Source organism: Tyto alba, unplaced genomic scaffold, assembly GCF_018691265.1.
Source record: "Tyto alba isolate M040663 unplaced genomic scaffold, T.alba_DEE_v4.0 Super-Scaffold_40, whole genome shotgun sequence".
In the NCBI taxonomy this organism is placed as follows: Eukaryota; Metazoa; Chordata; class Aves; order Strigiformes; family Tytonidae; genus Tyto; species Tyto alba.
Genome location: NW_024881316.1, coordinates 1,981,221 through 2,125,399, shown reverse-complemented (window position 1 = coordinate 2,125,399; position 144,179 = coordinate 1,981,221). Strand labels below are relative to the sequence as shown.

Below are 144,179 nucleotides of genomic sequence, written 5' to 3'. Positions count from 1 at the left end.
AACGCGCTCCGTGGCCAGTTCTTTGTTTGAGAAGAGTGGCGTGGTTCCACCCGTGGATCTCCCCCTCCTTCTGCGGTGTTCGTCAGCTCCATGAGTTTGGGCAGCCTGGAGAGTACCTGAAATGAAAACTCAGTTGTGCAGGAAGAGGGTCCGAAGTTTCACCGTGCTTCGTATCGCTGTGACTTACCAGGCAGGTTGAGGAGACAACACGCCATAAAGTGTCATGACTGCCAAGCTGGGAAGAGGCATGGAAGCTGAAATAATGCAGTTAGCTCTGAGGTGGCTTCGTTATTTCAGACTGTTGTGAGCTTGTTGCAGGGATGATGTCTATGAACTATTCGCAGGAGTGAGCCTTCTAATAAATGTATCCCGTCCCGTCCCTCCTCCGTAACAATCTGGAAATCGGCCTATTTTAAAGGAAATTTCCCCAAAGCACACCCATCTTTCAGGTTTCTGTCACCAGTAAGTTTGGAAGGGGGTTGGAATGAGTTGGCCTGTTTTCATTCATTTTTTCCTCAGACTCAGTTGCTACGGACAGAATATTCAAAAGTCCGTGTTTGGGATGTGGAAGGTTGATTTCTGTGCTCAAGTTTTCTTGTCTGGTATAAACTTGGGTTGGTAGAAACATGCCAAGACAATACAAGCATTGTTGTATGGGCTCCTGGCTGTCATCCCTACCTTGCCCAAGACCACCGTTGCTCAGAAGGGTGATGAGAAGGCTGATGGTAACCAAGAGGAGAACATCTGTGGTCTTTGCTGTGAGGCATTTCGCTTATCATAAGGAACAAGGAGATGTCTCTTTACGTTTAGTCCGGACTCTGAAGTCTGCTGCCCTTTCCCAAAGCAGTGACAAAGCCTCTGCTGCGGCTGCTTTCTCAATACCTTCGCCCCAGCTTGCTTCCTGGGACACGAGAGCAATTGGCTTCAGACTGTTTTGTCTTTGCTGCTCGGCTGCGTTCACAGCAGAGAAGCCCACCTTCTCACGGTGACTCCTTGCCCTCCTGATAGCAGGCCCAGCCAGCCTCGGCTCCTTCTTCTCAAACCCGAGCCTCAACAAGAGGAAATGGCTGAAGCTTAGTTCTCGCTTCTGTGTGCTGCAAGAATGTTTTTTTCCATTGGAGGAGGGTTGTTTTGGCTTATTCATAAGTCATCTGAGCAGCATTCTAGCTGGAAACAAAGAGGAATATGGTGTTTTACCTTGACTCTTTTTTTTCCCTTTTTAAGGAAAATTTCTCGAGAGGATAAAACAACAGAAACCAAAAGAGATGTTAAGGCTTGCACTGGGCAGTAGCCGACAGTGCAGCCAAAAGATCTGCTCTTGGTATTGCGCAGCCGAGACAAAAATAAACGTAAAGGCATTTGGAAGTGCTACGAGGCAATGACCAGGGTGCTCCTTAATTAAAGGCAGTCCCTGAAAGCTGCATGTGTTAATTCAAAAGCCTCCTGGCTACAACATACACCACCCCAAACGCCCTTGCAAAAACCTTCATGTAGATTCAAGTGCAATTTTAATTTCTCTCCTTATAGGCAATACTGTACTGAAGTCGTCAAGGGCATACAAAGCCTCTGAGATCGTATCTGAAGCCCATAGGCTGTGTTTTGCAAAGGTCAGGCCAGTCTGTGAGAAGAAGGCTGTAACTTTTCCTGTTGCACCGTCACTAGAGCGTGCTGGGTCTCTCTTTCCCTTGAATCTGACAGCAACTGCGTTTTCAGAAACGTGGCCCCAAAACACGAGTGTATCTCAGCAGAACTTGAAAGCAAGTTCTTCTTTGAGTTTGATTTCTCAGTTGGCTTTTAAAAGATGTGCAGTCGTGCAACTACATCGTGTACCTTCTCCGAGTAATGACCACAACTGGTCCCCAAATGTTTACCAGCACAAGGATGCCTACATGCAGGAAGTGGGAAATGGGGGTGGGTCTGGTAGTTACTCTTGATGTGGTCAATCTGCCACTGACCTTGTTTGGGTAAGGGGAAGGGGAGGATGTGAAAATGAGACTCCGCTTTAATCTCTTGTGTGCATTTTATCTCCCCTCCAACTTTCTAAAGAAGTTTCATCTATTAGAGCCAGCTCCCTTCCCTCCTCCTTCCCCTTGCAGTTACAGCAGGCGCAGGGAGAACAGCAGCAGCAGCGGCGGCAGCTGAGGCTGAATTGCGCAGGCTTGTTGTTGAGCTGAAGTGGTGATAGCATCAAAGGAAATGGATGGGGATTTCTGAGATCAGAGCTGTTAGGGCCATTCATGATTTGTTGCCAGGCTGAAAGCTGCTGCAGAGAGAGCTGCCTGAGAAATGCTGATTAATACAGTAATTGAGGTTTTCTATGAGCGAGAAGGAAAAAATGAAAATATGACTAAAAATGTGCTTTTTGAAATGAACAACATTTTGAAATTGCACATTCCAGACAATAGCTGCTACTGGTATGAAAGATTTCTATAAAAGAGCAGAAAACTTCTGGTTGAACAGAGCGTCTTTTTATGTTTCTCTATTAAGGAGGAAGGTCAGAAGGTCAGTCTATATATTTCTTTAATGGCAGAGGGGTTTGTTTGTGGTTATTCTTACTTTAGGACACATTCTTAACAATTTGTTTCTGTCTCTTCTTTCTTGATAAACTTAGTTTTATTCCAGATTGGGCACTGCTAGGCACGACCTCCACGCCAGCAAAATCTGTTCTCCTGAGCTACGGTAGTTCTGGGCTCAGCTTCACTGAGACACCTGGAGCTAATTTTGGGATGGTCTCGGAGTGTGCCACGGAGTTATTTGAAGTCCGTAGGCTTCGTAGGCTGTACTTGCCTCCCCAGACTCCAGGGAGAGAGCCGCTCTGACCTGGGATGTTGGCATCCTCCTGTCGTCCTGACGAATATTTCACTTCATCTGATCTGATCTAATCACTGATTCCTCCTTTTCTCCAGCCCAAAAGCATTCTCAGTTCCTTGAAAGGCAGATTTAATTTTCTTCCACTCTCCTTCACATTAAGAAGATCAGGCCTTGAAGGAAACATATCAACTCTTTTTTTCTCCCCCCCCCCCCCTTTATTTTTTTTTTTTCTCTTTTCAAGCTAACAGGGAAGTGAAAAGCTCTGAAACAGCTGCCTCTCAGAGTGAGACTATTTTTCGGTAAAATAATCACCTTCAGTATGACTACATTGTTTTTCTGTTCTATGCGGTGTGACTCAGCATCAGTTAATTAACCCAATCAAGTAGGCCGGATTTCTCTCCTTTAATGAATGGTTCTTCCTACTTCAGAGCCTTCCTAGACCTCATTTTGGAAGTGCCTCGGTTTTACTGGGTATATCCAATTACATTTATATCCTTCAGCCCAGTGCTCGGGCCACCTCTCTTGTGGAATTACGCTGTGGTGGAAGTTAAGCCAGGACACTCACTTGCAAGCAGTTGCCCTACTTAGGTCTGCTGCTGCTGCGAGCCCTCCCGTGTTAGCACATACGGAAGGTCTTCACACAGCAGATACACTATTCTGAGCATCGCAGACCGAAAATGGCAAGTAATCCTTTCCACAGGTCTTTTTATCAGAGGGGGGAGGAGCAGGTTAAGGGAAAGGGATGTGCATACACCAGTCAGAGAGATGGTGGACAGGCACCCGATTGCATAAAACATGCTTTTTTTTCCTCTTTCTCCCTCTTTCCTGTGAAGAAACACGTAACACCCAGATCACCCCAAAATACAAGTGCGCGTGTTTAGAATAAGAATGTGAAACTAGCTGCCACGTAAAGTGCCGGGAAAGCAATGAGAAATATGCTTGCAGACATGTGAGAAAAAGGAAAAGTAGTAGAGTTGCCTCACAGTGAAGCAGCTAGCGTTCGCACTGGGCTGTAGATGGCTATAAATGGAATTGTGTATCACCGTTCCTCTGAGCCCGAGGACGCCTCGCTGAAGAGACAGGACCACTGAAGGAAGTAAGGCATCTGGTTGTTTTGTAATGAGAAGCAGGAATGCTCTTAATAATAAACAAACAGGACATTGTATGCCATCATCACAGGATGTCCTTCCTTCAGCCAGAACGCTGACTTGGATTGGAGGGGAAAAAAAAAAAAAAAAAATAAATTGGGTGCAGGGTCCGCCAGTTGCTCGACCAATCCTCCTCCCACCACCAGCGTGCTCCCGGACGGTCGCCCGTGTGCTGCCCAGCGCAAGATCAGGGCTCGTTTCCTTACCGCGCTGCGAGAGAGGCACCGAGTTTGGAAATGCTGCCTGCCTTGCCCTGCTCTTGTGAGCTTCCCTGCTGTTACCTGGGGAGAGGGGGAAAGATTTTATTTAAAGGAAGAAACAGAGATGTTTTTCCTGATTCCTTCTACAAGCACTGATTAGAAGGAGACTCTGGGAAGGGATAAAATCAAAACTCTGAAACTCCCAAGTGGGCCATACCAAGTAAAATTGCTGTATTTGTTAAGGTTCGGGAGTAAGCACTTTAAATCGGGTTTTAATGGATATTCTGGAACCCGGGGGTCGTTTTGTTAGCTTTCTGATGTTCTAGCTAGTCAGATTGAGGGAGAACGAAACCGGGGGCACGTGTTGACCTCTGAAGCTTGAAATAGCACGAAAGCCAGATTTCTAGTAAAAACTTGCCTCACGTGCGCTTCTCGCGAAGCCGCGGAGGTGCCCACCCGCCCGAGCCGGGCGTCTGGGCAGCGCCTCTGGGCTCTCCCACCTTCCGCAGAGGCCGTCCCATCTTGAGGGGGAGGGTGTGTGTGTGTGTGTGTGTGTGGGGGGGGAAATCAGCATTAATAACAACGATAATTTTTTATTATTATTTTTGGTAAATCGCGTTGGGTTGCGGCGGGCAGGGTCCGCAGGTGGAGCCCCACCTCCCTCGCCGTGAGGGGAAGGCGAGGGCGAGGGGCGGGGCCGGGGGTGGGTGAGGGAGCCGGGCGCGGGCCGGGCGCGCGGCGCGCGAGCGCGGCGCTGTGGCAGGCGGCCCCCCAGCGTTCCCCCGCGGCAAGAGCAAGGGCGCGCGGCAGCACCTGTCTGACAGCGGGGGAGGAGCGGCGGGGAGCGGCGGCCGGAGGTGCGAGTGAGTCAGTCAGTCAGTCAGTCAGTCAGTCAGTCAGTCAGTCAGTCTCCCGGGGACCCGGCCGCTGGAAGGAAGGAGAAATGTTTACTCTGTAGAGATGAGCCAGGGCGGCCGCCGACGGTGGGCTTCGGTGTGGAAACGCGCGCGGACTCTGCCCCGGTAAGGAGCGCCACGCTGACCCCACGCATCCCCCTCAGCCCTCCCCGCTCCCTTCTTCTCGCCCTCCCCCGGCCCGCGCCGGCGCCCGCGGGACGGAGCAAAAGTTTTTCTCCTCGCCTCTCCCGCGTCGGGAGCGCTCCTCTGATCAGCGTTAACCCTTTCGCTCCGCCGCGCAACTGTCAAACCCGCCCCCCCACCCCCCCACCCCCCCACCCCGGCCCCGAGTTTCGCTGTTAATCTCCTCTCCCCCTTTTCAACGCCGAGAGCCGGTAACTCCTTCGGCTGCAGTCGGGACGGGGCGCGGGGGAGCTGCCTGCCGCCACCCCCCCCCCCACCCTCAGCGCCTCCGGGCAGTTGCCGGTGGCCCCGGCCGAGCCCCCCCCCCCCCCCCCGGGCGCGGAGAGGCTGTCCCCGGGGGGTCCCCGCTAACCCGGAGCCCCTCGGCCCTTTTCACCTCTCGGAAGATTGTGCTCTTTCAGTCTCCGCGTTTCGGTGTTCCCGGAGGAGGGGGTGTGAATTGCACAGGCGCTGCCTACCCGAAAAGGGAAAAATGAAGGGATTTTTACGCCGGGCTTGAACGTCATTCCCAGCTACCGGCATAGGCACGGATTTCGGTCCCTGATGAACCTTATGGAAAAAGCCCGACCCAGTACCTGTCTGGGAACAGGTTTGGTATCAGCGCTTCTGTCCAGAATAGACAGAGGGGCGAAGGACTTGGTGGAAATGTCCTGCGGGGCTCCTGTCCAGTGCTTTGAGACAGTAATTCTCGGAGGTGCCATCAAAATGGATAGAAAAACTTTTTAAAGAATTCTTTCTTTTATTTATTTCCCCGGCTACTTTTCTTTTTTTTTTTTTTTTTTTTTTTTTTTTGGCCCCCGAGAACATGTTGCAGAGCTTTGTGCAGGGCTGCTGCCGCTGCTGCAGGGATGCTGGCAGGATGTCGGCTTTCTCAGCCTCCCATGCCAAAGGATAAGGGGACGTCAGGAGGAGGCGGGGGGGCCAGGTTGTTTTGAAAGTTGTTTGTGTGTTGAAAGCCGGTGGGAAAGTTCAGGCTTCCCCATTTGGAAGAGGCAAGGCTGGGTTCCGCTCTTCCAACATGCGCTTTCCATTTTTAGCTTCATTCAGACGCAGACAGCAGCTCCTTTCCTCTTCCTCTCCTTGTTTGTGACACTTTTTTGAGGCAGCTTTTCCACAGGCGACTTAAGTGGTCTCATGGCCATGACCCCACGTTTTCTTCAGCATGGAATATTTTTTTTCTCTCTGAGGCATTAAGGAAAGGGTCTGAAAAAGGTAAAGCGGTTGTCAGCCTAGGGATTTTTTTTTTTTCCTCTTTGTTTTTGTTCCCTCCTCATTATTACTGAGGCTGGTGTTCTAAGGCACTGCTTCAGTCAGAGCAGCTTCGTTTACTCTGCTTTTTGGCTATTACTCAACTGTACCAACTATCCTGCATACGCTTTTAAAGTGTCACAGACTACTGTATTAGTCACGCTGTCTCAACGGAAACCACAACACTGAAGGACAATGAGGATTAAAGGCTGTTTTCTTATTTTCCAGGCTGCTACACAGTGTAGCTCGGACGCTGTGAGTTTCAAGAATCTGGTGAAAGGGAGAGAGTGGACAATGAAAATGGACATGGAGGATGCTGACATGACTCTGTGGACGGAAGCCGATTTTGAAGAGAAATGCACGTACATTGTAAACGATCACCCGTTGGATCCCAGTGCCGATGGAGGCACCCTAACTCAGGCAGAGGCTTCCTTGCCAAGGAACTTGACTTTCAAATATGCATCTAACTGCAAAGAGGTAAGCGGCAATGCTCTGGGGAAGGTTGGAGTCAGACAAGCCAAATCACAGCGCTTTGGAAAGTGTGTGCTCACCCTGGCTTCCATTCTTTAAGAGACACACACACCCCCCACCACCACACACACACCTCCACCCCCCCAGTAAATGCTGCCCGCTGGCTTTTAGGCTAGGATCCTAATAACTCTTCTAAGAAACTCTTAGCTGGTCATCTGTCGTGCAATATTTTCACTGGAAATCGCAGCCAGCCTACGACTGAAACTGTTTCTGTACCAATTCACAAACAGTTAAATTTTCACACAATTTGAACAGCATCTGAATAAGCATATTTAAACTGTGGGGTAGTTGTCTGTGCCAATTTCTAGACTGCTGTTTGCCAGGACCATTCATTGCCTCTGGCGCAGAGATTAAAGTGCCTCGGTTGTCCAATAAATAGCCTTAAAAAAGTAGAGGGGGGGGGGGAACCCAAATTCCTGGAAATGTGTTTAATTATTTCTTTTTGTTTTCCCTTTGGTTATGAAATTGCTTTATTCTTTTTGTGAGCTTGCTGTACTCCCGACTTCCTAAATTCTTAAAAACTCCGGCATGTCGGTTAAGGAAGTGATGGTAGAACTGTAGCAAGCTTGACAGAAGGGTGGCCGTAGCTTAAATTAACTTTTGTTTATCTGGGACAGTATCTTCACTGGTAGCTAGCCGTGCGAGTCTGTCCTATCCTTGTCCCTGGAGTGGGTACATTCTTTGTTGTTGTTTCAGAAGGGCTGGAAAGAAATGAGCCCGGATGAGCAATTTGGTTTTGTGTTTACTCCTTCATATAGAGTAGCTATTATAGCTAGGTGTGATGTTCGGCAGGGTAATAACCCAAGGGACAACCCTTCATTTCTCCTTGTGCTGAGACTTGCGGTATAGCAGCTATTACCTGTGCTTCTACTTTGGCTAAACACACTGACCACAGAGCTGAAAAGAAGAGGTACACTCATCCGTGCCTATCAAGTATTTCCTTCCAAAGTAGTTACTTGTTTAATCCTGCATACAGAAATGGGTCCGGACCCCCAGCTGGAGGGTATTGGCACGGTGGAATTTAGTTTGGCAGTGCCTAGTAGGTTTGGTAAGAGGTTAAAGCAAAATTCTCCTTAAAATCACTCTTCTCTTCCCATCTGCCCTGCCCTGCCCTGCAGAACTTTGGCAGAGAAAGGGCACGTTCCAGAAGAAAAAAGTACAAAACCTTGTTTTGTGTTATTGCATCGTCGGATAGGTCTTGCTTCGGCAGGGCGGCAGGGGGGAGATAGGGCTGCGACTCCGCTGTGGGATTCGGGAGGATTTCTCGGTTGAAGGATGAGCTTGCAGCGCGACAGCTCGGGCAGATCCTCGGCAGCCGGCTGGTGACTGATTGGCTGCTCAGGCTGCTCGCTCTCTCTGCCCCCGTTCAGTCCTGCTGCCGCGGCAGGAGACGTCCGAGGAGCTTTCAAAATTCCCAGCGCCATCTCTGGAAACACCAAGGTGTAATTTCCTTTCGCTGTAGCTCAGGTCAGTGAATCGGGGTAGGAGGCTTACTGCCATCTCTATGTAAGAGGTGGGGGGGAGAGAGTAGTCGTTGAAAGATCCCTGGTTCTTCCTTGTAAAATGTGACCCGTGCGGTTCCCTGCTAGTGGGAGTCTGAATATAGGACATCCTCCTTTTGTTCTCCAAAGTTCCCCCCAGTCTTTTATTCGCGCTGAGTAGCACCTACTGGAAGGAGCAATATGAACTTTCGAACCCTGACTATTTCTAAGGTAGCTCTGAAAGAAAGGGCCGATCTGATCCTTTTCTTCCCCCACCTTCTGTGAAAGCCACAGTGCTGTGAATGTACGGACAGGTCACTCATTTGCTGCTTGTCTGCAGGGTGAAATAATTGCAAGTGGCCTAATTCTGCTTGCATTCTAGCAACTTCTGATGTGAAACATTATTTTTGTCTGTCTGCCTTTGAAGTTTGATTTCGTTCAGTGGGGTCAGGACTGGGTGTGTGTTGCTCTCTCACATCAGTGTTTGTGGGGGCAGCGAGGGAGCCTGATTCTGGTTTTGACCTCATGTAAAACCACTGGAGTCCTGACAGCTTGATAGGGTGGGTTTTTTCTTCCCTTGGGAAAGGATGAGGTAAGACCGGGGGATGCATGCGTGTGTGTTTGCCAGTGGGTTTCAAATGTGAACTGTCTTCATTGTTAACTTTGGGGAGAGCTGTGGCTTCATCTGGCTGAGAGTTTTGAATGCTGAGTCAGTTTATTGACAAAAACATACATAATACATCGCTTGTGAAATGCTAATACTGTCATGATTAGATCATGAAATCCTAGTGCTGTCATGATTAGTCCTGTATCTCCACTTGGAGTAGGAAAAGTACTGCGTGCCTGCTTAGGAGGGAGGAAGTACAACTGCTGTTGTTTGGGGAGGGTTGCTTTTTGTGTTTCTTTTCCGTGCCTGCTTTGTGAAGTGAGTAGCTCCTCTTTAAAGGTTTATTGAATTTGCAAGGGAGTCCATGACGCGTCATACTCTTGTTTATTCTTGGATCTTGATCGGGGATTTTTCTGAAGGACACATTTTTCATTATGAGTTCACAGTATGTGTCAGCATTTAAAAAAAATGAATTACTACTGTTCCTAACATTTTAGGCTGCTAGATTTACATGAAGTCATTTATTTATTTCTGTGCATGAATTATTTATCCTTTCCTCCAGTTGTAGCAATTGACAAAAAATGATGAAATGCAGTGCCAAAATCACACTCTAGAAGGCCATATGTGAATGATCTATTTCGTGTAGACGTTTAAAAAATTTTTTTTGAAGATTGTTTCGCTTTGGTCTTAGTCCTTAAAGCCCAAACAGCCCTTCTCGATATCAAGTGCCAGTTACTCTGCTGTCTTGAACATTAGTGATGCCTCGTCCTGGTCCATGAGCTTGACAGAGAGAATTGTATCTCAGCAGACCCATTTCTTGTTGCATTTCTCTGATAAGGCCGTTTCTTAGAGACAGACCCTGAGTCAGTGATTTTAATGAAAGCAGTGATTTTGAGCTGCTAGCAAGTGTGCCTCACTGACCTCAGACACATGCTCTCTCCTGTTGCTTTGATTCTATTTCTTTTACGTGTGATCGCTGAGGAAGCGGTCTGAAAGCATTTTATTTCATGGCATCTCTTTTGGAAAAATGGTCACCGAATGAAGGGGTACAAATTTATGCAGGCTTATGTAACTATGGAACTAGCAGTTAAAAAAAAAAACAAATCATGTTATTCCAGGACACGCGATGGCCTTCCCAGTTTGCATTCGGAGAACGCTGTTATTTCACTGAAGCCAGGAAGAATTCGTTCTGCGGTTTTTTTTTTTTTGGGTGGGGGGGGGTGTTAAAGCATTTCAGCGGTCCCGTTGCAAAGCATCCTTCCCCTTGCAGAGCTGACCGGGGTCGTCGCTTACATCCAGTGCCCTCTCCCCAAACAAAGATGTTGGGTAGCGTTGGGTCTTTTCAAAGCGCCTTTTGAGACCGAATTTGGAACCGGAGCCCATCGATCTCTCTGGTCGGGGGGGTGGGGGGATGTGCTCGGCCGCCCGGGCCTGCCGGGCTCCAGCCGCTCCGCCGCCCGGCCCCCGGCGCCGCATTAGGACCCTGGTCAGTTCCAGGGCCGCCGCCGCCGCCGGCCCGGGACGCTCCCGGCACCGGGACCCCCCCCCCCCGCCACCCCGCCGGCACCGGGACCCCCCCCCTCCGCCCCCGCCCGGGCTCTCCCCGCCGGCCCCCGCTCCGCTCCGGCGCATCCCGTCCCGCTCGCACCCCCGCGGGGAGAGCGGGTTAGCTCGGCCCGGCCCTCGGCAAGAGCCCCCGGCCTCCCGCGGCGCCGGCAACCGGCCCCGCGGCTTCAGGCTGGCGTCTCCGTGCGGGAAATGCTCGTTTACCGAAAAGGGAAAACGCAAGAGCGTTGAGAGTTGGAGCGGTGAAGCGTGTGTGTGTGGGGGGGGGGGACGGGGTAAGGTGTCTGTCAGGAGGAGGTTGTTGTGAAAACAGCGCGTTTGCTTCCATCCGCCACGGTTCAGACCCCCACAGGCTGCACAAGGGCGGGCGGTAGGCTTTTATTTGCGGGGAGCGGGCCCAGGTCGTGCTCCCCCGTGGTTCCCCGCCACGAGGGTGTTTCGGAAGGTCTCATCGCCGAGAGGCAGCAGTGTGCTGAAGGACACCTGGTGGACACAGCTCTGAAATGCCTCGCCGCGACAGCGGTTCGGCAGCCCCGGGACGGCTTCCCCTCAGCTCTGGACGTGGAGTTCCTTCGCTGTTTTGCCTCCGAGCTCTCGGCTGCTCTGTACGTCGTGGCCTCCTGTTAAGCCTCCTCCCCTAAGCCGCAGCAGGGCGGGAGCCGCTTTCGGCCGCGGCAGGGGGGGGCTGTGTGGAGCGGGTGTGTCCCGGCACTGCTGGCACCCCTCTCCCGGAGGGTCCCCCTTCTCGACCACAGACAGCATCTGAGCTTGTGGGGCCACAACGAGGGCCAAGACTTGCTGACCAGCAAGCCCACCCACCCTCGGTTAAAAGTCATCTGGACAGCTTTAGTCTGGTTTAGCAAAAGTTCGGTGTTGGCACACAGGGGTGTGCAGAACATCCTCCGCCGAAATAACCTTCTGATGAGTACAGGGTGAGAAATCGTCTTCGTGCTCATCTGCACCAGGGGAGAAGCAAACACCGCGTGTAAGGTGGATATCAAAAAGTATCTGCTGTGTCAGAGACACCAGTTCAGTGAGTGTTTCAAGTTGACTAGTTTGAGGAGTGATTTCTAGAGATTCTGAGAATTTCATTAAAGTCGTTTTAATTAAGACCCAGATATTTTAAAACCATGAAAAAAACTCGAGCTACCATGCAGTAAAACTGGTAGGGTGTGCTGTAGCTTGGTTGTGAACTTATCTTGAGAGGGCAGATGGATGTAAATGAAGATATATGGGGAAGATGAGAAGAACATCTGCCTTTTTCAGCTCTCTATGAGAAATGTACAAGCAAGACAAAAATAAAACTGAGCCACTGAGCTTGTTTCAGCTTGTGGTAGGTGTAGGAAAATTTCTGGAAGTCCCTTTTCTCTCTCTTCAGTCCAGATGCACAGATCAATGGAGCATTTAACTACCTCTACTGTTGACGTTTAATTTTTTTTGTAGCGTGCTAAAACGCGTGTTGAAACGCAGACAAGCGCAAACAGCCACCATATACACCCAGCAATCTGTTTCTGGATGGATTACCTCCGTGGTTCCGTGGCTGTTATTTGTCACCTTTATTTTGACATTTAATGTGAAGTCATGCTAGGTGTTAGTTGTTTACTGGGATTTTTAATCGTGATCAATACACAGGCAAGTATTTCTCTGTCTGTCTCCCTCTCACACCAAGGTTGATACAACAGAAGAAAATGTAGCACGAGAAAAATCACAAGGTTTAGCTAATCTGTGAATTGGTGTGTGTAGTCCAGGGTTTTTACTGTCCGTTGTTGCAAAGGACTATTAGGAAGAAAAGTAAATGCTCGCTTCAGTGAGCTACCTGCAAGGTCTAATGAGTGCTAATCTGTTTTGGTAAGACCATTTCCTTGCGGAGTACAGGCAGCGATAATCCCAACTCTTGGTGTTCGTCAACCACTTGTGCTGTTCCTGTCTTCTTCTGAAATCTTGTCGAGCAAAAAGACAAGTGGCAAGATGTGTGAAGGGGTACGATTAATACATTTTGTCATGAAAGTTTGGTTATAAACACAAAATCAATGGGCTTTTTACCTTTTTTTTCACTGTCTGAGCAGCAGGATCGATCTTGCAAAGGCTTGGGGTTTTTGGTTTACAAAACTGTTGGTTTTCTAATGTTGTTTGGATACATTAAATTTAAGAAGATTGGTGAGGAACAGAGAGAGGCAAAACCAATAACTCAGCAGTGTTTTGCAAAGGGTTACTCCAAGGCACGTTCTTCTGAATAATGATGAATTGCTTCCTGATTTGTGGTCAGTGACTTTTTTTGGTATAATTACTGTCAAGAAGGAAGCTGAACAACTAGAGTACATTTCTTAGACCCGGTATAGTGGAGCATTTTCATCAAAACCTTTACGCCTTTTTGACCAAACCCACTTGACATGTGTTACCGGAACTGCTGCCTCCTTTTTATAAAAGAGGGTGATCTGCGAGTGCATGTCCCAAAGCCATTTCATATTCTATTTTGTATGCCACTGTATGCTGGTGAGAGAATTGTAGGTTGTCTTTTTTTTTTTTTTTTTTTTTTTTTGTTCTCCTTTTAGCTATCAGGATGGGTATAGTGTGAAGAAGAGAGGGGGAGCCGGGGGGGGAAGGTTTCGTTTTGATCTGGAGGAGCAGTCTTTCCAGTTCTTAAACTTATTAGAAAAAGTGAGCTCTCTAGCAGTGAAGTGATTGATAGCTATTGAATATTTTTGTTTGCTGGAACTAGACTTTCGGGGGTTGCCTTTGGTAGGAGAAATAACTTCTGAAGATATTTGACAGTCTCTGTACGTTTTGCTTACTGTTTTTTCTTGTAAATGTATTTCCACAAAACACATTTTTCAGGCGGTGTTCATCTTTGGCTTCCACAGGTCTCGGTAAGATGCTCGTATCTAACAAAGCTGGTCGTATCATATCCTACACAGCTCTTAATTTATTCCTGTTTTGCTGACCTGTCACTAAAAATTTCTTGCGTCGGCTGCTTTACCTTGTTAAGTCCAGGGGGCAGGGGAGCGGAAGGAAGACTTTTTAATTTCTACTGGCAATGGACTGATCCTGTGCTGCTCTTCTTGTAGGTCACTGGAGTTATAAGCAAAGAGTACATCCCAAAAGGAACACGCTTTGGACCCCTGGTAGGAGAGATCTATACCAGCGATACGGTTCCCAAGAATGCGAACAGAAAATACTTTTGGCGGGTAAGCAGGAAAAAACAGCACCATGTTGTTGCAGTAAGCAGATCACTAAATGAGTACAGCTGAGAAGCTGGGTCACTTCCTGCTTCAGACCTGTGTGAATGCAGGGGACAACTTCTGTACGCTGCCAGGCACGGAGGGACAGAGCCCGTGGGGTGGACTGAGCGGAGTGAAAGCCTGGCTGTCGTGGATGTAGGGACTGTGTGGGTGGAGAGAGCGGGGGAGATGCACAGCCCTTCCCGGCTCTGTCTTCCAAAACGGATCAGTGCTTGGTTGTGTAAAGAAATAGTTCTGCTGCTTGCTGTAGGGGCAGGTTATCTTGCATTTCTTCACAGTGGAAAGTCATTCTTGTTTATGCAAATATCACGTATCCTTGATTTTCCCAGCTATGAAGAAGCTGTGAAAAGTGCTCCATAGTCTTTTACTCTGGAATTACGATACGTTTTGTGGCATTTTTTCCTGGGTCTTGAACAGAACTGCTGTAACACAGTGGTGGTGGTCTTCAGAGTGTATTGTTCAAGTCATAAGCTTTTCCACTTCAGAAAGTGTTAAAAGAGCAGCCCGCGGGATCTTAGTGAAGGGAAATATCCATTAATGGCAGACAAACACTTCAGGTGATGCCTCATTTCTACTCAGTAGTATAACCTGTAAAGGGTGCACCAGCCAGTTTGATTTGGCTTGGAAAGTCTGTGCTGGGGAATAAGCTTCCAGTTTATCAGTTGACATCATCCTCAGTTTCCTTTACAGACCCGTTATTCATTGTTAGAGAATATTCCTTCAGCCCCATCTCCTTCCATGGATTTGTTTTGCTGCCTTCTAGCCATTTAGGTTGTGTCTAAGTCGGTGAATTTGGGAGTATATTCAAGCCTCTGTGCCCAGGTGCTTGCCTGCCTTAGCAATACCCCAACCTCGTATCCAGGTGAAACCCAGGGCGAGCACCAGCATTCCCCACACCCCTTTCTTCCTACCTAATCGCATCATTTTGGTTTTCTCGGATCGTCTTCGTGCGATGTAATACAGCATTGCACAGGCAGTTATTTGCCACGGGTGTTCCCACCAAGCAGGCAACTGTTCTCACGTTCGTAAGGCTACAAAGTGTTTGTTTTAGCTGAATTTTTCAGGAGCTTGTGTCCAGCACAGGAGGAGACCGGTACGTCGGCCCTAGCCCTACCAGTCGTTAGTAAGATGGTGAACATTGGGAAGAGGGGCTTCTAACTGTCTTGCAGGACTTCATTCATATGTTGCAGCGAGAAAGATGACGTCATTCTCATGATGTGATTTTTAAGCCTTAGTGCAGAGGGATTCTCAGAAATAATATCCTAGCAGCCATCTAAGCATCGTTAAATCCCCTGTTATAATCTCTTGATTCGTTCAAGACAGGCTGCTGCACCGAAAATGAGTTCCTTCCTAGGGGTCTGACAGAGGCTTGCATATGCGAAGGAAATTGTGGGAGATAACTTCCCACATGTTATTAAAGGCATCCTGGGCTTGCTGGCAGGAGCGGGGAACATCTGCTGCGCGCGCGGGGGGACGCTGCCTGCGCCTTGCCCGCGCGAGGGGAGCGGGGCCGCCCGGGGCCAGCGTCATTTCGGGGAACCGCGCCGTGACTCAGCACATCTGGGCTGGCCTTCCCCAGAATAGGTGGGAGCCCAGCGGGGTGCCTTCACCCCGCAGCCCGAGCACGCTGGCCGGCAGCATCCGCGGCCCTGCCGTGGGGAGCGGTGGAGGGCCGGTTTGGGAAGCCGGCGGCAGGCGTCGAGTGCCGGAGCCCCGCGTTCCTGGAAGTTTGTGAGCCGGGGTGAGGAGAGAAACCCAAAGGCTCCTCTTGATGCAGCACAACTCGCCCGGCTCCCTTCCATTTTCTCATAACAAACACACCGCAAAATCTCTCGCAGGCTGCTTTGATGAGGCCACATGTATTTCCCCCTTCTCAGTTTACAGGAAGTTGCTCTTAAAGAAAGTGATTCTGGTGTTTACGGCCCGCGTTAAAGGGCCAGGCTGCCTCACCCCTCTCCGCCGGCGGCTCTCTGGGGGGAAGAGGAGAGGGTCCCGGCCGGCTGGCGGGCGCTTGCGGGGTGGGCTGCCCGGCCAGGTAGGTGCGAAAGACAGTGGTGTCAACACAAAGGCAGGAACACGCTGTGGAGTGTTCCCCCCCCCAGATAAGCTCTGTCTCCCCTTCGGAAAGGCATTTCCTGCTCAGCGAGGTGCGTCGCTGGCGCGAGCTACTCCCACTTCAAGGTCTGGCTTTTGCCCAGTCATCTGTTTTGCGAAACTCAGGAACCCCTTTTCATCCAGCACAGAGCTGGTTCCCCCAGAGAGTAAGGGATGTGTTTTTAACGCACATCTCTCCTGGATTTTCCTTGGTGGTTTTTGTTTGTTGTTTTTTTTTGTGTGTGGTTTTTTTTTTTTTTTAATAATAATTCTCATATTCTTGCCACTTTAAGAAACAGTAGCTTCTGTCTGTGATTGGGACTTCTTTCCCCTCAAGCCACTGAACAGCTTTTAGATTCATGTTTTCTTTCCCCTTTGTGGACAAGCCAGAACGTGTCCCTCGATAGGAAAAGTGACTTCGCATCGGCTGGCCCCTCTCCAGGTCTTCGTTAAGTTATGGCAGGTGAAGTTCATCTTTGCCTCACCCAGCCTTTCTACAAAAGGGTTACAGTCCAACTGTGAGCAAGTGTTGCTTTAGGACGCTGGGGGGGGTGGAGGATGTTTGCATAGTTTAAACCTTTGGGTGGAGGTGGTAGGAAACTGCAAGTACAGAGGCCATAGAAAAAGGCGAGAAAGACTGTGACGTAGCACAGCCAGTCAGTCTTATACACAGGTGAGTCAAAGCATTAATGCAAGCATGCACTCAGACCTGCAGTCATTAGCATCACCCACTTGTTGATCATAGCACCAGGAAAAGGGCTCCAAGGTAGACTTCACTCAGGGAGAGTACTCTGCCTTTCGGATTTCGGGTCTGATTTGTCCATACTAGCAGAGACAGGCTAAGCAGAAATGGAAAAGGTGACTCTGGACTTACTTTTGAATAAGCATCTCTTTTCTTAACGCAGAGGATATCACGCTTGGAAAGGGGGGAACCCGGCTTGAATTCTTATTTCAGTAATATCTGCTTGTTTACCAAAAAAAAAAAAAAAAAAAAATCTTATCGTGTTCCCCTCTGGACTCTGTGCGCGTGTCTGGCGTATTGTGCGTATATATTCATAAGCGCTTCCTCTCTATTCCAGATCTACTCAAGTGGTGAGCTTCACCACTTCATTGACGGCTTTAACGAGGACAAGAGCAACTGGATGCGTTATGTAAACCCCGGCTACTCTGTTCAGGAACAGAACTTGGCTGCTTGTCAGAATGGAATGAACATCTACTTCTACACCATCAAGCCCATCCCTGCCAACCAAGAGCTGCTTGTGTGGTATTGCCGGGACTTTGCAGAGAGGCTGCACTATCCCTCCTCCAGAGAGCTTACAATGATGAACCTCAGTAAGTGGATTACAGTATAAACAAGGAATGCTAGTAATGTCTCTTCTGCCTATGCGATCTAATAATAAGTTGTATAATTACACAGCTGCATCATCTGTTGTGTCACAGTAGGTAGCTCGGAGTGGAAAAGGGGAATTAAAAAACCCAGCACAACAGAACGAGTTCCCTGTGCCCGTTCAAACGTAAACAGATTATAAAAAATCTGAACAGTTTACTGGTTTACAATCTGAGTTTTGTCTGATGAAATTCTGGACAGACAACCTGAATATATATCCTCTGCCTTCAGAACCATAGACGTCGGTTCACTCTCAGACTTTTCAAGTCCAGATCTCATAGCGCACTGAGCAAAAGTCTGCATGGGTGGTGTGTACTAAAGGCTGTCCAGTCATGCTCCCAAAGGGCTGCCCTCGCTGTACAAGGAAGTGGCCGTGTGCCATGGCTCTGTCTAGGTGTCTGACAAAAAATGTGTGTTGTCTGCGTAACGCTCTTTGAGCCTTGCATCTACGCTTACTTATCTTATGGGAGCAAACCTCCTGTGGTCTTCTCGTCTGGTTACTTGTTCAGTGTACTTTGTCCCTGTTTCTCGGCTGCGTATCGCAGCTTTCGTTTTCTGTTCAAAAGTAATAGCACTGGTAGCAGGGGGAAGAGGTGTTTCCAGGAGTTCATCTCTGTGTTCCTCTGTGGTTTCTGACCATTTCCAGCCTCAGCGCTTTACTCATAGCTTAATCACTGCCTAGCACCTCACCCAGAGCCCCTTGGAGAGAGGGAGAGATTCTTGCTGACTTCTCACTCGACTCTTAGGCTGCCTCCCCTCCTGCTAGCTGCTCTGAGATAGAGCAGAGCATTCTTTTGTCCTTCTGCCAGGGCCTACGCTGAAATTTGTAGGAGAAACTGCAAGCAATTTTTTCTTTTGGTATAAAAAAGACTAGTTGCTGTTATTTGGCAACAAGTATTGGGTTATAAAATGTCAGTGTTACTTGGGGGATCCTCAGAGCTAAAATGTAACCCTGTGTCATGAAAATGATGTCACGCGTTGAGGTTAATCAAAAGTACATCTGTCCTCCATGGATGTCATCCTTTCACCAGTTTTTGGCCTTTCCCTACAAATTATAGAAGAAAATTTGCTTTCTCTTAGTGGCAGAGGGAAGAGAGGGAGGAGGTGTCCTGTGCCGCCCTTTTCCCTCTTCAAAAAATATCTCACTGACTCTGTCATCTCCGCACGTACATTGTTTCGCCACTCGCCGTGCGGTTCTATTGCCTGAGCTGATGAACTGTTGGCTTTTCAGTGGGACCTGCAGGTGGGACGAGGCAGCAGCATTAAGGGTTCCTGGGGATGAGGAGTTTGCAAAGATCCAGCCAGGCGCATTTGGCCATGAGCTAGGAGGATATGCAAACGCAGCCTCAGCTTCCTTCATCTGCTGGCATCTTCGGTTGCCTTGCAGAAGTAGTGAGGAATGTATTTGTAAAGTGTCAACTACTTACCTGGTTACTCTTACTCAGGTCAACACCAGGGGTGTCTGGACATGTGCAGAGTAACCCATTTTAGTAAAATACATGGATTTAAAGAGTTGGGGATCTTGAGCAACAATTGTGTAGTTCAGCCTCAACACTCAAAAAAGCGACACTGAGATCAAAATATCCCTTCTTCTTTTTAAAGATAATTCCATTTAAACCATCTAGAAATCTTATGTTAGCCCCCTCCACCTAAAGAAAATAGCAGTTCAGAAAACTAAGAAAAAGTTCTCACTTTCTTTATCTTTTCCCCTCATCTTTGTGATAAACACAGGCAGGCCTAAAGCCTGCAGTTGGGCCAGAAGCACTACGGTTACTGTAAGGATTGAGGTTTTGTAAGGTTTCGGTGCCCTCTCTTGAAAAGCACAGAAAAAAAATCCAGAGGCCTCCTGAAGATGCTTATTTGCTGAAGGCCCTGTAGCAACAGCGCAGGGCTGGGTTTTCCAGCATTAGTACTGGAACCAGATGAGTTTACAGTGAATGTCAGCACTGTTCCGTTTCCTTCTTCCCCTTCCTCCCAGGCCACTTCTTCTCGTTAAATCTAAAATTAGCGAGCGTCCTGCTGCCTCTCCAGCCTCGCTCTATCTCAGGCGTGGCAAAGGCGCCCTCGCACCGTGCTCATCTACGAATAAAGCGCAGGCGGCTTGTCCCCGAACCACTTGCATCCTGCACCTGCTGCAGACACGGGGCTTTGTGCCATCAAAACATCTTAACACAGTCTTGCTTGGGGGGGGGACCCAAGCCAGCCCCCGGCCGGGGTGTGGGGCGCCCGGCGCCCTCCCTCCGCCGCGTCTCGGGTGTGCAGAACATGCTGGTGCCCGCGGGACGCTTTGGAAGAGCCAAGCCTTGGCTGGCTGCCCGGCCCGGCACAGGAGAGGCCACCTGGGACACACACCTACGGAGAGCTTCCAGTCTTGCCAACTTAAAATATAGGCAGCTGCTTTAGGTGCCTCAGGGGTTTGGGGATCACGGTCTTGGAGTTCAGCACTTCAGTTCCTCTTTAAGCACCCGAGCGGGATGGGCCTGCGGGGAAAAATGTATCAGAGAATTTCTCTGGCTTTATTTCCTGTAATTAGTGGCCTCAAAAATGAGAGAACTACCACTTTAGAGCGTAAATACATTTATACATCCACATATAACACCTACTTGCCTCTGTAACAGCAAACTTTCAAATTAAAGGTAACTTCACCAGCGTTAGTTCATTTGTGCCATGGAAGGCAGGCATCCGGGTTCAGGATGGCAATTAGGCATGTGCTTAGTTATGGGTTTAACCCCGTCCTCTGTGTTTTCCTGAATTGGGGCCTTTGACCCAGTCCTTCAGAGGGCTGAAGCACACACCTACCCTCACAGCCGTGATTAGCTCTGAGTGGCACTACGTAACGCCGGGTGGATGTTGAAGTGCCTGCAAGGAGTTGCACAACAGTGGTGGAGGCAAGGCTGTGCTACCCCAGCGGTAGAAACTCAGTCTCATTTCAAACGACCCCTTTCTCCTTCCTGCCTGTTTTGAGGCCACCGATGTTGTTTTCTGTCAATATTTGAGCTACGTCATCTTCAGCTGGTGCCCTTGGCCAGAAAATGGCTTTAAGTGCGATGGCACAAGATTTCGATATTCTGCTCGCCAGAAAATCAATTTTGGTAATTGGTGCTTAACCTCGTTCAGCCAGGCCCTCAGATTGTCTTTTAGTCTGTGATATTTTATTTTTGGACTGGTGAACAGACTGAGGAAATTTGCTTCTGGGGTCCCACATAGTTTAGCATTTAAGTCCTACCTCATCGTAGAGGGATTATTTTGGGATAGAGGGAGGAGAAGGGTAACAGTTTAAAAAAAAAAAAAAAATCTGAACAATTGCCTTGACTCAGGACATGACTATTTGATAATAATGCTCTTGTATTGCAATCATATGATGCAACTTCCTGCTGCTTATGTCGTGTTTGTCTCCTCAGTCAAGTGCAGGCAGGTGACATCGTTTTATGGTCACGCTTTGGAAAAAAAGTTTGAGGTGGGGGAAGACAATTTACAAAACATTTGTGCAAAAAGGTTTACAAAATCTCTTATTTTCATTAATAGGTTTAATGAGGTATTATTTAAAACCTTTCCGTTTCAGTGAAGATCAACCTTTTAATGCTTGTTTCTTCAATGTGATTTATTCTTTTCTTCTTCCTGCTGGCCCTGACACGCTGGCCGTTAGCTAAGCCCTGCCGTTCGCTTTCCCTTTTGTTTATGGGCAGTTTCACTTTCTGGTTTTGAAGCTTTTCTGTTTGGGTTGAGAGGAAACATCTGCACTTGCTTAAAAAAAAAAAAAAAATGCCTCCTGGAATCTTCAAAAGAACTCAGGAAAATGATTTTGAAATGATATGAAAGGTTGTCTTCACCAAACCAGAATTTGGGGGCTAAAGTTGACTCAATATTGAGGATTATTTGAAGCCTCCCTTAAAGACCTTCTCTGAGCAAAATGTTTTCAAAGGCATGTCACCCTGCCTTGGACACATTTAGAAAACAGATGATCAAATCATATACTTCTAAATGTTGGTCTCCGTTCTCATTTTGAGTGGAAACACTCTTTGTTTTGCCTGCTTCGCAACTTCGAGGTTCTCTTTCTACTAGCAAAAGAGGTGCTTAATTTAGATCGAAAATGTGAATCGGCATAATTAAGCTCCACCACTCGAAGTGTTCAGTACCATCTCACTCCTGAAATTACTGTTGAAATTACTGTCTGCCTACAACCGTTTTCAAGTTTTTAGAAAAAAACAGATCACTGTTTTTATGAAGTCTTTCTCAGGCTACAGCTCAGAACACAAGAAATGAGAGCAGAGCCTACAGCTACGCAGCAGTCTGTAGCTGGAACACCCACATTGGAGTGACTTCAGGCAGCCCCTCCGCTCAAGTTTTATTAATATTTAAAAGTAACAAGGAGTTCTCTCCCTTTTCCTCTTGCACGCACTCACTCATCTCGGCTCTGAGCAAAGAATCTGTTGACTTGGGTTAGAAGTGGATCAGGCTCCTAAAGAGGCACGTCTGGGTTTTTTTCTTTCTTTCCCCCCCCCCCCCCACCCCTCCCCTCCGATCAGTAACTTACAGATGCGGCTGCACTGTTCTTGTTTTGTCATGAACCTCTTTTCTGTGTCTCTCTGACCACAGAAACTAGACAGATCTTGGAAGGCGATGTGCCTGTATTTAGTGTATACGTGTATATGGGGGTGGGAGGGAGAAGTGCATTTCAAGGGCGGGAAGGAGACATTGTGATCCACAAGAACTTGACTCTAAAATCACAAGTTTAACAAAAATGAATTTATAAGAAAGATATCTCTTTTACTTTGAAGTATGGCTCCTTTAAGAGCAACAAGAACAGCCGTAAAGCTCTCAATCAGTTTCAGCCCTGGTTTAAATCCACGTTTGGTAGTAAAATGTAGGGACCTTTCCTTGGCCCCTGACGTTACCTTTTCTTATTTTACACAGTACTGACACACTTGTTTATGTTTTGATTTCTGTGGTGTTCCCAAGCGTCCTTTGTGCTCAGGTAATAGTGGAAAAAGCCAAGAGGGCATGTGTGGACCAAAGATGGCTTGCAAACGAAAGAGAGCTGTCACAGACTTGAAAAATAATTTTGAAATATTGCAACTTCCGTCTCCACATGGAAATCGGGAAAACTTGGAAGGGAAGAGCAGTTCTCTTTAGTCTGTCGAGAAGGGGACATGGGCCTGTTGCACAAAGAAAGTTACGTTCTCGGTGTGAGCTTCCGTTCTGTCACCCGTGGGCTTGCTCCGGCGCGCCAGGCACGTGCGTCCCCACCCTGATGTTTAACCCGGTGACAGCAGGAGCCGTTCCTCCAGCAAGGCGGCTCTGGCTTCTCTGTCCCTTTTCCAGCAGGGCCAGCACTTCTCCATCCTCTTCCCCTCCCCCCAGGTTGTTGGTTTTTTTTTTTTTTTTTTTCTTTAAAAGAGAAAAGTGTCAATTTGAACTTCCTGTTCGGCAGACCCCACTGAGAAACTGATACGGGCCTGATAAGGTGGTATTTATTTATTTTTTTTCTGCTGTGAGGCTTCACAAGTCCCGTTTACCTCCCCCCCACCCCCGCCGCCCAGCTTTCAGTACATCCCGCTCTCCCTACTGCCCGGTGCTGATAGCATCGCCGGGAATATTTGCTCTCAGACACTGGTGTGGTGACAGGCAGCTGATGAGAAGACACAGATAATATTACCCACTTCTTGAACCTGGGTAGGTAGGAACCCAGTTATACCCCATAAATCCAGATGGACGTTTAGAAAATAAGTTACCAGTCCACGAGTACAAAGTGACCAAAGAAAGTAGATGATTTTTAATGCCAGACAATGTGACACGCTATTAATTTATTTTTGACACAGCTCTGCATTAAACTTTAACATCAAGAGAAGTAATTGGGAAGCTACCTGTGCACTTAGGTGTGTACGTGCTTGCTGTCCAACACGCCCTGTGTTTTATCATAAGTACGTTAATTGAACATAACTGTATTCAATTACATTTCATTGCCACTTGAAAATGCGCAAACTGCCCACATACCTCAAACTAAATTTGCTTGCTACTAGCCTAACACCACTGGAAAAAGGATGCTGCTGTAAAAGGGGGTTGCTGGGAGTAGGAGCATGCTTTGAAAGCAGCTGTTTTCTTGGATACATTTAAAAAATGGCCGTTTCTTTGCCTTATAGGGTAACGTGATAGATTCCGTCAGGGTAGTGAATAGTGAAGCAAAGAATCTGTGTTGAAAGTGGCGTTGTCATTGCCTGTTCCCGTCTTCCTCACGGGGTTCAGCTGGTCCTTCAAAAATCAGAAATAATTGTTTCTCACCTCAGGTAGCGAAGTAAGAACAGTCAGACACAGAAGCAGAAACTTGGCTAAAGGGCTGCAATACTTTTAAGTCACGTATCTGTCGGCGTTGACTTGTGCCTCCTGATGGAAAACCTTGCACATTAACCACGAATATGAAACCCTCCTGCAGTTTTTTCCCCTATAATAAAATATCTTGCAATTCGTCATGTCAAGATTATATAACTATTAACTTTGGGAGATGAGATAAAAGCAGACATCTTTTTCTACCGAAGACATCTTTCAGTGTACTGTCTATGTTATGTCCAGGTAACACGGTAGAGTCTTTGACTACAGATAAACTGTACGCACTGAACCGAGCCGAGTATGGATGCTGGCTTCTCTGTCCTTGTAAATACATATTTCTTTTCCTTTTTTTTTTTTTTTAAAGTACATTTCAACTTAAACTGGAGCCAACCAGTCTTGCTTTCTTTTGCTTTGCTTCAGCATTTTTTTTATAAAGTACAGCTGTAAGCAGAGGAGTTTTGCATAGACTGAATGCCACAGAAATCTGCAGTAAATAGTCTGCTTTGTTGTAGATGTTCCTAAGCAGTATATTTAATGAGTAATGATCTGTTTACTGATGGAGAATACCTTCTCTTTGAAGAAGGCTTTCATCCTAGCCAGCCTTGGGTTTTTTTGGTACTGTAAGTAATTGAACTGGCTGGTGAAGTGACTGCTGCGGTTTGGCAAAAGCCGATTTGTCATGCCTTGTTATTTTCCTCAGGAACATTTCTGGGAGCTTGCGTTCTGCAGAGTCCTTCTGTTAAACCTGTATTGTGAACAAATGTTTGTTACCGCATTTCTTAGAAATGCTGCTTAAATAGACATTCAGGAGCAAAGCTAGACAAATTTAAGGGGAAAGAAAGGTGAAATCACTTTGCAAAGTGGAGACTAGCACTCTGCAAATGAATCGTCATCCAGATTTGTACGTACTGGCTGGTATCCTTTAAATTAACAATGCTTTTTGTTAACTCTTAATACCAGCAAGCATTTCTTCACACAGAAATCAGGTTTTTGGCGAGTTAAATGATCGCTCGTCTCCCAAGAGTGGCCCTTCCTTCCCGCTAAACTTGTAGGAGTTAGATTGTCTTTTGAAAAGAGATAATGATGGCGACAGATCTAAATAATCACTACCTTGTCTTTGTATTTCAGCACAAACCCACATTAATCCAAAGCAGCACAGTGCTGATAAAGATGAGTTCTATCAGAAGAGCATCCCAAAGAAGGAGCACAGCGTGAAAGAAATCCTGAAAATGGAATCCAGTCATCCAAAAGGAAAAGACTTCTTCCAGACCAACATTTCACCAGTTACTCCAGAAAAAGACTTGGATGATTTGCGTAAGAACTATAGCCCGGAGAGGTGTTTCTTCCCTCGAGTTGTCTACCCGATCCGACCTCACATTCCAGAAGACTATCTGAAAGCTTCCTTAGCGTACGGGATGGACAGACCCAGCTACATTACTCACTCACCCATCCAGACGTCTACTACGCCGAGTCCTTCTGGGAGGAGCAGCCCAGACCAAAGCTTAAAAAGTTCAAGCCCTCACAGCAGTCCAGGGGTCACAGTTTCGCCTCTGGCACCGACTTCCCAAGAGCACAGAGAGCCGTACTCTTACTTGAACGGATCGTATGGCTCAGAAGGATTGGGGTCTTACCCCGGGTATGCACCCCCTGGCCACATCCCACCTGCCTTCCTCCCCTCCTATAACCCCCACTACCCCAAGTTCCTGTTACCTCCGTTCAATATGAGCTGTAATAACCTGAGCGCTTTGAACAATATCAACGGCATCAACAATTTCAATCTCTTCCCGAGGATGTATCCTCTCTATGGCAACCTGCTCAGCGGAGGTAGCCTTTCCCACCCCATGCTGAACCCCACCACGCTCCCCAGCTCGTTGCCCAGCGAAGGAGGCCGTCGCTTGCTGCAGCCTGACCATCCGAGGGACTTCCTCATCCCAGCCCCTAACAGTGCCTTCTCTATCACGGGCGCTGCTGCCAGCATGAAGGACAAGCCGTGCAGCCCTACCAGCGGCTCGCCCACAGCTGGGACAGCAGCCAGTTCGGAACACATCATGCAACCTAAACCTACCTCAGTGGTGTTGGCTGCCACAGGCGGTGAAGAAGCCATGAATCTCATTAAAAGTAAGAGGAATGTGACCGGTTACAAAACCCTCCCATACCCACTGAAGAAGCAGAACGGGAAGATCAAGTACGAATGCAACGTTTGCTCCAAGACCTTTGGCCAGCTCTCCAATCTGAAGGTAGGCAGCGGACGGCGAGGCACGAGACTTCTCGGAAGGCTCTGGTTTCTCTCCAGAGAAAAAAAGCAGGGGCAGGCGTCCCTCGCTGGTGAAGCTGTCCGTCAGTCTGGGCTTAATACAGCACCCCCCAGCGAGGAAGCGGGGTTGTAAAGACAGTGCTTTAATACTGACGCCACCTAATTAACTAGATAAGATTGTATTTAGGCGATGGGAGCCTTCCGCTCACTTTAGGAAACATCTGAAAGTACTTTCCTTGCAGCACTGGGAACTGCAAATTGTTAATTGCTTTGTTTCTCCCCAGGTGCACCTCCGAGTACACAGCGGCGAGAGGCCTTTCAAATGCCAGACTTGCAATAAAGGCTTCACGCAGCTGGCTCACCTCCAGAAGCACTATCTGGTACACACGGGAGAGAAACCCCACGAGTGTCAGGTACGTGACACACCACAGCCACGGCTTCCCTTGGAGGCCGAAGGGGCCGGGGTGGTGGTTGGGGGGGGGGGGGGGGCTGCAGTCCCTGTCGGAGCCGTTCCCTGCCCCGGCGCAGCGATGTCTGCGAGGGGCCAGCGTTCCCTTCGGCCCACGAGAGCAACCTCTGCCCCACCCGTCTTCACCACCCGGCCGTACTTGAAACGCCACTCATCAATATTTAGATAAAAAAAGGCAGGGATTCTCGTGCCTTTGCGAGGGAGTGTGAAGATATCATAAAGCTGCTGCTTCCCCCTGCCATCTCCTCCTAGGTGTCTGCGATTCAAACCGTGAAATCCCCTCCCGCTCATTCACTGTCTCTCTGCCACCCCCCACCCCCCCCCTCGCCCCAATTAGGTTTGTCACAAGCGGTTCAGCAGCACCAGCAATCTCAAAACCCACCTGCGGCTCCACTCTGGAGAGAAGCCTTACCAGTGCAAGCTCTGCCCTGCCAAATTCACCCAGTTTGTGCACCTGAAGCTGCACAAGCGTCTCCACACCCGGGAACGTCCCCACAAATGCATCCACTGCCACAAGAGCTACATTCACCTCTGCAGCCTCCAGGTCCACCTGAAGGGCAACTGCCCCGTCGCCCCTGCCTCCGGCCTCTCCATGGAGGACCTGAACCGAATCAACGAGGAGATCGAGAAGTTCGACATCAGCGACAATGCCGACAAGCTGGAAGAAGTGGAGGACAATATCGACTTAACGTCGGTGGTGGAGAAGGATATACTGACCGTGCTCAGGAGGGAGATGGAAGGGGCTAATCTGAAGGTGTCTCTGCAGAGGAACCTGGGAAACGGACTTCTCTCCTCAGGGTGCAACCTTTACGAGTCGTCGGATATGTCAATTATGAAGTTGCCTCATGGTCACCCACTACCTCTGTTACCTGTAAAGGTCAAGCAAGAAACAGTTGAACCAATGGACCCTTAAGACTTTTTGGCAAAGTGATTTTTTTTTTTTTTTTTTTTTTTTTTTTAATTTATGACTTGGCAAGTCAGGGTGCCTGTAGCAGTTGCTTGTACATAGTTTCAATGCTGCGAAGCAATCTTGGCTTACAGTAGTTTCCCTACGCTCTCCAGCTGAAAGAAGGAACTCCAAAGTTACTGTTTTCTCAGGGCATAAAAAGGGGCAAAGGACTGTGCATTGCCTCGCCAGTTACTAAAAGACAATCATCTATCCATAATTATTTTTTCAATGATAGTACTTCATAATTTATTATGCAATTAATCATTCTAAAAGCAATAATTAGGAAAATGTTTACAATGACTGGAAAATTCATTGTAATTTTTACTTTAAATGTTTTTATTTTTCGTTTTATGGCCATTCTTTGTAGATATTTTTTTTCTGCACATCTGTTTTAAGAACCTAAGATTGGGGTTTCAGTAAATGTGTTTTATGTACCAATGGCTTTTAAACAAATGCGGTTTTTCATCATCTTGCCAAAGTTGGACATTTGACATACAGAATCCTAGATCCGTTGGTTTGAAAAAAAAAATGCCGTGTACTTTTATGTGCAAATCACCCCCCTGGGAACTGAAAAAGGAGAAAAAAAAAAAAAAAAAAAACAAAACCCAGAGTAGCAGCGAGCGGGGAAGAAACTGCTACTCCTGCCCCTCCGAGGACAGGAGAGAGAGTCTTCTCCCTGCAGCGCTACCCCGAGCAGATGTGGCACAGCACACACCTCCCTGCCGTGGACAATACCACAGGTTTTTAGAAAACAGCTCTCGCCCCACACACAGTCATGGAACGTCGTGACCAAAGGAATGCGTATCAGCCTCAAGCGGCTCTTCCAAAATAAAATATCACTTACATTCTTTTGTTTCCAAAAGCAGTTTAAAAGCAAACACAGAAATATTCTTAATATTCTGCCTACAAGGAGGGGTTTGTGGCAGACTTCTTTCTTCTTTTTTTTTTTTTTTTTTGGCCAGAGCCTTCCAGGGATATACAAAAAAAAAAAAAAAAAAAAAAAATGGTCAGATTCCCTGAGAAAGAAGGGGTTCAGTTTTACTTGTGTTTTCTTCTCCCACTTTGCTTGGGTAGAAGTGGGGAACAAAGTCCTTTCCTGGCACATACATTTTTTTTTTTTTTTTCCTCCTTCCTGTACGACTCATATTTTTCTCAGTATTTGTGTTTGTACATTTTGTGGTTAATTTAATTAAAGAAGAAAAGGGCATTGCAAAGTTGTTGAACAACAATTACCTCAGTGCTTGTGTCCAGTGGTGCAGACAATGCTGTTTTATCTAAATGCTTTGCTACTTTAGAGAAGAAACCAAAATGTGCACAGGGAAAGACAGAATGCACATCCTTTTATCTTTTTTGTTTTGCTAAGCCCAAAGATGATACGGTGATGTTTGAGGTGTAGCAAAGAATACATGTATATTTATAGATATATTTATACCATTATACTATATATGTCTATGTATATATATTTATACCACTTAAGTTGTGAGCCAAACCGTGTAATAAAACCTATTTTTCATCGAAGCCTGAAAATCAGATGTTATCCAGTTTCGCATGTTACCAGTGACCTCAGAACCAGAAGGTTGTACCAAGGCATTCCTCGCTTGCGCCACACAGGCGGGCGGGCGGGCGGGCGCGGCTCCCCGAGCCCCCGGCGCCGGGAACGACCCCGTTAGGAGCCGGGTTGCTCCGGGAGCAGCCAGGAACCCCCGGGAACCGTAAGGGGAAGGGCCCGAAGCCGAACAGGGACCCGCGGGCGGCGGGCAGGGCCGGGGGGAAGGCAGCCGGGACGAGCCCCTCGTCCCCCTCTGCCCCGCCGCGAGCGAGTTGCCCCGTCAGCTCGCGCGAGTCCAGCAGCGTTATCACACACCTCCCCTCCACCTGTATCTTTTCGGCTGGTGAGATTCTTACAAATTTCAAGGTAGCCCGCTTCAGCAATCCGGGATGCGGTGATTTGGGTTTTTTTTTTTTTTTTTTTTTTCTTGTTTTTTTTTTTTGTTTGTTTGTTTTTGTTTTTGCTTTTCTCCCAGCAAACTTCATTTTAATGCCTTCTGTTAAAAAAGCAAATGATCCTGAAATACAAGTCTCTCGACACAGCTTTTGAAGGACTACAGTTCATTACATTTCCACTCCTGCAGATTGTGGCTGACATCTTTTAAATGTAGCAATAGTTCATAACTATAGTACTTACTTGTAGGATAAACCAAAGTATCACTACTCTGTCACTGGACACACACTTTTCCTGTTATTTGCCTGTAGTGCTTTCTTGTATTTGATACAAATTTTACAAGAATTTATATGCATCAGCTTTAAGAATTGTTATTTCTCTTTACTGTTTCCCCCTTCCCTTAGAAGTTTTACATGTGAATGTAGCAACAATCAACAGTGTTTTGGGATGTTTTTTTTTTTTTTTTTTGTCTCTCTTACGAAAGACTCTGACCAAAGTTAACAGGCTTTTTACTTTGCTAGAAAAACAAACTATCATATGTTTACGTATTGGTTTACATCATTATTTATGTGCAAATTGTCAAATGTAAATTAAATACAAGTGTTCATTGCTTTACTGATGCTTCCCTTGTCTTCAATCTCTCTGCACCCACTGCCGGCGCAGGCGCGTTGCGGGGCGCCTTCCCCTCCCAGCCACAAAGGGCAATACCTTAACCAAAAAAAAAAAAAAAAAAAAAAAATGGAATTTGCAGTCTTTCGGTGGAAATACTCGAATGCTATCTGCCCCGCAGATATGTGACGGGGGTTCTCGTTTACATTTTTCCAAATGATTGTCATTTCTGGCCCGAAACCCTAACCACTGGGACCACAATGACACACTCAGAATGTCAGCGTGAGACCACTTAGTCCTGTATCAGCGCGGGGGGAACTGCATTCAAAACAAATGTGGAGCCGTTTTCACGGCTCACAAAGGAGCCGCGAATGCGAACCGAATCCTGGAGAAGGTCAAGTGGCCGTTCCTCCCCCCCCTCCCAGCCAAAAAAGTAACAACAGGCCAGGATGCCCCCCAAAAGCTAATTCAACATTTGCTACTTCCATCATTTACCGTGAGATCTAAACCAGAGAGGCCATGTGCTGCCCTGCCCTACCTGCCCGTTAAAGAAATAATGTTCCTGCTCATATTGAGACACTCAGCGCCCTACGAGGTTTTAAAAGTATTTCACTGTCCTCCTAAAAAATTCATTTAAACATCTGTCTCGAGAATTTGAAATACTGCCAACACCGAACTGTGGAGTTAAGAAAACCAGAGCACTGTTGTCATAAACGTGCCAAATGCAGCATGTTATATTCCTATATTCGACAGAGCTATTGCTGTAATAATTCCTTTTTAAAAAAAACATTGGATAACCGTTACCGCCATAAATCATACTTCATTACTTGGCAAAGCGTTGCGCTGCGCTGCAGAGTTATGTCCTGGGGACACTTGCAAGCTTTAGAAGATGTTTAATAAAACGCATTACATAAAAAGACAATGCACGTTATAGATCACAGCCTCGCCAGGCCGAGCCCGGCGGCAGCTGCTGCCCTCTGATTCCCGGCAGCCCCCCCTCCCAAGGCCCCGAAGCCGCCGGGGCCGCGGATTGCGACCGGAGCTACGGGGCCGGGGGGGAATTGCCCGGCAAACCACGGCCCTGCGAGTGGAAGTGGGGGGGGGGGGGGGGGGGAACCACGCGTGGGGTGGCCGGGGAAAGCGGCGCGCGCGCTTCCCTTCCCCGGGTTTGCCAGCGGAGCTGCTTCGCCGCCGGACGGGGCGAGTTGCAGCTGGGAGGAGGCTCAGACGCGGCTTGAAGGAGGATCCGGCCCTTCTGGGCTGGTTTATAAAGCCCGGGCGTCTCTCAGCTGGGTGCCGGGGGAGACACCGCTAATTCCCGGCGTCGGCAATTACGACCGCGTAGGCCAAAAGCTAAAAGCGTGACTCACTGAGGGGGGTATGAGCCGGTGCACGACTGCATCCCAACACGTGCCGGGACGGCGCTCGGTGCTGCCCAAAACCTTTGCTGTCGTTCGGAGGCTTCACGTTAGCGCGAGGGAAATAGCTGTGGCTGTAATTAAAGGCAGCCAGGAAACACTCGGCTAATTACCGCGTGAGCCGGGGCTGAGTGGATGCGGTGAGGCTGAGGAACGCGCCCGTCACGGGGCAGGCGTCTGCAAAACACGAGCCGGCCGTGGTGGCCCGAAGAAAAACTCACCGACGGTGTTGAGGCAGCTGCTGGCCGGAGGGCTCCCTCCTCTGCGCGGGGAAAAGGCAGCTGCCCGCGCTGGGAGGTGGCGGGCACAGGTGGAAATTTTGGCGGCTTCAGCACTAACCGCTCCCGCGTGAGCAGCGGGAAAACACCACCTTCCGTCAAAGCTGCGACGCTTCCCAAAACCAGGGCTGTTTGATTTTTTTTTTTTTTTTCCGTCGGACGCTGCGAAAGGATCTCGGCGGCTGCCAGGAGGCCCGAGAGCTGCCACCACGCTGCGTGACTCTGCTTTCGCTCGCTTTTACAAGAGGCCGGGGAGGATTTCCTGGCAGTTCATAGCGGTGGCCGAAGGGGGAGAGGAGCCGCCGCTCCTCGCCGAGCCCCTGCTGCCTCCGCGCTTACTTCGGCTGCCAGGTCGTACTCCTGTCCCGTGCTAGAGGGGTCAGATGTCGATCGCTCCGAGACACACACAAGCAGACAGCACCTTCTGCTTCCAAGACAAGCCTCCTTACCTCCACTGTGGCAGCGCTGCAGCTTGGCACAAGCCGAAGGGTGCTCTGTGCAGGACAACCCAGCGCGGGGAGGATTAGACGATGCTTCCCGCCTCCGGGCAGCACTTGCTCTCAGCGGGCTCGGGCCGCTCAGCTCTGCAAACTCCAGCCTGCACAAGCTCACCTAGGAAAGGCACCCGCGATGTCGCCTGGGCTCCTGAAGCGTTGTCGCTCATCCCGTGCCGGTGTCCTCCTACCACTCGCTATAAAATTCCGCCCCCCCCTCCCGGCCCCCTCTCCGAGGGCACAGGGTACAACCCCGTGCGCCGGCTAAAGCCCAGCGCCTGGACATCCGTCCCCTGGCACCTCAGAGGCACCCGCCAGCCGTCACATCTGGCCGCAGGCTGCTCTCTGGAGCTGGGGGGTTACACAGACGGGCTGCCGCGAGAGGCAAGCCGGGGCCCCGGGGCACAAGCCCAGCAGCGGGCAGGGTCACCGGGCGGGTGGCAGCACCCCTGGGAGGACCCTCTCCCCACAGCCAAGCAGGGACCCCCCGCAGCTGGCAGGGGGGAAACTCCGGCACAGGGCACGCTTGAATTTCTGCTCCTTTTTGCTGCCGGGGCTCAGGGTGGAAACCTGCGCCCGGAGCATGGGGCCGGCTGGTCCCGGTGTGTGCGTGGGGCAGAGATCTCTAAAAAGAGATGCCCGGTCCTCCGGGACAGGGAGACGGGCACTGGGAGCTCCCCCCGTCCCGCGAGCCGGGGGCCAGGCACCGCGGTGGCACACGGGCGGGCGTCAGGGCCCTTCCCTCCTCCTCCTCCTCCTCCTCCTCCTCCTCCTCCCTGGCCGTGCGCGGGGAGATGGTTGGGATGCCAAACCACTTAGGTAGGTGTGACCAAAGAGCCCTCTTGAAAGGAGCCAAACCAGTATGACTTCCTTATTGTGCAATAATTAATAAAGGCCCTCAGCTCTTTTTTTTTTTTTTTTTTTTTTCTCCATTAATTGTGAATAGGCAAGTCCTTGATCATTTCCTTATCCAAGGACCGAGTGAGATTCCTTACAGCATTCCTGCCCCAAAGTGGCTGCACCGTGCTGGGAAGAGAAGCGATTCCTGCAATATTGAAACCACGCACAGCACACTCAAAGGCTGAAAAATCTCTTTCCCACTTCGCCCATGCTGAGGACTCAGCCGTCACAACGTGGTACCAGGCTTAGGGTTAGAGAGACCCCAACGTTCCTGCCTTTAACCAGTTGAGTTTTACACGGTAAATCCTAACTTACATGAGCAAAGTGGAAAGCAGCTTTTGGGCAGGAAGAGGAGCGCGGCAGGCAGCAGTCCATAGGGATTTCTTGGATACTATAGTCTCGGTTCCCAACTTTCCTACAGCCTTCCAGTGGCAAAACTTTCTCCGTGAGGACTGTCCCTCTGTAAACCGCAGGAAACGTTTGCTTTCCTCCGTTCTTAGTCTACCTTGTATATTCAGATGGCCCTTTTTTTAAAGGACAGGTTCTGTGCGTCTTTCCAGGCAAGATCTGCTCTTCTTGTCAGCCTCAAAGCCCCGTGGAGAAATTCTTTGGTAAGCGGGGAAGGTTCGGTTTCTTCTGGCCACGCTGGGGCCGTGTCCTCAGGCAGGGACCCGGTAAACCAGGCTGGGTGGTGTCCTCGAGAGGTCTCACTTTACTCACAACCGGTCATAAAAAAAAAAAAAAAAAAAAAGAAAGTTAAAAATGTTGTAGAAACTGCAACCAGGTGCGAAAAGGGAGCAAGGATACATGAAAAGTGAAAATTTGCCTTTTTAATAAGCCGTTACAAGTTAGTTGGGTGTTAAGGAGGGAACACGCGCTGGTGCTTGTAGTCATTCAGAGAAGATTCTGTGTGTGTGCGTGCGTGTGCCTGTGTGCTTTTCATGAGACCAGAGGGTGCAGAACAGGGCTCCTTTTCTAACCTATATTGCAGCAATTTGTGCATGTCTGTAGCTGTGGGTGTTATGTGCTTTCTACTCTGAGTGGCAAGTTTCAGTTTGATTCTGCTCTCGAGAGCTGCGGGGACAGTTTGCACTCGCCTTATCAACGCAGAATCCAAATAGCTTCACGGTGCGCCCGGCTCCCTGACACTGCAAACTGAGAAAATACACTTTAAGCACAGGAAAGCGAGTGAGGTGACGACCAGAGGGCTTTTTCTCACCAGAGCATCCCAATCTGCCAAAACCCTCGTGCTCCGGTCAGCGGAGCGATTGAGCCGCCTCGAGAGCCGCCACCGCGGCACCGCCCCGGACCCCGGGGGCTGGGGCTCTTTTCCTACATCCCCACCGCCCTCAAAACCTGCACCACCCTCTCCCCAGCCCCTCACACCCATGCCCCAGCTCTGGGGGCCCGGCTGCAAACTGGGCAGCTGCAGGAGGTGCCTGCCCGTCCCCATTCCTCCCCGGGCTGGCCCTGAGCAAACCCGGCTGCGGGCCGCTGACCAAAATTGTGCCCGTGGTTAGAGAGGGCAGCAAGGGAAGGGCAGGGCAGGCCCTCCCACGGCCCTTGGGAAGCAGCTCTAGCCCGGCTCCGAAGCCTCAGCATAATCCCTGCGCCCAGCCGGGCAGCTGATTGCCAAACGAGGGCTGCTCTCTTTACGTCTGTTCGCTCAAAACACCCGGCTTTTAGGCCAGCACACCGCTGCCCGTCCGGCTGTCCCCAAGCTGTGCCCCACGTCCTCCATCCCTGCGCCCCCCCCCCCCCCGCCTGGGGGTGGTGGTGGTTGGGGGGGGTCCTGTGCGGCTATCGGCCCCACGGCAGCAGCCCCCGCCGTGTTCCATCACCACCCCTCGAGGAAAGCCTGCTCCCTGCAGAGAGCGACCCCACGGCAGCCTGAGCAGCTGCTGCCGAGATCTACAGAAAAATGCAACACACACACACACACCCCCCCACACCCCCCACGCACACACACAATCTGGAGCCATTCGGGAGGAGTTCAGCGCAGCTCCCCTGGGACACCCGGGTTCCCCTTGGCCTCCTTGGGTGCCGCACGCCGCAATTCTTCGGGAGCCTCGTTCGTAAAATACCCGAGTGCTTCTCAAATGAAGTTATGACCTACATAGCAACTAAGAGCGATGTGCAGATTTCCTCCCTCCCTCAGATCTGCTTGAGGTTTTTAATTCCATTCCCCCCCCCTCCCCGCGCCCGATACTAAATTCAGGAATGACTGTGTTGTTTCCTGCACAGTCACTTGTCTTGCTTGAGCTCAAAAAGGAGCCCAGGAGATGTGGTGGAACAGTGGCTGCAGGTACAGCTCCCTCTGCCCTGCCATGGGCGAGCGGCCCGGGGGCGATGTGCCACGGGGCCCTCCTGCTGCCTAGGGCAGGGTTATCCTTGCTCTGCTAGTGAGCACCCAACAGAGAGGCAGGCTGAGGAGCGAAGGGTGCAGACCATACTGGAGGCACTGTGCTCTCTGATTTCCTTCAAAATCGCACCTACTTGACCAAATTAAGGCGGTCGGAAAACACGGGCTCTCCCTGACCATCAATCCTATTCTCCTGAAGCAGCACGCACCCTTGCCAGATGCTCTGAAAGAGCCTTGTTAGATATGAACAGCCTAAAATCTCAGTCCTTTGCTGCTGGTCTGGATGCCACCTCCCTCTGCGCCCATTAGCTACAAGGGAACACCTCAACCCCATTGCTAGTCTCCAAAAATATATTCGGGGATAGACCCAACCAGAGTTCAGTTACAGGTTCTCATTTTCCCCAGATTTAGGGTATTTAAGTCTGGGAATGTCTGTTGATGCCATTCCTAATGCTTTTTTTTTTTTTTTCTTTTTAAATAATTTTCAATGTAATTGCTTAGATCCGTCTAAACACTAAGGCAGCGATGTGCACCTACACAGGGCAATGTTCCAAGTTTAAGCTTACCTAACAATGGTGATTTAAAGACAGGCGCTTTTTTTTTTTTGCTTTTTTTTTTTTTTTTTTTTTTTTTTAATCTAGAAATATCAGTACTTCAAGGACCTCAAGGCCAGAGCTAAGTTTTGCAGCGAGGACAAGGACCCAGGAGCCGAGACAGCTGGGTTCTGGTTTTGGTACTTCCACTAACTGGTAGCAAGGCCCGGAACAAGTCAGTTGACCTTCCCATACAACGCCCAACTCATTTGTAGAGTAGGCACAGGACTTGTGCAAGTTGTGGTGCAAGACTAATATTTGTACCTTGTGTTGAGGTCCTCCAATATGTAACAGCATGTATTGTTGTTGTTCGTCGAGAGGACAAGTTGCTTATAGTACTATCTGCAATACCGTAATATTTAGAAGTCCTCACTTACAGGTTATGACTGCCCTGAACGCAACAAAAACTCTCTCTGCCCCAAGGACCTGACAAACGAAGCACTATTAAAAACCCAAAAAACCACAGTGGCTAGGTGCAGAGCTTAAATTTCCATTTTCTCTCAGCATTTTCCCACGAGGGGATTGCATGTGAGAGCACACAACAGAGAGTCAGATCACGCCTGGTTCGGTTGCTCTGGCATGCCATTTGGCAATACAAGAATGACATAAATTAAAGTGAAACCTCTTCACCTCGGTCTAAGTGAAAATGTGAAGAGCGAGGGGGGTGAGGAGGAAGGGGGGATATTGATCCGTATCTACTCAACAGTCAGACCAGTGGTGTGGTGGCAACAAAAGACATGCCTTTGCTTTTTCAGTAACTAATAATCTATAGAGAACCATTTCCTTTTCTGCTGTTAAGATAACACATTCGCCACCTCAGCTGCATGCAAATAATTCGTGCCTCTGCTTAACTAATTTACCTCTCCGGTGCAGACAGAAGGGCAGAAACCTCCCACCGGCATCGACCGATGTGCAACACTGAAAGAGGAGCCAGCTCACCCAGAACTTTCTGAAGTATTTAAATCGTTAGAGGACAACTGCACCGAACACTCTGCAGGAGAGGCATGGCTTCGTGAAATTAAATGGGTTATTTTTGCTGGTCTTCAGTTCTGCCTCTGACCCACATGTGGGTTGCAGGCTGGAACTGCCATTATCCAAAGAAAAGCATTTGATATCTCTGCACATAGACCACAGCTGGTCAACAACTCATCCCAGATTTAAACACAATATATTAGCTCTCATCTGTTTCCAGAAATATTACACACTATTAAAAGCCCGGGCCCCCAGAAGTGTGCTGAAACTGAGTGGGCCTTCACTTCACATCGCTTAGAAACAAACAGGTATCAAGTCAGACATGCGTCTGTACCTGATAGAAAAACCTTGTTCTAATCAAAACGGTGATGCTACTTTCACTCATTCGCATACGCACACCCCTCTCCCCACATCAACGCAATGCAAGCAAGGTTGCAAAGTCAAGCACCAAAAAAGTTACGAAACGCCAGAATTAATTAAGCCCGCCTGCACGTAAGCGCCGGGAGCAGCCCTCGCTCACAGTTATCCCCCACCGGTTTTCCCACGGGACTACTACCTTGCCCAGGGCACAGGGTGGGAGATGCCTGTCCTGCGTGGGATGGGGCAGGGACGACCTCCCTCCCTCTCCTCCCTTCTCCATCGCTGGCCGCACGGCTCCGGCCGCTGTGCTCCCCCCCCGCTCTCCCTCTGGGCTCTGTGGCTCCTTGGTGCTTTCAGGATGCCCAGCGGGAGGACGGGCCGACGGCTTCACCCGCCTCGCTCAACCTCCGTGTGGGAAAGGAAGCTGGGATCCCTACACACGACAGAAAAAGAAACAAAATACAGGAGTTGCAAGTCAAATATTCTCTTTGGGCGCCCAGACTTTCCGGGGAAGTTTATCCAAACCGGCGCGTTATTTGACTGTAGCATAGCTCATCCTGGCTTCGGGGGTCACTGGGAATCCTCAGCGCCTCCGAGCCAAGCACTTAAAACCGGGGAGCACTATACTTCGCAGCCTGTGAAAGTTCAGGGTAAAAGTGACTTGCCCTGTGATGTGCACAACTCCGTGGGTAACAGCCAGTGAAAAACGTGTTACCCCCAGGCAGCACCCAGCTCCCGGGCCGAGAGGGCCCTTCTGTCTACCCCACCCCTTTCAGCAGAGGCTGCTGCCACCAAGGTGTGGGGTTTACAGCTTAGAGCCTGCTTTTGTTCCCGGTGCCAAAGGCCATGGGGAAAGGCAACACACGTCCTGTAAAGACCACGCCGTCACGCACATCCATAGGGGCCTGTCTCAGCCTTAATTCTGGCTTTTCTCATCCTCCGAGTGCCCGAGCTCGCCGCCTCGGTGCTGTTCTCCTCACAGGCTGCCCGGGCGAGCTCCCGGGTTTCAGAAAGCACACGAACTGCTGAAATCTATCCCGCTCCGTGGCTGCCCTGCGGCGTGTCAGTACAAGGCAGCAGGGTCGGCGTTTCCCACGAAACAAGGCGCCGGCTCTGCGGGCCGTGGCCCTGCCGCCCATCACCCGTTCTGTAGACTATCACAGGCAGGCGGTGAGCCCCGTGCCCTTCCTCTCCATCCCCCGTTACCTTTCTCATCCCCCCTCCTTCCCTGCACCCAGCCCCAATCCTCTCGCCTTCTTGGTGAGCGTCCCCGGGGCTCCCGGCTCCCCGCCGGCCCTGGGGGACGGTGGCCATCGGCTTCCTCAGTCTCCCCAGAGAAAGACTTCCCGGCGGAGGGAAGCAGCGAAATGCCGCCTTTTCTCTGGAAAACCTGGCGGCTCCTAGGCAAGGGCACCAACGCCACGAAGGGCAAGGGTGAGATGGAACACTAATAGAAAAAAAAAAAAAAAAAAAAAAAAGAAAAGAACATCTTTTCACGGTCCGTAGATGCAAAGTGAAACTATTTTGATAGATTCAGCTCTCCCACGTTGAAAGGCCCAGAGTTTCTCATCTCTGACTTTACTCTGAGGCACGAAATTTCACCCATGACTTGACAAACTGTAACACCCAAAATGCTCTGTGGCTCCTCAGAAGCCTGCTGCCACCCTGCCAAAGCTCACCTCCAGTGTTTTTCTGGGTTGATATTGCCAAATTACTCCCTTTTTTGGGGGTTTTCCTTATTTTGAGATGCCCGACTTTGCTAATACTTCTCCCTGGAGCTGAAAAGTCCAGTGACGCGGAGCTGGTGCTCTTGCTAGTGCACTGACATCTCCACAGCTGGATACGGGCAGCCAGGGAAGAAAATAACTGGGCCCACAGTAGCAAAGTGTCCCTTTTACTGGCAAGCGATCACCACCAGCTTTCCCGTGGATGCTGAGAAAACTGCTAAGCTGCTAATGTATACAAGAGCCATTTGCCTCCAGCCTCCTCCCAGGGACTCACCTAGCTCAGCAGAGGGCAGATCCAGGTTGGCAGCCTGATTTTGGACAGTCTTCATCCACAACGCGCACACAGTGGACATTTAAATGAAGATTGCAAGAAGCATTTTAAATGAAGAGAGCTGTTTTTAAGCCTGATCTTACGAAAGCTCAGCCATGTGCTTGGCTTACCAAAGTTAGCTCAAAGGGATAATAATTCTATATACTTCCTTTGAAAAGATGCAGTGGTTTTGCTCTATTCTGTTTGAGTAAAAGAACACTCTAGCCACAGAGACGACTGTAAGTGTTTCAGTCTGGACCGAGCATCTTTCAAAAGGAAATGGTCTATATCTCACTGAAGTTGCAGAGGGGTTCAAAGGAGTGGATGACACTCGGTAGTTTGTATCATACAAAGAAACCACCAAGGATTAAAAATCTATTATTCTAGGATTACTGTATGACTTTTCCTCCTAGCATTATGAAAGGTTTCTGCTTCCCTGTCGACAGATCATCTTCGACAATGATGTCTAAATACTTAGTACCTCATCCACTCACTGACACCCTTTGGTTCAGGGCACATCAGATGACAGGTCAAAAAAGAGGTAGCAGGTGATTGTACCACCTTGTGAAACATTCATGCCTAATGTGTTGTTTGCTAGGGTTGATGCTTCGATACTTAAGACACGTCTCCTGCTTGCCTCTCCTTCTCCCTCAAGACAACTTCTTTATCGTTTCTGTATCATCTTGGTCAGTTTTGGCATTGACAGGGGTAGGAGACCGCACGTGCCCTGCTGCTCCGCTTCAGGGATAACTAACGCACCTCTCCAGAATGATTTTTAAAAGCCAGGAGTGGGGAAGAATGAAAACAGAAGACAAGTTCGATGAACGAAAGCAAAAGACAAATTCGATGCTTCGGAGACCTGGTACACACGAGAATTAAATTGTGTTTGTCTCCTCCCCTCTGCTCTAAAGACAGGGATGGCATTAATAATGCAGAGCACATGTCTCTTCAAGTTCTCTTGCATCTTTTAAAACATAGAGAGCAAATGGCAAATTTACCTTTCATCTCCTTTTGAAACTTAAGTTAGGCCTTATTGGTAACAAGTGAAATTGAACTGGTTGTTGCTGTTTAACTTCTCTGTGCTATTTCCTCACATGAATTAGTCATGATCAACTCTACTTGGCAGTTGTCCTTACAAAAAAAGAGAACAGAGAGAAGGGTTAAGCACTCTCATACAATTTACCCAATAAATTTGTCATAGCCCTTATATAGAGTTGTCCCTCCAGTTCTGCCTGTTCCCTAACATATCTGGCAGTTTGAACAATGTTGGCAATATTTGAGCAATTAGGCATTCCAAGTGGAAAGGTTAATATACCTTACCCTCAAATGCAGGGTGTGTTTTGTCTCGTGCCTTCAAGCATCCTTGATGAGCATCGATTGCACAACAGCTGTGAAGTAGGAAGAAGGTCTTCTTTCAACTTCAGTATGGCCTAGATTGTTTTGGTTTAGCGAAAGGCCGGTAGTCCAGTGGCTAGGATGGGACAAACACGCCTTGACTTGGGTGCTACCGGGGCAGATCACAAAGAGGGAACTTCACTGCTGTTACCGCTTTCCCAGTGTTAAATGCTTTGGTCATACTGGCACCGGTGCAAAACCAGGTAAAAGATAACCCATAAAAGAAACCCCTCCAGTGGAGCTTGGAGTAGCACTGGTTGAGGAGATGTGAGGTTTCTGATTTATTTCCCCCTCTTTCCGTTGAGCAGCACTGGGGATCTCGGTTTCTTTTTTGGCTGCTTCTCAGAGACAGCGCTTTGTTTGTGGTCCGAGTCCGGCGGGAAGCCCTGGGCAGGAGCAGGCAGGGCTGGAGGAGTCCTGCAGCGTGGGACCTGCAAGACCCCGCCAAAATCACCTCCCAAGCCAGCCAAGCCGAAGGAGATGACACCCTTAGCCCAAACCGTCGCTGAGGTTGGAGAGCAAGTGCGAATCGCAAAGGACAGCCCCGCAGAGCAGCGCCTGGGGTCGCCGGGAGGCCAGCAGCTGCCGGGCCGGCTGCCGCAGCCCTCCTGTGCCAACAGCCGGGCACCCCGCGGCCGGCCTGCTCGCCCCCGCCCCGCAGGGATGCTCAGCTGCGCAGGCAGGACCTGGCTCAAGCAAGGAAAAAACCAAATCTAAGCGGCGGAGAAGGAAGCTTTGCAGGTCGCAGGCACCACCGGTGCGGTCCGCCCACCCTGAGACATCACCAGAGGTCTGGAGCGCTGGTAGACGAAGGAGGTCGGGTGCGAGATGCCCGGCTGCCTCCTCCCACGAGACCCGAGTGCATCGGGATGCCCCGACCTGTGCCTGGGTGCTCCTGCAAGGCCCCCCCACACCTCACCAGGGTCTCTCACGCGGCAGCCCCATACTGGTAAAAACCGCTGGGAATTGGGCGCTCAGCCTCTCCACTTGTGGCTGGTGGTATTTCCCGGGCTGGGGTGATGTTGATGTTCATAATGAAGCTTTGGCAGAGAAAGAGAGACATGTTGTAACCATTAGCAGACTTCGCATTCAGAATTTATCTCAGAAAAGGACAAAGGATAACTCAGCTCGATGGGGGTTTTGTGCAAGTTTGGGTCTACACTTTCCATTTTAATACCAGTCCTGGTCTTCACTATTGTCTTCCTCTGACCCAGAAAAACTTGATCGTGAAAATAATGTTAGTTAGAAAATAATGGAACTGATAAGTCATTGCAGGCACATGTGTGTCTCATTACACATCAGTTCGGTTTCACTATATATTTTACACTATGTAACATAAATTTCACTATGCGCCACAAGTATTTCAATATGTGATAGTCAGAAAGTGGCAGTTTACACTAAAAGTTTCAGTATGTGGTAGGATATTTCAAATACTATAAATTCTCCTTTTAAATTAAATGCATTGTGTAGATTAGTAAGAAATGCAGTTGTCTTAGTTTACCCAGTGTGGTTTTCTTTCAGAACAGTATTTAGTACCGTGCTGTTCAATTGCCATATTTATTTTTATCATACGTATTAATGGATGATTAAGTGAAAATTCATTAAACATACACCACACAGGAGTCAGGCAACTTGAGTTCCGTTTCTTAGATCTTTTTTCTCAACTCAATTCATGCCATATTAACAAACATAGTATTTACAAGGACTATATTTATGAACAACAGAAGCTTCCTGTGTGAGGCTTGTTATCGGCCTGTTTTTTTAAAAACTAATTCTCTCTGAGCAAGTAAAATTTGAGGGACCTGAAATCCCCTGTAAGGGTGAATTGTTAAAGCAACGAGCAGGTTTATCAAGGGTCTGCACTGAATCACCATTTATTGTGGGTGACCGCTGCTTCAGCTGCAACCAGCGGCAGAGGAATCCACACTGCCAGCACTGTGCTGCTTGCTAATCATGGCTTTGGATCTGTCGATGAGTTGACCATACAAGTATCGTGTTAATCGGCCCTTTGGCTAGCAAATCCCATCCCAGTTGCTGAAAAGGGGTATTGACCGTGATACTACTACACCAGAAAGCTCTGTCATATATTAGATTTGCCAGGTGATCCTATTTTCACACGTGACAGCCTTCAGCGCCAGAGGGTACAGAATACCTTTGAAAGATGCTTGCCATGAACCAAGAGCATATCAAAAACAATCATGTGGCCTGGTAAAGCCAAGGCACGTCTGCAGCAAGGACCATCTCCTGCAACCTGGGTCAAAACTATACTCGTGCTTCCAGACTGGTGAAGCAAAGCAATTTCCCCACACCCAGTCCCTACCATCAGAAATGCAGAAAGAAAAAAAAAAAACAACACATTAGGTTAAATTTTGATTGTAAGTTCTCCCTCATTATTGTCTCCCCTAAACACAAGCTACAGCAAGAACAGTTTCATACAAAGTTCTATTTTATTCAAAAAACAGCCTTCAGCAGAGAACACAGGGCGCTGCTGAACTCCAGCTCAAGGGAGAAACATCAGCTAGTTACCTCTGCTCGGGCTTCCGTCCCTCAAGATATAATCACGCAGATAATTTTCTAGCAATTTTCAACAGATAACTTTAAAACGCTAGTGATCTGTACTGAAGCTCAGTGTTTGGAAGAACTGAAAGCCTCATCTACCCCGTCTCGCACTCAGAAGACAAGGGCGGGTGACCCTGCACCGGCGTGACTCCGGGCAACCCACTTATGGAGTTACAGAGGCTCTGGATTAATTACAAACTGGGTCTTCTAACGTAACTCCTTGCCCCATCACAGGCCCAGCAGACCTCGTTGGCTCCCTGCCAAATAGTTCAAGCACCTATTAACCAAGGAAAAAGTAAAGAGCTTGGGTTGTAACATGCTGGATTCCAGCCCAGCGGTTTCAAATCTCCTAACCCGCAAGAGCAGCTTATCTGTGTTTGGAGGTCAAAGACCTCAACAAAGCCCCGTTAACAGGTGCGCGCTGGCACAAACTCAAACGTTTGGCTCTTCAGATTACAGTGAGTTTCTTACGAGAGGGGCGAAAGGGGCCACCAAAGCAGAGTCAGTGACACGCTCAGGGCTGGCCTGTGTCTACTTACGCTAATTTATTTGGCAAAATGTGCCGCCACGAGTGCTTCCTTAGCTTATAGGAGCTGGAACCAAATGCATCCAGTATACAGCTTGGCTACCCTACTCCTCCGAAATTTAAACCCAAGAGCCACAGTACTCCTTGTTCGTAGTCTCTACCTACCATAAGAAACAAATTCTGCCCTAGGCACACCACAAAGAAAAGCTCCTGAGCCGCATCAGATGTTTCCCAGGTTGAAGGAAACGGGAATATTTGTGTCAGGCTCAAGGCCCGGGGACAGTCCGGGGAGCGGCGATTAATGCTTCTGTCCCAGCGCGAGGCTGGGTGCAACGGGAGCTGCCTTCCCACGCCCAGCCTGAAGCCTTGAACCATGAGTTTCCCCATGTGCCTCCTCCGAGGCAGCTTGAGAGCTGTCTGACAGACCCGCCCCGAGTTAGACCGGATAAAACATGGGCTCATCTCTCCCTTCAATAGGATATTTGGGATGCAATAAAGGTAATGTTTTTCAGCACGTGTCTGCTTTCCAGCATGACCAACCCAGAGGTGCCTGTGTTCCTGTTTAAGAAAAGGAGAAGAAACAGCAGTGTAAACTTTCCCATATTCACTTACTCCCGTGGTAGATCTGGGCTGAGATACATACAAAGCAATGTATTTATGCCCTAGATTCCACTGCTGATACCGCCAACAAAAGCTAAATTAAAATGATTTTCCTGCAGTCAGGTTGCTAGTCCAACAAGTTTTAGAAGGAGGGAAATACATTACACACATCCTCCAAGTCTCCTCCTAAGCACTGTCCTCCTAAGCACTGTCAGGCTATAATTTTAGCTTGCTCTTATTACTGATCATGTATAATTGATGTTGAGCCATCCTTTAGCCATCATGAAAGTTACATTATCTAAGGTGTTGCACTACTTTCACTAACTCATCTTCTCCAAAGTTGTTAGTATTTCTTGACTGAAAAGGCAGATCAGCAACAAAAGTTCACAAAATATACACCAACTCATTTATCAAATCCAAACCTTTTCATCTGGCCCAATTAAGTTTCACTTGTAGGCTAAAAGACATGATTTCAGGAAAAGAAATTGCAGCATAGCTTGCAGTACCCACTACTGTGACTTCAGAAACAGTTGGCATTGGCTTGAAGACTGCAGTTTCTTGTGTACTAATAACATTTAACAAAGGATTTTTCCATCTTTGCTGAGTGAAGAAGTAGGACCATTCGTAGCGTATAATTATGCTGTTCAGTTTCCGTTGTTTTGATTGTGACCTACCTTTTTTCCTCTTTACTCAGCTATGGCTGAAGCTAATATCTCTTCATCAAAATCCTTCTCTGTTTTGAATCAACGTATCTCCATCTATGCAAATATGAGAGGGGAAATGCTCACAACGCAGTTCATATTCCTGATAGCTGAAACATTCCCGTGGAACACCTCTGCCACGTTTGCGTTCTACAGACATTTCTCTGAAGTCTGCTTCTACAGGTCTTCACACAGAAAAATTTCATCAGTCTCATTTCCTCCAGCATTAGCAGCAAAACATTACCATCAGCATGCAATAGGCAAGAACCTTGAAAAGTGACACCTTAAAGAAAAAAACTTGATTAAAAGGTTGCCTTGGCATGGTGTGAAGATTTTTCCACATCAGCAGCTTCCTGCATTCTCTTCCGTTGACTTTCTTCAAATCAGCCTTTCTTTTTTAAAAAAAGAACAAGTATTGGTGCATCTTTTAGCTCTGATTCATAACAACTGAAGATTTCAACAACATATCGTGGCAAATAGTATTCTGCTGATCTTGTGGAAGGAAAAAAGACCAGTTAGACCAAACCTTCTCATTCATTGCTGCAAGTCCCTGCCTCTAACCGATGTTCTCTTCAAGACAGGGGAAGCAGCTTTGCTTCACTGCTAAGACTGCTTGAGAGTTTTAATGGAAAAAAGACCTTTCCTCAATGTTCATATGGTGGCTTTTATGCTGCAAGACATAAAACAACTGCAAAACTCAGCATCTGTTGAATTCTGCCTGTGTGGACAGGGAGGCATTTCCCTGTTCTGGAAGCAGGGATTGCAATATTGTTTACAAGGATGGCAAAACCCGCAGCTTTCGTTTGCAAAATGCTCCACAAATACAGACGAAAGCCATAAAGGAGACTCAGCGGTCGCTTTTGTATCTTAAGCAAGATGGTGGTCAAGTGAAAAGAAACAGCTTGCTGATTTAAAGGAGTGCTGTGAGAACTCCTCTGTGGTAGCACAACGCATTTCACCTTCTGGACAGCTGCAGAAAATGAGCAAATTGCTTGTTTAATGCTCGATTTCTATACCTAGCTATCTGCTGCTTCCCATTTCCCATAAGCATAGGATAACAAAAACTTAATTCTACCATCAGAAATTCTAACATTCTACCAACAGAAAACCGCAGTCAAAAAGAGAGCAGCACAGAAAGGTGTACTGTAATCAACAGTTGTCTTCTGAAGTTGGCATATCTAATAATCTCCTCATGTTTCATTTTTTTAATTTTTAAATTTTAACATCCCATTATATTCACAGAGCTGGCAGATCCGAAGAGTTGAAGAGGAACAGTCCAAATTCAAATAGTTTCTTACACACAGAAGCATCAGAGGATGCTGCAATCCCAGAATATGTTTAGGAAACTCAAGAACTGGGGAAGGTTTCTGCTCCGTGCGGGCTGTGCCTGGGATTAGGCACTGAGGCACAGCCTTTGGGAAGGACATTGCTCAAAAGGCACAAACCAATGCTGGCATAAAGGAAACTCACCCAAATCATCAGAGACCGTGCAAAACCCAGGCATTAAAAGTAAGAGTACTCTGAATTCATTCTCAACAAGAGCCATCACAGATCAGATTCACACCTCCCCTGGAAGTTGACATTTGGAATTTACATTTATCCCTCAACTGCGTCTGCGGAAATAACGAAAACCAAAACCACCAAAATGAAAGTCAGGAGTCAACCCCGCTACTCTCTGCACTCCAGCTAGGCATATCCTAAACCCTGGGTGGCGGGAAAGGGAAGCTGCGCTGTCTTTTTCTTGTTCAGATAGCAATACCCCGGAGCACACTGAAAGCAATTATTTCCATCTGCCACACGCAACCAAGAAACCTGAAAATTGTTCTGCTAGTAGAAATCATCAGTGAGTAACCAGAAGCAACCTACTGTTCTCTTTTGTGAATGGTCACAATATTCTGGAGATGGCACAAGTGCAGTTCACTGCTCTGCTACGCCTGGGAAGGGGGACGTTCAGTACTGGTCTCCAGACTGAGTAGTCTGTCAAGCAGCAGGTGGTAGAAAACAGAAGTACATAAAATGCTGATGCACTGCAGAAATTACTCTTTCCTTTCAGTCTGCATTTGAAAAGTATTAGACTAGTCAATTTTTCCCCTTCTTTTGAGGAAAAGCTGGTAATGACCCAATTAACTACTTGCAGAAAGATAACTGCTTTGAGATTATGAAGTTCTTTGTGCAAACGGCCACGATTTGTAATAAAAAGCAATTTCAGGATAAATGTGTAGGCCTTCAGCAGGTACAAACATCAATTTTAGTAGTGCAGTTGCCATAGTTCAGCCCACAAAATCCCCAGATATTTAGCTGGCCACTGATATTGAGATTATTGACCACTATCGATGAGAGCAGAGATGTCACTCCACCAATGCACCAGCACTGCCCCTCATTCCTATACGTCTGTCTTTTAAGCTGCTGCAACCATGTCTGCACCATCCACCCCCCTTTCCAACAGGAGCACAGCACTGACTGGGGAGGAGAAGGGAAACTAGCTGTAGGCATAATTTCTGTAGCCATTTAAGCCCTAACTATTTGAAAAAGTAAGGACAAGTTCGATCTCTTTATGATCAATTTGCCCCAAATGCTCCAGGAAAAGCAAAGCGTTATTATCTGAAGGCACAACTTAACCTTTGAACGGCGTAACAATTTTCTTCCTAACCATAAATATAGGACTACGTAGCCGTAGTCTGTCTTCCAAAGCTCGGTGAATAGCTATGAATATCGTAGCTCGATCAAAAGGACAAGGACAACCAAGCGAATTCCCAGTCATTTTAAACTATTGGGAAGTAAGCATGCTAAAAAGGGAAACATATCCTTCCTTCAAACAACATGGATGAAGCCTGGTCCTTGTGTGCCTCTGGACGCACCCAAATTGTCAGTCACCCAAGCTACTTGGCGCGAGCAGCCAGTCCCCAGCAGTTAAGGCTCAGTCCCGCGCACAGAAGATGAGCTCAGAGTGAGTTACCTGGCAAAGAGCGAGTTGCTGGTTTAGCAGGACTAGCAGAATTGTAAATAAAAGATGAGATCACGTGCTTTTTTTAAAGAGAAGAGTCTCAGCAGCAAATGTATAAAGCAAAGCTCTCATGTTTGCTGGAAATGAGATTTCAACTGTTGAAAAATCTGCAGTTACTACACTTGTCACAGTACTCCCCATGAATTTCTCAATAACTGGGAAGTGGACTGGCTAGAAGCAGACAGGCTAGGCAGCCACTCTCCCATTGTTAAAATAATTGGGATGTCTCAAGATTCTCAATTAAGATAACAAACTAACTCTTGTGGTCTGATCTTGTTGAAATATTTTGGATATTGTCTGTTTCTGACAGTCCAAGGAATTCTCTTATTTTGTTTGACAAAAGAGGCAAAAAGAGTAGATCTGCATGATGAATCCCCACATAATCACCCTCTGAGTCAGATCAAAGAGGGGCTCTGTCTCAGACTGCAATATTCATCTCCCCCTTCTTATTTACTGGGAGCTGCATTTGCCAGACACAATATTTTCCAGAAGGGAAAGTAAGATCCAGAATCCAAAATACTAAGAATGCTGCCCCCCCTTAACCATGCATACTAACCTTCAGCCTTATCAAAGCAGTCAGGAAAATCAGAGGGTGGTGCATCGCGCCGGCTCAAATTAAACAAGCCAAGCAAAGGATTTTTTAAATTTTATTTATGAGATGTGAAAAAGTTGCCTTCTACTCTCCAAACCATAGTGCTAAATACCAAAGACACTGTGAAAGGGGCGCCTCTATTATTCAAAAAATATTTGTGTGCTTTTCGTAGATTAATTGCATTTTGGTTAAACACACAAACAAGCACAGCTCTTGGTTGTTGCTTCAGATGAAGCCAGAAAGAGAACAAAAGGCATTCAGCTGAACCAATTTAGGTTTATAAACATATTAATTTTAAGAGCGCTATGTGTACACTTAAAATGAATTTAAAGCAGTCAACCTTTGCAGTACGATGCCCAGTTTCACTATATCCAAATAATCCATAAATCCAGATGCAAGTTGTCACAGACACTTCTTTGGAGAGCTTGCAAAGTTAAAAGTCAGTGTTTCCTATTAATTAATAATTGTTTTCAGCTGTTTTGGCAACTGATTAAAACAAAGTGTCTGCCTTTAATGTTACAATATAAAAGTTTTCTTCTTTAGAGGCCTAAGCGCCAAGCGGGAATTACCTCATTTGCAGGAAGGTGTCATACACGATTGCTTGGAACATTTGTAAGCAAATAAGATGAACAGATATTGTACCTGCCGGTGCAACGATTTCCATACTGCATCCATCACAATTACCCACCGAGCAGCTTGAGAGGAACATCAGCCGAGATAATTAAAACAATACCTCTCGTGTTAACAGAGTACCATGCTATGAAAGAGTCACCCCACGAAGAAACCGTACGGGCTGTGCACCACTTACCAAACTGTGCCAAATTGTGAATTTAGTATCCCATGCCCTTTAAATGTTGCCCTGCAAAGCATGACAGCACCTGCCCAAACCACCACCGAGGCAGCACGGACGGGCTTGCTCGCCGTATCGGCCGATGGTTCAACGTAACTGTGGTTCTGACCAGCGCCTGCTCCACAGCAGGATTACACTTGGCTTTGAGAAGGACCTTCTGCCACAGGTGGCCTTTAAACATCATTTTTTATTCCCAAACTTTTACCAGTTCATTCCCGCAATAAAATTGAAATAACGGTTCTCCTGGAACACCGATTTCCACATGCCTGCGGAGGAAGGACAGCAGATATCACAGCACAAGCTGAGAAACTCTGCTTGCAAAGTGGAAAGTACTGACATTAACATAAGCAGAAGTAAGATCCCTAGTTATCTTCCCTATCTGGACACTGGACAACTCACTGAGAAACCTTTCTCTTCTGCTGCAGCAAGAAGCTTGTGAAGCAATGAAAAGTGCAGGATTTGAGCTCCTCTCTCTCTGGTACCTCATGGGAGTTGCTGCTAGCTCCTCCTAGCTCTTGGCTTCTGCCTCTAGTTCTAAAAACTTTTAAGATGTCCTCTGTTTGTTGAGGTAAGATTGTTTTAGACTGAATAGCACACTTTATCTCTGCAAGGCAATGAATCCAGATAAAGCTGCAGACTGTGCTGAGCAAGCAACAACGTGGCTGCACTTGGGGAATGTAGAATTCAGAAGAACCAGACTCAGGCTTAGGTCAGACTCTGTTTTGGGGAAGGAGATTTTTCCACCAGTAAAACACCCTTACTACATGACCTGAACGGCAGAGGGGATACTTCAGCGCTCCAGGCAGTGACCCACCAAAACACTCAGCAGGGAGACAGCACAGGCAGAAGCGTTCTCTTGTTCCTGTGATCCTACTTGCCATTGCAGAATAAGTTCAGATAATTCTCAAGACACTCCCAGCCACAGCATTCGCATTTTATCGTATCTCATGGCACAGTGAAATTAAATAAAAATCCCAGCCACTGATTTGCTTCAAATAATTAGCACTGATGCTAGTCAATGGAATGAACCCTGTCCTAAGGTTACTTCAAATCCCTGAAAGCCCTGTTTGATATAAATAACAAAATCACTCAGAAGAAATCTTGCAGGTAAATATGAGCACTCAGATTCACTACTATTGGGTCAAGATGCACATGTGGTTACAGAGCATCTGGCAAATCCACAGTAATTATTCATCCTCACGTTCTCCCTCCCCAGCCAAAGCCAGAAAAAGCACCCTGCTGCTCTCAGAGACACGAGCAACCTGTTTACCCTGGGACAACAGGAGGTAAAAGTTCCCTATCTCCGGGCAGCTCCGAAAAGCTCACGCCCTTGTTTATTATGTGGCAACTGCTGCACATGCCCATACGTTAAAATGTTAAAGATCTTCTCCTTTATTGATGGTATCCGCACTCATTTCAGCTTAGCGCCTCACAACACGTTAGCATCAAAGCAGATCACCTAAATACGTTACAGTTCATTTCAAGCATATATTGTCTTAAAGATGAAGAATGCATTTTTATCCCGTCCAGAAAATACCTTGCAGCAAAGATCTACTTGCTGATTCTGCACGCTCAATGCCTTTGATTATTTCAGCATCTTCTAATGATGAAGAATGAAGTCCCTTTAAAAATAAACATTTTTTTTTTTTCTTCAGCTCTCAAGCCTCCTGATACCATCAAATGGTGTTTTGGAATAGGAGCCGCATGTGGTTTTGAAGCACTGTTAATTGCCTGCAGTGACACAAGCAAGGACTGACTTGGGTGAGGGCAGGGGGAGGGGAATTGTGCAATAGGCCTCTGCCATACGCCATCGCATGATCTCAATTAGGTTTGCTTTCTGAAAGTATACAGAAAGCTGATGACACAGAGACAGCAAAACAAGTGTGAATGAAGGTAGCTATCAGCCTTTGTGGATACTTCCATCTACCTGAGTGCCAATTTTTAAAGAGAGTTTAATTTACACCTTGTGTTACCTTGCTGGAAGCTTGTGTTGTTACCCTGGTCTCTGTTAGACGTGTGGCTCATGAACTTGAAAGACCTAAATTTCAGAGCTCCCTGAAATGACAGCCGAAGAATTAATCATTATGCCCAGTAGCTATAGTTCACCTGCTTCATTGTTCAAAGCATTTAACAAAAAAAGGAAGGGCTGAATTATGGAAAATTGTGGCATCTAGTTTGGGGAAGGAGGGAGGGAGGGAAGAGTGCAAGTAGGTAGACTTCAGAGAACTGAAACATTTTCCCCCATGTCCCCAAAAGACACCAAACCCAACATGATTTATGGAGGCCAGAGGGGATACAACTCCTGCTGCACCTCCCCGAGGAAGCCAGTCACAGCAGAATCCTTGAATGCATTGAAGATTCAGTAAGAGAGAAAATAAAGACCAAATAGTTCCTCTTATTGGCATCTTAAAGACACACAATATATTTCAAGGAAATTGTAAGCTGGCCCATTAGGATCATGCCCTCTTACCACTGAAATAATTGAATGCACAACCAGAAGTAGGACATCACCAATTTCACTAAAAACTGACACTACGATTTCTTAGTAAAGGACATTTCAGCAATAAATTAAGCTGATTTTTTTTCTTTTTTTTTTTAATTGCCATTATGGCTATTGTTACAGCGATTCCTCAACAGCTGTCAAGCATAAATTTATATACAGTAAAACAAAACCGGACTGTTTCCATAAGGGAGCAGATCCCCCAAACTGGCAGAGAATCTGCCTGAGTGGTTCAGTAAAAACATGCCTCAGCAGAAAGGTAGAAGTCCTTGTGTGTCTTCCTATTGAAAGGTGTCAAGATGTAAAGTGCAGAAATGCTGATGATTAAAAATGATACATCCTCTTTCTACTGCCTGTACAGCCCAGTTATGATTATTGACATATTTTTCTACAACTAAACCCAATATAATGGAATCTTATTTTGACTGGAAAATGAAACAGAAAAGGCTTGTGACCAAAACTGAGTTTGGTATTTATTACACATGTGGAAAATGTACTCTGCTGTTCTGTATGAAACATTCATAAGAGTATAAAGTAAAACTTCAGAACCATGAAACAGTAATTTTCGTGACACACAGGTCCTCGAGTGACTCCATCATCTGTTCCCTGAATAAAAAACTAATGCAGACGATTCAGTTTTCCACAACGCATTAAAACAGTAACAAGAAGCGCCTGTGCAAACCGTGCCACCATTTTGGGCAGGGCCTCCCAATTCCTTGCAGTGGAAGAAGGCCCAGGGCCTAGTATCTGCTGCAGCGGAAGAAGCTCTGAAACAATTTTTGTTAAAAAAAGGCCTTCTTAAGCAACGTGCTAAAGCAACTAAGTGCAACACAGCCTCTCCGGTGTACTGCTCGCTCCAGGGAGAAGGCAGCTTTGTCAGACGGTGATGCCAGAGGTGCCAGACACGTCGCTTCGCAGGTGAAAGCCAGGGCACCACCACGTTCATGGACAGGACGGAAAGGAAAGCATGCGGTGGGAGCCGTAAGATGATGAGTGAACGAGAAACCTGGGTAAGATCAAGAATCCAGCTCTGTCATTTCACTCCCCACGAAGTATGTTTTCTCTCGAGCCCCACCTTCACTGCGTTTTACCTCTTCTCGTTTCCCTCTCCCCTCCTCCGCACCCTTCTCTCACTGTTTTGCCGCAGGGCTACCCAGTTTGTGGCAACAACCAGCAGAAAGGAACTCACGCCTCAGAGGGGGAAGGAGAAGCCCGTGCGAGAAGGGTCACGGAGTGCTCCAGAGGCCGGGGTTTCAGTCACGCACGCTGCACCGTTACTGACAGCGAGCCCCTGAGGGAGAGACGGGCACTGGAGAGCACGGGGCAGGGTCGACCTCGTCCCCCGCCAGCTGGGGTCAAGGGCTGGCTGAAAACGGAGAACCCGCGAATTGAGGAAGAGTTTGCAAGTAAGGGGCATAACTGGTATGATAAAATCGTCACAGCGGGAGCAGTGAACCAGCCGTGTAACTTCCTGGGTCATGCCGGCGCTTCGAGGCTCGAGGGCCGCTCTCGTGGCCTCATCCCTGCCTCCCATTTGCCTTGCACGGGCTCGGATAAACTTTAAAACGAAGGAAGACCGGCTCATTTCGCCGATTTTGAACTGTGGAAAAAAAATCCAGTGAGGGTGTGTGTGCCTATGACTGATGGAAATCAAACCTCTGAAGTGCAGATTATTTTAATTATAGCTAGAAGAGCATGTAAGGTTCAAGTGCCAGCCGGATAGCTTCCATTCTGATCTTTAATTCTGTAGTGATGAAAATGCTTATGAGTGCCTCTGTCTAGCTGAAAGAATTGCAGACTGTCTTTTTTATGGCAGTTGGGACACTACTGACCCTAAACAACGAAACCTCAATATACAAAAGGAGAAATTATATCCATATCTGTATGAAATAAGGCATCATCAGCTCTTACACACGCACTCTTGCCGCATGCCTTTTACTGCAAGGCACCCACTGAAGGGAGAGGTTTTGTGAACAACACTGTTGATTTCTCACCCCCCAGCCCAGTTTTCTTTGAAAGAGGACGTAACTTGTAACTTCTGGTAGCTTTAAGACATGCAAACTTGCAAAATGGATTGGACAAAGTCTAGCAAGTGATCCTCCAAATTCTGGCAGACGCAAACTATATCACATAATCGGCTTTACCCTTTCCACTGTACAACAGTCACAATTACTGTGAACGCCAAGATAAGAATATAATGTGTATTAGTAACTAGATCACACATTTGTTCCCACAACGTATTCATTTTATTGTATCTGTTGACCTACATTAGAGAAATGATGCAAGGATTAAGGCTTTAAACATCTTCAGTGGAAAGTGCTATTTCAAAATCTGACGCATTTTGGCAGTTTCAAGTGCAGTAAAAGTCAAGCTCCTCCAGCCCTAACACAGTGTTCGACTGCCTCTCTTTTCTACCCTAAGTGCTTTTTATCCATATAAATGCAAATAAAACCATGTGGAAAACCATACCTTTAAAATTTCGTATCATTGCTAGTTATTTTGTACATACAAAAACCTGAACTACACAAAATTCCTCTTCATGTATCCGTTTGCATAGCTATATCTGAAAGACATTTTGTGTTCTTTAATCTATTGTTTAGAAAATCTGGCGTTTCATTTCACAGTTAAAAGAACTTAATTACTTGAATCGTAGAGACATGAAAGGCAAAGTAAGGAAAGAAAACATCTAATTTTAAACTCTTCTTCTGCAAGCTAATTTGATAGTATAACCTGAAAGTACAGAAATCTACTTCTGAGTATTTGAAACTTCACATCTTTTACCTTCTCTCTCAAGAGATATTACTCAGGTTTAGTGTGACATTTTGAAATGTCACCATCCCTGGCTCAAAACTAGAAGCTCTAATGCAGAATAGACACCTACCTGCTTTAATTCAGAAATCCATTCTGTATGTGATGTGATATTCTAAGAACCTCTGCACATACCCTTTCTCATCCTACAGAAAGAAAAAACAACAACAACAAAAAAATCACTTCAGGAATCTCTTTCCTGTCTAAATGAACAGGCACTGTGAGAATCCATGGGTAAAGTCACTTTCCAAAAGCCTTGTTATTCTGATATAGCCACAAATTTTGGACCAAAAAATAGAGGGGGAGGGGAAATATTTTTCCTGAAAATACACTTTTGCCATGTCAAGAAGATAACATTTTCTCAATAAAGACAGAGTAATTTTGTTTTTGCTGGAAGGCTGAAGTTGGAAAAAATGGTAATACTTGCCAAAGATCCACTCGACCTCCACATTTCATCCATCTGCGGCACCAGAACAAAGGCGCCCATGGGAGCTCTCAAACATGGTTCTCCTTCTGTCATAATTTGATAGTCATCAATATTAATATTAGAATTCTACAAGTATGTACTCAGTTTTAACATCTACATGTGGCAGCATATGAATAAATACATTCTGTAAGTTACTGCTAAATTTACTGGCAAACAAACGCTGAGGTTCTTTGGCGAGTTCAAAATCATTAAATGTAAAAAACGGTCAATTCGGAAAGTACCTATGAAAGGGATTAATTTATCCTTTTCTTGTCCAATCCCTTGACTTGATAAAAGATCACTGTCAAGCTGTGAAATTTGCTTAAAACATTCCCTGAAGTTAATAGTCATGTTTTAGCCCTAGAAGCCTTCTAACAGTGCGCTGATACACTCGTACAGTGAAGATACAGGTTTTCCTCAATATCAAAACTGAAAAAAACACCAGCTATCATCAGTGCCATAAACAAGGAGTTGCCACTCAGACATCATCCACCATATAAGGAAATTAAAAAAGAGGCCACAATTATTACGCAGGACACATAATATTGGAAGTGATGACCAAGAGCTCACCAGCTGACAGAGCAAACCACGCAGGAACACAGCAGGGAAAGGCTGTTCCCAGTCACCGAGCCCAATGACTGCTATCGCAGGCAGTCAGCTCTTCTCCTTTTCATAACTTAACCTTTGCATTGGCTGGCTCCGCAGTTCCCAAAAATCTTAGTGGATTTGAAGCAGCGCAATAGCTTCCCTTCCCACGTTTACGAGCGGCTAGTTCATACTGCATGTTGCTTGTGCCTGGTCTGCCCCAAAGATTTAGCGTTTCTTAACATTCCTGCAAGATTTACTCATTACACTGATACACATCCCCAGGAGCATTTGCATTTCTGCCACTAAGGCAGCACAGTCCCCATACTAGCTTGAATCTCCTTCCACACAGGGGCATTCAGACACCCCCCCCCCCCAGCATTCTGTGTGAGAACCGCTGCCCCTGAAGGCAAACAACTCCCTGCCTTTTCCTGAATTTTCTGTGCCTAATGGGAACCCAGGATTACAGGTGCATAACACACTGTTGTACAAGTTATACTCATTTCCTGGCAGAAATCCCTCTCCTCAGGCCCTGTGCCCACTCTGTATACTCAGTCCAACACCTTCTCCCATTCCTCATTTTTCAGGGCTACCAGGCCTTCAGATGTCAAGCTCACATTCTTCCCGGTAGTGACAATGTCATCTGACTTTTTATCAGTAAAATTTTTCTTTTTTTTTTTTTTTTTTTCCCCCAAAGAATTAGAGGAAATTAAAACCAAAACAACCAGTTTCTAGCACTTAATGAAAAGTCATAGCCTTGTGTACTGTCTGATGGACAGTGCTCTTGAAGTAACTGGAAAATTCGCTCTTTCTGCACTGAACATTCAAAAATGGAGGTAGCCACTGTCAGACAACATGAAATACAGTGAAGACAGCAACAAGCTTTGTATTTTGCGCTTTTTAAAACTACAGTTTAACTTGCTCACCAGATACACTTAAATTCTAAATGCAGAGGAGTGTGTGTGCATGTATTTGGCACTTCTCCTTATTTTTGAAATTAATTTAGTGAGCACTATGTTAGATTCTGACCAATTTAGACCAAATCTGTTTTTTCCAGAAGTTACAGCATTTCAAAGTGAAGTACTTCATTAAGCCACAATGCACCTTCTGTTGCTATTCACATACTATGTAAAAGAAACCACAAAATGTGATTTAAATCAGGTAAAGCAAAGATGCTGCTTCATTTTTGTGATGATGTGCTTTTGTTTAGATACATCACTCAACCAGGTCCTTAAGAAGTTCCTACTTACTAAGTATTAATTAAATGTTTTTGTCAGTCCTTGACAAAGATCCTTAGCTGGAAATAAAGACAGACTCCAACTTTGTTTTATTTTTTAATAAAGTTTAAATAGTTAAAATAAGAGGAAAGAGTATGCTTTAAAGCCAAGCTATTTCTTTGTTCCATGCTAGGCCTTAAAAGTTGGATTTACTAGCAAATACAGGCCACGAGAAGAGCGCTGTGTACTTAAAATGCTGGTGTAGAATATATTAAAATAGCCAGTGACTTACTCCAGCTTACCTTAAAACAAATGAAACACAATCTTTACAGTTTTTTAAATGTACTACCTCTTATCCTGAATAATGGAAAAATTATCCCCACAAAAGACTTTTTTTTTTTTTTAAATATGAAAACTCTACAAAATATTTGCTTTATCCGTTGGCAGGACTTTGAAATTCTCAAGGATATTTAGATGTGTCTGCCTAAGAAAGTTTATAAATGCCAATCCAACACCGTAACAAAAATTCCAAACAGAACTGGAAATTAGAATAACTCAACCAAATCATCTCACTATAAGAATATTATGTTTCAATACTGCATAAACACAGATCAGCATGGTTTGTTTTGTTTTAAAAATTCTTGATGACCCGCAGAATATAGCACAGGTTTATTTCACTATTACCTTTTCCCTTCCATTTCCCTAATGCTATTTCCTCATTTACATTTAAAACACTAATTTGTCTACTGACTTTCTGCCCTTGGGGCTTTTTTTAGCCTCAGTTCTATCCTCACCCAATAAGATCCTTCCCCTCTGGCTTCTTAAAGAGGTTTTTGTTTGTTTGATTGATTTTCAGTTTCGTCTTTTTCAGATACAGGTAAGTATCCTACCATAAAGGGAGCATGGAAACGAATGGGAACAGCACTGGGAGTTAACGAGACATTTGCAAGCCAAGACTTTGAGTAGGAACTTCAACAGCTACTATTTTTGAAAGAAAAATGTCATGCTTTCTTTATACTTGATAATATTTGACATATTTGATAATATGTCTACTATAAACATACTCTTGTGCCACAGACAGCCACAAACTGCAGACAAAGCTATATAGCACACAGTTTGATGAATTCAGCGTAACAGAAAAAAATGGTAGAGTCCTAGTAGCAGCTGCAATGGTAACAAACATTTAGAAACCAAAGCGATCCAATAACCTAAAAATACATCTGTTAAACTAGGGAAAAATGAGATTAGAAGCTTCCAAATTTCAGACTGATTGCTCAGAGACCACAGTAGAAAACTAAACTCAGATGTAAGGAAGTATTAGCTTTGAAAAGCTTCAGCTTCCCAAAATTCAAAATTATTAAAAAGCAATACATCTGTTCATCATTCTATGATTTAACTGTTTTCTGTCTATGGGAATAAACAGCAGGATACAATCATTTGCAACATCCGTTTACTTTTTTTTTTTTTTTAACATTTTAAACTAAATTAAGAAAATATTCTTACAGAAAAAAAATATTTAGATGAGCACAAAGAAATGCCATGACAAATCCTGAGACAAATTATTCTACATCATTGCTAGTCTATGAAAAACTGGTTTGAATAATAAACACACTGGAGTATTCAGTGACAGCATACAAATCAAAAGTATTTGTAAATTATTAAGTTGCGCATGTTTTTAAATGACAAAACATGCTCACGGGTTTACTTTAAAATCTCTCACTGCTTGTTATCAAAGTTAAAAGATCATTTGCATACCAATACACATACTGTAAACATGAACTTCTCATTAAGGAAAGATGGGTTTACAGTAATTTGATCTTTTACAAAAAGCTATTGGTAACTGAATCTCTCAGTGTCTAACTTTCTAGAAAATTAAACCAATGTTTCCACTCTCAAAGTTGAAACACTACCGCTTTAGGAAACAGCCCTGTTTATTTGTTAATCAGAAATACAATCAAGTGGCATATTTCCATTTGCTCTTCAGCTGACAGTTTCAGCTTCATTGTGTTTTACAAGAAAACAGGAGACTTGCAGAGGTCCTGTAAATTCTTTCATATCGCAACTGATTTAATTACAGCGGTGAAGAAAAGAAGCGGTGATGCAAAATAAGATCAGCCCAATTGCCCTTATCTGATGATAGGATCTCTCTTCCTGTTTGGCTTGCAGCAGTGAGGACTTCTTGTTTTGTTTCTTTTCTTTTTTTTTTTTTTTTTTTTTTTTTTTTTTTTCTGGTCAGGCTGCCTCCATCAAGACTGACAGAAGCAAGCTGACATGCCCTTCTAATTTCAGCTTGAGAATGATCCTCATACCAATATAGCCCAGTTTCAATCGGTAGGTTGGGGAATGATACTAATGTGGAGAAAATTATCTGGATAGCTCATATGTTCACTTAGCCACTGTATGGGTGTTTCCAGCATTGGCTCAATTCCATGAATCATCACTTGAGTCTTCTGCTCTCCATCTAATTCAAAGAAAAAGAGAAACCACTAGTATACCATTCAAAGTTCACAGAAAGATTAAACATTTACTTATACTTAATTTACAGTGTTACAGAGTTTAACGTTTAACAGAACAAAAAGCAGGAAATATTGGTATGGAGAAAGCCAAGATTTCTATCATCTAAAACAGAAACTTTGAGTTAAAATTAATTCCAAGAAAAAATTGGGTTAAAGTGGAACATAATCGAAGTGTCACTCTTCTTCATTAGCTGCAAGGTTTTTTTTCCCTACAGCAATCACAGCTTGGTGTGAACACAGTTAAGGCATATCCATCTAGCCTGGCTATAAGCCATATGAATTTTACATAGATCATGCTTAAGATGTTGATCTGCCTAAGATGTACTAATAAAGTTGCATTCTCAGTATGGTGATCTCCTGAAAGAGCTGGACTACATGTAATATGTCACACATATAATACATGTAATATTCCTGAAGTAATTTTGTTTTGCTAGGAATAATTTACTTGAGCCTAGCAATATTTCTGAACTCACTCAGAAGGCTGAGTTGGCACCAGCCTTTTCTCACTTAGTTTCATCTCTTGGAAAAGCTAAGTTTGCAAATGATTCCCAGTATGACAGGAATATTTTCTAAGAATATTTCAATTCTTTTTATTTATACTTGTCCCGGAGGATGCAAGTACTTTGATCCTTTGATTCAAAGGATGGGAACCAGCTAAAGCAACTGACATAACTGTCATGAAATGAACTTTAAAAAAAAAAAAAAAGCAAACTTATTTCAGAGCCTTGAGAAGAGAAGAACATCTGAAATATGCTCCAAATAACGGTTAGGGGAAAAAAAAGTAGGCAGTGACCTTTTACTGCTTTTTATACTATGCTCTCGCATTCTCACATGGATCTACCACAGTGAAATCCACATTCACTGCTCCAAAATATCACTGCTTTCTCTGCTTGGCATTTTATGCCCCCCTCAACCCTCTATATTACAGAACAAACCACTGTGCTCCCCAAGAATTGCGTGGAAGAGAGTAGAATCTAGAAGTGAAGGTACCATTACTGGCTCTTTCATTCGGCTAACCCAGTTGTAGCATAATCCCTATTTTATAACACAGATAAAATCTTATTTATTTGATAACCAAGATGATTTGACAGCTGCCTGAGGAAGTTTGTATTATAACATGGTACCTATGCCAGCACAGGCTAAATTAGACCAGGAAGAATCATCCTTGAACATGCTGTTGACTTTATGCTAGTAATAATTCTTCCTGCAGAAGCAGACAGTTATGTTTGCCTAAAATAAAGCATTATACATTAGTTCCATGTTACCTACATATGGTATCATATTCTGTACAAATTATTGATTAAATAGATAAAGCTTGGTCCTCTAAATGGCATAGTATACACATGATCACACTAAATCAAGAATAAACATTTGCTGTTTTCTGCTTTTGCTGCAGACAGGTCAGAAGAATGCAGCATGTAATTTAAAAATAAACTTCTAGGATTTCCAACCAAAGCAGATATTTATTGGGCTGAAACATTACCGGTCAGATTGTCAAGAGTATAGACTCCAAAAGTAAAGATCTCAGAAACCAAGTTTTTACACCGAGAAGTTAGGAAACATCTAAATATTTTTAATATTTAATAAGTAACTCTGAAATATATGTATTTAACACTAATTCTGAAATATATGTATTTAACACTTTCAAATTAAAATCCGTCTATGGTATTCCATAAATTGGCCACAGAGTTGGTGACATTTTTTTGTATTTTGTAATATTATTTAATTTTCAGAAACAACTAATTTGCATACACAGATGGCAGGATGCTGTTTTGGCTTTAGTGCTGTGCTAGCCACCTATATATAGCTGACTCTTAGCAAAAACTTGCACTAAGAATAGATTAAAACCTTTAGAACCTCAGTATCATTTTCTTGTCACTGGAGGAAAGGCTTATAAATGATAAATACTTTCTTTGGCTCTTCTTTTACTGTGTGACAGAACATTTTTGGATGTGTGTGCATGTGTGTACTACTTGATGGCTCTGGCTTAAACATGAAATGCTGTTAATCTGAGTGTCCCCATTCCCTGCTCCCTACCCAACTCTGTCCCTTTCTCATACAAATCTTCTATTCTGTTCCTCAGCAAAGCGAGAAAGTCTCAGAAGTCAATGAAGAATTTAGTTTAATTAAAGTCTACATCGCTGCATTAGCGTTGTTTGTGCTTTAGTATTATCTCTGACAAAGCACCACTTCTCCTTAATTCCTTTTCCCCTTGAGACTCAACTAAAGAGATCTTATCTAACAATTCTGTATTTACTGTAGCCTTCTTTCACAAAATCCACTGTTTTTACTTTAGCATTCTTCCTTCTTTTTGTTACTAGAGACCATAAACTCTCACTTAAGTCACATTTACCCAAACCTTCCTCAGTTTCCATGTTTCCAGTAACTTCCCCATTTTGAATCACATACAGAGTCTCTCCTATAGATGGCTCCTCTGCTTTAAGTAGCAAAAAGTTGTCAACAGCAAATACATTACAAAAAATACTGGAAAATATTCTTGTTTTCTCAACTGCTGTCTAATTTGTATCCACCCTTACCGTTGTGATCTGGGTCTGGATGATATGCTAGCTATCATGAAAGCTTCATCCACCTGGTTTACAGATATAATAGATTTACATAATATTTTTCTTTCCATTACTGTTCATAGTCTTAAGCTCTGTGGCTTATTCTGTATGCATCTTGACACAGCAAGTGCTGTCTTCTTTTTCCCCACCCCATATTCTATAACAAAACATCTTTCTAGACTGACAAAATGTATCTGTAGAAGTGTACAAGTTGGTAAACACAACACATATTTAAAGGAGTGGTCTAAGATTTAAATCACTTAATTACAAAGAAGATTAATGCCATTCTGTGACGTTGGACTAGGCCTATAAAAAATAGGGAAAAAAACTCTGCTCATCTGTAGTGCATGGGGTCCAGACACAATAGTATCATTACTGTCAATACCCACTTTACAATATTCAGTAATGTAGTAAAAAACCCCACTGTTTCCTCAAAAACAAGTTCAAATTTTCCAGTCACCTCATTTGACTTTTTTTTTCCTTTTAAAATCTTGATAGAACTGAGTTATGTTAGCTATCATATGACCTAAAGATGGTTTCTTTTACTTTGTTGCAGATTAACCTCAGGAAGAAGAGGAAGTGGAAATATCAGAAAAATAAAAGGATAGCAATACAGGTTTCATTGGCAGTTTTTCTAATGTGTGTACATAGTAACTATTTATTTAAAATCAGAGCATTTTTATATTACTGAAGGGATGCACAAATACTGCTTTGGCATTTACAAAAAAAAAAGAAAAAAACAAACTCTCAAAACTAATTAAGTCATCTCCTACCAGAACAGTCGCCCCAGGATTAAATGTTTCTTCTTTGCTCTCCTTGTGGAAATCCATGAATATAGAAGGTACTAGAGACCCCAAAAGTCTCTAGTGGCAAGTGATAAGCACAGATTACAAAGCTTTTAGGTAAAACTTAACAATATTCCATCTCCAGAAGGCAGATAATCATGCTTACATGTTGTGCACTAAGACATTTTTGAGGCATTTCAGATCACTTTAGACACTAACTCAAAGGCTGCAACACTTAAGGTAAGTACCTGACCCAGGCTAATAAATGACACCATGTAGAATGAAATGAATTTTCCAACTTTTCCTTCTGGCCAGGGTAGATATTTCAGCCATTTTTTACGCAGATTAGCACCACAATGCTCACCAATGCTGCAGCTACACACTCTCTTTTACTCACACAAGATCAGCTTCTCTAGCCAGACTACATCTGTGATGCACCACTTAAAATTCTTTAGTGGGATGAAATACCTCCCTTGTGATTTGTGGCCTCTAGCAATCACCTGTCAGGGCAATTTAGCTGGCTTAAATTCTTTCACTTACAGACAATACAAGATATTCAGGATTTAGCAAAAAAGTCCCTGGAGTACTCTGATTAGAATCCTCCATATGCAAGTCCAATGCATAGCAAGTCCCAGAACCTGCCTGTAGTCATCAAAACGGACAATGCAGAAACCACAGCTTCTTATTCAGGGCAGCACCACCTACAAAATTGGCTTTAAAACCCTAAAAAGGGAAATAGAACCCTGTGCTCCAAACGAGGAGCAAACAATGCACTTCTGGCACGATAGGAGGCCACGGGACTACATTGGACAAGGATACTGAAAAGTGGAAGGAGTAACTCTAACCAAGGAAAGTGTTGCACAGTAGCAGCCTTATGAATAATGTAACAGAAGTAGTTTCCAGCTTTTTCAGCTGTGAAGTGGGCCATAAACATCTGCTTGCTTATCTTCAGAACACATCCCATGTTCTGGCTTAGACGATGCTAAAGGTATTTCTGACAGGAGGTTATACCACACTGTAGGAAAACTCATCTTGGGTCTGTGAGTTCTCCTTTGGTGGCTGTGGTGCAGCTGCTTTCCTTTCCACTGTTCCTGCTCCTCAGATTACCAGGCGGGAGAACAGGCTTTGGGGTGCATCTTCAGGTGCACTGAAGCAGCCAGGGCATTCCCTGACCGTCTGTGCTTGGCACCTGGTGCCCCGCACACCTCTGAATCTCAAAAGTCACACCAACGTCTTCACCGGGAAGATTTTAATCTACTTCTTTAAAAGCTCTTGGGAAATTGCTTACAGATGCATAGCTTTTAGTAATGTGCTTCACGTGTGGATGCAACCACTAAGTTCGCTACTGATAGATATTGCTGACTCAATTTTTAAAGCCTAAAGCCAGAGTCAGGTGGGGCTAAGTCCCTGGCAAGCAAGGGTGAAAATTTCCTTCTTGAAAGTTAAGACTTCTGGCCGAGCACAGAGGATCGCCTACTAAACTATGTGCAATTATTTACAAAAGACTACACTACATTAGCAAGCAAATTCAAAAACTATGTTCTAACCGGTAGCCACAGGTGGTAAGAAAGAAGTGGACGGTGGTTGAAGATATCCTTCCCCTCTCTGGGCACCTCACGTTGGATATTCTAGGACACACAGAGGACAGACAGCCCCAGACAAGCCTCATAGACTAAAGAAGTACTGCAGTGACTTCTGCACCCATAGCAGAATATAAACAAACAAGCGCTTGATGAATGTACTTCACTTTCTGCACTTTTTAGTAGGTAACATCTCTAAAAAACCCCCAAACCTCAAGATTGTCAGTAATAGTTCAATTTGATACTGGGATCTTTCAGCTGCTAGTGCTGAAATTGATGAATAACATCTAGCTCTTCAACAGCAACTTGTCCAATGTCTGGTATTAAAATTGACAATGACTGGTTACCATTTACAACAAAACAAGCTTCACTATTATTTTCAATGCGTGTGCTACAAAACCCACATATGCTCATAAAATATCCATAAACTTCAAACAAATTAAGGGGTATTTATGAACATTTTCACATCACTTTTGTAATATTCACTTTAGCCAGATACCGTATCTTTTTAAATTTATGGCAAAATATTTCCTTGCTCAGTGACCAAGCTTAGCTACAGAATTAATTCAACCCATCTATAAATCAAATAAATATTCATGTTTTGCTTTTCTTATATTAAAAAAAAAAAAAAGTTAGAAGTTAAAACATACTATTTCAGGTTTTTCCATTCGTAAAGTCAAATCTAACTGGAACATTTCTGCAGTCAGTTTCTGGCATGTGTATATGTAATAGCAACCAAAGTACAGAAATATGGCAAGATGTTCAGATTCCACAGTCATGATGACCTCAGTATAAAGGTCTCATATAAAACCCCCAAACTTGTATTTTAAACAAATCTTACCTACTCAGCTGAGTACTAACAGGTGGTGCTCAATATCCATGCAATTTTATGGTAAGTGCATACAAAAAAAGTTGAGCTTGGTCAAATCTCTTGGCCAAATGTTCACTTGCTCTTCGAATGAACTCAGCACAAGTACTTCAAAGAGTGAACACTTAAGTTCTCTTTACTGATACAAAATAATTTATATTTTAGAAATTATAACTTTGAGGTCTACTACAGATTCTACTGAGCAGGTTTTTAGTCAAAATTTTGAAATCAGGAATCTTAGCGTGAGTTTTCAGAAGCATCACACTAGCCTATCTCAGCCATCATACCCCAGGCTTTCCTCACTTTTCTATGAATTCCACCCTATTGCAAAAAGGACTCTGCTCATCATAGCAGTAGGGTCCATTGCTAGAAGTGACTCATTTTCCACAGCAATCATAACATACTTATCACCTCGCTTTAATCGTACATAAACTACCAAAATCCTTATGCCCTTCCTCTCCTCTAATTTGTAACAATTCTCAGTTTAAACAGAAACACAGATGATATATTGGATCACAATCAGAAAGATGCACCGTGCAGTATCCTCTGACCAAGAGCAAGAACACACGAAAAATTCTGCAAAGCCCATGCTGAAATAGCCTAGCCACAACAAAAGGTTCCTCCGACCTCAAAAATTTAGAGGCTGGTATGTGACACGAGAGCACAGGACTGACTTTTCCTTCCTGCCTGCATACACCACCAGCCCTGGGAAAAGCCACTGATGCCAATTTCACGTGAAGAACTTGCACGCAGAAATACATCGTCAATGCGTCACGCAGAACAAGTCTTTTTCCTCAAAATTATTCTGTATCTGGAATAAGCACAAGATGTGGTTTGGCGAATAAGAACTTAAGTTCCTGGATATAATCCAACTGCCCGATGTGAATATGAATAAGCAATCAGGTAGCTCTGGTTAACTGGCAGCAACAAGAAGATATCTCTCATTTTAACCATTGGCAGTAACAAGAGTTTAACTGCTCAAACTGAAGGTCACAGTTTTCCTAAATGTATGTTCTCAGCTCTGGGTATTCTTGATATCTACACAGATATCCCAGAGGAATTTAACTAATGGCAAGTTCCTGTCTTCAAAGACAACTAATGGTAAATAAAATCCACAACTCTGTATTTTGTTTAAAAATCTCTTTTAAAAGAATGTTAATTTTTAACAGGTTTACTGAATGACTCCTTACAGGTAACAGAACAAGAGTGTTTATGCTATCTTTTCTAACTCATGATTTTGATTTTCTAAATGATTCTCCCAAATAAACAATCCAAAACATCAGTCTCCTCCCATGGTGGAGTGTTTTGTCATTCCTATTAACTGTCTCAATATCACCTTTACAGTGCCTGGACATCATCTGACGAGAGCCCCTCATAAGAACTACTGCTTCTGAGCCCAAAATGCTGTGATAGAGTTCGACCTCTATCAGCCTCAGTGAACTCCCTTCTTGCAGAGTACTTGACTCCAAAAGCCCAACTCCAGGCAAAACACCTCAAATATTCCTCCGTTGCAACACTGTCATGAAGTCCGTATTCACTGATTTAGCTTTAATTATTGCTGTATTTCTTTGCATGGTTTTGACACAGACCAGTTGGCTGATCTCTGCATGATCATCTCAGCATAAACATCTACTGTAGTTCAGACATTTTTGACTTCAAGGAGAGGAAAAAAGTTTTTATTACAGTTCTTAATACCATTAGATTCCATGGATTATATTCCAGCACAGTCCCCAAAATGGAAGTAGACAAATATGCAACATTATAATCTACATTATCATTAAATACTGAGATAAAATCAAATACTTGGCATCACCCCTATTTATAATTTTCTTCTCTATGCAATTTTTCCTCTTTCGTTATCTCTGGTCATCTTCTACCTCAAGTCTATCCTCTGGTTAGATAGTCACATTTCTGAAACATAAAAAATGTGGATTAAACTAATTATAATCACCACAAGCAAAACTTTAGTATGCTTTGGAGAAGTTTAAGAGAATTTGGGTTACACTTCTAATCTCATAGCAGCCAGAAAGTAGGTAAACAACTAGAAAGCTTTTTTCCTATTCCACTGAAAAGGTTTTTAGAGAAAGTGAATTTGGCTTCAAACACCAGTAAACCCAGGTTGCCACAGCAGACTATTTTTAACAACTCTCCATGCACTCCAAAACAGTTAATACTGACATTAATGCCATCTAAGACAAGCAAGGGGATTTTTCCTTCTGTAAAAGAGTCAATGCAGCTCAACAGAAAAGCAGCTAGAGGATGGAAATGAAAGCTTTACTTAACTAAACTTTGTTGTTTTTTCTTTTTTTTTTTAATTTTTATTCTTGTATATTTAATAGAAGCTTTCTAAATGGGTTGTTGTAATAAGTCCCAAACTAGTTTATGACAGAATCCTAAAATACTTTTCTTAAACATCTAACATTTTAGTAGTTAAAAGGTTTTAGAAGACCTTACAAAGACCGAGCATGAGATGCTTCCCATCAAACATTTAGCTTCAGGGGAAAAAAAAAAAAAAAAAAAAAAAAAGATGAAAGTCTTAAAAAATAAGGAAATATTCTTATACCCCTTCTTCCTTAGTATCAGTGCCTTAGTCTCAGCCCTGAACCAGCAATAAACCTGTGCTAGTTTATAAAAAACTGGGGTTAGCAATTGAAGCTTATAAAACAATTTTCTGCTATATGTTTAAGTTTGGCTACGCACATGTGAACCAAGTGTCAAGGTTCAGTGCAGATCATGCTGCTGTTCCATGTAACAAGCAAGCACACGATACATTTATATATACAAGGAACAGGGAAGGTGTGCATTTAAAGATAAGCACTTAAATGCATGACAAATTGAGCCCAACTCATCCATGATATGATTTCCATTGGTGAAGGAGAGCTAAATCACTTTTAGGAGTTGTGTAGCTTTTTGAAACAGCAGGCATCTTGACTTACAATAACTTAACCCTTTCATGCACTATGCCCTCAATTAGGTTTGAAGTTTCCTTTCCCTCTAAACTGTGTACAGCTGACCTTCAGAAATTAAGGCTATCTGTGTGTAGGAAGCTAAATGTGATCAATATGGTTCTTGAAAAAAAACAAAACATTTACTAAAGATTTTTCACTATAAAGACTGGCATAAAGGAAATCAATTTGCTGTAAAAGACCTCTTGTTGCTAAGTTTCTGAGAAATTTAATAATGTAATTTTTCTCAAAATACTGTTATGCCAAACAATTAAATAGCAAATTCTCTACACAATCATATCATATATTTTCTATGTATATGCACATTCATACACTTTTGAATGTTTTTAATGGCATTCTGGAACTTTCAACCTCTATTTTATTTAATTTTCAAGTTCCTATAATTCACATCATGCCTGTAAATACTCTTCAATTCTAATGGTCCTCCATCTTTTACAGAGAACTTTTCAGCTAATCAAATGATGAACTATTCCTAGCAAGGCAAAGCAAAGGATTACTGTTCCTGCAAAATCACTGTCAGTACAGAAGAGACCAGCATATTTACTTGTTTTCATCAAGCCATAATGCTAATTGTTAGTTCATCTGCCCAGTTTAATAAATCAAATTCAAAAGTGCACATTCAAACATAGTTACAGTTTAAAAACATTTGCCTGAAAAGTGATAAGCAATATATACAGATCAAAGGCTTAATAAATGCTATTTCATGTTGTGTGCTTTCCCCCGTTTAACTGGAGAAAAATAAACCGGTTTTGCCTTTTTTTAAGTGCTACCTCCAGTAATATTATTATGATATTTAACAAAGTAAATAACTTCAAAAGCAAATTATACATAAACATGGAGATGAGCTATTCAATTAACCCCAAAGTATGGGCAGTTTTGTTCCATGTCTGACAAATTCTTCAACCTCTGCTAAGTCGATCAGTAAAAACTTGGCTAATTGATTCCATTGACATGAAAAACCACAGGCTCAAGTCTGTACTGCATACATCAAGCTGAAGGATTTCTGCTTCAGCCATGGCGGTAATAGTCAGTGAGGTCAGGTCAAAGAGGGTTAAAGTGAGTCAGGATATAGCCAAAGGAATACATCAAACACTGATTTTAAAAGGGCAATTAATCTTAGACAGAAATGCTTCCTGGGGAATGAGATCTCAATCTTAAGAGCACACTACATGATGTAGCAGTAAAAATGTACATATACAAGCTTAGAGAGCTTTCATCCTGTGATCACAAACAGAAGGGGAGTGCTGTTTATCAGAGAAATACAAACCCTTGCTAAAATACTTACATCAGCTTCTTCCGGGCCCTTGCTCATTGAAAAATAAATTCTTTAATGAGCAGGCAATAGAGTTTGCACACATGAAGTATCTTTTTCTGTACACGCACTGTAAGTTCTTCTCAACAGCTAGTAGATTGAAGTATTTAGAGATTTCTACCACAGTAAAAGTAAGGAATTTAGTCTTGAAAAAGTCAGGAAAGGGTGGATAAAGAAGTAATGGAATACCTGAAAAGCTCTTTAGACTGAACAGTAACTTTAAAAATAAATAAATAAATAAATAGCTACCGCCTCCCCCCCGCAACAGCTACCTGTTCAGAGTTAACACTGGAAGTGAATTTTCATCAAAAGCTCATTTTAATTTTTCCATTCCAAAATATCAAAAGAGCTAAATGCGAAGCTGATAGATTATCATACAATCTTTATTTTTAAAGAGTTTGACTAGTACCTTAAGGTGGTTTTTTTTATTATTATTTTAGACTTCAGAAAGTATTTTTCCACTTCACAGCAGAAAAGTTGATCCATAAAACTTGTAACACGTGCATACAGCATTTGCAAACAGAATTTGCTAAGTTAGTATCATTAATTAGTTAGCAATATCACTAAGAATCATTAGCTATGTGGGCAAAACACTGCAGCTCCATAGCTCTGAAATGAGTTACAGCTAATTTTGCCGCATTAGTTTGCAATTCTGAAGAGCAACCAGCCATCCATCTGAGGATACTGATCCCCAAAATCACAAGTAGCAGAATGGCATCTGTTTGTGTATCTGCTCAATACATCTGGCTGCTCTGCTTAAATTGCCAGTGAGTAACAGCTTGCATTAAGATCCTGGACTGAGTGGAGTTTCCCAAAGTGTAGACACCTGCAGCATTTTGCCGTTGTAAGTGTGGTGATGATACCAGCAGGAAAAAGGACATGGAGCACAAGAGGCATTTGAATCTGCAATGACTATAGCACCGATGTGCATGTGCCAAGCTACTGCATAAGCCTTTGGCTCTGACATAAGGAACAGCTTTGCCTCTGTTTTCTTACAAATATCCTGCAAATCGCTACAGGTGTCAAATATGATAGAAAGTATAATTTATCCACTGAATGTGAAGTTATGAAAACCTCCAATTAAAAGGAGGTATTCAAGAGGTATTCAACTACTATTAAAAAGTGCTGCTGAATCCTTACAGAAGCAAGTAGGACACAGTAAATAGTGTTTATTAGTGGATTACTCTGCTCTGTGTTATTGGTAAGGCTGCTACTTTTCTCCTAATTATTTTTTGTAGGTTCCTTAGTTTGCAGGTTCTCTTCTTTTTAGCCTGTAAGATGTTTATCTCCTGGGAAAATCAGGTTACACCTATATGCATCAAGGCAAAATAGAACAAGACTACAAGAGAGGAACAAGGAAGATGGGAACGATTTTACTCAGCTCCCACTAACATTACAGTACATATACCTAATTTAAAGGTATAGATATAGCTCATAAAATGGACCAGAACCCACTCTCTGGACCTCAGGGCAAGTGCCAGAGTGCTCATGCTTATTCAGCTAAATTTTCCCCCCCTTCCATATTGCTTACTGAGAATAGCCCCCAGACTGTTAATGCATAAATACCGCACAAATTTTCTGGGAGAGTATTAATTGGCCTAGACCAAAATTATGCCACAGAACTTCTAACAGTCATACAGCACAAACACCCATTCTAGTCCTCTTTTGTTTTCTAGTATACATAAAAACACTGACACCACAATGTCTAAATCTGGTTGTGCACTGCAGTGTCCTGGTTGAGAATTTCACGTTGCAATTCTTCACAAAGGTTTACTGCTGTCTCCTAAAAGCTTTGGTAGACCCACTAAATTCTCCAGTTTCACTTGTGCCAGTTACAGCACTAAAGCCAACAGTGATTATACAGCACACGAGTGTTAACAGGATGATGACCCCTACTGAAAAAAATAATTTTGGAGCATTCTCTTATTTTCTATGAAACTAACCATAAAAAAATATCCTGTAAGTCTACATACCTTGTGTACTTTAGCTGTTGGTGACACACTTGTTTGTGTGAGCAAGGATATATGAGAAATGAGAAGAAAGGTTTGTTTTGTTTTGTTTTGTTTTTTTTCTGTGAAGTTTTTGATGGCTCAGTCGTACTGAGTGAGCTCTGTGATCTCCTTGGGGTAAGACAGACTGATTTAGATCAGGATTCAAAAAAATCCAATTCTTAACTCTGCTACTGACCTCAGTGTGACCAGCTGCAAGCCCCATCACCCCTCTGTGCCTCTAATTTCTCCTTCATTTTTGTATCTCTTCACTCATCTTTTATCTAAGTGGTAAGTTCTGTGGGAACACACTGCAGTGCATAAAGAACCTGAGGTCTCCTCCTAAAACACAAAAAATATTCCTTTTAAAACTGAAAATTCACCACAAACAAAATATTTTGTCAAGATGCTTTGATTCCCACAGTTTTCCTAAAACACATATGTATGGCAGATTACTGACAGAAAACTTGCCCAACTTCTAGTAATTTTCCCCAAGCCCTTCTTGACTGCCTAGGTTTTCAGATCCATAGCAATCCACCAGTGATTTGGGGGTAGGATGGCGATGCTCCCAGGAAGCACAGCTCTATTGCAGCCCATGAAGCAGACTGCTCCAGGATGTAAAATCCCACCTCTCTTCTGTGGAGAATGTTAGAAGTGCTGGCTTGTTATTTTCAAACAGAATAAGCTAGATTTTTAAAAAGTTATTTTGCTCTGTGGAGGACTTTACTTTCTCCATTTCATACTACTACTGTTAATAATAGACTTAAAAAACTTTGTTGTGCCTGAATAAAGTCATTGGCCTTCTGACAAATTTAAAGAGAATAGTCTGGAGTCTGATACTAATAAAACTTATTGGGTGGCCGACAGAACAAATATAGCTGAAGCTGAACAAATTTCCAAAGGCTTGTCCGAGAGACACGATTATTTCCCTATTTGCTGTACCTCTTCCTACATTCTACCCATTTGAATATGAATGCATGTGCATGCCCAGAAACCACTTCTAAGCCACCAAGAAAAAGCACATTACTCTTGTGATATTAGGAAAGTTGCTGGATGGAAGAGGAAAAACTAGACAAGAATAGTGGAGTTTTTCAGTTTGAAGGGACATACAACGATCATCTAGTCCAACTGCCCAACCAATTCAGGGCTGCCAGAAGTTAAACAATGTTATGATGGGCATTGTCCAAATGTCTCAGCTTGACTTGGGGCATCAACCATCTCTCTAGGAAGCCTGTTCCAGTGTCTGACCACCCTCTCTGTAAAGAAATGCTTCCCAACATCTGGTCTAAACCTCCCCTGACGCAGCTTTGAACCGTTCCCAGTCCTATCACTGGACACCAGGGAGAAGAGCTCAGCACCCCCCTCTCCAGTTCCCCCTTCTCGGGAAGCTGCAGAGAGCAATGAGGTCACCCCTCCGCCTCCTGTTCTCCAAACTAGGCAAGCCCAAAGCCCTCGGCCGCTCCTCAGAGGACGTGCCTTCCAGCCCTGCCACCAGCTTTGTTGCCCTCCTCTGGACGCACTCAAGGACCTTTGCATCCTTCTGAAATTGCGGGGCCCGGAACTTGCACGCACTATTCGAGGTGAGGCCGCACCAACGCTGAATTCGGTGGGACGATCACCCCTCCTGCCCGGCTGGCTATGCCGTGCTTGATGCACCCCAGGGTGCGGGTTGCCCTCCTGGCTACCAGGGCACGCTGCTGACTCCTATGGAGCTGAGTGCCAAACCAGCACCCCCAGAGCCCTTTCTGCAGGGCGGCTCTCCGGCCACTCCTCCCCCAGTTTAGACTTGTGCCCGGCATTACTCCATCCCGGGTGCAGAGTCCGGCGTTTGGACTTGTTAAATTTCATCCCATTTGCCACTAGGCAAGGGGCGGAGGGCTCACAACTTAACAGTTGGATAATCCTTATATAGTCAGTCAAGGTAAAGTTGGAGCAATCCTTAAAACCAAATTCTATGCAGAAAGATCACAACCAGCCCCAGACTCCCACCTTGTTTTTTCTTTTCTTTGGAGAGCAAGCAAGGCAGAACATTCTGCATACACAGAAGCTCTCTCTGAGAATGCAAAGAGCTTGTTTAGTAATGAAGATGGCTAATAAGAAGCCATATAAACAGCACAGCTGCCACACTATTAACCCTCAGATTCTTTGCACCTTTCTGTGTAGTCATGACATTAATTCTATATTAATTAATTCTGTAGTCATGACTATTAATTCTATAATCTCAAACTAACCTCTAGATTTCCACCCCTTTTGATCAAAAAGAACTACTAAATCAAAAGGCATGCAATTTTAACACAGAAAAAAAAAAAAAAACAAACCACAACTTTCCACTTCAACTTATAGAAAATAAATAAACAAGCAAACAACTAGGACAGGTAGGGGTGTGTGTGTGTATAAAAAAAAATTAAAAAAAAAAAAAAATCAAAAAGTCGGAAGTCAGACAGATGAAAAGCAGATGCAGAAGGATAATCCAAGCAGATGGCCTGGTTAGGAAAAGATAACAGGCACAAATGACTCACACCAGAAAGGAGATGTACATGATGACCTCCTCTAATATGGAGAACACCACTTGAGTCAAGGACACAAGGAGGGTGGAATAACTTAAGTAGTGGTCTGAAGTTCAGCTCTGACCTGCAAGATGACTCTCATAGTAGAGGAGACAGTGGACTAGAATTCATATCACTGGTGAGCTTTCAATCACCCCTTAGTATGTGTGCACACTACAAGAACTCGAGCCCTTCACAATACTGTCATACTCACGTGGCATCAAAGCATGGCTAATAAACTGCCTAAAACTAATGAGGGTTAGTTATATTTCTAAATTTAGGAGGCTTGGAAAAATATTTCAACACTGTAGCTCCATAGCACTGAAAATGAGAAACCAGCCTGCAGAGAGCACAGGCAGGCTTACTAGGTAGACGTGGGAAGAAAAAGCTTCCTAATTTTGCTGACCACCGGAGCAGCAAGGACTGGGATGGTGCTGTGCAGCTCCCATGGTAAACCCCAGGCCCAGCTAATTCTGATCTCAGAGGAAGCCCAGTTATATTTCATGTCAATCTGAAGACATTCACACTGCATACATCTACCTCCTTCTATTGCAGTATTTGTCACTTGCATCAAAATTAGGAGCCTTTACAGCAAATCTCATCTAAATTCAATTTTCTGTTTGACTAATTTACTGGAAGTCAATGCTTAGAAAACTGGGGGAGAACAAAAACAATTAATATGTAGTCTCTCATACAATATACATTAAAAAAAGCTGAGAGTTAATTGAAAACAGTTGATCCCTAATTTTACAAAATCATTCAGTACAGCAAGTCTTAAGAGAAAAATCCTGGAAGTCTTTTTGATCCTTGTTTTATTTCTGAAAGAACTAATGACACTGCTGTAGAAAGAGGTCAGTTCACACAGCTTTTCTGAATGAACAACAATGCTGTGAAAACTGGGATTGATTGATAGCCTACTGTTTGCGTCATTATGTCCAAATGTTTACCATTTGAGTCTTTAAGGAAGCATGAGACCAAAATCAAAACAAGTTTTATGAAGACTTCAACAACACTGGCAAATTAAAATTGTATCCAGAATTGTTTAGACATGATAGCAGTGGAAGAAAACTGTTTCCTTCTGCACTATACAATTTTTATCTTTACACTATGCACAATGTCTTAAATTTCTGGTGTGGAAGAGGAAAGAAGTCTTTCCCTCCCCCAGAACAACTCTGTTTTCCATTATTTTAACCCTTTGCCTCTTCAAAGCATTCTGTTGAACCAAACACTGCTTCCTCTTGCAGTTGTTGCTCTGTAGTTATGTAAGATCATACTGTGTTCATCCCCTTCTCCTAATAAGATGAGTCACCATTTCTAAATGAACTGTTTACAGTATTAGGATGTTCTTTTATAGGAACCGCATAAATGTCTTCTAAACAAAATTATTATCTTATTTAAAAAAAAAATGCTGTGAATTATTCACGTTTTTTTTTCTACTTTGATTAAATTCTGAAGTTCAGAACTGATATCACTACTTCTGGAAACAAAGGGCCCTCAACTGGCAACAGGAACACCTATCATCAGATGCATAAAACCATGGGGAAATGCAGCATGACCTCTCTAGCAGTAACAGATAGGTAACAATTTTATTTATCTGTCAAACAACACTGTTGCTGTAAACAGGTAGCCTAATCTACCTCCTCTCACTAAAACAGAGGTTATTAGTCAGTAGGGAGAAGTAGCCATGGTGCTGTCTCCTTCAGGCACAAATAATTAATTTTGTTATTCAGTGGTTTTGGGAAGAATAACCATAAATAATGTGTTTTACCATATGAGCTATGCAACCTTATACTATATTTGCAGGCAACAACATGGTCTTAACATCTTCTCTTCCTTATCTGCATAAAAACTGTAACTATGCAGTCTAAGAGACCACAGGTAATATCAAGCTTCATCTTAACCTGCTTCTCCATAAGACACTAAATCTTCTCACAAATAGCACTCACTCTCAAGTTTTTTTAAAAGACTGCCTAATTTTCTGGAACTACTGCTGACAATTCCACTTTACCACACAAGAACTGCCCAATTAAAGGAGCAACTTTTGTCTGTGCAAGTGGCATCCACAAGCATAGGAAAAAAGATCAGACATTGAGTTTACAAGCTGCAGCATGAGTAATCAGAATAATCTGATTCTAACCCTGGAATCCTCATGACTGGGTGTTTCATATTAAATTAAAAAAAGACATCTGTCATGAGCTTAGATTCAGAACTACATGATGCACAGTCAATGAGAAGTAAAACTAGGACTTTGCACTGTTGGCTGGAAAGGATCTTTGTACAATTTCAGGAGTATAAAATGGTAAACCAGAAGGGTGACACTGGACAACTTTATTCTGGACTTCTCTGAGTAACCAGGACATTAGTCTTCCTGGAGGACATCTGAAAACCAAGAGATCTATACTGGGAAATGGAAGACTGTTGATAGAGAGACATGGTCCCTACGTATCTAAATATTTTAGATTTTCATATCCAGTGGTAAAAAAACTGTTGGAAAACTCAAGGAAACTGAAATAGAAGTGTAGATAACGGAACACCACAGGACAAAAGGATGGAAAGCATGAAGAAAGTACTAAAGCAGAAGTGAAAATGTCTAACTACTTCCCTGAAGATCTAGATCTTTTTTTAGGAAATTAGCTGAGGTTTGAAAAACTACAAAAATAGTTATACAAATTATGGTGCGCTTAGTCAAAGAAGTAGAAGAGCCAATTTTTAAGGATGAAAGAGCAGATATTAAAAGAGCAACAAAGGGCAGCAAGAGTTATGTATAAGTAGACGTATTGAAGGAACATGGTGCAGGAAAAATAAAGGAAACAGCTGTAGAGCCATTGACGTGAAAGAAAATAAGATGGGCCAACATAAACTGAAAAAAAGAACTGAACTATAAATGCCACTCTTCCATAATATTGGGATCAAGATCAGATATAATCCAGCATTGCCCAAAACCTAAATGATGAGCCTGTCTTCATTGAAAGTATGAACAACGAGGGAGAAACAAATGTAAAAAGAAAAGCAAGCACATTCCCCCCAAGAGGATATGATCACAACCAAACAGTAAACACTGTTTAATATTATCAAATTGCAGAATTTGTGAAGTCTTACTTTAGAAGACTGAAAACTGAAATGAAATTGCACATCTTCTAGCAGGGATTCCCCAACAACTCTAGGAGGTCAGGGAATAGCAGTCCATGAAAAGCAAGTTAAGTATTACGTATACAGCCACAGAACTCCCAAGTTCTATTTCAATTGTATGCAGCCTTTAGACAAATTTAAGTAAACAATAATTATGGAAATACAGCAAATAAAAACCCCATACTAATACACAGCATAGGTTTACCCACAGTAAAATTTCAGACCAAGGTGTGTGTGTTTCATTTATGAACTGCTGTGTAACTGATAAATTACAATTTATTATTGCAAGAACTTAAAAATAAATTATAACATGCCTTAGAGATTACAGTAGGCTGTAATAGAGTAGAAGTGATTACTGGATTAGTTTGCGTTTGAGAATATAAATTTTAATATTTAATAAACATGACAAGTAGGACTTCACTGCTTCCCAAACTTCATGTTAACACAGGAGGATCAGAACAAAGAAAAAGAAAATTGAAACAAATTAAATACATCAATATTTAATGCAAGGGGATGCACTTTCTGTGATGACTTGATCTTATTATTTCTGTTGCCACATAACCACAAGCTGCCTATGAAGCAGCTAAACAGTCACCAAGGAAAAACTACTCAGCTAATAAGGCAAATACCTGATTTAACACATTTGCTACCTAAATACTAATTTAGACAGAAAATTAGAGAGGGTTATATTAGATCAGTTCTAGCCTAGTCTTCTGGAAGAAAGTACTGTGCAGTACTGCAGTAGAAATGCTGTAAAGTGAAAAAACGAGGATCTTCTCTGAAGGTTCTCTCAACATTGTGCTATTTTAAAGACGTTTGCTACTAACAAAGGTAGCCATTCGCCTTGGTCTAGGGTAATATGGTATCCTTTACATTCAAGATAACGAATGTAATTACTAAAAGTCTGAGAGAACTACACTGGCTTCTTAGTGCTTGTTCTAATTCAAAGTACTGCTTTTCTTCACACTTTCCGATCACTACTAGTAATCTAGAAATTGCCTGATATGTGTTTTGACAAATGGGTTCCAAACTGCTATACTCTCTGTGACAACTCCACTGCAGTGATTAAGGGGGAAAAAAAAAAAAAAAAAAAAAAAGAGATCAAGCTAAGACTCTTTGCACTCTGAAGAGTTAAAGGACAGACCCCAAGGAGAAGCCACTCTTTCCTTTGGTCTAACAATGCCCATGACAAAAAGGCTTTAACTTTTATCCATCAGTTTTCCTCTGATGAACAGTTTAAGCAGATCAAACTATTGAGCAATCCAGAAAGGTGAGAACTGCACAGCATTCATTAAGCAGGATAATATACACATAACAGTTTGAAGAGAAACAGGGAAGTATGGGTTGGGATAAGTGCTCATGTTTTTATTTTTTAGAGCACTTCAACAAACAATAAGTGCCTTGAATAAATAGTTTCATAAGCTAATTTAAATAAAATGCAGTGTCTAAACAGTTACCCACAGTCTGTAACAGTCCACAGTAATATTGACACAGTATTTTAGAAAGACCATTTTCACTATCAGTGTTTTGATGTCAGTATTCAACCTGTTCTACTTCTGACGTTCTTTATGTGGTGTTTTCAACAGTTGGTAATCAACGTATATATTCAATCCACATATATATATACACACACACACATCTTTTCATTGAAATATTTTTTCTCATCACAGTTAAAAGAGAAACTTAATTATATCCATGTTTCCTAAAGCAAAGTCATATAGACACTGTGGGTGGTTCTTGAAACCCTTCCCTCCCTCTTCTTGTGGTGGTCCCTAAGTATCTGGCAGCAGGAACAGCTCACATATAACACTACAAATGCTGAGTCTGAAAATTGTATATTCTCTGTGTTCCCACGGCACAAAGCTCAGCTATGGATGTCACCATAGACAAGCAATCATCACAATTACCATGAAGCTCCCAGTTGAATGAGAAGTCACTGGAAAAGAGAAAACCATAGAGGAAGAAGGAAAAAAAAAAAAGAAGTTCAACAGATGGAGAAAACCAGAAAGAGAAGCTCATATTGATTATGTTGCACTGACAAAAAGATGCAGCTAATGTCACCGATATGTTAATTCACTAAACAGGGGGTTAAAAAACAGTCTTGGAAAAATATCTAAATTACTTTTTGAAAACAAGAGTGAAAAAAGTTGAAAACAACTTGCTTCACCAATATTGATTATGCTTTTAAGCATATCTTTGATAAGACACTGCTTTTTTTTCCTTTGTTCAGAAAAATTAAGTAGATCTAAACTTTGGTAACACTGAATAAAGTCTGAAAATCCAGACATGGAAAAGAGTTTGCCATCATTTTTTAATATATCTTTGATAATGTATTCTGTTTTGTTACAATATTATTTTAATGCCTTGACCAGAATAAATATAAATTGTAGATTAAGACAAAACATACAAGTTTACAAGAACAAAAGATAGAAGATACCAAAGAAGGTTCAAAGAGGAAATTTTTAATATCATGAAATTCAAACAAGTTTTGACCACAAGCCATTTTTCCTTCAGAAAGTGTTTCATCAAAATTTTCCCATGGAAAGAGACTGTATTATCATCATTTTATAGATCACATACTGAAGTTCAGCGACATTATGGCCAGAAGTATCCAGTTTTTGGAGGGTGGGAGAGAAGAAGAGTAATGAGAGGCCTAGAACTTGTTTCAGAGAGTGCTTGGTGTTTGCACACTCAAAGCCCCAGAGTTCTCGCTGATTCAAAGTACAAGCAAGCAACCTGTTCAGCGGAACACTCACACTGATCACTAGATTTTTCTGGTGTTCCTTTCTACAAAATGGGTGGGTTTGTAACAGTCAGCTTGCCTAGTATCACATATGAATGAAATCCCTAGGGGAGAAAGAACTTAATTCAATTCCTAACGGCAGTATTCAGCTGCCTAAATTATAATACTTCCTGAAGTACATTCATTCCCCATCCATCATTTCAACAATCAGGACAATGATTTTTCATTACACAGCTCTGACACTACAACATGCCCAGCATGTGCAGAAAGACAAAAGTCTCACAGAAAACAAAGGGAGATGAGAGGTGGAGAGTGATTATAAGCTGTATAATGATTAGTGTGCGTGTGTATGGAAATTAAGACTGTACAGGCAGTCTACAACTCTGACACCTCCTAAATTTCAAGTATTCAACTTCAAATGGATACAACTACTTTAGAAGAAAAACATTTATGCATAGTTTCCCAAAATTTGCTTGCAAAATTTCCAAAAATTGCTTGCAAATAAAATTCTCATATGGCCATAAAATGGATAGAAACACTCAGCTCTACAAACCCCTCTGCATTTTGAACTGATGGAGCATCTATTGACAGAGAAAGCTTGTTAAACCCTCAGTGAACCAGCATCAGAGAGCAAATGAGTTGACTAAGTGGGTTTCATGGAGACTTCAGCAGCACAGTCATGCGGAGGTTCTTTATTCTCAGGAGTCTAGCCCACTCGCTGGAAGAGTGATGTCCTCACTATGGCTGCTAACATTTCTATAAGCAAAACTCAAAAGTGGCACTATGCAGTCTGGTGAGTTAATGGTTCGGGTTTTTTTTGTTTTTTTTTTTTCAATAGCTCAGAGCTGTACTAGAGCATGAACACTTAATATGGTGCACATTACACCTGAATAGTGAATGAGATGAGTGGATTAATCCAAGCAAGAGAACAATCAAAGTTCACTTGTTGGCTAAGTTGAATCATCAGCGAACGGCATATGATGAACTGAAGCAGTCAAGCCTAAACCAGTGTTGCCCTTCACACCTCTTAACTGCACTGACCTTACATGTGCGTGTTCCTCAGCAGTAAAAATCACTGCTGTTATGGGCATCCATCTTTTCAGGTCATTTTTCAAAAGTCTGATCCCTTCTCTATCATTCCTCAATTTTGTACTCATTCTGTTTCTTCCTGATCTATCTCCTAGGTCTTTTTTTTTCTTTCCATGTCGCCGTGCTTAGTTTTCTACTTTGTATTCCTGTCTGGGGTGCAGTCTATTTGTACAGCAAAACCTGAACAAGTTTTCCCCAGTCCCTTACCTAACTATCTCCAGCTTCACCTGACCACCTATCCACCTGCATCTTCTTGTTCTGCCAGTGCAAACTGCTCTTCTTTTCAACTTCTGATTCAATCTGTTTCTCCAAACAGGTCTCCAGACCGTCCAAATCACTTAATCAGCAGGACTTCCATTCTTTCACAGATGCCTTGCACAATCTCCGTATGAACCACATGCAATATGCTCCTTTTTCTCCCTCGTCCTTTTATCATCTCCTATCCCACTTACTCTGTCCAGGTGTTCACAGTTATTATGTCAGTTTTCGGCTGTTGCTCCAATCTCTTTCATCCTGACACATTGTTTGTAGTTGCTCTCCCCATCCCATTTAATGACTCCCAGATCTGTCATTTTCTTCCAAATTGCTTGTTCAGTGAGTCTGCCTCCCCCTCCACTGGCTCTAAACAGTCTACCCCAATATCTCCTCAAGAGTTCATATTATTTTCTGCATTTAGCTCAGGCAGTTTTCCTTCTCTTACTTACCAGAAGAGGGGAACACTCAGAGTATAAGAGGAACAACTGAAAAACGCAATAATACAAAGCTGCATTACAGGAGAAATTCTGATGAATCCTAGACAGCTCACACCCATGCAAGGGATCAGATTTATTAAACTCTAAGGTTGCAAATTGCTCAGTAGAATCTTGAGTATCGAAACTAGGTAAAAGTTAAGCAGTTTTATACAGAAACAAAGTATATTTCAATATATGGGAAAAAAATATGTAAGGAGTACACAAATTTTAAAATAAAACTTCCAGAGATTAATTCTTCATGAATGCTTAAGGACTCAATCTTATCCTCTCCAACTTTCAAATTGCTCCTCCTAAGTGTAAGGACAGTACCTATTTTAGTTTATTTTCTTCCAAGTAATCACCATTTTTTGCCCCCATTGAGTAAACAGTATAGGGTGATTTTTTTTTTTTTTTTTTTAGCCTTTAATAAAAATGAAGTAAGCAATTAGCACAGCACATTTTTACTCTGCTATTAAAGGTTGGCACGTTTGTTGACATCTGAAAAGAAGGCCTACTAATGGGAAGCATCAAGTCATTGGTACACAGATAAAACAATATTACATTCGTGCTTTTAATAAAGGCAGTAACAAGCACATTCCCCATCTGCAGCTTTAGCAAATCCACACAAAAATTATCATCCATTATATTCTGGAATAACTTCTGCATAAATGCTTTTTGAGTTTCTTTAATTTAATTTGTGCTCCTGACTGCCTTCCAAGTCATAATGCATCAACCTTCCTTTTTTTTTTTTTAACTTCACTTTGTACCTTTTCACTAGTGTCTGTAGGTTCCTCACACTTAAGTACTTAAAGATGGTTAAACTTGCTTGTGTTAACATTCAAGTATCTATTTGCATCTTGCTTTATCTTCTGGACAGTTAGTTGAAAGCATTACCTAAAATTATGCCCTAAAACTTATACTAGCTTTTGGAAAAATGGACACATGGCTACCAACATTCCATATTTTCCTTAACTTCTGCTATTTTTGGAAATTATTTCCATGTGTTAACAAGTAAGAAATAGGGATAAAAAAATACTTTAATATTTCAGTTTATTTCTAAGATCACCATACTTAAAGGAACCCATGACAACTGTTTGATTTTGAATTACACAACTTCTGTGTACAACAATATCTTATAGATTTTTACATTGATTTCAAATTTAGTGCTTTACTGCCAAGGTGCTGATACTACACTAATAAATTCTTTGCCAAGATCTTCTCTAGAATATCAGACACTTTGTTCAAAACAAATTGTGACTATTGACTGAAAAAAAGGTTATCCATTTACAAGTACTGGTAAGACAACAGCAAGAACAAGATGAAAAAAATTTCACATGCAATAATTTTGATCTTAATTTGCAGAGTAATTTTACATTATCCCACCTAAAAAGTATATCAGAATTCCAATAGTTGTAATATTTAAGGATAAAATAACATCCAGAAATACTTAATTTTCTCAGTAAGTCCTAATCAACAAATGCCATTGTATGAAACGATATAATGCTACATGAACTAACTGGTATCTTGTCACACAATACTACTTAGTAACCACACATGAACTATTACATACATATAAAAACCCCTTTCTTTTCTGGTTCTTTTCTCTTTTTAAAGGTTGAGCTTCAACAGGGAAAAAAAGTATTCTGAAAATATCTCAATTTTCTATCAATTTTGGAGTTTTATATATGGTAAATTTATGCAATATAAAATTAAAGGTAACTTAAAATAAAACTTCTGTTGACATTGCTTTAAGAATATCTTTTAAAAATGCAGAAAAGAACACGTGAATGTTTTTATTAAAAAGTGTGATGGCAAAGGAATATATGAATTTTAAAAGAAAACTTTTAGAGATTAATTCTTTATGAATCTCTAAGGACTCGATCTTATCCTCTCCAAACACTGCAGGTGATATATACTGGTCACGCTAAAGGGCCAGGAAGGAGTAAAATCTGAAACTCTGGTACTGAGATGAAGTTCTACCTTTAAAAACCCCATATTAAAAAAAAACAACAAAACAAAACAATAAGTCAACAGAAAAAAATATCTTAATGGACAAAAGTTATTTCTACAGTACCTTCAGGGGCGATAGCACTAGGACACACATCTTTTAGCAGATCTCCCAAAGTATGCAACTGTCCTCCTGAAGCAATTGGTCGAAATAGCTTCTGTATAAAAGGTCTCTCTGTTGTTGCCTGTTTTAATAAAATTGGCAGAAAGAACATTTTAAGAACCATGCAAACATGTAGTATTGCTAGTTGAGGCAGGCAGAAGACTGGACAGAACAAAAGGTTTTAGCAGAAGAAACGTCTGGCATTTCCATTTCTTTTTTTTTTTTTCCCTTCCTTTTGTATCATGGATATAAAATTATTTTGTTTCTTTTTTTCTTTCGATTTAAAAAGATCCCCCTTCTGTTATGGGAATAAGATCTGCTTGAACAAAACATTTCAATATATCTTAATTCAAGTAAAACAAGCAGAGAGCACAAACTTAGGAGCTCAGCATACACCTATATGTTTTGCTAAGTCAAAGCAATACTGTAACAAATATCCAATACCTTCTGCAATAGTCTGTTTTCCTCCTTTTAGAAACACATTAAGCACTTTTAATAGCAAACAAGTATCTTTATATCTCAAGCCAGGTGAATTTTTTTCCAGTAGATTTTATGCTGAAAATTTAAAATTATTTCAGCCGCAAGAAAGAGTACAATTAAATAAAAAGGAAAATAAAAGTGTTGTGCTTTGACAGACAACCTAGAGTCTTCTGTCTATTTAAGGAATTAGTCAGATGTAAAGAACATATATGCTCCACTTCTGCTGCAGATAGCCACAGAAATTCAGAATTATTTCAACCGTGGGTCCTGTTAGACCTTGCACATCATCATCATTTCTTCTGGAGACAAAAAAATCCAAATTGACTGGCAGAGACTACTGCCAGTCACTGTCCACAACGTAGGCAATAAAACTCCCAATGCTGCAGAAGAAGTAAAGTAGTTTATGGATCTACAGATGCACCTATTTAAGAAGTGTGGTTATGTTAAAGTAATGCCAATCTTTAAGTATCTGTATAAGCAACCCCAGGGTCAGCAAGTGCCTGATACCGAAAGGACAGGAAAAATTTTCTTTCCTGACAACCTGATCTCTCCTCCCAAACTGGGCACCTGAGCCAGAAAAGAGAAGTTAAAAACCTCATATTCAACCAACTCAAAAGTTTTAATCAAGCTCTAAATTGTTGCTGACAAATTTCTGCTAGCAGCTAACTTCAGAAAGCAGCTGACGTGGCCTGCATTACGAGTGACTGGGCTCCAGTAAATTATACTTTCATCACATATTATCTTAACTGGAAAAAGCAATACAAGCCACTTGCTCCTTCCAAATTTAGTTCCCCACCACTCAGAAAGTGGTTCCTGTCCTACTATGTTAATTAAAAAATAGAAACAAAAAACACAACTCAATATCAAGAAGTATTTTATCTCCTGGTAGAGGCTTTTGGAAAAAACAAAATCACCAAGTAGAGTAAAAAATTTGAAAGTTAAAAATTAATTTTGAAAGGAAGTTATGATATGGTCTCTGTCATCTACCTACATGAAAAACCACAAGCAGTAGATTAACCGTGACACCTTAACTGTCATTCACCTCTCAAACAGCAGGGCAAGAAGTCTTTTTGTAAGAGTGGTACACTACCTCAAAGTAATTCCAGGGAAGTACAGTGCAGAGCTGCTGACATAGAGCTATTTTTTATTTCCTGCCAAGAGTCTCCAAAAATGGAAAAATAGTCTTTTTCCAGATTTTCTTATGCAGACTGATCAGAAGGAGCTGACTAGCTGCTCTAGTCAATTCTTTATGTCCTCAGGGTAGCAGAATGTGGATGCAAACAGTGGTAATGAGATGTCTGAGCATTTGGAAAATGATGGGAGGCATAAAGCCAGCAGGATCCACCTCAGACAGATCCACACTTGTGAAGTGTACCTCCAAAACATAAAAAAATAGGAAAAAAAAAAAAAAAAGACAAAACCCCTAAAACATTGTTATAGCCAAACCAATTTTCTATCGAGCTTATTTAAAAAAAATAGTCAATTATTCACAGAAGTCTAATCACAGCTCCCAAATGCTTACCATATGTAAGTAGCAGAAGTGGAAATAAACACGAGAAGAAGGATGCGGGTAAAAGTGGTTATCATCAGTAGACTTTTAAGATAAGAATTTCCCAAGTGCATACCACAGTTTCTCATTATTTATTAACAAATTGCATTTTTTTTCCCTAGTTATCATAAATTAATGTCAAGAGGGAAAGGCCAAAGGAGTATTTTCTAAAATCTGCCACATAAGTTCGTGACTGCTGCAAAACAACATCCTCAGCTGTTGTCATGAAACATTACAGAAAATAAATTCAATTCTATATTTTAAGTATTGAGCAATACAGATGTGGTAATGTGAATAAAAATCACTGATATCCATCAATGTTAAAATGATAAAAGTAATGGCATGTTGTTTATACAAAGATTGTGGTTCACAAATATAATCCTACAGGTAGAGTATTACCCCAACATGCTTACACTTCTTCCCTCCCATGCAGCAGGTGCTTTATGCATTAAAAGAGTCAAAATAAAAGTCCCATCCTGCAATCTATAATGTTTATAGGATAACTTTTCAAAGTATCTTAGTCATATAGGAGCATAAATGATTTTAGAAAAATCCTGCCATCACCCCGTTTGAAGTGTAGTAACTAGTAATATAAGCCCAACTTGACTCCAACTTTCTACTCTAGTGTTTACTACAAGAACATGTGAAGGAATAGCCAACATGAGTAACTGCTTCCCTAATGTTGTGCTTTGTACAATATTTGCTTAATCAATCATGCAAAACAGTATTATCTGTAACCTAGCCCACAAAGACATCACTGCATAACTGAACTGACAATGATTTTAAATACATCAGGCCTAAAGCATGTATTTGTACAGCATCCATTATTTTTTCCTACTAAGATTATCATAGCTTTATCAGAATATAGTGCTTCTGAAATTATTTTATTTTACAGTCTAGCTCCAGTGTAGCTGTTCAAAAGATGCTGGATGCACGTGCAGGATACAACAGGTGAGAGTCAATCAGTAATTGCTGATGACAGATCTACAATGGAAATGCCTTCAAGCATATATGAGCATATGAAGACAATCACCCAGCCCAGAATTTGCAGTTCATTTCACACTGATCATGTCCACAATTTAGTATCAACTCATCAAATTTTTATAAAAGCAAACATTCAACTCTAAGTTAATGTATTTTCTAGAAAGTTGGACTCGCTGCAACTGAAATTTCTCAATCTTCTATACTTCTGCTTAGCACCACAAATCTTGTGCTTTGCAGAACAAATGAAGACTGTACTCTTTTTAATAAAGTTTAAACAGTATCAGTGATAGGAAAGTGACAGTGAAAACAAAGTGAAACTACAGTGAAAAAAAAAATAACAGGTTAAAATTATCTATTCAGGTATACTGGCACTGAGAAGAGTTATGGGCAAGGAAAAATTTAAAAGACCCTTTAAGGCAGCATAAATCCTCACAGGATCAGAGACAAGCTATGTAGTTACGCATTGTGCTAGCAGTTGTAACTTTTTCTTCCCTATCATCCTGCCAAAAAAAGAGTAGTCAGCTTGCCTGGTCCTTTTCAGAATCAACAGAACATCAAACGCTAAATGAAATCCACAATTTAATTAGTCAGACATTTTATACAGGATGCATCTTAAAATGAAAAACATAACTCATGAACTGCTGGGTTTTATTCTGAAAAAATCAGTTACCAGTATTTCCATCTAGAGGAAGGGATTTGGATTTTCTGCCTAAACACTCTGCTGCTACTCTAACAGAATTCAAACAACTGAAAGTTACCACACATATTGAACTCACAAAGTAAAAAAAGAATTCCTTAAAATTCCCACATGTACATAAGCTGGCAGCCTAAAACTGTAAAACTTAAGACTTCCCTACATACTCCATCATATTTTCAGTAACTTGTCAAGTTCATAGCCTGTGCTGTTTTGTAATGAATCACTTTACAATAAAAAAACTCTCATAATTTGAATTTATCATTTTGTTTAAACTGATTTAAACTCAACCAAGAAGCTTTAAAAGAAGTAAGAGTTTACATAATGATTTGTTATTTTATATAAAAAGGAAAGTACAGGAAATTTAACTACTCCCTGAAAATAAAACAAATTCTATAAATGTTACTAAATATTCAAATGTACATTTTCCATATATTTTCTAAAATGCCTTCTGCTTTGTAGAAATGTTTTCAATTAAAAATCTCAATGCACAATGAAAAAATGACTAATTGCAAAGATGACAAATTGCTGCAGTCACAGAACCATCATAATACTATGCCTGTCTGAAAGCAAGATACTGCAAAGCCCCAGCTGAAATACTGCTCTTTCTCTGGTGCTGAAACACAGTTTTTCTGCTGGTATTTCTGGGTGTCTATCTTTGGCTTCTTTTTGCTTAATATTAGATCAGAATCACTGAGTACTTCATTGTGGAAAAAGAACAAACAATGTTTCTATTTTGTTTTATCTTGGGGTTTTTTGTTTGTTTTTGTTTTGGTTTGTTTTTTAAAAAAAAAAAAAGACTCCACTAACTGGAAACTAGACAGGCAGGTTATCAGATTGCAAGATTAAATGGAAGTGGCAGCTAAGACTGGAAATCACCAGTAAACTCAGGTAAAAGAAAGATTTGTGCCAGAATGGGAAAGATCTATTTCTCTGTGTGTAGAAAAAGCAAGTTCTGAGGACTTAGCCTAAGGTGGCCCTCCTGAACTTGCCTTTCTTCTTTTCCCAAGTTTTACAATTTTAATAATATTTTGACTTTCATTCAGAAACTAGTCACGTATTAAGAGGGGTTAGTTGTCTCTTAAGCTCGTTTCATCTATCCCAATACCTGCAGAATAAGGCCAATAGAAACATTCGACTGGCTTCTGGGGGAAAAAAAAAAAATCAATGAGTAAAAAAATATCACATCAGAGAGAGCTTTTACATACATAAACAGCTAACATTAGATGTCCAAAACAAGCCAGAAAATCAGTTTATGCAACAAATAGTATCAGTGAGGTAGGAGGGAGAACAACATTTGAATAGCTGGGCAAACATTGCCTATCATCATCTAGAAAACAAACAGGTGACTATACAGTGAACAAATCTAACAGCAGATTTAGTCTAACTCACATTCATTATTTTGCATTATTGGGATGCCTGGAGGCTGCATAATCAGAGCAGATAATAAAATGCTTTATAAGCAAAACTGTGCGCATGTAGACCTCTAAGTCTTCCCCCATCATTCAGTGCTCCTATTCCGAGCTTTCTATCTCCAATCATGCTCTTTCTTAAACAAAAGCAAAACTAAAAAACAACCACTGACTTTTGCAATGGTCAATACAACTCAAATAGATTAAAACAATTTTATAAGTTAAAGGCTGTAAAATATTTCTGTATAAATAACTGGCCATCACCTATAAGCAGTCCCTTTTTGCACTTTCCTGCATATTTCTTGTTCATACAACCTGTTTAATATTTTGAAGTATGAATTTATGTTCCACCTATCAAAACATCTTAAGCTTGTGCTAGGATGACAGAAGAATCTAGTGTGATACTCACACACTAATTAACTACACGAGTAAAGGTAATCATGTAGTTAAAATACCAATACTTCTTAACTGATACTTGTGATTCTTATTTCATCATTCAATTAATAAAATCTTACAAAAAGAGCTAGGCAAGCACATATTGAAGGAAATACTATTCTAGGCACAAACTTCTGATGTCAAACTTCAAATTCTCCCTTTCACTTAATTTGTAATCTCAAATTAAAAAACACAGGAGACACTGCATTCCTTATTAAATTGATTTGCTCTCCTATGGTCCAATCTCATTTTTAACTTGTGTTTTTAATCTTAAAATATTTTCCTATTCACAATTGCTGCTATTTCCCAGCATACCTTCCAGTTTACGCTTCTACATAAACAGACTGAAAGATTTGTGTGTCAGCTGGAGTCTTGGTATTTTACCGCAAAAAGTATTTAAAAAAATTATTATACTCTTCTTCATCGACTATTTTATAAGCAATCACTTTGTGCCTCAGTCAGGATAACCTTGAAACTATATTTTCAAAGTGTGCTAAGAAATTATACACTTATACACTCTAAAGCTAGAGATTCATGTTATAGCGGAACTTGAAATCCATTATTTAAATAACAAAACACAACATCAAGGTACTTAATTTTCACTGTTGAAATGTAGTATATTATACCTATGCACAAACATTGTATTTCAGTCAGTTTGCTGCAATCCTATAAATTAAAAAAAAAAAAATATGTAAAATAATCCATGTTTGTTACTTACAAATACACTTAAATTTTGTCCACTTCCCAAAGAATTCAATAAAAGGTTATTTATTCATTTCAATACAAATGAAGGCGGCCTTTTCTTAACAAGCTTTCATTACTCAGAGCAATTTAAGAAGCAGAAGGAAAAAAACAGATTCCCCTCTGATACAAGACATATTTAAAGCAAAAAACTGTTTGATTCTTACTTCTTCATTAGATATTTGGAAAAAAAAAAAAAGCAGCTACTAAAAACAGCTACTATATCAGACAGAACTGTAATAGTTATATTTATTATGATCTGAAGACAATACTTTTTGACTTTGGCTTTTAAAAATCTCAATGTAAGGTACAGAAATATTACACCCCAAAATACATCTATTAGATCAACTCAAGGTGAGTTACCTGCTAGAAGCAAAATGCAAGATCATTTAAACGAAAATTCTGATACAAATGGATTGCTAAAACAGAGGGAGACTTCCCATTGGCTCTGAAATTATCACAAAGATTTCCAAAGGAGGAAAATAATTTTATTCACCATATATCTTTGTTAAATGATACACAGTTTAACAATGTGTTTTACCAAGATGAATGTGATAAAGCCAAACACGAAATAATTGCATTACGTTCTGTGTCCTCAGACAACTGTAATTACAATAAAAGAGAGACAATATAACGTTAATATACTGATCAACTGAAAAACAAACAAACAAACAAACCACAACAAAACCAACCAAACAACAACAACAAAAAAATCCAAAGCAAAACAAATCTAATGGGAGAATGCTAATTTTATAAATACTTCTAAAATATCCCTGGATCACTTTTTCTTCTTAGTCCAGTATTTTTTCTGTGTTGCAAGGAACTTTGATCACTGTCCTAAAAATCACTGCATTATTCATCACAGACTTGCTCCAAGCTGTAGTTATAAAATTCAATTTATAGGTGGCTGTGGTCATAGCAAAGCTGATTTATAGAAAAATATAAATTTAAGTAAATAAGCTGCTCAGAATATCAGTTCATGAAATCTTATGAAGTTATCTGAATTTCTGCATTAAAAAGTATTAATTACCCCCCTCTGTTTCCTTGTGATTACTTCAATTCAAATTCAATGCTAACAGTCCACAGTCCAGGAAAAGAAAAAGTGGATGGAATTTATAATTCTGTTACTAAACGATTTTAGCTGACTTTCATCTCTGTTCTCTCCAACGATTCTGCAGGAGCTCTTAAACTGCTAGAATGCAAGGAGTTTCAAGAAAAGCTGTTCTCTCACTTATGTCCACGGGTTTACGATGAAACAATTCCAGGGTGAAAACCAACAGAGACTTTTAGAGAAAGATGGGCTCAAGTTTCTACCTTTCTTTTTGGCTTAGTTTGCGAGAAGGACACCAGGTAACTATTTCCTAATTGCTCCAACACCCAAGACTCTGCAGCAGCACTCTCAGCTAACGCTTTGAGGGTCTGTTTGCAAATCACTGCTTTCTGATGACAAGAGACACACGAAAAGGAGGAAATTCAAAGACTGATAATATTTATTCTACTGGAATACTGAAACAAGGTATTTCTACATGCTTGTCCCACTTTAACAACAAAGTAAAGCCAGTTTATTTCTACAGAAAGCCTAATTTAGAGCTGCAGCACAAGGTTGTCTCTGCCACTCTGGAGCACAGCCTTTCACGCTATGTGGAACCTTCCAGTGACAAAATGAGAGGTTACCTTCAGGAAACTCAGTGCTCAACCAGGATCAAAAAAACACACTAAAATGCCTCTTTCTATTTTTATCTATTTATTTCTTAAAAAAGAACATGGTCCCCTTACTTTAAATAATTTCCTTGGAAGCACTGGTTCCACTGCTGCCAGCACATATAATTTATCCCTGCCAATTTCTTTGCTAGAAGGAACATACCATTCTCTTAGAAGGCATATTAGTGCAGTCTGGACTAAAGAAACTCAACAATAGACCTCACAAACTGATTACTCAGATTTAACCTTTATTTTTATACCTTTACAGAGACTCAGCTAAAAATTGGTAACTGCTCTCTTCCATTTCCCTCAACTAGCCTTCTCGCAAAATATTAAAGCAGTCGGTTGTAAGAGACATCTACAGAGCCCCAGTAAAACAAAGTAAAGTTACAGCTCTCTTCCTCTGCACTTCAAGCAACACCCCCTGTCCCAAATCAAATCCCACCACAAGCAGTTAGTGACTATATGAAGGACAACCAGCTAAGGTTAAACTCAGTAAGAAATACATACACACACTGAAAGAAGCTTCAAAGAACTCGCTCTCCCTCAATCATCTGTTAAAAAACAACAAACTTCATCTTTCGGAAGACAGCAAGCTCACCCTTGGTTTTCAGCTCAACAAGCTAAAGTACATATACACACACGCGCAAAAAGGAAATTATCTCTTCGTTTATCCATTTGAAATCTGTCACCTTTCAAATTTCACCATTACTTTTGGAGCTTCTGTTACAGGAGGCATAAAACATGACAATATGATTTGTCTTTCTTCTGTAATCATTGCTCCTCTCCTCTCCTTGAAATCTTCCAAGCGATAGAGGGCTTCTCCCGGACGTCCCATTGCTTTATTGTACAACTTTGATGATTTTTCTATTTCACTTACCCTCCAAGTTGTTAGGACTAGAACAATGTTCCAGTAAAATTAAGACTATTTCTAGTATTTCTTTAATTAGTCTCTGCAAACTCCATCGAATAGATGTTCTAGTTATGATTTTGCGTGCTTTGAATAATGCTGGCACTGCTTTTGTTAGCATTCAGAATTTTGAACTGCTTACCTGCAATGTCACATCACTGTTCGGAGAATAAGGAACGTCACATTACAAAACAGAACTAATTAAATTTTTTTTAATAAAAGAACTAAGTAATGTTTTTATATGTCCAATATGTAACTAACAACCATAAGATGAAAAGGAATATAAACATGCTCAACACACCTATCTAGAATGACCAGAAAAATTGACTCACTGACAGGATGTGATGTCAACTGTAAAGCTGTAATCACAGCATACAGAATAAATCAAATTACTTTTTCTTCCCATAATACATTTTAAATTGCTCCAATAAATTACACATTTTCGATGGCTGTAAAAATGACAATATATACCAAATAAAAATTTATAGGAAAAAAAATGCATCCTCTCACTTTTTCTTGAGTTTGTTTTAGGATTTCTGCAGTTATGTGGTGAGAAGGAAGCTTTGGTTTACTCATGAAGTTAAAAATCTTTATGGTGATGAACAGGAACTTTATACTCCCTAATATGTTTAAGAGGCATGCAACAACAACAACAACAAAAAAAACAGATGAAACAAAAGGGCTACACTTCATACATTTAATTCATACTAACAGCAGTCACATAACTTAGCAGTGCAGGAGTATATCACTAGATTGAAGCTTCAGATAATACTAGGAATACCTGCACATACGCTTTAATACGGTCATGACAAATGTGTATTGGGAGATATCTTTAAAACTTATTACTCCTAAAATTTGAAATAACATGAAAGGATAAGATATGAAAACAACATATACTGTTAAAAGAATATTGCATCACATGAAGGACATACAAAGTTACGCAGTGGATCATTTTTCTCCTATAGAAGCATGTATCCAAATTACCTCAAACTGATTTTCTTATATTTGCATACTTCAAATGGTCAAGAAAATATAAGCTTGCAATCAAAATTATAACCTGTACACATATCAAGTAAAGTGAAAATGTTGTTAATCTTGAAAGCACTCTGAACAGTATTACACAAACTGGAAATCCTTCAGTTTTTGAACATTAATGATCACTGTTTTAAAAGCAAGGACAATCATATGATGTGTTCCCTTCGTGGAAGCTTTAACTTGTTACGGTCTGTTATGTGGCAAATGTTATGTCACAAATTGAAGCAAGTAATACTTAATGCCAGAATTAACTAGTATCTTAGTCGAGACTGTGGTCAAATTAAAGCCACAGCTAGAATTATAAACACATCTGGAATAAGGTTAAAATGTTATATAGTAGGGCTTATTACAGTTATGTCTAGACAATAATATTGAACAATTTTTGGTCATGAATGGTTAAAGGACTATTCTCCTAATCATGCGTGGGCAACAACTCATGCCTTCCTTGAAGCCTTTTATTCAACAGAGCACCCTGTATGAAGCAACTGCAGTCCTATTGTAACTTCCTACACAATTAACAATAATTCATCATTATTACAAACCTACAGAGAAATATGGCAACTTTTTCAGTTAATTCTCCCACACATGTTGAGGGCCATTACTTGCTCCTCTTCAAAAAGATTAAGCACCATTTAAAATACCACCCTGTTCCATATTATTTAAAATGGCAATGTGCTTCCTTGCAATTTGTTAGAAAAAGCTTTATGTAATAGAAACAAAATCAGTTATTACAACCATGTAAAACATTTGGAAATTAAAGTCCTAGCAAATGTTCCACTAATCTGAAAAAGATACGCCTAGCTAGAACATATCCCTTACCTAATTCAAGTCATTTAAAATTTCATGGGTTGGTTTAATTGTAACACTTCAGAATAGAAGGCACTGCTTCAGTTTCTAAGTGTTTCTAAAGATGCATCATGCTGTCCACACTAATTTTGTGTCCGTGTCAAACATATTCACATCACACTGCATAAAGGCATAAAGGAGAAAAAAAGGCACAAACTTCCCTCAGATCCTTCTAGCAATCCTAATTTAGCTTTGTAGCATCAAGTAGAAGCCTGTCACAGAATTCATAAGAACAATGGCTCCTTAGGAACAACTTAAGCTTCCAAGGCTTGATGGGACATCTAGGTTTTCCAAATGGCTTTTCAGCATTCTGATTCTGAATCACCTATTCCCAGAATGGTTGAGGCTGGAAGGGAAGTCTGGAGGACACCTGGGCCAAATCCCATGCTCAAGCAGGACCACCTATAGACAGATACCCATGTCCAAGTGGCTTTTGACTATCCCCGAGGATGGGGACTCCACAAGCCCTCTGGACAACCTGTGCCGATGCTCGGTGACCCTCACAGTAAAAAAGTATTATCCTGATGTTCACATGGAGCCCCTGTGCTTCTGTTCGCGCCTGCTGCTTCTGGTCCTGCCACTAGGCACCACAGGAAAGTGCCTTGCTCCTTCCTCCATGCACTCTCCCTTCAGATACTTACACACATTGATGACATCCTCCCGCGTCTTTTCTTCTCCAGGCTGTACAGTCCCAGCTCTCTCAGCCTTTTTTTCTCCCTCGTATTAGATGTACCAGTCCCTTAACCATCCTAGTGGCCCTTTGCTGGACTCTCTCCAGTAGCTCCATGTCTCTCTTTTGTACTGGGGATGCCAGAACTGGACACAGTACTCCAGGTGTGACCTTACCAGTTCTGAGTAGAGGGAAAGGATCACCTCCCTCGACCTGCTGGCAACACTCCTCCCTAACGCAGCCCGGGACACCATTTAGCCTTCCTTGCCATACGTCCTGCTGCCGAACTCCCTGCATTCTTTGAATTCAGAGGTTATCTAGGAGAACCTTCACATTTATGTGTGTGGACACTTAGACCCTCATGAGGTGTTCACAGAGACTGTACTCTCTTCCACCCAAAGCAGATCTGTCTGTTTTATAAAAAGTTCATATTGTAGCACCTCAGTCCCACTGGGTACACCTGAGTCTACTGTGTGTAAGAGTGGTTGCAGATCTGTTAGATTAAGAAAGGCCACAACGTAACCACACCCCTTTAAAAGTGAGGTATTTTCATACTGTTTCTGAACATGTCTACAACTGGCTCATAAATTCCATTGCTGCTGGGACATATGGATTTTTTACCAGCAATTTTTCTTCGAAGTGTGTTTTATGTCCATAGAAAAATCTTTCTTCTGCAAGCTGCCAAATCATCTATGGAAGGACTGACTTTATTCTTTCTTCAGTTCTTGACCAAGAACTTCATATTTCTTCAAGGTTTATGTGAGAAAACAGTTGGCCAGATGATGGGTTGATAATGTACACCTGTTCTTCAAGATGGGTGAACAGACTTAAAATGCTCATTAAGCTGTGAGTGACTCTGAGCAGTATTCCTTACAGAGCACGATCACTTCGAGAATGGTCCTAAAGTCCCTTGTTAAATGAAGGCTGAAGCACCACCAACACCATGTTATTTTGGTTTCTATAACATGACAAAAATTAACAAAGTTGTGAAGAATCTCCCGAAGTCTGCAAGATGGTCACTAATATTGCAAGAGCCAAAAGAGACTCAGCCCTGATCAATACTTGCCTGTATCCTGACCAACTTGGACAAGATTCTTAACTGAATATGTGGTTAAAAAAAGCTGTGTTGAAGTGGTCAGTGCTTTGGGTTTTTTGCTGAACAGATGAAGAACTCTCCTAAAGGACTCTCCCCGGTCAATGTCAAAAGACAAAGCCCTCAGTACACCAAAAATACGCAGCAAAATTTCAGTCTGGGATGCATGCAATTATGGAGAAGACCCTGGCAACACAGCCTCCTGAATATTGACCTGGGAAAAAGTATTTAGGATTGTTCAAAACATAGTATTGCTCTTATAAGTAGTGATAGAAGATGGACCATCTATAAGAGCTTGTATAGTCCAGCCCTTTTGATTTACAGAATTGCTTGGAGCTTTAATAATAGGTAATAGTAATAACAATAAAGACACTAAGAACAGACTCATTTATTCAACAGATTCCCACAGAAGAAAAAGATCTCTCACAAAAGAGGAAGGAGAGGGAAGTCAAGATCTCTAAGTAGCTCACAGGTAACTAAGTAAATGAAAAATCCTGAAAAACTCTTCATCTGCAGATATATAGCAGATATATCCAAATAAGTGAGATAGCAACTTTGCCAGAAAGGGCTAAAAACCTCTAGAACTAAAGGGGTACACGCTGGAATTTAAAATACAATGCAGATACCTTACCTAGAAGCAGCTATTTTCCTTCATGACAGTCTAAAACCTCAAACTGCCTCTCCAAATAGGCATTTTATTGGGTGTCATCTGTGCTACATTTCTGATGGAGAAAGAATACATCTGTGATACTATGGAAGCTATCCCGTGTCTGTGTTGCAAGAAAAAGGGAACAAGGGTTTGAAAGGTGGTGATGAACAAGCGGCTTTGCAAAAAAAGGTCTAAGAAAAACAGATAGAGTTCTGGGTATTGAAATCAAGAGGCAGAATGTCAAAAAAAAAAATTTTTAGGACAACCTGGAACAAACATCCAAAGCAAACATCCTGTTATACCCTGTGGGTCATTTTTAGCAAGAATATATATTGCCAAAAGTTCCATTATTACCAGTTCCATACCAAAGCTGCAGAAGTACAACTCACAACCGCTTTCATGTCAAAATACCACATTCTGGCTGATCTTTCAAATGATCCATTAAATTTGCTTGTGCAGGGAAAGTAGCCCTATATTCTCTGAACAACTGAATTTGCTTTATTTAACCTCAGGTGAATTGTACAGAACCTGAAAGTAGAAGAAGGTCAACACTCAAGAGAGTGGTAACACACAGAACAGACAGCAGGCAATGCTCACAAGGCCAGAAATAACAGAGACTAAATAGAATGAAACGGTTTCAAGAGAGAGTTTTGCTGAGCATTGAGAAGACAAAAACATCTGCAGTATAAACATGGCCTTACGTACTAAATTTCTGTCCCAGAAAAGGATTCATATTTGCAGTTGGTAAAATATCAAGGTATCTGAGGCGCCAGTGACAACAAATCAACAGTGCTTTTCACAGCTTCAGTGTCTTATGCACATATGCAGACCTAAGCCTCACATACAAGTAACTGAGTACTAACTACCTATGAAGCAAACAACTTTAGAAATGGATTCACAAAAGCAAACATGACATTGCTTGCTTAAGAGCAATGAATAGTACAATACTTCATACAACACTTTCCATCTACTTAAAAGCATTAAAACCAATAATTCACCGTAGTATTTTACAATAATGATTAACTAGGAAAAAATCCTATAGTCAAGGATAGCAAAATTTCAGAAATTTATGTTTGTTAATACATAATGTATTCCTGGAGTATGGTGTCATATGCCACTTCCTCATAGGTTTGCTCCATTCCATACTTACCTCTGTACAATTTGCTATCAGTCTTCTGGAAAGTACAAATAAAAGTCTTAGGACTTTCCAAAAAACTTCACACTTTCTATATTTTCTAACGCTCAGTTTTGTGCGAAAGTTAACCTGCTTTATTTACCTATTTTATTTAAAAATAAGTAAAGGAAAAATAAGATGGCATGCTGACATTGACAAACCAAAACAGGTACTGATGTGACTTTCATCTATGCAGAGTTAACTTTTTGCATCACTGTCATAGGCTAGGCTTTGTTCTAGTTTAATTCCTAAACAATAGGCACTGCATTTACTGCACAGACACAGAAATAACCCTTGAATATGACATTCTTCACCCCTCTGAAGGAAAAAATTCTTATCTGCTTTTCCCCTTTTTCTGAATGCAAAGCAGTTCACCAACTGGGTTGGTTTGTTTGTGGTTTTTTTTTTATTTGTTTTTCTATTGTGTCAGAGTACAAGAGCCAATCTCAGAGGAATACAGCTCTGGATTGCAAGTTTCAGGTGGCAAAAATCCCTCTTGCTAAAAAATAAGAACCTGACCACATTAACGAAGTATGTGGTGAAAGTGGCAAATCAGTTTGCGTTGACTAAACCAAGTGAAACAGAGAAGTCAAATGATCAGCTTTAATGATCAAAGGAAAGGCAGCAATATAATAAAGAGCACTGCTTTTAAACTACAAGATATAGCAGTAACTCTAAACAGACCTAATACAGCGGAATTACCGACTCATTCACTGTCTTCAACCCAGCCTCTCAATGTACTCATATTCGTAAGAATTAACACTCAAGGTTGAGGTGAAAAGTGCATTTTTTTTTTTAATTGCATGCATACATTAACTTTCATAACAAATTTAGGATGATACATAAACATACAAGAGTACTAGCTTAATGGAACAGTTTAGGGAAATAGAGCCACAAGAATTCAAACCTCATGGTTTAAATTCAAATTTATAGCATGAACATTTACATTAAAAACTTATTTATATACAAGTTCATTATCATAAGACAATTCAGAGAAAATATGACAAATTAGAGTTTTATAGAAAAATAATCTGCTAAAAAAAGTAACAACCAATTTGTGCTTAGGGAATGCGTAAGATATTTGGTAAGATTAAGGCATTTTCAAATTAGGAAAAGACAATTTTTTTTTTTCCACCAAAAGTATTCATTACGTCATCATAACTCAAAATGTATTTTGACTTATCTTTTGCTAACAAAGAAATTCTATATAACCGTTTACACAAAGGTAATAAATTAACTACTGAAATGCTACCAGTTTTTGATACACAGAGATTCTTCTAAGATCTGAGTATCTGATAAGATAAAAAAGGATTTAAAGAAAAATACTACCCAGTTTTCCCCAATATGCAGAAACCAGTATATCCCTAAATTGTTTTAAACTAGTTATAATACAGAACCTCAACAAACTATACAGACAAAACTACTTTATTCTTTGTATACAAGCTAAATCTACATTCAACTCAGCAGGATCTCTGTAGCTCCTCTTGACAAGCCTGAGCCAGTTTAAAACTATCCAACTTGGTAACAGTTCAACCCTGGCTCAGAGAAGCTACCCAAATTGATGTTTTATTGCCCCATCTCTTCTGTGCCTCCTTCCCTGAGCACTATGCAACTTTTACAAGTGCTTTGAACTAGGCAAATTGACAGTTTTACAGATAACTTGGCATATTTATGTAAACTTTAGTCACATCTCTGACAACAAATACAGCTTATAATCTCAGAATTTTTCTTTTAAACTCTGATTGACAGCCCCTGTCCTGTACTGAGATTCTTAAAGGCCCAGGGCTAATCTTGCACATGGGTTCCTTAAGTCTTTTAAAAGAACTGCATGGACATCCCTTAATACAACACATGTAAAAAAGTGATCTTTAACAGCGTTGCTTTGAGCTAACTCATTTCAGTTTGCACTTGGATCAAAAAAGCTTATGCAATTCTGGAACCTCAACTGTGGTGACAGTGACCTTCAACTCAAGGTGACAACTTGTCAAATGGCTACTACTTTCAGCACAGAACTGAGCAATCAAGTTCAGAAAACAAATATACATAGCAACTTATGGATCACGCTGCCCATATGCAATACTTGATAAAAGGCTGGTGGGGGTTTTTTTTCAGTAATGAGGCACTAGGAAAAATATTTGCCTACCAAAGCTTTTAAATTTTCTCATCCACAGACCTTTGATTTTGAAGTAATTTAAAACTGGTGAAAGTGCGCTAATGTTTCTTCAGTACTGAACCATCAGATATTAGAATAAGCGACTCTGTGTACTCAATTGATGATGAATCAGAGCCTGCTTTTTTTCTTTTCAGCGCAGAAATTCAGTTGAGCACAGCTCTGTTACAGAAATCCACCATCACTTCACATTATTTTCTTAGTGACCCAAACTTCCTCTTTGTAAAAGAGAGCTTTTAAGAAATAAATTAATCTATTTCCAGCAGGTCTTTTATGAAAACGTCATTTTTAATAAATAAGAAAAAAGTTAAATAAGGTATTCCACATAGGTCTATTCAAGATCATTTTGCACCAGCCAACAACACACTGAAACTTGCTGTGTTGTGTTGCCCTCTTCAGGTCGACAGCACTTACATTTTCTAGTCCTTTTGACTGACGAGCCATTGCATTGCAACTTCTTCCATAAAAATGTTCAGATTTGCAGCTTCAAGTAGAAGTCAACTTTACCTCTCTCCCACCAGTGCGTGAAGTATTTCTGGTCTAAAATCCTACAGAAATAAACTTTGCTGTTGGCCTCTATGTCTCCATAAATCTAATACTGATCTTGAGGATTATCAAAATATTAGCTACTGTTTGAAAAGATGACTAAATAAACCAACTTCATCACTGGTAAGCAAGCCTCAAGACAAGAGTCTTAACGAGCTCAATTAATTCAGCTTACCAAAGAAAACAGAAGCTGCTGAAGTAACTCCATAAGTGAACTTGGAGGTTACAAAGTCAGATGACTTTAAAGTGGTGTAAGACAAAACAAAATCTAGAAGCTGGAGTTGAAGTTAAATTCAGCCTTGAAATGCAATGGAGGCTTTTTGACCAAAACAAAACAAAAAAAAAATTAATAACCTACTAGCATAAAAGGATGGATTCATTATTACTCAGAAACTACAGGTAGACCAAGTATCTTTCCAATCAATCTGTTTTGATCATTTTTTGAGTAGTTGTCATAACATGAGCCAAATTGTGATGCTGATTTGCATACTTGTAACGGGTTTTGCAATTGATTATCTGAGCTCTGCCAATTGATGTGGAAATACAAATACAAGTCTTCCATTGCTTGGGAAAGGTCCACGCTTAGGCTTCTGATTCATTTATTGAGCCAGATATTAATAATGTCCTTGAATATTTAATTTCCCCCTCCCACCTTACTATTTTTAGAGGACAGGTCATGGTAGACATTTAAAACTATTTAGACATCTCAGTACTGCCACTTTGACAGAGCAAAGTGTTGGATTTAACCAATGTATTATTAAGTACAGAGAATTTCACTCATGTTACCAAGGCAGATAAATACCATAACAATTTGTGACCGTACAATTTAATCACAACATCTTAAGGGACTTATGATAGGAAAAACCTGTTCAAAGCTAAGGCCTATTATGTAATTAGACAATAAAATTAACCTATTCAAAACCCTTAGAAAATATAAGCAAAGAAAATGCTCATTCCAATTCTAAGGGATGTCCCAGTATCCAAAAAAACGAACAAGCAACCAAACAATCCCAGATCATCCCCTTTTGGTCTGGCAAACACAGAACAGTCAGCCTGCCTTAAACCAAGTGTGACTCTAAAAAAGCTCAGAAGAACTTGCCATGAATAGTTTCAATGCATTTTCTTTCACATACTTTTGTAATTTCATTCTCAAGAATGAAATGCTACTTAAAACTTTAAATCCTATATTCTCACAGGGCAGACTCCAGAGGAAAGGAGGCAGATTGACAGGGAGAGAGCAAGCAAGAGCAAGCGGGTGAGCATGACACAGGGAGAGAGCAAGATACCAAAACTTGGGGATAAGTGCACAACAAGTGAGACTCAGTGCGCTCCCTTCTGCAGCGTAAGACGGCAGAGAGCAGTCCATCCGGGCAGTCTCTACCAGCACGTAGAGACTCCTCTCTGGTGCCTGACTAATATGCTCCATTACAGCGCCCGGAGCCAAAGACTGATGAAAGCTTCCTGCTGTCTATCAGCCATATAGTTTGTTCAATTAGAAGGTGCAAAACCAGCTGGTCTTATAAACATGGGGAAAAAGTCCTCAAGCCAAACTAGCTCTCGTACTGTACAAGAAAAACAACACTCTTAAATGCATACTGTATTCAAAACACTGCTATTACTTTTTTTTCTGCTATTAAAGAACAAGTGAAAAAAGGCACTCTAATCGATAGTACTATCAGACAAAAAGGCAAAAACATTTTCGAGCAACTGTCAACTGAAGAACTGAAGACAGCAGCTTACACCTCTGAAGTAAATAAGTGAGGCACTTTTTTTTTTTTTTTTTGGACACATGTTAAGTAAAAGTGTCACAAAAATATAATCACTATTTTTAAACCATCTCTGGTAGAAGAAGTTTCCACCTATGTCAAAGGTTCATCTGGTGCAAGTTCCATACAACACAGTTTAGACCATGACAGCTGGTGAAAAATCTCCAATATCTCTTAGCTAACTTTCAAAATTGAAAATTAGTTGATCCTTAGTGATACTCAGTGTTTTTCTTCATATTCTACAGTAGATACCAGGATTCTGTTCCAATCTTAGCTTAAGATTGAAGATCTTAAAAGAAGAGGTGCTGGACAAGGGCTTTTAAAATTACCTGTGGTTGGTTTAGTTCTGACTTACCCAAGTACAATGTTCATATTTTTGCCGTCTCTTTCTCCCCCACACACCATCAGATTTGGATACCACATGTGGTATGATTCATATTATTCTTCAGAAATGTATTTTAATAGACAAACTTTACAATTGAAAGAACCTCTGAGTTTTGGAGATATTTGGCCTTCAGTGAAAAGCATATCAGATCATTTTATTGCATGCATTTTTTATGCAGCAACTTTTCCCAGTCACATTTAATCATTGCTAAGACTGATTTTTTTTCTTAGTTGATACATCATCTAGTACACTTATTTGAATTAAAACAAATTCCTCTACCTCACATTGTCAAAACACAACCTAGGCAGTTCCCTTCACAGAATTTCCTTCTGCTAGTTTTGGTGTAATGGAAGGAAAAGAGGAGGAACTCTCCTCACTGAAGCAATTGGCTAGTAATTTCCTGCCATCCACCTGGATATCAGGGTGGGGGTTTAATACACCTTAAGAACACTTTTGAATCAGTTACTTCAGCATATGCAAGTCTGTCACTAAGTACTGTAAAATTATGTTAAAACTACAGGAATTAACTCCTTGCCTGGAATCAAATTATAATCTCACCATTCCTAACACTTTCTGAAGACTCCTTTACATACACAGGCTTTTCTGATGAGCAGTAATCAGTACACAAACCCACACAACAAACAAAAAAGCTAGAAACACCTGCATCCACTTTTTTAAAAAGAGGAACATCACTTAATATTTAGGAAAATTAAGAGCAGCATTACCGAAAATAATACACACCAACCTTCTAAAAGGCCGTCTCAGCATCATCTTTATTAGTGCTTGGTCTTCTATTCTTAGATATTTTGGGTTTAGACTACAGCAAGTAAGGGTTTCCAATTGAAAAGATAATGAGAATCAAAGTAAATTCTACTGGCTAAAGGAAGAGATATTACTGAATTCAACTTTTTTTTTTTTTTTTCAGAAAAGCTTTACTAGCATGAAATCATGTGATATCACAGAAAATTTCCCTCATGGCTTAAGGGTCTGTACCTTATTCAAACAGCAAAACCTCTATTTCACAAACACATTTACGTGATTTCTATGAAAAGACTTAAAAAAAACCCCCACCTATCAAAGAACAAACAAACAACTTAGTTAATAACAAAACAAAATGCTGTGAGTGAACTACTTTTCCTGACACATACTTTTTGATACTTATACAAACCTTGCCATCTGCTATGACTTCTGACAAAATAACTGACTTCCGTTCTCAATCTAAGGTTTCATTATGACAGTAAATGTCTTATATCTAACATTAAAAGTTACTTCAGTCCCATTGCAAGATTGTATAGGTTTTTATGGTCATTAAAACCTGTTATAAAGTAGTTACAGACTACTCAGTTAGGAATAAAGGACTTTTTTTGATAGTCACAGGTGCAAAACATGTAAATATATGGAAGTGTTTCAAAGACAAAATAAAGAAGAACTGTTTAATTTACGGAGAGGCTATATGAATTCTGTATAAGCTTTTAACCATACTTGATTTCAAACTTCATCACGACCTTAATGCTATAAAAACTAAGGGTAAAGCAAAAAATTGTAAGGATTCCAAAGAATATGTCTCCAAATAAACTGTTGAGAAAAACAGAACACCAGTATATTAAAGCAGACAAAATATTCAAAGCTAGTTTTGGATTGTAAAGTATGCAGTTAAGAGACAAAGGTAAGAACTATATGTAAGACCTATGCCATTACTTTCAACTTATAATGCCAACAAGAAAAGAAGCCTATACAGTGGTTGAGGGAAAAGTGTTGTTCCCGAAATGTTTGACTTAGACTTTTCAAAGGGCGCTTTGCATCCAAGGAAGTCTTCATAGTTAGAAGTCACTTTTAATGACAGAATTAGCTTAAAAAAACACCAAAACCCAACCAAACATAACCTAAACCAATCATTACACATTCTAAAGTATTACACACTTACAACATAATGAATAGTAATTATCTATTAGAAAAAATACAGCCTATTTTGTCTTTGCTAAGTCATACAACTCAAGGGTCCAGCAAAGATGAGCATACGAAGTTTTACCATCATGTTAGAAAAGGGAACATATAATTCTGAAAACAGACTATGATATATGACACCTCAGTGGAAGAGTTTACTAAAAGTGGTTTTATTTCATCGTCTCCTACCTGATAAATTCTAAATGGGATGTATCGAAATCCACTATCTTCTGGAGGATACTCCATGAGTTTTCGATTTATTGCCCAAAACTGCTCAAATTTATCTGTGAAGGTAAAATTAGATTTTGTTAATATTAATAACATAGTCTTCCTCACCTAAAAGAGATAAATGATACATGATTGGAACAACATGAAAACTTTGCTTACAGAGGTTCGACCTGTATTCATTTATTTTCTCCACATTTCTCCTCCCTATTTAGCCTGAAGCCAACGGTAAGTCATCTGCATTCTCCTATGTAAACAGTGATGCAGCAACTTACTGAACTGAAAGAGAAAGCAACTTGAATTCATATCGTATCTCCCACTGTTAGAGACACTCTGGGCCACAAATTATGGATTTCATTACCTCAATTAACAGTGCCTGTTTCTCCACTCCCTGCTGCTACTGGTCCACAGCATCTTACAGTTTGTTAAAAAACATCTAATTTTTTTAACTATAGATGAACAATAGGTGTAAAGTAGAGAAACTAAAGCAGTAGAAAAATTTCTTGAGGGGTTTACATTTGGATATGTAAATATTACAATAATCTGCATCAATGTATGATATGATCAGAAAAAATATTGAAAATAAAAGTTTGATTGAAACACATTTTTGTTAATATTATCCAAGTAACTAGGTTTAGTAAAGTAGCCCAAGGCAGCACACCACTTCATTCTGTTCAGATATTACAAGAACTGAATGGCTTACTGCACTTAAAATGTATTAAGGACAGCGTAGGCCTGGAGCAGAAAAGGCTTTTATACAAGCAAATCAATTACTCAAACCAAGCAGACAACCAACACCAAAAGTGACAGAAAGGACCATGAAGAGCTAAGATGAATAAAGCCGCTGCTAGCCTTACTGGAGAAAGCAGCTTTAGAAGGGGAAAAGCAAGGGATAAATTTCCTTATAGGCCCTAACTCTCTAAGACACCAAACACAGTGACAGTTTCTTCATAAGGAACACACAGTGTCCATTTTCCCTCCTTGGCACGATGTTTAGCTGAGCCTCAAGAAGCCTGACAGTAAAACCGTTACAGAATTCAGCCCCCCCTGAAGCAAGGTAAAATTCAGATACCTATTAACGGAACAAAGGTATCTTCTCTCTTACAAAACTGCTGATAACAATTAAAGCAGTTGCAGAAAACTGAGTCTGAGATTTACTTCCATGCCTGTCAGTGCGCTAAAAGACACTGCTAACACATACTGCAGGGTTTGTAACACATTGCCTTTCCTGAATGTGATACAAGGCAGGAATTTCCAAGAAACTGTAAACAAGCTCCTGCCAGGTCTTCCGCAGCAGCATTTCCTGATACTTATCTCAGAAAGTACTTCCACACCCTTGTTTGCTGATTAGCAGCAAGTGCCTCTTGACAAGCACTCACCTGAGCTGAAGTCAGCAGGACCAGGCAGGTACCTGCCGGGGGAACATGGTGCTACCCCACAGCTCACCCACTGGGAAGCTCCGCTGGCGGCAGTGACAGGGACCGCCCTGGAGCTGACCGTACCCAAGCAAGCCTGCGTTTGGGAACACCTGCCTCCAGAGTCACAGGTTTACTCTTAACAATGTCTGGCACAAAGAACGCCTGCGTCCTCCTCACCACCTCTGTCAGTCAGCCTTGCAGACAGCACTGAGAACGGCTTACGGCTTTTGCTCCAGACGGTGTGGACAGGCATCCCATGGTGGGCATTGATCAATTTATACTTTCATTACCACTTCTGACTATAAACTCAGTTGATAAAACTATTCATTACGGTGATACACAAGACAATCAAGACCTACTTAAGCTAGTGAGCTTCAGCAGACTTTCAAATAAGGAATCTACACATTTGAAGACATCTTATCTGAACAAAAATAAAACAAACATTAACTTAATTTACTTGTTTAATGCTCATATTACAGTAACTAGAAAAGCTGGGTGAACAGCCTACTGTCCTCAGAATTCAATAGAGATAAGCAACACATCACATAGATCAGAAAAACAAGAAATTCTGAACAAATAACAGACTTACGGCAGGAGCTTAAGTACATTGCCCCTTGTGGCATATATGGCAAACAAGTGAAACTTTCAAGGAAAACAAAAGTTAAACAGTGGTAATGTACAGTTAACTCACTTCTGTTCTTCCTTCCAGCTTCCTCACCCCCCAGAAATCATGTGGGTAATCTTATTTAAGGCAGGTAAATTTACAAATTTATACTTCTCAGATTATTCTCTGAACACTCCGACAATGCTCAAGACAATCTACTGTTTTATCAGGATGTTTAAATGTCTAATAGTTTCTGTAGTTTCTAAATGTAACAGCAGTAAATCTGCAACAGTTGAATGACAAACTTGTTGCATTTTGTAATCGTGTTCTGTCAATCCACCTGATATCCCAGGGCATGAAAAACTTTCTAGTAAATTAGCTAGACATAATGGAGTCAGACATCTTAAGACATATCTCCATGGTGTGTACAGCACTGTCTGAATACATCTAAGTTAATTCATCCTCATAACCTTATATTGCTGGTCTCCATACATTTTTCCATGGATAAAGTATTTTTACTACAGGAAAATGAGTTGGGTGTAAGAAAATTAACACAAATTTTTAAAGCAAGCAGCACGAAAAGGCTACCCAGTTTCCATACTGTTATATATATGACCTGGCAAGAGCTTTTATTAGCATTGGGAGCATTGGCTGAATGCCAGAATCCTAAAGCTCCAAAATACAAAATCCAAAAATAACTGCTTTTGCAGAACCCTTAAAACTCAAAGCTTAAACAAACAAAACATCCAACACCACCCAACACCCCCCCCTTCCCCAATCCCTTTGAAAGTATAAGCAATAGGATTCATCATTCTCCCATTTTTGTGTGTCAGTACCTCCTATTTATGCAAAACAGACTTAAGAAAGCTATTAATGCTATGATGATCTATAAGAACTAATTAGTGCTTTGGCTAGACAGGACTTAAAAACAGAAGGTGCTGGCCGGAAGTTTGACAATCAAAACAAAACTGAGTCTTCATCAAGCTAGTAAACAGTTCTATACCTATCAGCAAAAGTACTTCACACACTCATCTCCCTCCCTTGTGAAAAGCTTATGAAGTCTACATGATATCTAAACTCCCGTAATAGCAAAATCTGATTACTTTTGTTTTCCACAATCCATCTGTTTTTAAGAAAGTGTTTGACCGATGTGCTAAAGAGTTTCTGTATTAGCAAAAAACAGTACTTGCAAAAGGCAGATGTTCATATCTGAATAACAATATTTAAAGTAATGGCAATAAAATTCGAACAGAAGTGAGATTAGTGACAGTATAAAAGTCTCAAATGACTCTACTAATCATATTTCTTAAACAAGAGAGGATGGTTGCTATGTAACTTTGCCTAAAGTGAAATAGAAAAACTTTTTGCTCTGTATTTTATGTCAAAGATCAAAAAGTTAATAACCAAATAATTGAGGATCTAGTTGAAAAATCTATCAGCTAAGTCACTTATATTTATAAATATTCACCTACTAGAAATGCAGTCACTGAATGCCCAAACACCAGACAGACACTAGCCTTCAGTACTACAGAGATGCACAGAATCTAAGGAGAGCTTTGAAAATACCTATTTACGTATATAGAAATAGTATGAGTTGGTAAAACTACAAGGACTTAATGTCATCCATAACAATAATCTCAGTACACAAATTAATTAAGCAACAAATTAAACCTCAAACATAAATTTACAAATTCAGTGTGTCACATTATGCATTTAGAGTTCAGAAATCTATCACTGAAATTGTACATGCCTTTAAAGCACCCTTTAAAACAGTTTTTTTTTTTAAAAAGGCTGTTACAGGGAAACACTTTGAGAACTGTGGTTTTCTCCATTAAGCAAGACTGGAGATCCTCTAGCAGTCATTGAAATTAATTCAAATTTATAAATGTTGTATTAAAAAGTTGTTGGTAACTCCAATCATAGTTTGTTGTTAATAGACAGTAGCTGCTGAATCTTTTACTATTAAGGAGTGTTAACTAAGGATTATTAGTCCAGGTTTAAATTTTGAAGGCTGGGCCTCTTTCTCAGGCTGAGACTTGGGGGCACACTTCTTCAGACAACTAGAAACATTAGTTTCATTTGTGCTAGCATCTTACAGTCATTCTCTGAAAGTCAAGTGCTGTCATGCTTCAAACAACTTGAAATTTCACATAGCTCTTGATGGTGGGTGCTTCTCTTCCACCCACGACTCTACAAAAATGGTAGCCAGGATAGACCACTGCGGGGGGAAAAGGGCACTGCTCCAGTGCTTGCAACCAACATACGCATTTCAGTGCAGCACAGCTTTAAATGAGCATACACAGAGATTATGGGCAATTAAGACACAGTGGTCACAGCATATGGCCAGTTAAAATGGAATTCCCACAACAGAACAGTGGGCAAACGAACTAAGAAAACCCCATGCTAATCTTTAAACCTATCAACAGAAATATCTTAACAATAAGGAATTGTTTTGTTTCTCTGTTTGACACTGATGCAACTGCTATCAGAGTACTGACTCCAGAATTGGGTACATTTCATGAAGGCTGTGGAGAAGGATTTAAATAACAGAAAGAATTAATGCAAAGCCAAGGAAAAGATTGTTTAAATTCAAAAAGGAAATGGTGATTTATGGCTTTTATCTTCCAATAACTTTTTAGAAAGTCAAAAAAGTAAACAAATGGGTATGGCCCTCAGGGCAGGATATGTGCATGATTTTTTTGTCTGGACTATTCATGGTTTCTTCTTAAAGCCACCTAGTTGTATAAATTTTATTTAAGCAAGCTTGGAATGCAATTGGATCTCTAGTTCTGTGCAAGCAATACCAATTTGCAGCTTGCATGAAAATGTGTCTGACCCTTGAGTTTAAAAAACACAAAGCTTTTGTCTACTCTCAATGGTTCACCACTGTTTAATAACCTTATGAATGACAGAAATGATGCACAGCTAGAAGTACTTGGGCAGAACCAACCATAGCATTAACTGAGACCAAAGACTCCCCAGCTGATTTATCAGAACCGCAGAAAACCTTTGGATTGGAAGTGCCTTTGGAGGTCAAGCTTTGGAATAAAAGCTCCTGCCAAATAAAAAAAAAAAAAAAAGAGCTGTCTGCACAAAGTTCAATGAGTTTGCTCAAGGCCTTGCCCAGTCAAGTTTTGACTGTCTCCAAGGGTTTCCATTCAACCACTTTCACTCCCCCCACCCTAATACCCCATCAGACTTCCTCCTGCCACAACTTTTAACCATTTTCTTTTGTAATTGCCCAACCCCACTGCCAATGGAGGTATGTCCGAGAGGAGTCTGACTCCATCTGCTCTACAAGCTTTCCTTTTAACCATTTTCTTTTGTAATTGCCCAACTCCACTGCCAATGGAGGTATGCCTGAGAAGAGTCTGGCTCCATCTGCTCTACAAGCTTTCCTTTTAGGTAGTGGAAAGCAGCTATTAGATCCATCTTCAGCCTCCCTGTCTTCAGGCTAAACAAGGCAGTTACTCCACTCTCTTCTAATGCAGCATATGCTCCAGCCCCTAATCGTCCTAGCGGCACTCCACTGGACTCTTCTCTGTTTGCCCACATTTCTTTCATCCCGGGGTCCCAAAGAGGACACAGCATTCCCCGTGCAGCTTTACAAGTGCTGAGCCGTGGGGAAAAATTACTCACCATCTGGCTATATTCTAGCGGGCACAAGGGCTAAAGCAGCTTCCTGGTTAATCTTCATTTCTGCAACACCACGCGACAGACTTTTCATTCAGCTTGTTGTTCACCATTACCTACTTCCACAAAGCTGCTTCCCAGTCAGTCCCTGGCCTGCCCCGACGTATGGGGTTTTTCTTGTCCCTGGTGCAAGCCTTTGCACTTGGCGTCTGTCAGCTCCAGGAGGCTCCTGCTTGCCGACTGCTCCAGCTCATCACGGTCCTTCTGAACAGCAGATCCACCCTACAGCCTACCAATCACTCCCACCAACTTTTTCTTTTAGTCGTAAACAGACTCGCTAAGGGTTTAATCTGTCACATACATATGATCAAGTAAACTGTACAGTACAGAGAGCTACAGCTGCGAGTCAAGGATACAAAGTCTATTTTCTTAATATTAAAGCAAGTGTATTTTCTACTGACTCATGCTCTAAACAAGCACTGTGTTTAACTGCTACAGCCAGAAAACAGTCTTCTCAAAATTTAGTATCAATTCTATTTCCACACTGTTATCAAAAAGACTAAGACTACATGCATACATAGTTCTGCTGACCGGTGAGAAATTAAAAAAAAATTTATAAATAAGTTAAATTTTGTGCAGTATGCCTCAAGTATGAAGCATCTTTGTTAACGAAAGATAAATATTTTAAACACTTCAAAACCAACTGTATTGTGCTATTCAGAAACAGTATTTACAGCTGGTTACTCTAATTTCTCAGCTATTTAAAGACTTGGTTTAAATGAATTTAGGCCATCTTAAACTGATTGTTCTTATTCTTGTCCAATAAAACCACAGATAATTATGATTATCAAGGGCTTCAGGAAGACTCCAATACACATTTGACTCTTCGCTCACTACTACAGTTCAGTGGCAGCCTTTTTGAGAACACAGCTGAAATACTGTATGGCATCATTAAAGTGTAAGATTTCTTTTTTTTTTCCCTTTTCTATTTTAAACATTGCCATCATCCACAGTGAAAATATTCTTGCTATTAAATGCTTAGATTACTTGGGTATTCTGACAGATCATGGTATATAATACAAATCCACAACTGAAAAGGGCACACAAGTGTATTAATCTTTTCAGACTATCTTCAGACACAAGTAACTATCAGATATGGAGAGATAGGATCTTAGAACTGTTTTGACGTAATGTAAGTGACAGAAGCTAGCTACAGAAACATGTGGAAATATTCTTCACGTCACACATAGCTAAGTAACAACATTCAACATAAACTTATGTATCTGAAATAGTCATAATTTTGCCTTGTAATTACACAACAGTCATTACCTGAAATACCTCCACTGCATGATGTGCCCATTCATCTTACACACCCTCCGAATTTACATTCGGCAAGCATATTACTATATAATACCAGAGGAAAGCAAGTAGAGATTGTAAAATTTGAAAGTAAAAAGCAAGTAGGCTTTACTTGGCCTGTCTATGCTGCATAAGTCATGGAATCATCACAAAAATAAACATCATGCTAACTAGCTCAAGTACTAATAATAGTCAAGTACAGTGGCGTATGGGCCTCAAAGTTGGCTGCCTAGGTCTGTAACTCCCTTTTTAGTACTATTACTGTGTAAATTAACTGAATCAGTTATACTCTGCTTTCCTGTATTCATTATAACAAATTGCCAACAGCAGCATTTACAACCAGAGAACAATTAGGAAAAACTTCCTTATGTATAGTTAACAGTAAATTCTAGTTTAAGAAAATACTAATTCATAAGCCACACTCTAAATTGAGCTACAGATGCAACCCAAGAAAAAAAAAAAGGGGGGGGGGGGACGGCGGCGGGGTTGGAAGAATACCTCCCCTAATACTGTACAGTTAGGTTTGAGATCAGTGTATTTAACATTTACTTTTATGCTATAATTTGTCCATTAGTTTTTATAGCAAAGTAGTGTTCTGAAGATAAAGAAATAAAAACATATTGCTTAAGTTTTGCAGATTAACAGGACATTTTGAAAATTGTATGACAAAGCAGCATTTCACTCTTCAGATTATCTATCAGATGCAAAAAGGCCTTTCCCCTTTTTCTTATAATACATACAATGAAGCCATACTTTACCAACATTCTTTTCTTTTATTAAACATACTCACAAAACAGAAGTTTCACTTTAAGTATACTGTTTCCTTAACAGCACCTCCCTTAATTTCTATGTCATCAATTTATCTGGAAAAGGTTCAGGGGAAGAAAATCATTCTTTCCTTTATTCAAATATGAAAATGCATACATCCTACCAAATTCAAACTTTCTGTGTAGCCCAAAAGCAGGTGATGTCAGTAGGTATCATCACTTAAGCAAAAAAGAAAGCTCTGATGAATACTAAAAATGTGTAACACATTTTTGAAACACACAACCCACAAGCTGTGTAGGAAGAGAGCACTAGGTCTTGTTACAGACTTCCCGAAGTTTTACCCATCGTCCAGTTCTCTGCTCCAAGTCTAGATACCCTGGATATTTTAATACCTTCTTTGCCTCTGATTATGCTCTGCTTATATATACGAAAATAGAGCAGCATATCTCCATATAACTTGCTAACCTACTTTGCTTTCCCTCTATTATGCTTCCTCTAAAATACAGCTTTTCTTAAAAGTTAAGGAACCTTTATATTGGTGCATCTGTCAAATTCAGATTACTAGCAGAAAGTAACTTCGAAGCATTTCAAACTGAAAAGCAAAAAAATCCCTCAACAAGTACAGAAAGTTAATTTTAAAATGAAGTCAGTTTTTTAGAAATAGTTTGCTTTGAAGTTTAGTTAGGCCTTACACGTCTTTCAGGAAAGGATGTATTTTGAGGGGGAGGGGAAGAAGGAAAGCAGGATGCAGTAAAAAATAAAAGTTCTACATCACTTACACCTAAGTAAAATAGATCTAGAGAAATATAGTCAAAGATTCTCTCAGTCTGAATCCAAGTCTACCAAATGTCTGAAAAAACTACAGAAAATAGGAGCAGCGAAGGTAGAGAATTAGCATATTGATGATTTAGGCTGAAGATGAAAGGCGCACCTGCTTCAGCAGAAGTCTGGAAAATTACTATATTTCTGAAGAAATGGTAACATTCCAGGAGGGAGAGTGTCAAAATGAGGACGGAACATGAATCCCTTGAAACTGCAACAGGTATATAAACTAAAACTTTCCAATACATATTAATAGATTATATGGTTGGCAGATTACCTGTGCCAAAGATGTAGAGAACTCCAAGCTTGCTCCCTCAAAGTTTAACAGTCTTCATTAGACACATGGACAGGTAACACAGGATGGTGAAAACACCAGAAAGCATCTCTATCTCTGTCTACCTATCTCTAGACAATATCCTCTCATGGTAGAGACTTCAGCATAAAGTAGCGTCGTGAGTGCAGGGTTACCCTTTGCTTTCCTCCCTTTTCTGCCTTTGCGAGGTTCGTGTCCTCCTTTAAGGCCCTCTGATTCCCCCTGGCCTCACAAACACGGCGGCTCTGCTCTGCCCTCTTGTTGAGAGTGGCGCAGAGAAAGCCAAGGGGAGAATTCAGGCTGCCAGCAATTCCCCACCTTGGCACCGCGACGAGAAGCAGCTGTGCAGGCAGGCACCAGGAGAGCACAGAAGAGTAACAATGCAAAAGCCAGTTTCGGAAGGGTGACAGTCTAGAATCATGATACTGCACCTATACGCGTGAAGCACTAGTTTAGTCATTTGTGCAGAAAATGGTAACAAGCCAGCAAACACTGCAGAACTAACACCGACGTCTAGGTCACTATTCATTACCAGAAAAACCCCCACAACCAATCAAACCCCAAACAAAAACCACCACCACCAAAGAAAATCCCTGGGAAGGCCTGCTCTGATGCACCCAATTCGTTCTGCAGGTCCAGCCTGTCTGAACCCAGCTCCAGCTCAACACCAAAACAGTGCCGGGCTGCCTTTGTGCAGAGCTATTTGAATCTGTCTATACTGCATCCCTCTGGGTTCCACAATATCAAACACACCAGTGTTTGGTGTATGCCATGCTATTGAAACTCCAGAATAAACAGGTACTAACACCAACTATAAGAAAACTTGTTGCATTTCCAGAAATTTTTAGCCACCAGCCCAGGAAGGTAATGACATTTTTTTTGAATCCTCTCTTTTAACCAATACATCCATTTTCAAAGTTCAAAAGAATTGTTTAATCTGTCTTCACAGTTAACCAAATCTCTACAGATAGAACATGGAAAGGTATTACCATCTTGGTAGCAATAGAGAAGGAGGAAAAAAGATGGCTTTGTGATTTAAAGACTAATGGCTTGTTCATTCATTCTCCAGATAAATTCCTGAAGATTTTTTATGTATTGACTTAAATATTGACTAATGTAAATTTCAAATTATCAGTTGAGATTAGAGAGATTTGTTCAGCTACCAAAGTATGCTCATCATCTCAGACTGAGGTAAAGAACAGCATTGCTCCCACCAGTTCTCTCCTAAAAGGAGAAACTTATATATCAGACCAGAGTGGGCCATGTGTACACAGCACAAAACAGTTGCTGATAATGTCTGACACTGTATTTTTGGCAGTTCAAACATTTCTGAACAGGAATGTGATAACCCAGAAAAAACACAGCTTCTGCCCCTCAAAAGCCCAGGACTGGTTTAGATAGAACTTAGAAATAAATGCAAGACAACACAGGCCTGATTCTGTCAGTAAGGCAAGAAAGAGATCACACACATTTAAAGATAAAATATTGCATATTCTGAATGTTTGCAGGATTCTTCTCCTTTAATAAGAACAATTCAGTATGGCCACTTAACTTCTGGTAAACCCTACAGCATGAATGAGCATTACATTATTTTTCCATAACATTTTCAGTAAAATGATGACTTCATTATATTTTATAATATATAAAGAAACCTTAAAAATAGCTATGAGTCTTTACTGTTTATTTCCCCCACACGTGTATCAGAAATACCAAGTCTAGTCTTCACCGGTTATAAAGGATGCTTGTGAAAATTTGAGGGTTTTAACAGTATGGTTGCTTATGTGTCTCCACAAGTGATGAAAAGCAACTGTGTTGAATCTAAAACCCCTTCTTTATCAGAACCATTATATACTGAAGTTAGAGATATTAATTCTTTGAACCATGCAAAAAATACAGGTCTCCCCCTAAAAACAGTTGAGATGTCAAAAGGCAAGAAGAAAAAACCACCCACGTGAAAATCCTCTTTATCCATTATAAAAATGGCCGTAACACTATTAAGGTGAGAACAGTAAGTAACATTTTCCATCAGTTCTAACCAAAGAATTTTAACAATTCTTGCAAAGGAACAGAGGTAAGTATAGCTGTATAGCCTGCCTTTATTGCCTCCCTGCCACAGTCAGACATCCATGACACTGGTCGAAATTAGGGTGACACAGATGTACTCGTCCCACAGAAGTGATCTAGCTAAGAAATATCTGCTTTATGGACAAAAATTGGCTAAGTGAAGTCTGAAGAACAAGCAAAACCACAGCACAAGCAACAGACAGAAAAGTATGTTTACCTTCCTGATTTGGTAGCAAATTAACACAAAACCAGAAATGGTGGGAGGAGGGGTGTAAAGGTTGTTATGAATACCTACCAGCTGTTACCAGCACAAGATTTTGCCACAGATTTTCTATTACAGCTCTTCCCCTAAAAGCCATCTACAAGCAACTGAAAAGTTTCTCATGCTACCTGTCCAAGTACTTCCTTCTCAGAAGAAAGATTTATATCAAATTACACTTGTAATCGGTAGTTACATTTCTCCAAACAAGCAAAATCGGATTTTTTTTTTTCCCAAAAATGTAAGTTTAATATGTATCCTGTAAGTATTGCTATCACTCGTTAAACAAATAACACTTCCTATATTTAAGAACTAAAGAAAATCGTTTGAAGTTTCACAGAAAAAAAAAGCCTGCAGATGTATCATTACTTACAGGGCAGTTATCACAAATGCTACTTTCTTTTCTTTTTTGTGGTCGTTCATTCTGTTTCACAAAGAGGTTTAAAATTATTACATCTCAAACGAAAGCCTATAAAAACATATTGAAAGATACAACATGCTTAAAAAGAGTTTTCTTGGTTTCACAAGCTTTTCTTGTTTCTCTTTTATGAAGAGCTGAGAAATTAAAATTAGCATTTGAAAGTATTCAAAAGAGTGTTTAAACTTCTCATTTAGGTGTCAGATTCCACAGGTGCAATTCCTCATTAAGTACAGTGAAACCTTCTTGAAATCAACCTTGCTAGGCAACCTCTGTTAACAATATAAAGCAAAACAGTGAAATCCTGATTTCTCTACAACTGAGGATACTCTTAGACAAGTAATCAACTAAAAGATAGAGCCTAAGATGACCATGCAAGGAACACACTGCATATCTGTTCTCTTACCTTTCATATTGAGGGTAACGAGCTTCTAATTAAGAAAAGAACCTTAACTCACACCATTTCATTGTGTAGTTAACTCTTCTGCCATTATTATACTCATAACACTCATAACTCATGTTAGGGCTCTTTTAGTTTTAATTTAAAAAGCATTAATAAAAAGAACACATAAAGTGCACTGCTGGGAACCCCTGAGCACCAGGACGAAGTGACAGGATTTCTTTTTGCAGTAAAACTAATAATTCTTGAAATAGAAAACAAAATTATGCTGGCACAGCATTTTGCTTCTTGTCTTGAACTAAACTGCTTGCAAGACAAATACTATTACAGCAGAATAGGTTTTTTCCACAGAATTATTAAAATTGAAGTTTAAATTGACTTGTAACAATGTAACCTTTAGGGAAACATCTATTCATACTGATTCTAGCTTCCAGTGGGCCAGAACTCTTTATTTACTGCTAATTCACAAAAGCGAATATATTACCAGTCAGTTTGCTGACTAATATCTATACAAAACAGAATCTCTCAAGAAGTACTTTGAATTGAACCAGAGTGCAATTTCTCACTCGATAAATTTTGCTGGTATATACACCATCCCTCAAGATTATACCACTCAAATGGCAAATTAATATAATCCCTCAGTTTCTAACTCTTCCCCAATTAAATAAAAAATAGAAACCAGAGTTTCTAATAAGCACTTCATCTTCAAAATTATTACAGGAGTACCTTTAATGTGAAAGGCTGTACCACTAAACAACAACAGCAACAAATTAGAAAACCCACACACTCATTAAATGCACACATTAAAACCAAACTAATTTGGAACCTCACCGTCCAAAGGAAACACATGCCTCAAGTCTTGTATTCAAAGCTGCTTCTTTTCATTTATTTTTCCTTACAAACATATGGGAAGATGTTAATTCTAAGTGTTTAGTATTTTGTATCTCAACATAGAATAAACATCTTCATGCTTACAGCTTCCATAAAATAATTTTACCAGTAATAATACATATGACAGCTTCAGGAGATGAGGAAAACACACAGAAAGTGGTGTTACCACCCATTCAAGAGAGCAGCTTCTGAAATAATTACAAAGCTTTTCAATTTACAGGCTTCTAAGAACCATAAGAAAGAGGAGACACTAAACACAAAAGAAATTATATTTTGCACTGCAATACAGATTCATGCCATCTGTGCATAGTAAGAACACTAATTATTTTAGAACATCCTGTTCTGAATTATTTTGCTGACTTTTTCAAGTCAATACTTATCTATGCAGAAATCTTTGTGAAAGCCATGGTAATATTAGCAATAAAAAAAATAAATTTGGCAGAGAGAAAAGTAAAATTATTAATCTACTGGGCAACTTTTTTGAAGCTTGTCTGTATTGTTTATCAGTGACAATCCTTAAACACTAACTAGAGGAGACAACTTTCATTACAGTCCAAGATTGTTAATACTGAACAACACTTACACCCCAGCTATCTCCCAAATAAAGACCATCAGTTGCACAAAAGTACACTAGACAATATTTATCTATTTATTTTGTTTTGTTGCTGGTTTTGTTTTGTTAAACTAAAGTCAGGACCCAATTTAGTTCCTTGAATAACTCAAGCCACATTTGGATCGTCGCATAAATGGTGACTAAAAAAAAATGTAATTTAAAAAAAAAAATCTTTTCCATGACATTAGACTAAAATTCTGCAGCAGAACAATGTCATTTTATATCCCGTACCATGACTATAATTTGAAGAAATTATGTATTAGCATGCTAGACCTAAATGTAATTAATACTTGATGCTATGTATTTACCATTCTGTAATCCCATCCACAGTTGCTTATGATCCTTTTTTTGCATCTCATTGATGACTTGACTTTTGTGCTTTAAAGCATCTGCTTCTTTTATACAAGCCATAAAATGAGCTTCAATCACATCCTTAGAATGGCAGTGTAGAACATCCTTTTCTGGAAAATTCTACAAAGAGAAGAGATAGATCAAGAGAAATAAATGCATCACATACCTTAGAAGATGAAGAATAAATTTTAATTTTAATCAGGTTTATATTTATACAAAAGAAGCACATTGGAATATTCTACTTGTGGAAGACAGTAACAACCATTCTCTCACTCTGCTGCCAAGAAAGATTTTGCAGTGAAAAACATTTCAGGAAAAATCAAAGTTGAACAATTTTCTGTAAAACCAGAAATTACACTGAATCACCCAACCTCAACTTGATAAATACATTTAAATACATCAACGAATGTATTTAGGCTCTTACATCCTAAATTCAGGAAATAAAAGAGTTTTAACGTGTTTTCAAACAGATGTTCAATGCTCTGGCAATGAACAGGAGAAAAGGGGGAGAAGTAAGTGACAAGCACTGAATTCTCATTGACTCTCAGTGGCAGTTTACCACCTACTTCTATGCAGGCCTTTGAAAAATGTTTCCTCCAAATCATCATTCACATATATGAACTATAGCATATAGTCCACTTACAGACATTTTTCCTTAGAGGTACTGGAAATCCTTGTCAGCCCCAACTCTATCTAATACATGTGCCTATTGCTAGCCTGTGTGACTTGATTCTATACCCCTTTTATTTCGTTAGAGTTGGCACACTGCCTTCAGCATTGCAGACGCACAGTTACCACTCCTCAGGTAACTTTTATCCCCTCAGTAAATGACAACTACCTTTCCTAATTAATTTATTAAGAAATTATAGTACTAAATCTCATTCAGGTACCAAAAAAAAAAAAAAAATTAATTAGCTACTCAGAAGTTCAACATTGTATATCTATACAGTTAGGGTTGTTCTCTAATTTTTTTTTTTTAATCAACACTTAGTATCACTTGCCATTTTGCAATAATACAAGCATTTATTATCACAAATCTATTGTCTTTCGTTTTCAAAAGTTTAAAAAAACAGCATGTTTTATCCCCTTCCTTATCCATCTTCTTTTCACAGTTGCTTATGACCATGCTGAGCAATGCCAACCCCCAGAGCCAAACCAGAATGGCATCACTAGTACTCTCCTTCATAACAAGAGCTTGCCATGTATTTTTGTACTTCAATTCTCATCTGTTATTCCACAAGTGGACCTTTCTTCTTAACCCATTACAAATTGGATATTAAAAAAGCTTATGTGAGGGACTGTCAAAACCATTTTGGAAATACAAGTACATATAACAAGGTATTTTTCAATTACTTTTACAACATAGTTAACGTGTCACAGTAGGAGCAACATAATGCTGAAAAAACCCATACCTTCCCTCCTCCACATAAAACCAGGAAAAATAGTGAAGACTGCTTCAAACTACAGAAACTCAAAATATCCAAGAATCACTAACAACTGGCAATATGAAAGGGAGCTGGGGATTGCCTCACCTGAAGGAAATTCTGAGGACAAGGATGATCTTTCCCCCCCTCATTAGGTTATTGAAAAGAGTTGGAAATTAAATAATGGAATTTCATACAGTTATTCCTCGTTATGACAGTGAACCCAGATTCTGGAAACTGCGGATCAAAATGATGAGCATCTTCCAAAAACAGGAGTGTAAAGGGAAGAGAAGACTGCTAGTATCTTTTCCATGGAAGTGTACACGGTTTGGTGTTGAACTTACAAAGGAAGTGCTATTGTTACTTAGCGCTGGTGTATGTGGAGCTGACTAAAAATCTACGGACAGAGATAAAGCTTGTTTCTCATATGAGGATGGCCAAGTATAAAGACATTAAGTAGGACAGAAGAGAAAGGAAAGTCCTCCTTCCAGTGCAGACCTTGCTCCCTTTCTCCCCTACAAAGCCGAGTGTCTCAGCATAAGTGGGATCAATATGAACGGAAAACATTACTGGGATTGTTACTTGCCAGCTGACATCCGTATGGGCCTGTAAAATACTTTTAGAAGTTTGACTTACTTGCTCAAATAAAAAAAGTAAAGTCTTGTAACCAGTCTAAAAGAAAAGAACAGTCAGAAATAACATACTTCAAGATCAAAAAAAGTTCAAAAGTAAGACACTGGCATCCCTCAGAAAAATATGAAACAATGGAATGTACCTAATGCTGAGTAATATAGGAACCTAAAAACTGACTTTCACAGTTAAAAGCTGAAGTTTTAGCTAAGTTTATGAAAACAACAGCTTTCTTACGACTGTTTTGTTACACATATGTCTAAATACTGAACGGCAGGGTCCCACTGCTGACTTTCTTCCAATGAATTTCAAATTACAGGGAATGACACACCCTGGGCATGTATTCCAGAGAACATACAGTGTGTGGTCTGCAGAATGGCAAGGAGATATTTAAAATTGGTCAAAGCTAGCTAAGCTAGTGGAAATAATCTAGCCACAGTAATACAAATGTGTGGCACGATTAATTTTCCCAGCTTCTAAGCGGTAACACTGTAGGAGACTGGAAAACACTCCTACAATCTAAGTGGTGTCTACTCTTTTCTTTAGAGGAACACTAACACATTTCTATGTGGTACAATGAGTAGAAGCTGAAAAACCTAAACATGAAAGTGATAACTTAGAAAACAACACCGCTGCATCTACAAGACGCATAGGAAACAGTTTCACCTACATAAGACTACCAACAGAAAATACTGCCCCACTGATTTATAAACTAGGGCATAGAATAATAAGTTTTATACTTAAATACAGAGCACATATGCTTGGTTTTGTTTTTTTTTTTTTTTTTTTTTAATTCTACTTGCCTCCTTTCTACTTGAAGAAGTAATGATCAAATGTAAACAATTTTATTCAGGTCCCTAAAGAAAGAGACAATTGTAAACAAGCTGGTAGCCACCCCTGACTATACAACTATGAGATCTGCAGAAAATTTTAATAGATTCCATAAGCAGCTTTAATTCAAGTACTCTTATTGGCAATGTCTTACTCCCTTTATATTCCGTACCTTTGAAATAAAAGTTATTAGGCATTGACTTTGATTTTCTTAGAAAGCTCGAGAACTACTGGTTTTGTCTCACACACCAGTAGACACTTGCACCATAAACTTGGTCATAAAGAAGTAGTTATCATCTGTACAGACAGGCGCTGAATAACCTCTCACAAAAAAACTGTTCCAAAAACATTGCAGGTAATTTCAACAGTCTGGTTTCATAACTCCATTCCACCCGTATTTATCTCTCAGTTCTGGTTCACAAAACATCTGTTTATACTGTGACCGTCTAGTTGCACTAGGCTACATTTACAGAAAATTACACCAGTAACAGGGCATTAGTGGCTGGGGGGTGCATTCATATACTTTTATTTAATTACCATCAGTGGTCTTTTTTTTAAAAAAAAAAAAAAAATTAACTTTAAAAACTTTTAAAACATTTATGCTTTTGGCTTCCACATGTCTCCTAGCAGTTCCACAATTCATCCATGAACTACATGGAAAAGTACTTCCTTTTCACTACACCTGACCCAATTTTTAGCTGAGAAAACGAAGAGGACAGCTGCTGTTAGACAAAAATAGATGCAGTCTCTCCTCCTCTGCATCAGCTCCTGGGTGGAGAAGCAGGCACCAGAGCACACCCGATTTCCTCTCCTCCAATAGTGCTGCCATTTCCAGGGCAGCTCATCACCTCCTATCTACTGCCCGAGATCTGGAGAGCTGGTTACCACGCTGAGGACATGAATGGTGCTAAGCATGCTGCAGAGCACCACGAGATGAGTTTAACAGGAAGGGATAGAGTTTCCCTCCCCCCCATAAAGCCACACCTGGGGAACAAAGCAACTTCTCAGACTACGGTGTCTCATGATTCTGAGACCTTAGTACCCTGTTCGAGCACGTCCTTCTACGGCTGTTTAAGGCAACTGTATTTCAACTTTACTACAGATATAAATGCATGTTATTTTATTACATACCAGAAGTGCAAATGAAATAAACTGGTTTTTCAATGCAAACAGTAAGTGTGTTTATTATCTGGTCTGCATACATAGCAAAGGAGGACAATTACAAGTACCTGTCAACTTTCAAACTTCTGCTGAACAGAAATAAACTTTTTTCATGCTTTTAATTTTAAACAAAGAAAAGTGATAGGGAAAAAAAAAAAGGTTAAAACCCATTCTCTACAGATGTTTGAGATATCTGTTGTTGACTGCACGCTTTGGTAAAAGAAAGGAGAAAATCATGATAGCAAAAGTTAAACCCCAGAAAAATCCAATTTTGTTCAGTTAAGCCAAATAAAAATTATAGCTCTTTGAAGAATAACTACACACAAATGAAAAGAATAATCCAGGCAAGAACCCCACACCTAAACTATTTAGCTGTAAGAAACTAACATATGAAAATGTCTTGAATATTTTGACATACTTTGATATATTTCGGTTATGTTTTGACTTTAAGAATTAAGAGGGGTTTATTTAAATAAACTTTCAGATTACATCAAAAACAGGAAGAGACATTAAACAGGTGCTTAATCCAAGGTCTTTATTTTTAAAAACTAAATTACATCAGCTTTTAAAATAATACTGTCTTAGCAGTAAATTATTTCTGCTGATCTTTAATGTACACCCTTGAGACAAACTTAAATTAGCTGATCTTTTGGCAAGCCACACTATAAGGACCTTAAAGTCGGTTTACATTACTACATGAAACTGAAAAGCACTGTGGTGCTGCAACTTATTTCTCAAGATGGCTCTACTTTGGGATGGCAACATCCACACACTGCCGCTGTTAATCTCCCAGAGCTCTCAGAACGTTTAACAATTAAATCATGATTTATGAAACTAGACACCCTACTGTTTCTTCAAAACACTCTGGAAGTTTCTTCATCCCAGCTGTCTCTGACATATATCGGACAGAAGTGTAGCAATTACAGCGGTTTCAAAAACATCCCCAACTTCAGATTCAGCCAGTCATTTTAAAAGTTTCAACATGTGGAAATACATAAGAATGTATGATTCCAGTGCATACTTCCAAGAAGAATCAGACTACTCCTGTTAGAAAGACCTTTTCTAAAACACCTTCAAGAGAAGAACTGTTTGAATGAAAATCTTCAACACAATTGCTTCCCAGTACGCTTTCCATTTCAGCTAAAATCTCATATACTATAGTCAAGCCTATTAACCTAGTATTTTCCTTTGGATCAATTTTCCCACTGCATTGTTCCTTTTACAACAGAGAAATTAAAGTTTCAGAATTAAATACCATGATTTCTAGTTGTGATTTTGACTTCGAAACATACCTGGGATTATCATCTTAAAGCATTTCAGACCATGAAAGAATCCTGCACCAAAGCTAACCCTGAGCAAGTACTCTTCTGAGCAAAGATCAGTAGTGCTATTAAGTCATATCTAATGGTTTTGCAATGTGTAATCAAAATAACGTCTCTCCCGTGACTAAACTGTCACAAGACCAAACTCATTTCACTCAGTTCTCTAAAGGGGACCCACATGAAGTAAAACAGCATTCCCTGACTTCAAGGATTTCTACAGTATCTCATCCACGCTCATGTACCTGAAAGGATGAGTACTTCTCAATCTTCAGTCAACTCAAGATGACTGAATTAAAAACATTATAGAAGGTTCTTCCCTTATATCCACTCAATGGCACTGACACAGTCTCATAACTTCTCTTGAAAAACAATTTTGGATTTTCAGATTATAACAGAATAATTTTCAAAGGAAAATAATTTGAAAGCACGTACAATCTCATGGAAAACAGCTGTGGATTTACAGAAGATTTTAGAAGATTCCTGAAGAATGCATGTTCTCCCCTTTAAGTAATTATGAAACCTTCTCCTAGCTTCCAAATTTCATGTAATCCCGCACTCACTTGTTCTTAACTAAAGGTGTACTTCAATTTTACCTTGAAATGCACTGTGATGCTCCAAGGAAGGGCTGTATTTGATGCATGGAGATCAAACAGCAAACCAATTGGGTAATGCCTAAAAATTAAGAGATATTAAATGAACACGAAAGCTGTGCATTTCATTCTACATATAACAGTTAACATACCTGCATTTACATGAAAAAAATTAGCTGTTTGACTCCCACAATTAACATTCATTATTGCTTACTCTGAGAGGTTATACAGGCAGGTACAACTGACTGACAGTTTCTGGCAGAATCAAGTCTGGAATTTACATGTTCAATATCTAAAGCAGTGGTCTCCAAGCTGTGCCCACAAAACAGTTCTAGTTTTGCAACAGTGTAAGTGGCCTAGAGCTGCTCTGTAGAATCCTTCAAAACAGTATTTTTAGCTAGAAAGCTTGATAACGGTAGGAATAGCTGGTCTGACAGAAAAGTATACATGCTTTCAGATATTTAAATGCAATGGGTTCATACCACATTGACCCCTTAACATCTCTTCCCTCTCCCACCTGCCTGATGCCATTGTGGAGAATAAGTAGTAAAGTGAAAAAATTATAGATCTTTAAAAGGGCTGAAAGAGGACAGATAAAGACGAACTCTATATCTTTACTATCAAATGAAGAAGAATGGAAGGAGAGAAAAAAAATTAATGGGAGTTTTGCATTTCAGTGGTATTCTGGATTAAAGGAGCTACACAAAGAAGCTGCTTTCTCCAAATATTTACTTCCATCTTACAGCTTTGTCTCCTTTAAATTCATTAGAAGAAGCTTCCAGCAATATAAAGAACGTATATCACATACACACAACTTCCACAGGCACTCTAAAAAGGTCTCTGTGCAATTTTCTCACAAGCAGACACTGGCAAGATTTTTGATATTTTTTTTTTGCTTTCAGTATACCAAGCTCCATTCTCTCACATTTCAAAAATCTTAACTAAAATAGCCTACTAACTTTTCATCCTACACACTGAACTATAAACTCAGCAGCTTCACTGAATTAAGCAGGACTGATCACAGGACACACTACCAAGCATGTACGTAAATTCTGAAAATCCAGAAAGCAATAACCGAGAGCACTGCTCTAAAAGCACCTGTGCCAAACCGATTTCCTGACCTGCTACACTTTCACACAACAGTGCTTTAGCACCCTCTACGGGTGAGCTAGCTCGAAAGCTAAAACAAAGTCACCATAACAGCAAAACAAAAAACAAAACTGCACTACAGTTCTTGAACTTACCTATTGCATTTGTAACTTCTTAAAAGAAAGAATAGGGGGAAATATCAAGAAAGTATCTAGATCTGTGTTCTCCTGACAAACTGAATGTCAATGACTGGCTGAAGCGCATGGAGCTCTGCCTGGGGATGGATGGGGAGCCAACCAAGAGCTAAGGGGTCAGGATTAAAGGGAAAACAGGGACTGGAGATGTTACAGTCGGGGTCTGCTATGGGCCACTCGGCCAGGAAGACTGAGCAGACGAGGCCCTCTCTATAGACAGACAGGAGCAGTCTCACATTCACAAGCCCTGCTTCTCATGGGGGATTTCAACAACCCCAATATCTGTTGGAAGGACAACACAGCAGGACATAAGCAATCCATGAGGTTCCTCGAATGACTTCCTTCTCCAAGTGACAGAGGAGCCAACGAGGAGAGGTGCTACGCTGGACCTTGTTCTCACCAAGAAGGAGGGGCTGGTGGGGAGTGTGAAGCTCACGGGCAGCCTGAGCTGCAGTGACCATGAAACGGCAGAGTTCGAGATCCTTAGGGCAGCCAGGAGGGCATGAAGCAAGCTCTCTATCCTGGACTTCAGGAGAGCAGATTTTGGCCTCTTCAGGGACCTGCTTGGCAGAGTAGCATGAGATGAAGCTCTGGAGGGAAGAGGGGCCTGAGAAATCTAGTTGGTATTCAAGGACCACCTCCTCCAAGCTCAGGACCGATGCATCTCAACAAAGAGGAAGTCAAGTAAGACCACCAGAAGGCTTACATGGATGAACAAGGAGCTCCTGGATAAGCTAAAATATAAAAAGGAAGCCTGCAGAGGGTGGAAGCAAGCACAGGTAGCCTGGGAGGAATACAGAGCAACTGTCCAGGTAGCCAGGGATCAGGTTAGGAAAGCCAAAGCCCTGATAGAATTAAATCTGGCCAGGGACATCAAGGACAACAAGAAAAGCTTCTATACATACATCAGCGATAAATGGAAGACTAGAGAAAATGTGGTCCCTCTCCAGAAGGAAAAGGGAAATTTAGTTACCTGGGATATGGAGAAGGCTGAGGTACTCAATGACTTTTTTGCCTCAGTCTTCACCTGTTAGGGCTCCAGCCACACTGTCCAAGATGCAGAAGGCAAAGGTGGGGACTGGGAGAAAGAAGAACCACCCACTGTAGGTGATCAGATTTGAGACTATCTAAGGAACCTGAAGGTGTACAAGTCCATGGGAATTGATGAGATGCATCTGCAGGTCCCGAGGGAACTGGCAGATGAAGTGGCTAAGCCAGTAACCGTCTTATTTGAGAAGTCATGGCAGTCCAGTGAAGTCCACGATGACTGGAAAAGGGGAAACATAACCCCCATTTTTAAAAAGGGAAAAAAGGAAGACCTGGGAACTACAGACCAGTCAGTCTCACCTCTGTGCCCAGGAAGATCATGGAGCAAAAACTCCTGGAAACTATGCAAGGGCACATGGAAAATAAGGCAGTGATCAGTGACAGCCAACAGGGCTTCATTAAGGGGAAATCATAATGACAAACTTAGTGGCCTTCTATGACAGGGTTACAGCACTGGCAGACAAGGGAAGAGAAACTGATGTCATCTACCTGGACTTGTGCAAAGCATTTGACACTGTTTCGCATAACATCCTTGTCTCTAAATTGGAGAGACATGGATTTAACAGATGGACCACTCGGTGGATAAGGAATTGGCAGGATGGTCACACTTAAAGAGTTGCAGTCAGCGGCTCGATGTCCGAGTGGAGAGCAGTGACAAGCAGCATTCCTCAGGAGTTGGTGATGGGATCAGTGTTGTTTAACATCTTTGTCAGTGACAGGGACAGGGGGACTGAGTGCACCCTCAGCAAGTCTGCCGACGACACCAAACTGTGTGGCATGGTCGACACGCTGGAGGGCAGGGATGCCACCCGGAGAGACCTTGACAGACTAGAGAGGTGGGCCTGTGTAAACTTCATGAAGTTCAACAAGGCCAACTGCAAGGTCCTGCACATGGGTCAAAGCAATCCCAAGCACAAATACAGGCCGGGCAATGAGTGGATTGAGAGCCCTGCAGAGGAGTTGGCGGTATAACTATGAGCCAGCAATGTGCACTGGCACAGGGTGCCCAGAGGAGCTGTGGCTGCCCCCTCCCTGGAAGTTTTCAGAGCCAGTTGGACGGGGCTTTGAGCAACCTATTCTAGTGGAAGGTGTCCTTGCCCACGGCAGGGGCGTTGGAACTAGATGATCTTTAAGGCCCCTTCCAACCCAAACCATTCTATGGTGTGACTCTGTGATAAGAATATAGATAATGCATATCCAGATTTATCCCAATTCACTGCTAATGCTCCAGTTTTTACCACTAAGACTTTTTATTACTAACTGTCAATCATGTCTTGAGTACTTCAACAGGGATTCAGCAAGAGTTCCATGGAAGACTGGTTTTCCAGATGAGCTAAATAACAAAAATCAGATTTCCTTTGACAATTAGATAAACACAAACAATGACTTTCAGTTATTTCCAATTTATACAACAAAATATATAGCAACCCTCCCCCCCCCCCCCCAAAAAAAAAAAGCATCAGTTCTTGGCCTACCTCTGTATTTTCTACCCAGTTTAGATTACAAAATGAATTTCATGTACTCAGGCTTTTTTCTTCAGTAAAATCCTTTGCTTTGCACAGTTGACAGATGGGGATTTTTTTGAAAGAAGTCAGCCCTAAATTCATTTTGTTCCTTAGTAGAACACATGAGATTAATGAAGACAGTAGCCTATGAGAGAAACAGTTATCTATTCAGAAGCACAGCCTTCCATAAAGATTAAAGCTCACAAGAGTAGTGAAGCAATCCTGAAATATAAGATGCGTCCTGCTTCAAATTCCAGTTCTCACACACTGGCATTTAAACTGAAACCAACAGAAGCCTTAAGTAATGCCTAATAATGCTGTGTTTAACTTATTTTTGAGATACAGTTAAAGCATTTTTTAAAAGTCTGGAAATAATAACACTCCATATAACAATACTAAAGCTAGTCTTTATATTTCCCTTGGAATAAAAACTAGTTTCTTAACCAGGATAAAGAATTAAGGGAGGTACAAAGAGAGAAGTTGAGAATAAAAGAGGACTTGTCAATCTGTACATGGAATGTAAAAACCCCATCATTCCCTCACTCCATTCTTGTGCGTTTATCTACCTTCTTCTATGAGCCAGCAATCCCTTGTTAAAGATCTTGCTTCCAGTGGTACTGCTGCAATCCTATTTCTGAACTTCTATTTGAAAAATATGCAGTGCAATTAAAGAAATACACAAATGCTCTCTACAACCTACAGTAACCAGGAGAATTAAAAAAAAAAAAAAAATTCAAAACCCCGAAGGAGCATTTAAAGATTTGTCCTCCCCACGCCCCTAAATAAAAAAAAAAAAAAAAAAAAAAAGAGAAAACAAACAGTACAACAGCTAAGGGAAATGACCAGCCCAGAAAGGTATAATTTTGAAAAAACATTATTGGATTGTTGAAATCAAACTGGTCCTAACTCGAGTGGGATCTAAGGACAGGCAGAGTGTGCAGAAGTTTCTCAAAAAAAATAATGGAAAAAATACCAAAGAGAAAATGTCTACGAGACCACAAATCTTTTTTTTTCCAAATTATTAGAATAATGATTGGTTCTGGAAAGTTTTCCGTCTATAGAAGTGTAACAGCACCTTGACTTCCAGCCATTCTCAATTTATTACTGCCTTTATTATTATACAAAAGGTGGTTTCAGAGTGCGAGAGAAGTCCTAGAAAACATAATCTTAAGTACTTAAAATCCTTTTGAAACTGACAGATGGACAGTGAGGAAAATCAATTACTACTTTTCTAATAATTTCATTCTGAACCCAGGACAGTAAGTGACAGCATGAGTTGGTAGGTTGTTTTCAGACCAGAATAATTTACTGTGGTCATTCAGTAAGACATGTCACATGAACTGGTAAACCCAGGACAAAAAAACCCTCATGCTTCAGAACTATCTGGGGTACTAAGTGTATCAAATGGCCAAAAACTGGTGTTTGGGTATTTCTATGAACAAATTTCTCCTTGAGGGAAATTCTGGTTGCATTGGAAAATAGTCTCACCTTTTCTTTTAGTATTCAGTAAAAGGTAGATATTTCTTAGATCTTTTAAGCAAATGCTAGCGTTTTCAAACAACATGTCGGCTATGCCTGATCAAAAGGTGCTTTGACCTTTTGTCTTCCAGTGATTTCTGATTAGGAAGGGTCAAACATCCATCCAGTTGGTTCTGGAGAGACACCTATGCAACCACCAGGGCTAGAGCACAACCCACAGAAAGGGGACAGAAACTCTGCTGAAGGCCACGTGCAAGTGCTCAGATGGGATGGTGACAGGCTGTAGGGTGTCATCCCCTGGCATCTGCTGAAGAAACCACCCCTGGCACATCAGAGGCCTTCACTCAGGCAGACCTCCTGAGAAAGGATAAAGGTCTCCAGGTGCCAAGCTGCCAGGAGAGCTTGGGACCTCTCCTGAGGGCTGGGGCAAGCAGAGGAAACATCCTTGCCTAGCGACCTCTGTGGTAAGTGTAGGAGCTATGCCACCCAGTTAAGTTGCTGCAGAAGGGCAGCTGGCTGCGCAGCATCAGGGAAGATAAAAACAGACTGCTGGCATCTTCACCGAGAACCTTGCGGAGATGGGAGCCTGAACAACCAACTGCACAGAAAGCGGGTCTGCAGTCACTGGAGTGGTGAACGGAGACTTGCAAGACGGGGAAGACCAGTGTCTTGCAACCTCTGGCAAGAAAAGGCAGGCTCCTTCTCCACCTGCAGTCAGTGCCTGGATAGCAGACAAGGGGCTGGAAGTTCTGAGGGAGCATCACAGAGGCCTGAACAGCACACCTGCACCAAGAGCAAGCGGTCACAGCAGTAGGAGACTCGCCCCTACAGGGGATAGGGCCCTCTCCCATCTGCCAATCTCACTTGCTATCTGCAAAGTTTTGCTGCTTGTTAAGAAACTTCAGGCAGACTGGCAAGGTTTGTCCTATGCTTGGATTATTAGCTCTTTCTGTTCAACCCCAGTGGCACAAACAGTAAGTGTTTCACGGAAACCCTCCAGCGTATCAAGAGGGACTATACAGCTCCTGGGGCAAGGTAGTATCTCCACAATTCTGTCACCGAAGGAGAAAGTCTAAGAGAAGTATGAATGCTGGTCAATGGTTGTGCAGCTGGTGTGACAAAGACTTGGCTTTTACAGCCACAGAACAGTCTTTGGGAATAAAGGACTGTTAGGGAGAGATGGAATCCACCTAAGTGGGACAAAAATATCTTTGCCTTCAGGCTGGCCAACCTGGTGAGGAGAGCTTTAGTCCATAAACAACAGGGGTGTGAATAACAACTCACAGACAAGTAGAAATTAATGGACATGGGTGGAAATCAATTGGTGAAAGGTGACAGATACAAGGGAGATCCCAAAATTATAAAACAGGGTAGAAGAGCTTCTACTACAAGTGTATGTACATAAACGCACACAGCTTGGGAAACAAGCAGAAGAAACTAGAGCTCCACATGCAGTGCCATAACTGTGACAATTTTGGGCTACCTGACATATGGTGAGGCAGCTTGCACAACTGGACTGCTGTGGCGGATGGATGGATGCAAGCTACTCAGGAAGGACAGGCTGGGCAGATGAGGGAAGAGCGCTGTCTTCCATGTGAGGGAGCGGTTTAGATGTATGAAACTTAGTGGAACAGACAACAGGTTGGTTGAGATCTTGTGATTCACAGTCAGAGGAGAGACTAGCAAGGGCAACATCAAGGAAAGTTTGTTATAGAACATGCAATCCAGGAGAGGAAGTAGATAAAGTCTTCTCTAAATAACTCAAGAACATCTGACTTCTGTTGGAAAAGAAACATGGTGGGACACAAGTAGTCAAGACTTCTTGATAAAGGCACTGAATGGACCAGAGCTGACCAGCAGCCGAATCTGTTACTTACTAACAAGACAAAACAGTTCTGGATATGATAATCGGTGGCAGCTTTGGCTGCAGTGACCATGAAATGTCAGAGTTCAAGATCCTGGACAGATTGATAAAGGAGAGTAAGCAGAATACAGACCTTTTGACTTCACTCACCACTTCCTCCTAGTGCCCCTGCACAGCTGAGGCTCACCCACCTCAGATGCATCACTGGACAGAGGTTCAGTCCCTCACCAGCAGCCAGAGCATGGAACATATCCTCTAGTTACAGAAATGAAAGTGGAGAAGGAGCCTCCCTGCTATTGCCAGAAGTCACACGTTTCCAGCCCTTCCATATCTTAGGAGACTATTTTCCAGTCCAATAATCACAGACTCTGCCTGCATCTCCTTCAGTGTAGTTGCAGGTTTAGGCTCCTGTAGCTGCCGGGTCTCTGAGAAGATTTGATGGATTTCTTTTTGTAGTCTCTGATGCTGCAGCTCTTTAACTTGGTGACACAGACCCTCCCCAGCACACACCTCTTGCAGGCAAGGAGACCATCTTCCCCTGCCCCAACCACCTCAGTGGGAGGCCCCAGGCCACTGTAAAGCCAGACCTGAAGAGCTTCACCCTCCTTCAGGAGCCTGGCCTGAGTGCTGGAGACCATGATGTTGAAACTACGTTTCAGGCTTCCTCCAAAATCTCACTGGAAAACAGAAGAGCTGCAGCTGAAAAGAGACATACCGCATCCCACCCAGGTATGAAATCACAAAGACCGTAAGCAACATGACCTCACAGTGCAAAGTAAACATCTAGAATAAGCAATATTATTAGCAAGCTCTATTCGATTTGGAATGCAGAAGTTACATTTAAAAAGATTAAGCATTAATGCTTACTATTCCTTCTCTACAAACTACTAAGTCAATCTAATTCCCAGTTCTGATATTTGGGTCTTTCCTAGAACAAGCTTCAGCTATTTAGGGGATTACTATTCTCCTGAAATAATGGTTTGCAGATAGTATCTTCCTTAGAAAAGCATTTCCACTAAAATCAGTGAAGCTGTTCCTGGCAGAATATGCTTAGATATTCTGAAAGATCAGAGCCTTAATTAGGAGATCATAATTATACTGTTCACTTTCATTTTCATGTTCAGTGAGTTTACTAACTCTTAATTTTAGAATTATAATTTATATTTTTACTCTATACCTATATTCTATAATTTTTTTTTCATTCTAGTTTAAACATCAGGGTATCTGAAAACTTACCGAAAATACAGACCTATTTTTGACTGAAGTAAAAAGCCTCTCTTTCTTTTCCTGTTACAACTTCAGCGTAAACTTATAAAGCTTCCTCCCATTATCTACCTAAGATTATGAACACACTGGGACAAACCTGGTACCTTGCTGTTTATTTAGACAGTATCCATGATTCAGGGTCACTATGGCACACCAAGAAACCAATTATTGTTATATGCCAGATAATTTACATAGATGTCTAAAGATGGTTTTGTCAGCCAGTTTTGAAAAAGTAAAAAAAGCTAGGTTTTATGCTTTTCTATTTACATAGTTGTCAAGGTTTATACTAGGTTGGTCTCAAAGAAACAAAAGACTAAAAGAGATGTACTGCATTACCAAGGCTAAAGGGACTCCATGATGTGACGCTTGCTAACCACAAGACAATCCAGGCTCAAGAAGCTAAAACAGTCACTGGGAGTTTTCTTTCATATTATGATACAGGAAACAAAGAGAGAAAATAAAATCTCTTCAGCATTTAAAATACTAAATACTTTCTGGAGAGCTGATGCTGTCTATCCAGAGCTAGCAAACACTGCAGCTTCTCAAAATGTTTTCTTTAAAACTCTTTATGGCAGAAACAGAAAGAAAAAAAATCTGATTAATAGTATTTATGAAAACCAAGTAAATGAAACAATGTCAGTCTGATTCCCCAACCTCTCAGAAGAAAACAAACAACACAAACTTTTAATAGACAGTATGACGGAACAAAAATAGAATCAACAGCAATTAGTTCAATAAAGTTGAACTAATTGAATTGAACAAGAGCCTGTGCTCTTGTATTAGATCTCTGTATTAGATCATCTGGTTTACAGTACAAGCACACATTACACCAGCAAAAACTGAAGGTTACGTACACGTTTTACTATCTTTAAGCATATATCCCATTTGCATTCAGAGTCTAGAAATAATACTTCCTATCCGTGTTATTAGACATCTTTTAAGAAGGTAGACTAAGCCAAACAAAGATTTATGCAGTGATTCTACTGTAAGAAATGGTAAAGCCAAACCACAGGCATTTTGTATTGCAGTAATGACTAGAACAAAAAACAATAGCTCCAGCACAACCTCTGCCTTATACACATAGTAAGTACAAGCAGAATAATCAAAAATATGTTCAACATTAAACCTTCTTCTGTTTTTCCCAAACAGAATGCTTTTCTTACTTTCCCTCCTCTTTGCCATCTTTGAAACCCAATGGAGATTAGGAAACGTACTGACACTGTGCTGAACTTGATAACTCTTTACATGGCAAATTAAGTAAAGGTACAAGGTTAAATAAACTTACCATTTCAGTGGTGTACCTTCATATTCAAACCATATTTCACTAACTTCCTCTTGTCTCATAACTTTCTGAAAGTGTTTCTTCACTTTGTCTGTTACCAGTGTCAAGTAGCTTATCCTTGGCAAAAGCAACTGAAAGAAAAAAATTACAGAAGCTTTAAGTATACATAAAATTTACTAAATTAATAAAAATCTGTCAAAAGTATGCATTTTTCATAACCAAAACTTAGTCAGCATTCTTTTTTTCCCCCCTTTAAGGTGCCTTTTGTTTCTTAATGGTCAATGAAAGGCTATAAAATTACATAATCAGAACACGCAGTATAATAGTATCCAATACATGAACATACACAAAAAGAGTAAAAAAATAAGTTCTTGATTCTTTTCATGTGGTGGGAGGGAGAAGAATGGAATTCAATTTCTGCTTTTCTGTATTTAAACAGGCCAAAGAATTAAGTTTTTAACCTTCTTCATATGAATAGACAGGAACATGTTCTAACTTCTTATTGTATATAATGAACAACTGTCTATCAGCTGTTATTTCAAAATGAAAATTCCTACAGAATTAAAAAAAAAAAAAAAAAAAAAAAAAAAAAAAAAAAGAAAACTAGCTGCCTAAGGGTTTGGTTTCCAAGTGTGTTTTGTATTTCCAGTAGCTGACAATTTCCATTTTCTTCACATTGGGTTTGCCAATTCAACATCTTAGTCAAAGCTACCATGATTTTTCCATTTTAACCTCTGCCCAGCTACTAAAATCTGAAAGAAAACTGCTAATATTTTACCAGATGAAACAAGACACCTTCTTACAGCTTTCTGGAAAACTATATTTTTTTTTCAAGTGTAGTGTTATGCACTATCCAAAACAGAATGCTGTGTTATTTTTATTTGCAGCCCCCTTTCCCCTCCCTTTTTTTAAAGTCTCATGCCTAGTAACAGTGGTTAAGCAGACTGCATCAATCAGTGTACTGACTGCTGACTGTATAGCACATTTATTTAAGATGAATCAGTCCATAAGCTTTAATGAACAATGCCTTTCAGTATCCCAATGAGAAAATATTAACCTCCCTGTAAAACAATGTTTAGCTTTAAAGCATTTTAAATGAATTGTACTCATCCTGTAAGATTATTTTCATTTCCTAATTATTAATAAAATAGATGGGTCTAAGGAATAAATAGAAATAAATTATATCTTGTATATTTAGAGAAACACTTGTTTTCCAGTGTTCCTCATGACCAGTGTCGTTTCTTAAAATACCTTCTTTATAGTATATGGATAATTCTAGGCCTTAAGTGAATGTCTGTGGTACAGACACCCCAAAATATGTAAGGATATATTTTGCTGACAGAAAACTTTATCTCTGCTGCAACATTCTTCCAGAATCTCTCCAGTAAGTAGACCACAATCTGATGTATAAACTAGATACTATTTTGGCCATGATACCACAGTTTATTTATAAATATCAGATTCACAAAGAAGAAGTATGGAGAGTAAATAAAGTGTAAGTTCTTATGAAAAAGAATGGATTTTCCTTTTAGATAATGCTGCATTAGGTTACTAATCCAGATACACCTGTGAAACAACTAAATTTTAGGACTATATAAAGCTACAAAAGATCAAGACTCACCACCATCACAGTCATCAAGCCAGTTAACACTTGATCTGTTATGTACCATATGGTTTTCTTTTTCCATCTGTTGCTCTTACTACTTATTATTATGTATACTCTTATTATATTGTTTCTACCTTCTTTCACAGGAGTCTAATTCAGCAAAGTGATTAAACACAGCCTTCAGTCTCAAAAGGTGAACAATCTCAATAAATTCAATGAAGTCATGTACACGCTCAAGTGAGAATTGTTTGGTACCTCAGTAACTTGAATGACAAGATCATCTTATCCTTTATTAACCTAATTCCACATAACTACACCAATTGCTCTTGAGACAACATAGTCCAGGTTACTCCAATCAAACCCAAATATTTTTGGTAATAATTCCATATTATTTCTGTGCAATATTTACAGTTAAATTATTGTTGGTATATTCTGATATGAAACCCATTTGGACTGCTACAAAAGTCAATCTTCAGTATGCTGCATGTGGCAGGGCCATGCAGGAACTGATAAATATATTAAAGCATTATTTATTGCAACAGTGTTTGACATAACCCTTAAATTGCATAATTAACTTCCTCTGTAAAATATTTTACTTCAGTTTGTAGTGTGGAAGAACAACACAGTTTCTATTTCAACACAATTAGAGATCACGGACAATAACTGAACAGGATTTAACTGAATTTAACAGAATGTAGCCAGCACACCAAATGGACCTCTTCAGAGTACAAAATCTAACAGTTGATCAGGTCAACAAGGACTGCCCATTTTTCAGAGATGCTGAGCATTTGCAGTACTTTCTGAGCTCTTTTTGGTCTTCCCACCTCTTCCACCTTGCTATCGTCTTCCCCTTCCATGGAAGACATGAAAAGATCCAATTCTATTACTTTCCTAGCTTTAATTATCCTCGAGATATACAAGTGTACTAAATCTTAAGTGAGACTTTTAAAAGCATAGTTTAAAGACATTTTCATTTTGTTACCCCTTTTAACATTCCTTCTCCACCAGTTGTCTGCACTTGGTGAAAGACACCAGTTGACATAAAACATTTTTACTCCAGAAATCCTGTAGTTTTTAAATGCTATTACTGAGTATTTCCAGAACATCAGTACCAAAAAAATATTTAGAAAAAAAGCCTTTGATGTATTTAACTATATGCTGGGCCTTAGTCAATCACTCTGACAGCAGAATCACGTTAAATATTTTTATAGATGCCTCTATATGAAAACCGGAATTCTACACAGCAGTTCACTATCTAGACTATTAGACACTCACAAGCTTCTCCAACACTTTAGCCATGTGGTAAGGAGCCTTCCTTTCAGGCAAAGCCATGTTCACCAGAACAACACCTCTCCCACAAACATTTTTGCTACCGACTCCTAAACCAGACTGTGCAGGCTAATGAGGCTCTACCCTTTCAGCCTTTGGTTACTCTACAGCAACACTTCCAGATGCTGGGAATGAACAGCCATGACCCAGTGATAAGAAGAATTCTTGGTTTAGGGCTGTAATACCTAATTAAGAAAAAAGCCACGTGATCATATGACAATACATAGTAATGCGAGTGAAACATTCCACTAGATCAGATTTGCTCAATTGCTGCCTTTTTTTTTTTTTTTTTTTTTATTTTTTTGACAAATTACTTTTATCAGCAGACTTAGTGCTAAAGGTTAGAACGACGCTATGAAAATCAAACACATCCAACAATGCAAGTAATGTAACAACTGCAACCTGAATGTAGAACAGATAAATCACTACATAATATGCTCTAAGACAGAATGCCCATCATAAATTAAACAGCCTACACTAATGCATGGGCAAGTATGCAGACAAGGTAGTATCAAAGCTTTTAACTAATAGGCTGAGTGCACATTTAGCATATTTTCAGCATATAGTTTTCAATTTAAATAGTGTATGAGAGAACAAAACTCATAGGAAAGTGCATGATATAACACCTAAGGAATTAAACAGAAGACAATCCCAGGTTTGATTCAAGTTGTGTGGCAACTGACTGCCGTGCCGCCCATGGATCAATGGCAGACGAGCACGCTTGCCACTCACTGTGCTGCATAACAAAGAAACCTGACTGAAAAAAAACACTTTCAGTGGAGCTTTATGGATCAGAATGAGCCACATCTGTCTTGTCCCCTGGAAAGGACAGACCTGGAAGCAGATTCAAGAGAAGTCTAAAGCAGTCCATGCGTGAATGGCTTTTAAGTGTCAAGACCAAGTAAGGATCCCTGAAATGTTAAATGAGGCTGGGTGCCTTTCCCTCAAGCAACCAGTTATGTAAGTTTTCTCCCACTCGGCATAAAAACAAGCAACTGGCATAAACTCCCTCAAAGTAGTCAGAGTACATGGTATAAAGCCAAGTAGATGTTCACGACCTTTCGGGATCAGACTGACCATTGCAACAGTAATGAAGACAAGATAAACAAATCACCCAGTACTAATAATTTAAAAATACCATTTGAGAACATGAAAAAACCCACTAAAATTCATATTCACATCTGAATTCTTAAAGTCAATGGCCATACCCAATGTAATTATTTAATCTGTCTAAAATAAACACGTACTAGTTCTTGATTAAAAATGAGACACAGTAAGCAACTGCTTTTGATATGATTTCTAACCCTAGCTTTGAAATTGTGAAACACATGCACACAATTCATATATGCTCAGCTTAAACCAAAATAGCTTTACAAAACTGATGGGGTGGGTGCAAACAAATAAAATAAGGAGTTCTCCTCATTAAATTAGGAAAACAAAAGTAAATCTACAAATACGCTACCAGGCAGAATAAACCCTAATAGGCTAGAGCATGCCATCCCCCCAACTTACACAAGCCGCAACACCTTGCTTCTGCACACTGTGTAGTGCTGCAGTATTTAACCACAATAACCAGGAATGATTTCTGTACAGGTTAAATGAAATGCAAGGAACTCCTAATGCCTAAGTAAATGCTTGCAGCGTATGTGTAAGAAGAGTACCTCTCCAGCAACCATCACAGGTTTTATTGCGGAGGAAAACATTTTACATGAAGAATGGATTATATAACAGAAAAATTCTAGATTTAACAGAAACTGGGCTGGTCTGACCACTAAGGTATCCAGGAAGAAGAAACAAAGCATCCTAACATGGAATGGCTTCACATTGCTCACTCTTACAGACACCTTAATAAAACAACGCTTTTGAAACCAGGGAAGCTTAAAGAGTGGCCCAGTAAAGGCTTGTCCCTTGGGCAGAGTATCATTCTAAAACTGCCTTCTGCCGTAATTTTGTTCTTTACACCTGACAAATCTCAGCCAATGAGTACTCTGCTTCCTGTGCACGTTTCATTCCTAACTGTTGTTTGCACTAAGAAGCAGACAGTACACCGTTTTAAAATAAAAATCGTAACAATTGTAGGACTAGGGAAGAAAGCACATAGTTCAGCAACAATAGTAGTTCAACCTAGCTGTTCCTACCTACGCTTCCACTCCAAACACAAGCATCTGTAGGAAATACTCCAAAGAAACTTGACATAGCCATTTCAGGTGTAACTCTGCAGACACCTACCTGGCTTGACTAGAGGAAGAAATAGGACAGTGTTTTACCTAAGCTGCTCCGTCTTGATGTCACTACTCTTTCCAAAAGACAGACAAGCTCATCTAAAGTGAGCTCTGCTACCCCCATGCAGTGCCATAGTGTGATACACACATTCATCACTCCTGTGCTCTGCTAATATATCTAACAGACAGGGCTCTCCTGTCACACCATTCACAACAAACTGAAATCCATCACACAGATTCTGGGTTGTTTTTCTAACCCCTCACCCTCCAGGTCTATATCTTCCTCCATCTTCATAAAGCAAGTTCCTCAGAACAGAAGCTCTTTTCCACCTCCTAACATAAAGATGCCAGGACTTCCTTCCCATGCAGGCTTCCCGTTTATGGAAGGCAGCCTGGAATACAAAGGTTATATCTGTATTAACAAATACTGAGGTGCGGGAAGAGGAGACATGTAAAGCTGAACAGCTGGTGTCAAGGGCTGGGAATGTTCACTTTTTTACTTCAGTTGTAGGGGTTTCGGTTTTTTATTTTTACTTCAATTTAGCTCCAGTTTGTTCCTATACACGGAATGCCCATTGGCAGCTGAAGCACATCTTCAGCTTCACGTGGAAATGATTCAGCTTGTGAGCTATAAGACTGCTGTGTGACGCAAACCTGGGCACAGTAAGTGGAAAGGATGAAGGCTTGCTTCAAAAATGCACTCCAAATCCGAACAAAACATTAACGTGGATGCACTCTGAAACCATGAGAAATAAACCACGATTTAAAACTTTGAATGCTATTCTACATTTTGCTATTATAAACCCCTGGCCCCTTCAAGAAGCAAAGCTATATTACCAGCTCCAACATGACCTGAAAAAGGAAGAAGCTAAAATTTTGGAATTGTGATCTGTGAATAACCAGATTTTGCAGAAATAGAGAATTAAGCCTTGAGAATTTTTGTGCACGCTTTAAGGAGACTAAATAAAAGAAACCCTACCAGCTTAAAACTATCTCCTTGGCTTAGAAAGTTGGCCACACCATGAAGATAACATGGTTTCAGAGTTTCCATGCTGATGTTAAACAGATCAATACGGCATGTCTCTATACTTACTCATACCTTTCATGAAGCTCTTACACAACATATGCATATATATTTAAACTCGTATGTATATATATATATGTAATTTAAAGTCTGAGATTTCTAGATAGCTCAGATGCATTTGGCAATAGGTCAACCACATGAAATAAAAGTGCTCCTGTTTTACTGGCTGTGAAACTAAAACATAGAAAGATGAGCACTATCATCACTGAATCAAAAGCATTAATGCTTTATTAGGTTTCAAAAACCTACTGAATATACATGGAAATCAGAAACTGATGACACAGAGATGCTATTAAGCACAGGAAAAAAACAATTCTGTACAGTAATATTTTCAAAAAGAGTAGAAAGGGATTATGGCAAGACGTAAGGATTTCCGAATCACATAAAAACTCATAGCACAAGATTTTCCTCCCACATAGCTGTTACATTTCAAATTTAAGTTTCACTGAATCAGCTAACATTTTCTAGCAATCAAATGTCTCTTAGGTGCTAAAAAGAATGAAAACTGCTGAGTACACTATAAATAAATACCACATGATCACAGGAGGCAATTCTAGTTTACAACTCAAATACATCCATCACCCTCACTTTTATCATCCACTGGCAATCCAGTTCAGGCACTGTACTGTTAGGACATTATAGCTGCTCTTTCTACATCTCAGATAGATCTCTCATGGCTGCTAGCATTTAAAGAAAACGAGCAGAAGTCATCCATGAGCAGAAATCCTGGAGCCAGTGTTCGTTATGAGTTTGTGTTACACGGGTGACTGATCCTACCATTTAAGATTGCACAAAGCTCTGACTGAAGTTTTATGGAGTAAGGTAACATAAAAGTTCTCTCCCTTCTTCTGGTCATTATCCAAGAACATACGAACTCGCGTAGAGCCTCCTCCTTTTATCCTGTTAGCTTTTTTATAGTTTTTTTAAGATCTTAATTATCTGTGGTAAGTTTCTCTCTCTGGCAGAACAAGCTTAAAGTTTTGAGCCTGCTGTGAAGAGACACAAATCATGCAGTGTGGTCATACAGTTTACTTTCAGAAGGTACCAGGAATAAGAAGAAAAAAATTGTTTTGGTTTTGTTTTGTTTTTTTTATAACATCAAGTAGCACACATAATGAGAACGAAGGAAACAAACATAACTATGGCATTGGACTATCTGTGGCTACCTTCGTTATACTCACATAGTAAGGCTCAGCTTCCCTTTCAGTTATCTCATCCTGATACAGAGTGAAACACGTTGGTATTCGTCCAAACCACACATCTCGAAGTACATCTTTGTCATCTGTCATTCTTCCAATGGATAGTGAAGCACATGTAGATCAGCTTGCTTCTTCGGCTAGAACTGTAACCCCGTCCCCCCCCCCCGCCCCCCAAAGAAACAAGTCAGCACGACTGCAAATAAAATACATCTTGTTAAAGGTTCCCCCGTAACGACACTCCTGCAAGCACGATCAACGCTGTCACCGAGATGTTAAATGCATCGGTTTGTGTACGAAGGAGGGGATGAGTTAAGGCCTCCGAGCTACCGCTTTCCCAACTACAAACACACGGTGGATGACAAGTAAACGACCGTTTCCTAAGCCCGCATCACGCCCCAACCGGAGAGGCGGAGGGACCTCTCCCGTTACAGCCTTGCAGTCACCCCGCACCCCCCCGAGGCCCCGGACGCACGGGCAGCCAGCAGAGCCGGGGCCACCGAGGAGCAGGACGGGCAGCAGCGACGCCGCCGCCGAAGCGAGCGGGTGTCCCGCCGGCGGCGCCGCCGGCCGGCCCCGGGGAAGTCACCGAGGCGCCGGGCCGGGCCCCAGCGCCGCGCCGAGACCCGGGGGGGGAGCCCCGCCAGCAAGGCTCCGCGCCCACAGCGGCGGCCCGCCCAGGCCCCGCGGGGCCTCTGTCTGTCTGTCTGTCTGTCCCTGTCCCTGTCCCTCCCTCCCCGGCGGCCGCTCCGAGGTGAATCAGCAGCGCACGGGGCCGCGCCGGGGAGAGCTAAGGGGGCAGCTCCCAGCGTGCTCTACCCCGGCAACACCGAGGCCGGCCCGGAGGGGGGGGGGGGGGGGGAATTGGGGGGGGGCGGGCCGCGGCGGCCCCGCCCCATCCCGCCGGGGGGGAGCGGTGTCCCGCGGGGCGTGGGGCCGGCCCCACGCAGCCCCGCCGAGGGGAGGGAAAAGGGGGGGGGGGGGCGGGAGCAGCCGTTACCTCAGCCGGGACCCGCGCACCCGCCCGCCTGCGGCGCGCCAGGCAGGAACTGAGCCGCGGCCACGCCCCCCCACGCCGCGCCTCCCTACGCCGCGCCCCCCCCCAGGCGCAGGCGCTGTGCGGCGGGCGGCTTCCGCCCGGCTCTCTCTGCGGGAGCCGGCCGGCGCCGGAAGCCGGAAGCAGCCGGGCGGAGGGGAAGGCGGCCGCGGTGGGTTGGAGGTCTGTGGGCGGGAAGCCGAGGGCTCAGGGCGGCCTGTTTTTAGCGGCCCGACGGGCTCCAGTTCACGGTGAATTCCGTCTCTGCATTTTAAAAGAGCGTCTCCCGCGATGCTGCCGCGCCGCAAGTCCCCATCCCCGATGTCCCACAACTGCGGGAGCGGGCAGGAAGGGCGCCCTTTCCAGGCGGGAGGAAGCTCTGCGCCTTGCCGGGACGTGTGGCGCGCTGGCGGCTGTCCAAGCTGGGTTCTTCTGCGGCCAGACGCACAACTGCAGCGAATGTATTACACCTGGTATTTTTGGCAGTTAACATTTGACAGGAAACCGATAACGTGTTCTCACCTGAGGTAGCTGACGCGCACTGCGGTTTCAGGGGGAGCGACGTGCTTGCTATGCTGGCTTGTGGCCACCAGATGT

General features: G+C 41.6%; 2 protein-coding genes and 1 long non-coding RNA gene across 7 annotated transcripts in view; 1 reads left to right on the top strand and 2 right to left on the bottom strand.

The window, feature by feature from the left end:
- The window catches only part of PRDM1 (PR/SET domain 1), a 33,782-nt gene extending 3,715 nt beyond the window's left edge, over positions 1 to 30,067 (top strand). The window contains exons 1-7 of one of the 3 annotated variants that reach the window (XM_033008481.2): positions 5,047 to 5,181; positions 6,736 to 6,984; positions 13,758 to 13,877; positions 17,105 to 17,357; positions 24,865 to 25,973; positions 26,275 to 26,403; positions 26,797 to 30,066. In XM_033008481.2, the coding sequence (XP_032864372.1) occupies positions 6,802 to 6,984; positions 13,758 to 13,877; positions 17,105 to 17,357; positions 24,865 to 25,973; positions 26,275 to 26,403; positions 26,797 to 27,372 (2,370 nt within the window). In that variant the 5' untranslated portion in view covers positions 5,047 to 5,181; positions 6,736 to 6,801 and the 3' untranslated portion in view covers positions 27,373 to 30,066. Of the gene's footprint in view, positions 1 to 5,046; positions 5,182 to 6,735; positions 6,985 to 13,757; positions 13,878 to 16,796; positions 16,884 to 17,104; positions 17,358 to 24,864; positions 25,974 to 26,274; positions 26,404 to 26,796 lie in introns of those variants that run through there. The other 2 variants (XM_033008479.2, XM_033008480.2) reach the window with 2 other exon arrangements.
- On the bottom strand, positions 23,163 to 33,349 carry LOC116965409. The gene is made up of 3 exons (XR_004409336.2): positions 32,105 to 33,349; positions 27,177 to 27,328; positions 23,163 to 24,481 (listed from the first exon to the last, which is right to left on the bottom strand). It is a non-coding gene; the product is annotated as an uncharacterized LOC116965409 (long non-coding RNA).
- A 23,931-nt stretch (positions 33,350 to 57,280) lies between these two features.
- Positions 57,281 to 143,632, bottom strand: ATG5 (autophagy related 5). 3 transcript variants are annotated; one of them, XM_033008473.2, is made up of 8 exons: positions 143,547 to 143,632; positions 142,532 to 142,692; positions 135,113 to 135,240; positions 125,387 to 125,465; positions 119,383 to 119,545; positions 105,477 to 105,571; positions 84,068 to 84,185; positions 57,281 to 59,637 (listed from the first exon to the last, which is right to left on the bottom strand). In XM_033008473.2, the coding sequence occupies exons 2-8, from the start codon at positions 142,637 to 142,639 to the stop codon at positions 59,501 to 59,503; spliced, it is 828 nt and encodes a 275-aa protein (XP_032864364.1). In that variant the 5' UTR covers positions 142,640 to 142,692; positions 143,547 to 143,632; the 3' UTR covers positions 57,281 to 59,500. The 3 variants fall into 3 exon arrangements, with proteins under 3 accessions (XP_032864364.1, XP_032864365.1, XP_042659286.1); XM_033008474.2 differs by lacking the exon at positions 143,547 to 143,632 and adding an exon at positions 143,022 to 143,401; XM_042803352.1 differs by lacking the exons at positions 57,281 to 59,637; positions 143,547 to 143,632 and adding exons at positions 72,003 to 72,097; positions 143,022 to 143,409.
- Between the last annotated feature and the right edge of the window lie 547 nt (positions 143,633 to 144,179).

Bases quoted from the DNA above. Each gene is read 5' to 3' on its own strand.
- ATG5 (XM_033008473.2), bottom strand. From the start codon at position 142,639: ATGACAGATGACAAAGATGTACTTCGAGATGTGTGGTTTGGACGAATA. The intron at 125,466-135,112 runs GTAAGTTTATTT...CTTAATTTTTAG, and splicing joins GAAGGTACACCACTGAAATG to GCATTACCCAATTGGTTTGC. The intron at 105,572-119,382 runs GTAAATACATAG...TTACCTTCACAG, and splicing joins GTGGATGGGATTACAGAATG to ATAAATTTGAGCAGTTTTGG.